We start from the raw sequence: 107,038 nt of genomic DNA, 5'->3' as shown, positions 1-107,038 counted from the left end.
GATTGCATCTGAATAAACAAGACAATGTCTCCTCTCATGAGCTGCTGCTGACAGTCCACAGCCGGCCAGATATTTAAATTCTGGAGTCAATATGCCTCCTAAAATATTAGCAATATTAACTTCTTCAAATAACCTTTTAGGTGGCAGAATTACACTCAAAGGAATATCAATAATCTCATGCATCTCTGCATTTTCAAGTTTCAAATTAGCCAAGTTTAGCTACTCTGTACTTTGGGAACGGTTACGTTTATCCATCTATACTATTTGTGACAAGTACAAAAGGACAAATCCAGGTAGTAAATGTAGGAAATGATGGTTTTATGTACATTATTTTTAACTTGGTATTTTGGGTAACTAATAATCTATGTCAGAGGGATTCATATCAAACGTGGTGAGATTAAAGATAAAGATTAAAATAAACTAACTCATGTCATGTGTGTATATTATATATAGGCTACTGTGTGTGTGTCCGTAGCATTCCAGTCATTGTGAGTGACGGCAGGGGGATTGAGGGGACTAGCTCAGGGTTCCCTTGGCGTCTCTCTGTTGTTCAACTAAAGCAAGTAGCCTTATAGCCTATTGTTCTGAGACACACTGGACTGTGTGTGTGTAGGTGTGTGTGTGTGTATATGCGTGTGTGGTTTGTCGGTATGACAGGTGTGTGACTGTGTGCAGTCTGGCTCATATGTAGAGGGATTAGACAGTGTTATGTTGGCATTAACACTGTGCAGAAGCGATGTGTGTGTGTGAATGTGTGTTTAAAAAGTTACAGTACACTGCATGAATTATTTGTATGATCACAACTATCTCCTATGACTTATCCGTGTACGTAATGCTGCCTCCTTTGATGGGTGAGCGGGTCCATCTGCGTTCCTTTTCTTTTGGAAACGCCCACTCAGCCGTTAGCAAAAAGCAGCGACGTAGATTACCACAGTAAGCTAATCAATAAGGTTATGAATAATGTGAATGTGTGGGTTAGTTTGGATGTTTTTGAAGTGGGGTTGTGTGTCACTTGATCTGAGAGGTAAAATTACTGTTTTTGTGAATGGAGTCTGGTGGCTTTGAGGAAAACCGATATAACAGCTTCAGTTCCCGTCAGAAACGGCGAGGTAAAGCGGCTGTGGACGGGGGCAGCAGAAAAAAATATTTTTGCCACCTAAAAGCAAAATCAATATCAGTTTAAGTGTACGCTATGTTTAGAATATTTCGACCGCTTTACCTCACCATCAGACAGCCCTTTCTGACAGGGAACTAAAGCCGTTATAACGCTGGCTTCAAAGCCACCAGACTCCATTCACAAAAACAGTAATTTTACCTCTCAGAACACAGGAGTTGCTGGTCTACCGCTGCATCGATCGGTTAGTTTGTTTGTGTTATTGTTTGATTTTCTGATCTGAACTAACGTGGCGTCCACAGCAGTACATAGTTTATCTTCCTGCCCGTATTCCTGTCTGCTTCTCCAAACTGGGAGCATGTCTACCGCCATCTAAGTTACTGTATGTAACGTTAATACACTGACTATAAGGATGTATATATACTGTACATGTAGCAGCGTCATCATGCAGAAACCTACGTCAGGTCACGTGGAAAAAAGTTTTTAGAAGGGCTTGAAGGGAAAACAGCCTTTTGATGCTAAAACATATGAACTTCGGCCAAAATTTGAATGCTCGGATTTGAATACATACGGAACACCACTGGGAAGATACAGAATGATATAAACAAAAAAGAAAAACAATGGACCCGCCCTGTAATAAAATGCAAAGGGCTGGTGAGGTATACAACGATGGATTTCTATCCAGGGAGGCCATTTTGATTAATAATAGACCCACGGCTTATCAGATGCCAAAACACTGCACAGCAGCTCATAATAATTTGATATAGGATTATACAACAATCATTTTACACACCATTTCCAGAATTACAAGGTTAAAACACTGCTCACGTTACAAAGTCATCTTCCAGGAATTTGCATATCTTGCATATGTGTGAGACTGGCCAACACACACAGCGCGTTGCCAGATGATGTGAAAGCCTTCGATGCTGGCATCCCCACTTTACCGACACACTGGTCTCACTAATATAAAACAGGAGACCGTGTAAGGACAGAGGATCTCGTATGCTGTACAGATTGTAAAGCCCCTTAAGGCAAAGATGTGATTTGTGATATTGGGCTATATAAATTAAAATTGACTTGGTGTCGTTGTCTATCTGAACACAGCTTCAGGGTTTATCTTCATCATAATAGACACACTGAACGATATGCTTACTGCTGGTGTTTAAGCAAGGATTGTCTGGGAGGGGGTCAAATGGTCCCATAGTAGAGACAGACAAAAAATGTGTGATTAATTTGCGATTAACTATGGACAATCATGCCATTACAGCATGACAGTTCTAGTAAAAGTTAAAAATAATCCTCACAAACTATAACTATAAATACATACTGTATACACAGTGGGATTACTCTCTCTGTAACAAACCATCTTTGGCCGAGCATACGCACGCACGCATGCACGCACGCACGCACGCACGCACGCACGCACGCACGCACGCACGCACGCACGCACGCACGCAATTTTGTACTTAGGAACTGTGTCAACAAAAATGTATTGAATTTTCATAGAAGACTGGTGTGTGCATGCGTCCATGGTACAGTGTTAAAGAAGTGCAAGTGTGTGTGCAGTGTGTTTATGTGTGAACTGCAGGGTCTACAGGGTATTATTACGGGTGTGTGAGTCAGTATTTAGGCTTCACACAAAGTTAGCCTGGATTAGAGAGAATCAACTGGATGAACAACTGGGGAAAGAGAGAGGGACGAAGAGAGGGAAGACAAAGGGATGAAAGAAACAGAAAATAAACACTGAAATCAGAAAGAGGGCAGGGAGAGAGTAGGGCTGGGCGATAACACGATCTAGAAAATGTTCACGATAACATCTTCCATGATAACGATGATACATTTATGAGATTTATTTTTCATTTTCATTTTTTAATCTGTTTTCCTGTAGCTAAAAAACACGAGACGAACAGCCGTTACATCGTACGCTACAGCAGCATGATTGGATTATTTAATCCCCATTCAAGTTAGCATGGGGCCAAGCCGGAAGCAAAGAGATGAAACTCGGGTGCTTTTTTAACAACACCATTTTGGACTGAAAACGCCAATGAGTCGGTGGCCATGGATGTAAAAAGAAAATTCTAGTTTCATATGATACCAGTATCTTCACTCTAACTTTAAAACTGAGCCCGCTACAAACTAAAAATCACAAGTTGTGTTAATATGGCGTTAACTTTGACAGCCCTATTAAATATTGTCGTGATAATTATAGACATCGATCAATATAAAAATAAAGTTATAACATTTTCGGCTTTATGGTTCAGCCATAGGAGATAGATGAAGGGGGGTGTAGGTAAAGAAACAGGAAGAGAAAGGGAAGGGGAGTAACAGAGAGAGGGGGAGAGATGAAGAGAAAAAGTCATGTAGTCAGCAGATATTTCGTTCCTTTCCAAGAGAAAGTCAAATCTCTCTGGGAAATGAATTCATCCTCCAATCATTTAGTTCTTCTCCTCTGTCAAAGAAAGAGGCAGCTTACGTATGGAGGGATGAAGGGATGAAGCATGAGATGGGATGGAGAGGAGCGAGACAGCTGGTAGGGATGGGAGGACGGAGGGATGAATGGATAGCTGGACGGAGGGCTTATAGAGAAATGTGTAGTGGTATCAGCAGTAAGTCTATGAGGGAACCTTTATTTATAAAACACTTCTAAGCACAAAGGGTCACAAAGAGCTCAGCCAACACAACGGCAGCAAGAGAAGGAACTTAACACCAACACTGGAGTCCTGCTCATTTGTAAATCTGTAAGTAAAAACTAATAAGTCCACCGATAAAAGACAGTAGCTATGGTGTCCCTGCAAGCAGAACATGTTTTACACCGTCTTGATCCCATTGTGGGAAGTCACCAACTTCCATTATTTAACTGTGAAATCATAACAGGTGATATAACACAAAGAGTACGTAGAGTAGTTGAACAATTGATTGACTCATTAATTCATTAAAGGGAGTGTTTGTAACTTCCTACACGTATAAATCAATCCGGGTCGCTGTCCCATGCGCGCTCTCGTGTGGCTACGCTGTTCAGACAAGACTCCAACACAAACTACACGGAAGCACCAAAACCGCAAAGTTATATCTAGTGAAGCCCGTCTGTTAAACAGTGTTGGCCGCGGTCGGAGGACGCGGGGGAGACCGTAGCTTTGGTCTCCAGGGCCACAGTCTCTGCTGTACTCTGCTCCTCTGCCTGCCTGCTTGCCTTCACTCAGCTCGCTCCGCCTCACGTGCATGCGCGCACACTCCACACTGCAGAAGAGTTCGTAGCTCTGAGAATATCTAGTGAATGTACAGTGGACGTTTGTGCAGAAATAAATGCTGCAGCTCCTCCAGACCAACAGAGGTTTTCCGTGTCTTGTGAAGTGACGGGGCTAGGATCAGCGGTGATTCATGGAGAGACCTTCGTCTGGTCAACTAACATTACTGCCAAGCAGGTGAAATATAGAGTGATATTGTGGTTTTAGCTGACGTGTGTCGCCTCACTGTTTTGAGCGATGCTCGTTCATGTCTATTTAGAGCGAGCACAAGCGCGAGCCCGACGCTGACTTAACGGCCACAGGTGTCGCTGTTAACAAGCATTTCTGTTTCTTACAAACAGTCCCTTTAATTAGCCGATCAAGATAAAAAAATAACGTAATACATTTTAAGCAAAAATGCAAAAAAATCACTGGTTCCAGTTTCTCAAATGTGACTATTTGCTGTTTTTTCCTAGTCTTACGCAATAGGTAAATGGGTTTTGAACAGTTGGTCGTGTAAAATAAGATATTAAAATATGTCAACTTGAATTGTGATGGGCATTTTTTCACTATTGTCTGATATTTTATACATTACACTCAACACAATTAATCAAGACAATAATTGCAGGACTATTTGATGGGTAATGGCTTCAAGTTTTGATCCATTTTTTAAACACTCCATCGTGAGTTCAATAATGTTGTAGGAGTAAACAAAGGCCCAGAGCTGAAAGAGTGTATTAGTGCAATGGTGGAAACAGTATTGCATGTTACACATTGCATGTTCTCCCCGTGTTAGCGTGGGGTTTTCTCCGGGTTCTCCAGCTTCCTCCCACAGTCCAAAGACATGCAGGTTAGGTTAATTGTTGACTGTGATAGTCAGGTGACCTGTCCAGGGTGAACCCCACTTTCGCCCAAGCCTTCAGCGGGGATAGGCTCCAACCCCCTGCGACCCTGAAGAGGATAAGCGGTTACAGATGATGGATGGATTTCCAATGCATCTTTAAAATCAATAAGATTTGATCATAAAAAAAAAAGGATTCTTCCTCTAGGAAGCATGCATAATATCTGAGTAAAACTCTTTGGATACATAGTCCTGCTGTTACTACCGCTTCATGTAAATCATGTGGAGAAATCCAAAGATTCACAGACCTGCCGTGCCTTGTTATGATTGCTAAGCTGTGATTGGTTAGTTGTGGTTTCATGAAAGGCTTAAAGCCAAATAAACACTGACCTAATCTGTTTCTGAGCAATACCATTCAAAACATATGGTCTGTAGGCTTCAGCAGGAACGCCTAAAGCCCCGAGCCCCGACGTAACCTCCACTGGGATCCTGCCAGATCAATAACTCACCAACATAAAGAGATATTTTAAGGACATGTAATTTATAACAATCGCTCCAGGATTTGCAGCCACAGCAGGAGAGTCCTGCAGTAACACAAGCCCTCTCTGAGTCTGGATACAGGGATGTACCAATCCGAAAAACTGAAACAACAATACTCTGAAACCTGCAGTGAACCTCTGAAAGCAGACAGCAACAGCTGATCAGAGAACTGAAGGGACTTTTCATGAGATAAGTCAACCTGATCTTATAGAAAGGCGTATAAGGGTGTTTCTGCAACTACTGTAGAAGAGTAACAATAGCATCATAATGAAGCTTAAAGCCTCCTGTTTAACTGTACACAGAGAAATGATAACACACTGGTGTCCAAATCCTAATGATGCTCAGTGTGTGTGTGTCATATTATCACCCGATGAAACACGGTGTGTGTCATTGTTTCATTCATAGCTGTCATTCCCTGATGAGGGATTATAGCGCGGAGGGGGAGAGGGAGGGAAAGGGATGATGGAAGATTAAAATTAAGTCTGTTTAGGCTAACGGATAGTTCTGCTTAATTACAACTTGGGTCTTATTTGGGTGTTTTCTCTAACCACTACTCAACCAACAGGTTAGACAAAGTTGTCTTTTTTTTAAATTGCATTTCCAAATCCAAAAATATAAAGAGAAGATGTCATTAAACAGTATTTGTCTGTATTAGTTAGCACTGTCAATTGATTCAAATATTTAATCGCGATTAATCACAAAATCATCGCACATTTTTTATCTGTTCAAAATGTACCTTAAAGGTACGCAAGCATGACAATGTTGTCATAGAAATGATGACAAAACTGCTAAAATAAGATTGAAGTTGTAATAAACTGGATGGTTGTGCAAAGAGGGAGGAGAGGAGAGAGAGAGAGAGAGAGAGAGAGAGAGAGATGGATGAATAAATGAGTTCAGAGAAACAAAGACTGATGGACAGAAACACAGAGAGAGCAGTAATACATGTTTCCATAGATAGCCCTCAGATACAGCCGGTGACATAGAGAACACAGAGGGATGAGGACGGAGCCGACGTGGGCTTTACTTCTGCCCCGTCTGCTCCATTCTGGTATTCTGTCATAACCACAGCAGGCCTTTTATGACCGTTCAACGGGACCAGTCTGACCAATCGGCTGCAGCCCAGGAGGTCACATGCTGAGGAGACCTTCACCAGGAGGTTATAAAGTGAAGTGATGCTCTGTGGGCACAACTTATTGTGTTCTTCTTCACATCCTCAAAAACTAAACTACGCTGCAACGACGACAAACTGACCCGGCACAGTGAGTACACAACCCACGGTCATGTTATAGTGCTTATTTATTAAATAAATGTGCCTTTCTGGCTCCAAATACTACAGTACCATTTTATCATATTCATTCAACAATGAATTGGTTGCCTGCTTGACCAGGGCAAGTAGAATGCCACGTTGGGATAGTAAATCTACTAACTCACTTTTATTTTTACCCACAACTGTTAAAAAAGAATGAACACATAATTTTTTCTGCAGCTCATGATTGAATGCATTTAACATAAATGTCAGTATATGGGTGCTCTGCAGTTGCATCGTCGGATGATTTGACCACGGAGATGAGAGTGACGGCTGGCTTGACCGCACGTTACTGTAATACGATAACGTTTCCTGACCATGACAGAGTTAGAATGCAGCTTTAGCCGTGATGTCTAGCTCTGCTTTGTGTTTCCATACATTACTGCATGTGTAGTGTTTACCTCTTTGGATTTATCATGTGAGGGTGCAGGTCGGATCCACGCTGACCCTCCGCTGTTTTCTACTTTTTCGTTTCGGCTCGCTGTGGTTTGTTTTGGTTGACGGATACGGAACGGATATGACGTCACGTTACTCAGACTACAAGAACAAAAGCGATAACTTCCTTCTTCCTCGGCATAGACTCAAATGAAGCAAATATATAGATTCTGGCATTAAAAAATCATTTTCAAAAATCAAAAAAAAAAAAAAAAGGTACAGGTAAATCGATTTTTTGCAGTAGCGATCAGGTCGTAAGAAAATGGTGGCGAGTAAACAGTTTATGAGCTGAAACGCAAGCAAGCATTTCAATTATTCTGTAAACAGATGTTTAGGTGGTAACTAAATAACTTTATTTCTCTTTCAACCTTGACAAAGGCAGAGCAGACCAGATCTACTCCTTCCCTTCTTACCTTTCACAATAAAAGTGTGACACGTAACAACTTTTTTTGCGTTCTGACAAGATCTTACGACACGTTTTACGGACCAGTTTTTTTCCAGCAAACCCCAGCCTTGATGCTGGTCTATATGATCTGCCATACATGTGAAATTTGTTCTGTAGTCTGTACTTGACAGGGTATCCACGAAGCACAATGGCCCCCGGTTAGGTTGACTCGTCTATAGTTCACCTCAACTTTAGCTACTTTTCCCTGAATGCTCTCTCTGGGATTTTACTTAACTTCTTTCTGTTTTCATCTGCTTGCTTTGACTTTTTTTAAAGAATTATAATTGGGCACTGTTGCTGATTTTGTCCTGATGATGATCGTCTTTTCTCTGAGCCCATTTAAGGCATGATCACGCTCAGAAAGAGCAACCTGTGACGGCATGAGACGATCAAATGGTTATATTTACAGAGATGATTTGTCCTGGCAGTTTGTTTGCGGGTGTGTCGGTGAAAATAATACCGGGAGAGGCCAGAGCATTGTGAAAGGATCCTCTTGAGCTGATGTGGCAGCTGTTAGCTCTGTCTGAATCCCTGAGCAATGCGTTGAGGTGGGCCAAATGTATTGTGAGAATGGTTGCCATGCCAATTTGTTGACATCATAGTTCGGTTTGGATCTGTCTTTGGGCTTCACTAACGCCGCTAGCTACAAGTTGACAGTGCAGTAAAAGAGATGATTCATTGTTTTCAGTTGTGATGTTGGGAAATAATTCTTGAAGTCTGGTGATATTCTGTATTTCTCTTCATGTTCAGACTCAAACCAACAGTGAACATATCTCCAAACAAGTATTGTGTGTGCATCAAAGCCGGATATCTTAGCCCTCTTTTCAGATATTTTTTGGACATTTTCACATATTTTTCAGACATTTTTCACAATAAGTTTCACATATTTTACTAATAATTATATTTTTCATATGTACACTATGTGAAAATGTAGTGGAAAAAAATCTGGATAATATGTGAAAAATATGAGCAAAATATTTGAAAAATACTAGTGAAAAATGTCAAAAAAAGATTTGAAACATGTTAAAAATATTAGTAATATATATGAAAAATATTAGTGAAAAATGTCAGAAAAATATGTGAAACATATGTGAAAAATATTAGTAAAGTATGTGAAAAATCTGTAAAATATGTAAAAAATATTAGTAAAATATTTGAAAAATGTTTGAAACATATGTGAAAAATATTTGTAAAATATTTGTGAAAAATATCCAAAAAAGATGTGAAATATATTTGAAAATATTAGTTAAAAATATCGGGAAAAGATACGAAAAATAGCCGAAAAACAAGAAAAATGTCTGGAAAAATATTAGCAAAATATGTCAATGAGTCTCACTGTGTCACTGGGTGACATGGTCGTTCATCACCATGAACACACACACCGTCCTGCTGCCATCATTATACTCACTGGAGCACCACATGTTGATTAATCCGCCGCTTAAAATAGTCCCTAACAAAGTCACTATTTCCTCCTGTTTGTTTGATTAAAAACTACAGCGAGCAGCTGTTTTAGTAAATTATTGATGAAATTATATATATTTGTGTTTTTAAAGATTCACGTCTTCAGTAGGAAATAATGGGCTTGGAGCTGAGAGACACAGACAGGAAGTCAGACAGTATTGAGAGACGGACTAACATGGTGTTGGATTTGATGACAATAAGAAAAATATAAAGAAAAACACCGAACTTATGCTTTAATCATTTGAAACAAATCTTCCAAATTTTTCTTAACACCGGGTCTGATGACAGCACACCAACACTGTTTGTTTTCCTGTATTATATGTTAGAAAATATATCACCAGTATACCCACAACAGAGTGTAAACATCCTATAGTTTATCACTGAAACAACAAGCCACTGTAAAAAGTGAGGATAATCTATCAATTATTTTTTATGCTTTTACGGCAACAGTTTTCGGGTTGTCCGTCCGTCCCATTCTCATGAACACGATATCTCAGGAACGCCGGGAGGGAATTTATTCAAATTTGGTACAAACGTCCACTTGGACTCAATGATGAACTGATCAGAATTTGGTGGTCAAAGGTCACTCTGACCTCACAAGACACCAATTCATATGCTAATTATGACAATGGACGTGGCATGGATTTAAACTGCAACTTGACTGGAGGCATACAACCATGAGGCGGTAATTCTAGTTTATCATTTATATTTATATGGCAGAATCTACTTCACATTTTATAATAAATGAATAATATTGTGAGGGACACAGACAAGATGCAGTTATTTTACCAGTGAACTGCAGCTGTATTTTAGTTCACTTGTTGTTTGGGAGCCTGTATTATTGTTGAGGGAAAGACACAGAGGCTTGAGAAGAGGCTGACAGGAAGCAGTTGATTTCACATTTGTCAGATTGAAGTTGTTATTTTATTGTGTACTTAGAACAACCTCCATAGGTTCATTGATTTTATCTAAGCTGTTCTTGTCTTGGAAAAGATTTACGGCACTTTTATTGGAAATGGAATCTGGCTCTGGAGATGATGTCAAGTTGTTGTTCTTTATACAACAAGTACAACATTAGGAGCTTTAACCTTTACAAAGAGATGTAACACCAGACCTACTGGAATCACTGAAAGAATCTGAGATGATTCGGGCTACTGTTAAAGCATTCACAACTAAGTGTGTGTTTTCTGAAAGCTCTGATATATCGAGTTCAGTTGAGACATACGATGATGCTTTTAAAAATGGTGAAGTGTGGTAATTACTCGCTCTTCTTGTCTCGTAGAATGACAATAGTCAGGTTTCCATCTAAATGCAGCACAAATGTTAACCGAACTTTTCGAAAATCTGCATTTTGCCTTTGTCTGTATAAATGCTATATATAAATTGCCTCACCTATAAAGAACGTGTGTTGCATGTGTTCTTGTGTTCAGATGTCTCGGTTCCTGGATTTGGCGGAGTTTGGCGAAGCTGCCCGCTTCCTTCGTCTCACAAACTTGGAGCAGCTGGCTGCGGTAGCCCAGGCTTATGACGGTATATATACTTATATTTATACCTCTATCTATGTGGGTTTATCATATACTGCATGTGTACATAAAGTGAATAAAAAAATGGTGTAATTTTATTCTCCCAGGTACGAAGCGTGTTTGGATGCCTGATGATATCGAAGCGTACGTCGAAGTGGAAGTTAAAGAGCTGAACGGAGACAAGACCACTGTGGAGACCAAGGACGGACGGGTTCGCTACTCTTAATTATACTCAATTAGGCTGTCTTTAAAATATTATCAATTCATTAATTATTTAGTCACCATTTTTCACCATTTCATGACATTTTATTATTATTTATTAATTTTATTATCATTTATTTATTATTATTTTTTATTATATTATTTCTTTCCTAAGAATTGTGACCAAGATATGTACTAGACGGGACATTTCTCTGATGGTCAAACTGTTTCTAAACATCTCTGTAACTTACCTCTGCGTTATGTTTCAGTTTCTGATAGCCAAAGAAAACGACCTCCAGCCAACGAACCCGTCCAAGTTTGACATGTACGAGGACATGGCCATGTTGACACACCTCAACGAAGCCTCGGTCTTCTTCAACCTGAGGAGGAGATACAGCATGTGGATGATCTATGTTAGTGTTTATTCTAGTGCACACTAAACACCAGAGGGCATGGCAAACATTTTGTTTTGATGATTGTAAGAAAGACATACAAATGATCTGTTTTTTCTCTAATCTTTGCTTTCTGACGTGTGCGTCTGTGTGTCAGACCTACTCCGGTCTGTTCTGTGTGACAGTCAACCCGTACAAATGGCTGCCAGTCTACTCTGCTCAGGTGGTCACAGCATATAAAGGGAGGCGTCGTTTAGAAACACCGCCCCACATCTACGCCGTCGCTGACAACGCCTACACTGACCTGCTGCAGAGTGAGTCACCTGTAACCTCTGACCTCTAAAATTAACCCTACAGTATCAGGTTATCCTGACCTCAAACAGCCGTCCAGGTGTGTCGTCCATGCTACAAGTCTGCTAGCATGAGGCGCTGACAAGTCACTATTCAAATGTCCGTACCATACACTGTATATAAAGATGAACGACATGACAGCTCCCCTCTGCTACATACATATTTCCCAAAATGTTGAATTAGTACTTTAAAATAGAGGACCAAAGAAGGCTAAAATGAAAAGCATTCACACTGGAAAAAGTTTATGGGACGTTTGAGTAAATAAGTAATATTTCCTCTACTGTTCATTCACGTGGCTTCGTGTTCCTCCACAGATCGGGAGAACCAGTCAATGTTGATCACGTAAGTCACAACTGCTTTACCGTTACAGGTTGTAGATTTTGCATTTCTGCCAATTAATATAACATCAAAATGAAAAATACTGATGGAAATATGAATTTGATTAGCAAGAAATGTCAAATTGAAGCTGTATGCGCTATAAATAACAATTTGTACGTCTTAAACAGAGAGTGTTGTTGTTATTTAATCACACTCCCTGTACATTAATCCAAAACTATTTGCATGATATGAGTGTGCAGTGTTTCCAGGGTGCGGTAGTCGTGTTCTTTGAAAGCACTTTTTAAAAGAAATTGTTTTTGTGAAACTGTTTTTACCTGTAATTTTCGGTGACAATCCTTCTCTGTCTGTTGTGTCATCGTGTCAGCGGTGAGTCAGGCGCAGGGAAAACTGTCAACACCAAGAGGGTGATACAGTACTTTGCCATCATCGCTGCTCTGGGGGAAAAAGTAAAAAAAGGAGTGAGTCCTCTCAACATGTTATCTGCATCTTTATTGGCATCTTGTTTATAAATGAGCGCTCTTGAGAATACTGTGATTTTACTGTGTTTCTATGTGTCCATCAGTCACATGTGAGTGCAGCCTTTGTTGCTGCTGCCCCAGTCTACAGCAGTACATTGCGCAGTACAAGTACCTCATACAACCCCACTGAGAAACATCACAACTATCACTTCAACTTCTTCTTCTCTCCATTTATTAAGGGAAATTTAGAGGACCAGATCATTGAAGCTAATCCGGCTATGGAGGCGTTCGGCAACGCCAAAACCGTCCGCAACGACAACTCCTCCCGCTTTGTGAGTTTAATAAATTCATCATGATGATGGCCGAGGCTGGAGCTGAGGAGGATGTGTTGTGTTACAAAGAGGATGTGTTTGTGTTTCTCAGGGAAAGTTCATCAGAATTCATTTTGGGCCGACAGGAAAGCTGGCGTCTGCTGACATCAACATCTGTGAGTTTTTTTTACACTTAAATCTAAGCTGTGTTTGACATTATTTTGTTTTTTAGAAAATTACAAAACACAAGTAAATTGTTTTCTATTCATTTGTATTAAATATTATTAAAGTACTACAGTAGAGTAGAGAAAGTATTTATGTATGTATTTTATCAGATCTTCTAGAAAAGTCCAGAGTTGTGGTCCAGCAGCCAGCAGAGAGAAGCTTCCACATCTACTACCAGATCCTGTCCAGTTACAAGCCAGAACTACAAGGTAGTTTCTCAGCTTGTCTCGAAGTGAATGAAACTTTCTGCTAATTTCATGGGAGAAAAGTAAAACTCTAAATAATTGCATGCAACAGAACTCTCTGGGTGTCTGAGTGGCATCATATCATGACCTGTCTACTGTCAGGGTTTGACTGTGATCAAATTAAGAACTATTATTTTAATGGTATAATGTTCTCCTGTTCTGCAGACATGCTGCTGGTGACCACCAACCCCAACGACTACCACTTCTGCTCTCAGGGTGTGACCACAGTGGAAGGCATGAACGACGCAGAGGAGCTAAAGCTCACTGATGTAAGAAACACACTCCTCACCCCCCAAAACACACACACACTGTTCTCTAATGACATGTCAACTATAATATGTGTGTGTGCAGCATGCCATGGACACGCTGGGCTTCACTCCAGAGGAGAAGTACGGCTGCTATAAACTCGTTGGAGCCATCATGCACTTTGGTAACATGAAGTTCAAGAAGAGGCAGAGAGAGGAGCAGGCCGAGGCCGACGGCACAGAGAGTAAGACACGTTTAAATCAAAGGTCAAATCTGACACCTCATTATTTTAACCTCCTGAGCCCTATAGCCCTATCCCTCTGAAAAAACGCCTAAAATAACAATCGGGACTAGCTCCTCAACCATAAGGCTTATAAGCATATATCCGGTATATAAGCATATATCTCGTGAAACATATATCTAGTCTGGTATTAATGAGCATTAATGGCAGATGAGATGAGATGTATGTGTTGTGTGTTGAGGTGAGGATAAAGCAGCCTATCTGATGGGCATCAGCTCTGCGGACCTGCTGAAGGGTCTGCTGAACCCCCGTGTCAAAGTCGGAAACGAGTACATCATCAAAGGACAGACTGTAGAACAGGTAACCCATCAATCAATCAATCAATCAATCAATCAATCAATCAATCAATCATGACCTATTGTGTCTCTTCTGTCTGTACTACATTATGCTACAACATTGAACATGAAAAAACATGTATCTTTGCTATCAATGAACCTGACTGGCTGTCTAATGTGTGTGTAGGTCACCTTTTCAGCGGCAGCCCTGGCCAAAGCCACCTATGACCGGATGTTTAAGTGGTTGGTGAGTCGTATCAACTCATCCTTATACACCGCTCTGCCTCGTCAGTACTTCATTGGAGTCCTCGACATCGCCGGCTTCGAGATCTTTGAGGTAAAGAGGAGAGAGTGACGGAGACATCTAGTCAAGATCCAAAAGATTCAAAAGATCCAAAAGGTTCAAAAGATCCAAAAGATACAAGAGATCTAAAAGATTAGAAAGATTCAAAGGATGAAAAAGGTCCAAAAGGTCCAAAAGATGCAAAAGGTCCAAATGGTCCAAAAGGTCCAAAGGATCCAAAAGATCAAAAAGGTCCATAGATCCAAAAGATGCAAAAGGTCCAAATGGTCCAAAAGGTCCAAAAGATCCAAAAGATGCAAAGGATCCAAAAGGTCTAAAAGCTTGGCTAGAAGTTTCCACCTCCCTCTGTTCTTTGTGCTAAGCTATGCTAAAAGCATAAATAACCTTTTGAGACCTTTCAATTTCACTGTTTTTAGACTAAGAAAATGAAGGAAAAAAAACAAATACATTAATTAATTAAACCCATGATTAATAAATACATCAGTTGAACCACTCTTGGTGGAGGAAACAAAGCTCTTAAGGTGATTTCAGACAGCGAGTGGTTGTTTTTAATGGAATTATGATATTAGATAGGAAAACTAAAGCTATGTTAATGTTGTCAAACTGCTAGCCATTTCCTCCATTTTAAGCAACAACCACTGTTTAGCTGCGTAATGACATTACGGTGGGTAGATAGCAGCAGCCTGCTGTACAAACTGGAAGGATTGGAGGTAGCTGGTGGCGGCGTTTTAAAATACAGAACACAAATGAAATTTAACATGATCAAATATCAAAATTAACTGAAAATGATCTATGGGGGGGCGGTGGGTGGGGGTTGTTTGGAAATATGATTCCATTATGTCTTAAATCTTTGATACTGCCCTTCCTGCCTGTGATACACAACTACAAACCTGTTGTTTATCTCTTTCTGCAGTTCAATAACTTTGAGCAGCTTTGCATCAACTACACCAACGAGAAGCTGCAGCAGTATTTCAACCACCACATGTTCATCCTGGAGCAGGAGGAGTACAAGTGTGAGGGGATCGAGTGGACCTTCATAGACTTTGGGTTGGACTTACAGGCCTGCATAGACCTCATAGAGAGGGTGTGTGTTTATACTTGTATTATTTATCATAGAGGTAGAGATCAGTCAAAAGTTTAACCAATGGTGTATTAGTTCTATTAGATGGGAGAGGTTCTGCATGGTCAAAGATACAATCAACGCTTAATGTGGATATTTTTCAGCCCATGGGTATTCTGTCCATCATGGAGGAGGAGTGTATGTTCCCCAAGGCCACGGACAACAGCTTTAAAACCAAACTCTACGACAACCACCTGGGGAAGTCGCCCAACTTCCAGCGGCCGCGGCCGGATAAGAAGCGCAAATATGAGACGCACTTTGAGTTGGTTCACTATGCTGGAGTGGTGAGTATCAGATCACATATTTCCTGAACTGTTGTTGCTCATGTTAGAGGTCAATCCGGTGCCAATTGGAATTAGTGGTGGCGGCTGTAGTTCAGGGGTTAGAGCGGGTCGACCTTTAACCACAAGGTTGGCGGTTCGATCACTGGTTCCTACAGTCTGCATATCAAAGTGTCCTTGAGCGAGACACTGAACCCCACGTTGCTTTACAGCAGCCCACTGCTCCTAAAGATGGGTTAAATGCAGAGGTCAAATTTCATGTATGTACCTGTATATGATGATGAATGTAATACAATTGAAGTTTAAGCTCTGACAGATTTGATTGCTGGTTCCCAATCACAAAAGGTAGTTGTGAAAGAAATAAGGCAAATACAGTATGTTCATTTCACTGTTTTTACACAACATGGTATTTGAAAGGAAAATGGAAACACTGAAATAAAGTAGAGCAGTGTCATTTACAACGTGTCTAATAACACAATAACGTAACTAATGATGGATTAAATTGCTGGACATGCAGTTTTTACAGTTTTGTTGCGACTAATGTTGTTAGGAACAGCTACAAAGAGGTGGAAAAGGAGACTGAAAATGTGTTTTATGGATATTTATTTCTGCTTTTGTACCACCCCAGGTATTTTTGGGTCTAAGAAATACATTTAATACATTTGTAAAGACACCATTACAGAAGTTGACCATGCTTAGGATAAAACTGTGGACAAAGTCTTTCTGAGACACAAGTCCTTTGATTCCTGTAATACAGTATTTCTGAGGCCGTATTTTTATTTTATTTTACGCAAATGTTAAAATGTAGGTCTGAGTCCATAACTGCATACACTAAGACTTGGCATGGTTTGTGATTCTAGCATTAGGGATTCAAGGTGAGCACTGACTTTAAATCATTCTTCTTTAGCACAAAAACAATTATTTCTGTTTTATATTTGTTTAACTAGAAGAAACTTGGCAAATCCAATCACTGGTTTTATGGGACCATAGTAAGCAGTTATGTAAATCTTTGAGTCATGGGCAAAAAATATAGTATAAATATATTAATATAGTACAGAACCTGTAGATCGTGAAAAGAAGAGGCCCGAGAATGGAGCCTTGGGGAACTCCACGCCAATTTTTTTTTGGTGAGATGTGTACTAATCGACAAAAAGGAGCCTATGGGATAATGTGATTCAAATAGACACCTCTGTGTGAACTTATCCAAGGTTGATGTCACATTGGAGAATTATTTTAAAAATCAATTCATAGTCACAGTTGTTCTGCATGTATTTCACTGTAGGTTCCCTACAATATCACAGGATGGCTGGATAAGAACAGAGATCCTCTGAATGAGACGGTGGTGACTCTGTTCCAGAAATCCTCCCACAAACTAATGGCCAGTCTGTTTGAGGACTACATCAGCTCTGATATGGGTAACTAGACAAACCATAGATATGTTATACGTAGATGCCGCATTGGCCTTTGGATTGTACATCAATGTTGCCGCCGTATTGGGGAGGTCAGGACTGGCCTGTAAACTAGGGCTGATAATAGATTAAAATATTGAATCGTGATTAATCGCAAATTATTCACACATTTTTTTATCTGTTCATAATGTACCTTAAAGGGCGATTTGTCAAGTATTTAAGACTCTTATCAACATGGGAGTGGGCAAATATGCTGCTTAATGCAAATGTATGTATATATTATTATCTTAGTCACAAGTTTGGAGCATTATTTAACCTCCTTCGTGTCAAGCTAGTATGACATGGTTGGTACCAATGGATTCCTTAGGTTTTTCTAGTTTCATACGATACCAGTATTTTAGCTATAAAGCTGAGCCCGCCTAAAAAACAACCTAAAATTGCAAGTTGCGTTAATGCGTTAAAGAAATTAGTAGCGTTAAAGCGAATTTGCGTTAACGCGTGATTATTCCGTTCTCTTTGACAGTCCCACTGTAAACACATACAAGTGATTGGGGGAGCTGCTTCCAATGAGTCGTGTTTATATTCAAGCGTTTATAATGTACGTATAGTACTTTAAGTTAGATTCCCCCCACAAAGGGAAAAAGGTTCACTAATGTTACGTTACTGCTTCCGATTCATGGATCACCGAGCTAGCTAGCGTTTGTTATTGTTAGCTAATCATAAATAGTAGATCATAAATCCTTGAATATAATAAGGACTCGTTGATATCGGTTGAGAAATGTAAATGTTACAGTGCTTTTTATCCATAAAAACAGCAGCTCCCTCGTTCACTTATATGTGTCTACAGGCCAGTTCTGACCTCCCCAATATGGTGGCGACGCTGAGGAATCGCAGCAACGGGCTGAAGTGGCCAATGCGGTATCTACGTATCTATGTCACAAACAACCACTAAAGTTTAAAGAACTTAAAGTCTGACAAACAAACAGAGCTGCACAATTTTAAAGGAATATAAGAAAGAAATACAAGTGAGTGTGGTGACAGTGTGTGTATAGTTAAAAAGTATTGTTTGTTCTACTGTTTCAGCCTGTGATCATGAAGGCAAACACCGGAAGAGGAAAGCAGCTTCCTTCCAGACAGTTTCACAGTTACACAAGGTGAGTTAGCCAGTTGTTCATACCTGAGATTCTGACAGATGCTGCGGGACGATTTGTACAGAGACTCTTGACACGCCCTAAAGATGGTGTCCAACTCTGTGTGTGTTTAAATGCAGGAGAATCTAAAGAAGCTGATGGCTCACCTCCGCAGCACTCAGCCTCACTTTGTCCGCTGCATCATCCCCAACGACACCAAGAGTCCAGGTAACCAAACAACAGCAGCACCACCAGCCAGTGGCCAACTGTGGGGTCTAAGAAGTGAAGCCAATGCAATAATATTTATATAACAAAGTAGTTCTGATTCACACAAACCACGTCCATAGAGCCAAGCCACAGTAATTGTGATTGATCGATTGGCCTTGCTATTATTAACTTAGATCAAATTAAGAAAAATATATAGTTTCTCTAAGTGTAACAAATGCAAAGTAAAACTAACGTAACATCAATGTGTCCCACGAAGTAGATTGAATCTAAAATAAAAAAATATTCTCGACGCTGTCATCAGAGATGCTTCAAGTGTCCTTACTGTATGTGTTCTCCAGGTATGATGGATGCCTTCCTGGTCCTCCACCAGTTGAGGTGTAACGGAGTCCTCGAGGGGATCAGGATCTGCAGGAAGGGCTTTCCAAACCGCATCCTGTACGCTGAGTTCAAACAACGGTCAGTCCCAAACTGCACCAGAGACACATAAGCTTACATTTCAGTTGTTTTTGGGGGGCATTAATATCTCAAGCTTTAAAAGAACTCTAGTACTCTTCAATAATAATAATAATACTTCTTTCTCAGTTATCGCATCTTGAATCCTGCTGCGATTCCAGAGGACACGTATGTGGACAGCAGGAAGGCTGTGGAGAAACTACTAGGCTCTCTGGACATTGACCACAACCAGTACAAGTTCGGACACACTAAGGTACAACACAAATACTGTGACTAATACTACCAGGGTCTAAGGATAGAGGGTGTCGTATGTTGCACAGATTGTAAACTTTTGAAGCAAATGCAAGACTTTACTACTGCTGTTTGGAAAGATGAAGATTAGGTAGTGTACTTCTCTGATGTCCTCTCCTCTCAGGTGTTTTTTAAGGCGGGACTGCTGGGTCTGTTGGAGGACATGAGGGACACCCGTCTGGCTGAGATCCTCACCATCGTTCAGGCCATGGCCAGAGGGAAGCTGATGAGGATGCAACGAGATAAGATGATGCTAGAAAGGTCAATATGACAACCATCAGTGAATAATCAGCAAAAAGACACAACTGTGTGTATGTCCTCAGTTATGTTGAACGGCTGTTTATCTTAATGTCGGCTGGAAAGAAGGAAAAACTGACTTTAGAATAAATGTCAGCTGGATTATACAGTTCATGATATTTGTTTGTTTTATTGGTAAAAACGCGAGTTTGGTCTTTAATTGTTCCTCTCAGGGACGCTATAATGGTGATCCAGTTCAACCTCAGATCGTACTACATTGTGAGGACTTGGCCGTGGATGATGCTGTTCTATAAGATGCGCCCCCTGCTCAGGAGCGCCCAGGTGGAGAAAGAACTGGCTGCTCTCAAAGAAGAGTTCAAAAAGCTAAAAGTGGCCTTCGACAGGTCTGTTCACCTGTTGGCTGTGTACAGTATTATTTACATGAACTACATGCAGGCAGATTTACATCATACGTCCGCTGTTCTGTGTTTTCTGACACTTTGGTTTGTTGTTGTGATTTTCTCCATCAGGGCAGAGGTCAAGCGTTGTGAGGCGGAGGAGCGGCAGGTGGTTTTGGTTCAGGAGAAAAACGACCTTGCTCTGCAGCTCCAAGCTGTAAGTTAAACTGATTCTTAAAGGAACAATCCCAGATTTATGAATGTCCTCTTGAACCCATTTAAATCTGCTATTTATATGCAAACAGTGTCTGTATCTCTTATCTGGTCATTAAGACATTTGTCTGAAATTATTTTCTCAAAACAGAAACTTATCTCTAGTTTTTAAATATAAGGTTTGACCTAAGATACTGTATCTATTGTTATTTATTTAGAACAGGTAAGCCTTATTGGGGAACAACATTTTGTACTTCTTTAATCTCTTATTAAATTATTGTTTTCTTTAATATCTTTAACATTTGTCATATTTTTTTCCGTTTCACTCATCCAGGAGCAGGACAACCTGACGGATGCAGAGGTGCGCTGCAACCAGCTGATTCAGTCCAAGATCTCTCTGGAGTCGAAGCTGAAGGAGATGCAGGAACGTCTGGAGGATGAGGAGGAGGTGACGGCCTCGCTGACGTCCCAGAAACGTCAGCTGGAGGAGGAGGTGATATCACTGAAGAAAGACGTGGACGACCTGGAGATGACTCTGGCTAAAGTGGAGAAAGAGAGACATGGAGTGGAGAACAAGGTGTGTTAACGGAAAACCGTGTATCACTGCAGTCTGTCTTTGGTTGAGAGTTCTAGTCTGGTGATGGGTGGAACTGATGAGTGTTTTTTTTTCTTTCCGTCCAGGTGAAGAACCTGTCCCATGAGATGTGTGCTCTGGATGAAACCATAGCGTCTCTGACCAGAGAGAAAGCCGCCCTGACAGAAGCTCATCAGCAGGCTCTGAGTGACCTTCAGGCGCAGGAGGACAAGGTCAACATGCTGGTCAAGGCGAAAGCTCGGCTGGAGCAGCAGGTGGACAATGTAAGAAAAGACCTCACTGAAGTGTCAAAATGTATAAATATTAAGATAAGCAAACTGCCTGTCCTCTCTAGAACCTCCGCAAGGACCACTACAACCACCTAAAAGACCTCTAGACCAGGGGTTCTCAACCTTTTGCAACTGAAGGCACACTTGTGATTGTCAAAACATTTCCGAGGCACACCTTCCCAAATAAATGAGTAAAAAACCTAACATGTTTATACAACAAATAATAAACTGGGCTGTAGATATGTGTTATGCCACTGTCAGCTGTAATGACCAAAATACATATTCTGCTTACCCTCAGTGAGACACTTGGGCTTGCCTCTGGGAAATAATGAGATCAAGTCGTGGTGGGATGGGTGAGAGGCTGACACGCAGAGTAGCATTCAAAGTTGCTTTCAGTTTGTTCCTTGCCTTTGATTTTGTGACAGTCACAATGGAAAACCCTGACTCACATAAATAGGTGGTGGTGAAAGGCAACAGAAATTTGATTGCCTGTTTTGACAAAGAGGGATATTGACTGGCAGCCAGTATCCAGAATGAAGCAAGGTCTACTTGTGTGAGCTGAAGCTTCAGGCTGCTGTCTGCTGATAGTTCCATCAGTTCATTTTCCAACACAGTGGAGAGAGCTATGTCTTCTGAAACAGGATCCACAGAGAAAGGGTCCAAAATCCAAAGCTTTCCATCTCGTGCATCTTCTGGGAAGTAGTCTGTAAACTTTCCTGACAACTGAGTCAAATGCTGGGTTATAACACTGGATATGTTGACATGAGGAGTGGCTTCCAAAGTTTCACTGAGGAGTGAAAACACGTCAAATCGTCCCTCCTTGACTCTTCTGTTCCACAGAATAAGTTTTTTCTTGAAGCCCTCAATTTTGTCTGAAACCAAAAACCCTGTGCTGTTTCTGCCTTGCATTGATATATTGAGCTGATAACTGGTCAAATATATCTGATAAGTAGGCCAGTGTTGCACAAAAGTTACCATCAGCGTAATGCTCAGCAAGAGGGGAGTGCTGCTCTTCCAGAAATGTGTGCACTTCTTCTCTCAGTTCAAAAAGGCGATTAAGCACACGTCCCCTTGAAAGCCACCTTACTTCACCGTGGTACAACAGCTGCAAATGATCTGCATCAAGTCTTTCACACAAAGCAGCAAAACACCTTGAGTTGAGTGCATTTTTCTTAATATAGTTAACAGTTTTCACAGCCACGTTCATGACTTCATGCAGTTCTGGTGACATCTGCTTTGTAGCTAGACTTTCCCGATGTAAGAAACAGTGCGTCCTCTCCTGGATCTGTTTTACAACACCACGATGTCTTCCCGTCATTGATGCAGCGCCGTCTGTGCAAACACCTGTACAGTATTTCCAATCAAGACCTTTTTCGGTGAAGTAATCATCAAGGCAGCGCATTACATTAACTGCCGTTGTTCTTGTTGGAAGCTCCTTGCAAAACAATAGATCCTCATGAAGATTACTGTCCTTGCAGTATCTTACAAAAACGAACAATAAAGCGGCATTGCTAACGTCAGTCGACTCGTGCAGCTGTATGGCAAAGTATGGGCTTGCCTTTATTCCTTCCAGAAGTTGGCATTCGATGTCATCACTCATGTCAATAGTTCTTCTGCTCACGGTGTCACTGGAGAGTGGTATTGACTGCATTTTGGTTGCACCGGCTTCCCCCAGTAACTCTCGGCACATATCCACAGCGCTTGGCAAAATAAGCTCCTCTGCAATCGTAAAGGGTTTCTTGCTACGAGCTACACGAGCAGCAACCATGTAGCTAGCTTTCAAAGTGGCTTTTGACTGAGTAGTTAATGTTGTGATGACTTTCTGTTGTGCCTGAAGCCCGTCTCTTTTCCTTAGGAAATATTCTTTTGGCTTCTCGACACATCCTGGGTGCTTTGTGTTTAAGTGTCTCTGGAGCTTCGATGGGTTTAGCGCCTCATTTGACAACATTTCGCCACATTCAACACATGGTGCCTTGGGCTCAGCATCAATGCCTGCCATTACGAATCCAAACTTAATGTATTCAGGGTCATATTTCCTCATCACACGCTTTGGAGCTTTTACTGGCGCAGGGTTGTCTCCCACATCACTTTTTCGCTTTAAAAAACGATCCATTTTGTCTCACTGCATCCGAGAACGTTAGCTAGCTAACAGTGGCAAACACGTTTGTCTCTACCTGATGATGTTTGGTGTTTTACACAAGGCCTATTGAAGGAGGTTGGGTCACACTTAATCAACACGTCTTCGGGGTACCGCACATGCGCAGTAATATCTGCTCTGCACTCGCCGAAATTGAGCCGATCGCAACGCACGACCGCAGCTCCAGTTACACTGCGCATGTGTTATACCCAATACAAGACCCGTGTCCGCCCGTGTCTCAGCCTCCTTCAATAGGCTTTGGTTTTGCAGCAGCTGGCATCTTACCTGCTTTAGGTTTTACCTGTTCACTTTGCTAAATAATAATAAAAAAATAATCTAGTACCACTGCCTCCGCGGCACACTAGATGGCGCTCTGCGGCACACCGGTGTGCCGCGGCACACTGGTTGAGAACCCCTGCTCTAGACAACCCAAAGCCCTTAGGACCCTTAAAACCTCTTCATTGACCATAAGGACAACTTAAAGGACCTCTAGAACCTCTTACATGACCATTAGAACCTCCTAAAGGACCACTACAACCACCTAAAAGACCCCGAGATAACCTAAAGCCCTTAGGACCCTTAGAACCTCTTCAATGACCAGAAGGACCACCTAAAGGACCTCTAGAACCTCTTTTATGACCACTAGAACCTCCTAAAGGACCACTACAACTACTTGACTGACCACAATGACCAACATAAGGACCTCTACACCATTTTTAATGACCAATTGAATTTCCTCAAGGACCACTACGACGTTATAAAGCACCACTCCAAAAACTCCTAAAGCCCTTAGGACCCTTAGAACCCCCTCAGTGACGACAAGGACCACCTAAAAGATCCCTAGAATCTCTTACATGACCACGAGAACCTCCTAAAGGATCAGTACAACCACCTAAAAGACCCCTGGACAACCTAAATCCCTTAAAAACCTTAGAACCTCCTCAGTGACCATAAGGACCCCCTAATGGACCTTTGCAACCTCTTTATGACTTTAAACTCCTGAAGGACCACGAAACCCACTAAAGGCCCCCTCGAACCTCCTTAATGACCATCAAAACTTCCTAAAGGATTTAATTAACGGATGGGGCACTCTGTTCTATGAGTTTGTCTCTGGTGTCTGACAGCCCTCCCCCCCTCTCTTCCCTACAGGTAGAAGGTTCCCTGGAGCAGGAGAAGAAGGTGCGGTTGGATCTGGAACGAACCAAACGGAAGCTGGAGGGGGATCTGAAGCTGTCCATGGACTCAGTGAAGGACCTGGAGAACCAGAAGGGAGAGCTGGAGGAGAGAATGAAAAAGTAAGAAAACATCAACGTCTGGAGCTGGTAGTTTTTAACGTTTATTTAACCAATGTTTACAAGACAATTTCTCTACAAGGACTAAACTTGTTATAAAGTTTAGTGTGAACATAGAACTGATAATCACTGAATAACAATTATGTACTAGCATTGATATAACGTAACTTTCCTACTCTCCATAAAGAAAAGACTTTGAGTCGGGTCAGCTTCAATCCAAACTGGAGGACGAACAGAGCGTGGTTACTAACCTTCAGAAGAGGATCAAGGAGCTCCAGGTTGGTCCGACTGATCCAGAATAGAACTTGTTTAGCTTCCCGATGTTCCCCCTTCATCACTGTGTGCTGTGATCGCTCCCTCAGACTCGTATCGAGGAGCTGGAGGAGGCGCTGGAAGCGGAGCGGGCGTGGCGCTCCAAAGCTGAGCGTCAGAGGAACGACATCACCAGAGAGCTGGAGGACCTTGGAGAGAAACTGGAGGAGGCAGGAGGAGCATCTGCTGCTCAGATCGCTCTCAACAGGTCATCATCTGCATTAAAGCTGCACTAATTCATAGTTTTCCTTTAGCGCCACAAGCAGGTTGACAATCTTGTTTCAGAGTGAAATCTCTCAAATTGATTGCCATAAAATTTGGTTCACACATTCATGTTCTCCTCAGGATGAATTTTAATAACTTTGGTGATCTGAAGGTGTGTTTATCTTAACAGAGTAATGTTCCCTGCAACAGTTCGTATGATATCTTACGAAAAAGTTATTCCTCCTTTTTTGTTCGTTTTCCTACGAATGTCCAGTAACATGTGTCAATTTCTGCTCGTTTAATCCCTACAGTCTTTTCAAAATAAACATCCGTCTTCACATGAAACAAATTCCTTAGGTTTAGGCAACAAAACTACTTAGCTAGGTTTAGGCAACAAAACTACTTAGTAAGGTTTAGACAACAAAACTACTGAGTTAGGCTTAGACAACAACACTACTTAGTTAGGTTTAGGCAACAAAACTACTTAGGCTTAGGTAACAAAACTACTTAGTTAGGTTTAGGCAACACAGGTTCCCTGTGACTACGAATTGTAAATAACTTCATGTCAAACAGGAAGAGGGAGGCAGACTTCCTGAAGATGCGGCGGGAGCTGGAGGAGGCGGGGCTTCACCACGAGGCGACAGCCGCCAATCTGAGGAAGAAGCACTCGGACACGGTGACGGAGCTCAGCGAGCAGATCGACGCTCTGCAAAGAACCAAACAGAAACTGGAGAAGGAGAAGGTTGAGTTCAGACTAGAGGCTGATGACCTGGCTTCTAACGTGGAGCAGCTGACCAGGACAAAGGTAAGTCCACCTTAAAAAGACCAATTTCATCATGCTTTCATCAGCTTTCTGTTAAAAACCTGTAGTCTCCAACACAACTCTGGTGGCATCACTATGACAGTGGACTAGATCCAATCATCAGCTGATATGGCTGCTTGTATGTGTGTGTTTTTAGGGAGCTGTGGAGAAGATGTGCAGGGTTTATGAAGACCAGCTGAATGAAAGCAGGTGTAAAGCAGAAGAGCTGCAGAGACAGCTGAACGACGTTTCTGCTCAGAAAGCACGAGCGCTCACAGAGACTGGTACAACACACAAATACATACAGATAAATGTGTCCTTTTGTTCATATCCAGCATTTGTAGATGTGCACATTTATATTCTAGCCTATATTACAATTATCAACACATAGCATGAATGCATTTCTTCATACCTGAGGGTAAAGAATGTATCTGAAATGTAATTCTCAGTTCATAAACATCTAATGAAGGCGGCTCTACTTACCCACTCTAAACTTGTTCTCTGTGTGGTTCTTCTAGCCGAGTACAGCCGTCGCCTGGAGGAGCGGGAGGCTATGATTGGTCAACTCACGCGCTCCAAAGCGGGGGTTTTCCAAAACTCTGAAGACCTGAAGAGGCAGCTGGAGGAGGAGAGCAAAGTAACACTGAACCCTTATAAGTCTGATCCATCATTTCAATACTTTCTGGTTGTCCCACCTATGATTTGGGACACATTTCATGCCAACAAATTTAAGTTGATTTGAAAAAGCCAACTCTCTCTGACGAAGGTGTGTTGCCGGATAAGAGCACCAGGTATGTGGTTGAAAGTAAATACATGTGTGTCTCTGTGTGTCTCAGGCCCGTGTGGCGCTGGCTCACGCGGTGCACATGTCCCATCATGACAGCAGTCTGCTCAGAGAGCAGCTGGAGGAGGAGATGGAGTCCAAAGCTGAACTGCAGAGGGAGCTGTCTAAAGCCAACGGCCAGGTGGTTCAGTGGAGAGCCAAGTACGAGACTGACGCTGTGATGAGAATAGAGGAGCTGGAAGACGCAAAGTAAGAAAACCTGATAATACAACTACTACTGCAGCCAGTATGCTTTTTGATGGGGATGAAGGGGGCATGCCCCTTGTTAACCTGCCATCCCCCCTCTCCATCTTCTAGTAGCAGAGAGAGTGCAGGCGCAGAGGGGATGTTTAGTTGAATATGTTAGTCTTGTCTGCCTGAGTCATTGATCCTTTATCTGATGGAGGTTTGCGCCAGTTAGAAGCTATGGCCCCGACCATGGCTCTGAAATACGAGCAAGTTAGAATCTATGGCCCCGACCATGGCTCCGATATATCAATAAGTTAGAATCTATGGCCCCGACCATGGCTCTGAAATATCAGTAAGTTAGAATCTATGGCCTCGACCACGGCTCTGAAATATCAGTAAGTTAAATCAATGTCCCCGACCATGGCTCCGATATATCAATAAGTTAGAATCTATGGCCCCGACCATGGCTCTGAAATATCAGTTAGTTAGAATCTATGGCCCCGACCACGGCTCTGAAATATCAGTTAGTTAGAATCTATGGCTCTATGAGCACATTCATCCTCACCAGGTGATAAACTGGTGAGCTAAAGCAAATTTTTGTGCTTCAAGTAAAAAAAATTTCCACCTGTGCAGCTAAGTAGATGAGTTTTTTTTATCTTAACTGCACAATCCGGTTTGTCTGTATGTTTGTTTGTAGGAAGAAGTTGGTCATTAAACTGCAGACAGTTGAGGAATATGCGGAGACGTCTCAGGCCAAATGTTCCTCACTGGAGAAATCCAAACTCAGTCTGCAGACAGAGATTGAAGACCTCTTGGTTGACCTGGAGCGAACCAACACTGCTGCTCTGGCTCTGGAAAGGAGGCAACGCAACTTCGACAAGGTCAGCAACACCAGCCATAACTCTCAACACAGTCGTATACAATGTAGAAAATGTACTACAATACTCACCAACTGTCCTGTAGATGTGGAAGGTGGCAATAAAATAATCTCAGCCTCAAGTTTGTGCGTTGGTTTGTGCTTTGTTCGTTTGTTTGATGCAGTTGTTGAGTGACTGGAAGCTGAAGTTTGACGAGAGTCAGACGGACCTGGAGTCGTCGCAGAGAGAGTCCCGCAGTCTGAGCACCGAGCTCTTCAAACTGAAGAACTGCTACGAACAAGCTCTGGACCATCTGGAGACAGTCAAACGAGAAAACAAGAACCTGCAAGGTACACTCTCCCTCGCTCTCTTCGTCTTCTTCCCTTAAGATCTGACATCTTCATTGACTTTTTACGTAATCGCATGTAAATGCACCATAAGAGGGGCTTGCGGGACTGAAAGCAAAAAAGCTGACGTCAAATTAACTTTTAGGAACATTTGACACTGTCCTTTATTAATCTTCCAGGAAGCAAAACCAGAACAAAGAACTTTACAGCATCTCATTGTTTGGGAAATAGTTTCAGACTGTTTCACAACTGACATCAGACCAAAGTCTTTTTGTCTTTTGGCACCTCTAAAACACTTTGACTAACCTTGTGTATCAGTCTTGATACCAATAGATCAAGAGTCTGGCTATACAAGACTTTAATGGACCTAAATGAATATTGTGATTGATTAACGAATTGATTGAGCGACTGTGTTTGACTCCAGAGGAGATACTGGACCTGACGGATCACATCAGTCAGGGAGGGAAGACCATCTTTGAGCTGGAGAGAGTGAAGAAGATCCTCGACATGGAGAAATGCGATATCAGAGCATCTCTGGAGGAAGCAGAGGTAACTGACTCAGCTGCTGTAGAAACCTGTCAACTCTTTTCCAAATAAACCGTTTACTGAACCTACTGTCTACCCACCAGGGTTCTCTGGAGCATGAAGAGAGTAAGACCCTGAGATTTCAGATGGAGCTGCAGCAGATTAGGACTGAGATTGGGCGCAAGATTGCTGAGAAAGAAGAAGAGATCGACAACCTCAGGTACCAGATATAGCTGGGTATAGTGTAGCTGAAGAACGCCAGTCAATCAAAAGCCAGTGCAAAGGCCTTTACACACCGGGGGCGCGACGAATAAACAAAAAACGTCAGAACTCATCAAGACTATTCATACCGGCAGCAATGCAAGGCAGAGGATCAACTACCAGGATCCTGTTGACCCAGAGCAGCGTCTGGCAGTCTGTCTGAGCTAAACTGTTGTACAGCCTAAACTACTGTAAGCTATTTTAGTTTCCTGTTAGCTAAATGCTCTGAGTGAATTTGCCTCTGGTTAACAGTTTCGCAGTGTATATTTCTAGGGCTTTTATTGTGAAAGGTAAGAATGGAAGGAGTGGATCTGGTCTGCGCTACCTTTGTCAAGGTTGAAAGGAGCAATGAAGTTAACCATCCTGGTTCGGACTATGGAGCCTCCGTGTTGTTGAACACTATAGTTTATGTTTAGAAAATGCCGTTCTGCACAACGTGATTGGTTGATGCCTTTATTTGAGGTGCAAAAGCTCAGAAAAAATCTACCTCATTCTGAGAAAACATTTACATTGCTTTTGCGCTGCGTAATATTCACGTTCTGTGTGAAAGTCAAACACGTTTCGAGTGGGTGTTGGCCTTCGCCAGGGTTGTCCCTTGTCGCCGATCCCGTTTGTGATTTTTATGGACAGGATATCAAGGTGCAGCCGGGGGGGAGGAGAGTGTCCGGTTTAGGGACCTCAGAATTGCATCTCTGCTCTTTGCAGATGATGTGGTTCTGTTGGCTTCATCAGACCGTGACGTTCAGCACGCACTGGGGCGGTTTGCAACCGAGTGTGAAGCGATCGGGATGAGAGTCAGTACCTCCAAGTCTGAGGCCGTGGTTCTCTGACGGAAAACAGAGGATTGCGCCCTTCGAGTTGGGAGTGAGTCACTTCCCCAAGCGAGGGAGTTCAAGTATCTCGGGGTCTTGTTCACGAGTGAGGGTAAAATGGAGTGGATGATGGACAGGCGGTTCGGTACGGCGTCTGCAGTTATGTAGGCGCTGTACCGGACCGTTGTGGTAGAGAAAGACCTGAGAAGGCAAAGCTCTCTATTTATTTGTCCATCTATATTCCAACCCTCACCTATACCTAAAGATCGCGGATACAAGCAGCCGAAATTAGCTTCCTTCGTAGGGTGGTTGGGCTCAACCTTAGAGATAGGGTGAGGAGCTCAGACATCCGGAGGAAGCTCGGAGTAGAGCCGTTGCTCCTTCAAAATGCCCTCCTGTGTGTAAAGGCCTTTTATACCAGAAAACAAAACTTTAAACCTTCAAACTAACCAGTTCAAAAAACTAACAAACGCAGGTTACACATTTAAAACCGTATAAAATATGCAGTACAAAAAAAATAATGGATGCATAGTGCATGCATTTGAGTAGTAACACTAGTGCTGTCCACCAGGCGGGGCCACCAGCGCTCCCTGGACACCATGCAAGCCAGTTTGGAGGCGGAGATTCGTAGTCGCAGTGAGGCGGTCCGTCTGAAGAAGAAGATGGAGTCGGACCTGAACGAGATGGAGCTTCAGCTTGGATACGCCAGCAGACAGGCAGCCGAGGGCCAGAGGCTCATCAGACACCTTCAGTCACAGGTAGTCCCATCTGATCTGAATCCATCTAAGATATTAACCCAATAAACTTGATCATGCTGCTCACGCTGCACAGCTGTAAATCAGAGCTGTTTATCAGTTTGTTTTGTAGTTTTTTCTGCTGCTTAAATCTTTCTATAAATCCAAACAGTTGCTCTTCTCATGCGATGTGGCAAAATGTTTGAACAGACGTCACTGTGTTCGGTCCTCTCTCAGGTTAAAGAGCAACAGCTGGATCTGGAGGATAAAGTCCAGCTGTCCCATCAGCTCAGAGAACAGATAGTCCTGTTAGAGCGCCGTTGTTCCCTGATGACGGCGGAGGAGGAGGAGCTGCGTTCGATCCTGGAACAAACCGACCGCGGCCGCAAGATAGCCGAACACGAGCTGGTGGAGGTCACGGAGAGAGTTAACATGCTCTCTACACAGGTACACACACTACTGATTCACTGACTGACTGATTCAGTGATTGATTGATTCATTGATTGATTGATTGATTACCTGACTGTTTCCTGTGTTTCAGAACTCAGGTCTGTATAATCACAAGAAGAAGCTGGAGGCCGACATTTCTCTGCTGGCAGGAGAAGTGGACGAGGCCACACAGGAGAGTCGCAGTGCTGAAGAGAAAGCCAAGAAGGCCCTCACTGATGTCAGTCCTGACCTCTGACCTCTGAGTTGTACTACTGTGTTTTCTTGTGTTTTCTCTGGTCCTCCCTTCTTCCTCTCATCTGTTCTCCTTGTTGTTGTAAAGTTGTTAAGTCGTACTGCCGTGAGGGAACTCACCTGATTCCTGTGTATACACATACATACCTGTGTCTATATATATATACAGTATATACCTGTGTTTCACCAGGCGGCTCTGATGGCGGAGGAGCTGAAGAAGGAGCAGGACAGCGGTGCTGTGATGGAGAGAATGAAGAAGAACATGGTGTCCACGGTGAAAGGTACAAAACAACCTATGGTGATGGTTGATGAGACAGTTCACCTGTTGTTCCCGTAGGTGAGTTGCTTGTTGATGATAACAGTGTCTCTCTGTCACAGACCTGCAGGTCAAACTGGACGAGACGGAGCAGATGGCGCTGAAAGGAGGAAAGAAACTGCTTTCTAAACTGGAGACAAGAGTGAGTGATTTATGTTTTAAGGATGGGGTCACTGTTGCAGTAGCATTAGGCGTCAGAAGTAAGGTGCTACAGAAAGAAAAACGGACTTGATGAGACCAAGCAGCAGGAAGTTAACCTGTGTTGATGCTGTGTGTGCAGGTGAGGGAGCTGCAGACGGAGCTGACGCTGGAGCAGAAGAGGAGCGAGGAGTATCACAAAGGAGTCCGTCGCTACGAGAAGAGAGTCAAAGAGCTGACGTACCAGGTTCTGATTACCTCACATCATCCAGCTGCAGATTCACACAGATGTTCTGTTTTCTTATTGGTTGTCTTTGTGTTCCTGCAGTCAGAAGAGGACAGGAAGACTCTGCTGAGGATGCAGGAGCTCATCGATAAGCTTCAGACCAAAGTCAAGAGCTACAAGAGACAAGCTGATAACGCTGTGAGTCTTTAGTGCTTATACATTGCTACGTTAAAGGAGACGACACAGGTCACAAACACATGTCAGAGCTATGATCAATATCTTTATAATAATCACGTGTTGGGTGTCTCTGGTCAACGTATCCTCATACAAAACAAAAAGTTATTCCTCATTTTTTGTGCATTCTCCCACGAATGTCCAGCAACAACTCACCAACATTGCTAACTTGTATGTAATAATAATATGTCAATGTTGTGTTCACAACTTGTTTCCGTTCTGCTGCCCTCTCGAGGCCAAAAAGAAATGTGGTTATTGAAGGTTTAAAGTTGAATGTGTTATTCCTCTGTGTGTCCACCAGGAGGAGCAGGTGAGCTGCAGCACGCAGCGTTTCAGGAAAGTCCAACACGAGCTGGACGACGCCGAGGAGAGAGCCGACATCGCAGAGACGACCGTCAACAAGATACGGATTCGAACCCGCGAACAGACCAGCAAGGTCGTCATGGTGAGTCGCACTCACGCGCTTGTTGTTGTTGTTTTGTATCTGTACAGAAAAAAAATTCTAATCTGCTGTTTGTGTGTCTCTGCAGATCGTTGAGTGAAGCTCTGCTGCCTCTTCAAACACCGTCAGGGCGGTTCTGGTGTGACGTTTCTAATGTTTGATTGCTGTGTTTCAATCTGATGTGTTTGTGCTGTATAGTCCAGGATCATAGGGGGGGACATGTGAATCTGCATCTGCTGTAATGTAACCATGTCAATATGTTTCTATTTTTCTCCACTGTAAAGCATTGTGAACTGGTTTGTACAGGAAGTAGACGACGGCAGCGAGTATGTACAAGAGCTGGTATATAGCAGAGCAGTGCAGTACTTAACGGTACAGGTTTGTAGTGCTGAACGACTAGGTTGCCGATTTATGTTTTTGCCCGTGGGTGCCCAAATTTTGTGAATCTCACCAAGGTGATGATTGTCACAAAAGTCAGGAAATGTTGTAAATGCCTCAATCTGGTGCACTTTGAGAGCAAAGTGAAGAGGCTAGATCTATGAAGAACTTGACGGGTCAGGTGGGTTGCCGACAGGAGCACTATGGAGCCAAGATCCACCTTTACACTCGCGCCTTTCTAAGCTGACCTAGAGCCGGTTGCGGCCCGGCGATGGCCAGCCAGCGCCAGGGAGCAAGGCCACATTCAAGTACCATGGGCCCTGGGGTTACAACTTTTTCACGGCCCTCCTATCTCACATAATGCACGCATAACCAGGAGAACCTCCTTCTCTCACGGCAGTGTGTTCATACAGCTACAGTAAGCTAAGCTGCTTAAAGCTAAACTTTATCACACAGTACTGAGTGAGTTTGTAACATTATTTAGCTTCGATCACGATAGTTAACTTGGTAAAATATAAATGAAGGCTGGGAAGAAGCGGGAGCATTCGTCAGAGTTGGACGCGAAGTACGAGGATGTGGCTATTTCCTGGAAGCCGTACACTCATGAAAAAGTTTCAGTGGAAAATATTCCTTTGTTCATTTTTTTGCCCCCGTATGCCACCGGGTTGGCCACCCGATTCCTGCTTCTTTTATTCTTCATTTTGAGTGATAACTTTCCTGATTGTTGCGGAAAAAATGTTGAGAAATGAGCATGTTTTTGGAGCTGAGAAAGCTGAGTACAAAATAATTTATAGATAAATGGGTCAATAATTGATTTATGACTGCAGCATAGATTGACGGCGGCTACTTTTATGTACAGTATGTCACATACGGTACATTATATTAAACCTGCATTAAGTGATGTTTTTGATATTAACATGAATTCAAATGACTGTGTGTAATGTTAAAGTGTCTCTCATAGTGCTGAACACACTGACAATAGTCACCAACTCTGCAGCTCTACGCAGTCTTTAGCTTCTTTTAGCTCCTAGCTACTGCGTGGTTGAGTCCATCAGGCTCTCACCACCCCACCATATAAAACTGTAGGCAGCTGACGGATTTTCTGCCCCCTAGTGGTCAAAAATCCTTCAGTGCTGCTTAAATGTGATCTTGCTCACAGTTTTGAAAAAGCACAACCACAATTAAGACAATGCCAGAGTCCTGATAAACCCGGTGCCTGCATTCATACTGTATGTTTGACTATTTATGTGTGGGGTTTTACTGTAGTCGATGTTTTGACTGAAATCTTCAGTGTAGTAAAAAATTAAAAATAAATACCTGTTGGTGTTTGATGTCTAGTTTGTTAACTTCTTCTTCTACATCACAAAACACCTGCCAGCCTGTGACACACAAACCATAAAGGTCTCCAACAAAATCAACGTTGACAATGACTCTATACAGTATATAGAAGTCCCGCCCCTTCTGGTGGACCACCATGGGACCTTATTTCGGAAAAAATATGAACGGTAGTCAACGGCAAATAATATTTTGATCACGTTTGAATTGTGACATGAATTAAACCAACACATTCTCACTCCCAACTCGACAATATGCGCTCATTACATGCATAGTGTCCTTTCAAAATAAACTTCACTTGACAAACATCACATGTGTGATTAATGGTACAATTCAAACGGGATCAAAACTATATGTCTCTCTACGTTGACCAACATTCAAAGGACCTGTATGTAACATTTAGGGGGATCTATTGGCAGAAATGGAATATAATATTCATAACTATGTTTTCATTAGTGTATAATCACATGATAATAAGAATCGCTGTGTTTTCGTTACCTTAGAATAAACTGTTTTTATCTATTCCACCACGTTGCACCACCATGTTTCAACAGCAGCCCAGAACGGACAAACCAAACTCTGTTAACTTTTCCTGCTTTGGCCGGAGTCGATAACGTTACTCACTCCTGTCGCCGCCGCCGCTCTCTCTCTTTCGCTTCACCACTCACTTCCCACGTACACACACACTCCATGCACTGGCTCACACTGGACCTTTAAAGACCAAACAATCAATCAAAAAACAAAACAAAACACAAACACACTTTGAGGAGAAAAAATGTACATTTTGGCATTCGACACTTTATTCACAAACTAAAACCAATCACTGTATCCGGGTCAGTGGGTGACTGTACAGGTGTGTTAGATCAGTATTAACTGGCAGGTTCACATCATGTGTCGTCGCTTCCTGTCTCACCATGAACCCTTGCATTGGTCCATTCATCCCTCCATCCTCCAATCAATCAAAGTGCTCAGCAGTTTGTCCTTCAGTGTGTGTGTGTGTGTGTGTGCGTGTGTGTGTGTGTGTGTGTGAGAACCAGAACTCTGATCTGAAGTCTCAGCTGATCCAGAACGGTCCGATTCTAGTGCGCGTCTTTAGAAAACACACCTAAACATTTACAAGTACATTCAAACACAACCAGGAGGTTTTTACCTAGATAGTTGTTAGACAGCAAATAGCACCGCAGAGCAAATACATGTGGGGTTAAAGAAAACAACTCTATATAGACAGCAGACTGGTTGGCTGCACTCACACAGGAAGGAAGAAAAAAAACACCCAGAATCACTTTTACACCGTTAGGATTAAAATATTGTGATGAAGATTTCACAGCGTGGCGTGTTTCATCTTCCTCAGATCAACAACGAGAGGGCAAAATGGAGTTTCATAGCAGAAATATTGTCTAAAATATATAATAAATGTCAGATATCACAGAGTTAGGGCTTCTTTCTTTCTGGGGTGATCAAACAGGAAACAGACCAACGTAACAAAGGAACACTTAGTCGTTCAGGGGCTAACATTATCAATTTGAGAGTATTTAAATGTCCATATTAATCAGTATTTTGAGGGCAGAAAATATAGAAAACTGAGGTTATGATTTATGATTTTAAGACATCTACCAGGCTGCCTAGCATCCTACAGGAACAGAGGAATGCTGTTACCTCATTGGTCGATACATCAGCCAATCAGCTCTGGCTCACATGCTGATACCATAAACTAAACTTCCATCCCCGGTGCACCTGTCATCTAAATAACACCAATAGTCCGGTCACCCAGTGATGTATAGAGGAAGCTGGACAAACCTTCTCTGTGTGCTGCTGAAAGGCATTCTGGGAACTGTAGGAAACCATAAGCATAGTAAGCAAAACAGAGTGGCACAAAAAGAAAAACACATAAACGCAGTGGGATGTTTGGATTTAACATTAAATATCTGAGAGGTGATTTTAACACTGACACACATCTGATGTCTTCATATTCATTTTTAAAAAAGTCTTGGTAACACCAATAACACCAATAACCATCATTTATAAATGGTAAATTGATAGTTAATTAAACTAAGATAATAGTTATTTTAATGTTAACAAACAACGAATTGATAATTAATGTTTACTAATTATTAGTAATGCTATAATTTACGTTATTTTAACAGTTTATTGTTGCACACGTTATAACATTTTATATACTATGTATATAGTATATTAAGATATTATTTGTAAACCTTAAAGAAATTGTTTTTAAAACATATATAAACATTAGGTTACATAGATATATATTTATAACATTTTGTCAAAGGTTAATTATTGTTTTTTTCTACTTAACATAGTATATAAAATGTTTATTTTCTTTACATTTTAAAGAATTTATAAACAAATTATTTCATATTTCACAAACTAATGATAAAATAACAAATTATAGCATTACTAATAATTAGTATAAATTACAAATAATATCTTAATCATCAACAGATACTATATATTTAGTATATAAAATGTTATGTGTGCAACAATAAACTGTTAAAATAACATACATTTTAGCATTACTAATAATTAGTAATCATTATTCATTATCATTTAATTGTTTGTTAACGTTAAATAACTATTAATTAAGTTTAATTAACTATCAATTTACGGTTTATAAATTATGGTTATTATAACGTGTCACTAATGTCTTGAATTTCAGCATTATTACATCTGCGTTGGATCAAATAGAGAAGGCAGAAAATCAGATGTGTGCAAAGTTTAAAATCGTATTTTCTCTTTTTGTCTCTTTTTGAATCCAGTCGTGTTTTTCTACAGTTATATTTTACATTTTATAAGTTACATGTCCTAATTTAAAACTCTGGACATTCCTGGCCAGTAGTTGGGTTCCGGTGAGGGACAAAATCTGACAAATAACAACTCAATAGTAAAAAAGAAAATAAACAAACAAACAGCTGGAAAGGAAGTGAGCGTATGTGCAGGAAGAAGGTGATTGGACGGTGATGTTTGATGGTTAACACGAGTAAAAAATAAAAAACAATGTGGTGACACCAAACCAGACCACTGCCACTGGTTCGTCAGGGTTCTGGATGCAATGACATCACCATTTAGTCCTCTTTTCATTGGCTCACGAGTTCCCAAAGTCTTTTTTTTTTTTTTTAATCCTTGTTTGTTCTTTCTGATTTTGAATCCAAAATGTTTTTCGTCGTCATTTTCTTCAGGGCTGCCGTGTTGCATCGTGGGTACTGTAGTCAGTCACCAGGTTAGTACAACTGTAGCTCTGTCGTCAGAAATGCTGTAGGTCACCACGGTAACCAACACTCAAGTTAGTGGAAGAAATAAAAAATAATAATAATAATAATAAAAGAAATGACATCAGCAGTGATGTCACAGTGTTCGACGTGGAGGTCTGAGTTTAGTAACAATAGAAACAAACTGGGAGAACTGGTCCTGTGACGTCTTTACAGACTGTTAGAGAGACTAAATATGAACATGTCAAACAAATATGTCCGCCGGGAGGTCACCTGAAGAGGAGGAGGAGGAGGAAGAGAAGGACGTTTTATAAACGCTATTTTATCTTTATTTTACTGTTCAGTCCAGCAGTGATGAGTTATACTCATTTTAATCAGCTTTTTAGACAGAATTATGAAAGAAAAAGCCTCATTTAACGGAATCAAAGGAATCAAATTACAGACAGAAATGAGAACATCTGATAAATATCTCAGATTCAGTTGGGGGCTGAACTCAGTGACCGGTATTCACCGAGGTCGCAACAATCACAGTTATCCTGTCTCCTCCTCCTCCTCCTCTTCATCACCATCGCCCTCCTCTCCCTCCTCCTTCTCGAGGAGGAGGAGGAGGGAGGAGCAGCTGATGAAGAGTGTTTGGTCCCAGCGTCTCCCTGAGCAGCAGGGTGGGGAGAGCCAAGCGATGTCACAGAGATGGCAGAAGCAGATTGACTGACCGGTGGGACGGAGGGGGGGGGGGGGGGTGGGGGGGCGTGGTTGTCGACAGGTGTCGCCGCCTCGACGACCACGCCCTGCTCCTTCAGGCTGCTGTGGGTGGAGTCAGGAGCCTGCTCCGACCAATCGGGAGGCTCAGCCCTTCCAGCCGTCCCAGATCGGACCTCTGGACCAACACACAGAAACCCCGGTGAAGTGGTTAGCCTTCTTATCGGGTATAACGGTTACCACACTATACCATATTATTCATAATTCTACTGTATGTTAAACACATCAGACAGACAGACAGACAGACAGACAGACAGGCAGACAGACAGACAGACAGACAGACAGACAGACAGGCAGACAGACAGACAGACAGGCCGACAGACAGGCAGACGGACAGACACAGGTGCAGCATTAGGGCAGTAAGCAAAATGCAGGCAAGATGATCTACAAAGAGGAAGACTCACAGGGTTCGAGATGATGAAGGTTTCTTGATTCTCGGCCACTTCCTCCTCTCAAACACCCTGATGCAACAAACACACACTGTGTTACACAAACAAGCACACACACACTCTCTCTTTGATCCACCACCAGCAGCCATCAGCTCCATCAGGAAAACATGCAGCATTCAGAGCAGGAAAACACAATGTGTGTATGCGTGTGTGAGTGTGTGTGTGTGTGTGTGTGAGTGTGTGTGTGTGTGTGTGTGTGTGTGTGTGTGAGTGTGTGTGTGTGTGTGTGTGTGTGTGTGTGTGTGTGTGTGTACCTGTAGTTATCGAAGCTGCCATGTTCCCGCCCTCCTGCTGGAGAGACAGTCTGATTGGTTAATGAGCAGAGGCCACTTGTGATCAGTTGTGTGCAGTTTGGGGCAAGTCATAGTCAAGTCAACACACAGACACACTGACAGTTGTTGTTGCCTGTTGGGCTGCAGTTTGCCATGTTATGATTTGAGCATATTTTTTATGCTAAATGCAGTACCTGTGAGGGTTTCTGGACGATATTCGTCATTGTTTTGTGTTGTTAATTGATTTTCCAATAATAAATATATTCATACGTTTGCATTAAGCAGCATATTTGTCCACTCCCATGTTGATAAGAGTATTAAATACTTGACAAATCTCTCTTTAGGGTACATTTTGAATAGATCAAAAAATCCCTGTGACCTACCCGGCTCCATCGAGCGTGTGCGAGGATTACACTGCTTGTGTCCTCTGCAGCCTCGGAGCTCCATCAGCTGAACGTGAAGCTGATTGAGGACCGTCCGATCTAAAGAGCTGACGGCGTTTATCAACTAGAGAGACACAGAGACAGAGAGAGAGAGAGAGAGAGAGGGGGACTTTTTTAACACGTGATCCAGTAAAGACAGAGAAATATCTTTTTTGACTCCACTCCATGATAATTAATAATATTTACTAATTATTAGTAATGCTATAATTTCTGTTATTTCATCATTAGTTTGTGTAATATTACATTATTAGTTTATACATTATAGATTGTATCATAGCTGATAAGAGACAATAACAATTATATTCTGATGACAATATTACCGATTTATTGTTCCACATATTATAACATTTTATATACTATATTAAGTATTTGTTAATGATTACTTTATGAAATCGTTTGTAAAACATCTATAAACATTACATTGATAGATGGACCAGAAACCAATAATTAACCGTTGACAAAGTATTAACTATCTATCTAAATAATGTTTATAGATGCTTTACGAAGTATTTATTAATCATTTAACAAGGTATTATAATCATCAGTTTTTTTTAAATAACATAAATTATAGCGTTGCTAATAATTATCATTTAATTAACAGTAAAATCACTATTAACTAAGTTTAATTAACTATCAATTTTCCATTTATAAATGATGGTTATTATAAAGTGTTACCAAAATAATTCTTCATGGTTTATTTAATAGGGACAAATACAATGTACACAGACAATTTAAAAACAGCTATCTGATGCCAGTATCATAGAGCTTATAACGGATGCTAATTTGCAACACCTGAAAATAAGATTAAAACAGGAATGGGTACAGGAAAAACAAATAAATACAATAAAGCACACACTAAGAAACATTACATGTAAAAACTAAACATGAGTTCAGGTTTGTCGCTGAATTAAACAGGATTTGGTTGCTCTCTTAAAAGTGGTAAAGTTTGCAGCAGATTTCAAATAATCAGGTAGCAAGTTCCAAGAATTCACACATTTTTTAATCTCTTCTTTGGGCTGAGTGTGCGTGTGTGTGCGTGTGTGTGTGTGTGTTTGTGTGTGTGTGTGTGTGCGTGTTCGTGTGTGTGTGTGTGTGTGTGTACCTGGTATGGGTCTGTGTTGAGGTCGAAGTACTCCAGGAAGCCGGTTGCAAACTCACAGAACAGGAAGTTGTGGGTCTCATTGATCGTCCTCAGACACCAGTAGGTGTTGTTGTTGGCGCTGGTGCAGGCGCAGAACGAACCCACTGCAACACACACACACGCACACACTTAGATATCATACAATACACTACATCACTGGCAAAACAGCAAATAGACCCTTTTTGTGTCGACATCATGATTACAGCACAGTGTTAGCTGAAGGCAAAACAAAGGAAAGACTGGAGGCTAACACTAGCAGTGGGCTAAATACAGGTCCATACAATTAGGAATAAATATTTATATTTGTGTTGCCATGTAGAAGAGAGTGTGTGTGTGTGTGTGTGTGTGTGTCTCGTACGTGTCCAGTAGGGGGCGGTGTGCCAGTGCTGGTCGTCGTGAGTGAAGCAGGTGAGTCCGGGCATCGAGCAGGTGTCGTTGTTTCTGATCCTCTTGATCATCTTCCTCATTTTCTTCCTCCTCTTCTGCTCCTTCAGAATCCACGCCTTCTTGTCCCGAGTCCCGCCCTTCCTGCACACACACACATAAAACACATAATATATAATCATCAGTGACATGTTCAGTAACACAGAGAGCTCTTCATGTAGAACAACATCGTCTCAGTCTCACCTGAAGGGATGAGCTTCTCCTCCTCCTCTGAACCGCAGCTTGTTCTTCAGTTTGGACTTATACCTGAAAAACAGACATGTTAACAACCAGCTTGAATATTGTTCTGGCTGCTTCACGCTGTGAGGTGAGTCTGCTTCACGTCTCACTCACAGGTATTTATTACAGTCACACTCCAGGGGGCGGGCCTTCTTCAGGTGACCTCTGACCTCTCGCAGGTTCTTTATCTTCGTCTGCAGCGTCTCAATCTGACACAAAACATTCAGTCACAACGAGTTAGTCACATCCCACCGCTGACACTAACTAAGTACATTTACTCAAGTACTGTACTCAAATACAGTAAAAATTTTGATCACCATCAAATTAGAGGTACTTGTACTTAACTTATTTTCTTTTCATACTACTTCTACGCCACTACATCTCAGTATTGTACTTTCTACTTCACTACATTTATCTGACGGCTTTAGTTACTTTACAAATTAAGATTTTTACACAAAAACATATGAAGAGTTTATAAAGTTTGAATTTTTGTTATAAATTAAACTACTTTATAAGTGATTAGTTGATCAATCGATCAGTTGATTGACAGAATAATATTTATATATATACTACAGGAAACTATTTTGATGGTTTAAGTCATTTTTCATGTATTTTTACAAGTCTGGTATTAGTACTTTTACTGTAACAGAGTGTTTCTACAGTGTGGTATTAGTACTTTTACTTTAAAAGAGTGTTTCTACAGTGTGGTATTAGTACTTTTACTGTGTTACCTCGTGGTCGATGTGCAGCTTGTGGTCCTTCCAGGCCTGCAGAGACTGATAAACTCCTGTATCACACTTCACGGAGGCGTTGGGCAGAATGGAACATCTGCAGTAAAACAACAATAACAATATAATAACAATAGTATTCAACAGTCCTCATGGTGGGAGAAAATAAAAACACCAGGCCTGAACAGAAGCTGACATTTATTTCATAACGATGGAGCAGAATTCACACTTTTTCATGAATGTGTTAGATTATTTTTCTTAATAATTCACAGCTGGTGAAGCAATCTGAGCTGTCATAGACTCGCTCCATCTGTGCTGATGAGTCTCATTAGTCATAATTTATCAGCTCTTATACAACTTTTAGTTCCCAGCACACATTGTAGTTAGATAAGAGGTCTGCAGCTACGTAGAGTTGAGTTTAAGGACAGTCTAGATTAAAGCTGAAGTCTGAAAGTGTAGAACGGAGCCTCAGCGACAAGAGACAGATAGTTCTTTGATACCTGTTGAATTGCACCATAAATGATGTTTGTCAATTAAAGGGATCATTTAGCATTTTACACACAAGCTTGACTCACCTGTGAGTGACTTTGTGGGAGTCGGGCAGGGCCAGTCCGTTGGGAAGTCCTCCCATCCCGCTGAACTCGTCCTCAGATTGGTCTGTTATTGGCTGAGCCCAGTCGGCCCCGTCCACCATGCTGTCGTTACCGGGGTAACTGTTGGTCATGGATGCAGACCGGCTGTAACGGTTCCTGGAGTAACTCTTCAGGGCTTTGAACTCTGACACACACAGAGACAGAAAAAATATAATATCACGACTGAACAGACTTTTATCAACAACACAATTAACTCAACACCCCTCCATCTCTGTATGGAGGACAGAACCTTTTAAAAATTAGTAAATAAAAAGATTACTCGATAAATAAATAAATATTCCATTAAAAGTAGCAAAAATAATATTAAAAATAAATACAGTCATTAATCAATTGATAATTGTTCTAATTTGCTTTTTATTGATTTATCTTTGTATTAATTCCCATTTTTATTTGTTTATGTATCATTTATCTTTTATTTATATACAAATGCAAAAATAAATGAATAAATAAAAATAAATGCATATATATAATGCAAACATTTAAAAATAGATTTAGAAATTCATAAACAATATATACATAAATAAATAAATAAAAGTGGGAATTAAACAGAAGACTAAATAAATAGGGTAATTAATACAAATAGGGTAAATAAATAAAAAAACAAATTAAAACAAAAATATCAATATATGTCATATTTTATAAATTAATTTAAGACAACATTTATTTTTAGTATTATTTTTGCTACTTTTAATGGTATATTTATTAATTAATCGAGTCATTTATTTATTTATTCATTTATTTCTGACTTTGGCAGGTTCCGTCCTTTATATATCTCTGAAGTAGCATTTCCTGGGAAAGGAATGAGAAAAAGGGAGGCAGTACTGTTCAAAAGACTTCCTCAAATATCTCCATAAGCAGGGAGATGATGCAGTTCTGACCTCAGACACTAGAGGTCAGCATCACATCAGGAAACCAGGTGAGCTGGCTGAAACCACTCCAGCAGAAAAACTGATTTGAAACACAGAGTTCTTTTGAGAACCAGGTGTTTCTCTCCTGGAGGACAACATCCAAACACCTAAAATCTAGTGTCATTAGTCACTCCACATTTAGAAGTCAATTCAAATCTGTTTGTTTTTTGTTGTGAAATAAACCACGTGAGAATTTATTTCACAACAATGACTGGCTCGCTGTACATTATCCCTTACTTATCGCACGTTTGGGTATTATTAAATTAAATTAAATTATCGTACATCTGGCAATGCTGTCCTGGTAAAACAGGAACCTTCAGCCCCTAACAGACACTGTGTGGGTGTTTTAACGGTCATCGCTGCCCCCTGCTGGACTAAACCATCAAGACTCACTCTTCTTGGAGAAGAACGACTTCTTGTTGAACGGCCTCATCGTGGAGGGTCGCGGGCTCAGAGGTCGGAGGTCGGGCAGGTCGCAGTCGCATGCGTCGGAGTTGTCGGAGTTGCGATGGTACAGCTGAGACTTGATGCTGAGTGGACGCTGACGACTGGCCACGCCCCTCTGGACGTTCTTTGCTCCTCCCCCTTCGTTCTTACATTTGAAGAGGCGAAGTTTACCTGTGGCGTCCTCCACACACTGCCACTTCTACACACACACACACACACACACACACATACATACATACATCAACATTAAATCTTAGTAAAGTCAACAACACTAAAGGCAGCTGAGGTAGCAAACATCGTTTAATGGTGGTTAGTGTCGGTCTGTGCAGACTGGGATGTTACTAGTCAGCTGGTGGCCAAACAGCTGATGAATGAGCCACTGATGGTTAAACATGAATGATGCCAGTCAGCCAATGAAAGCACAACTTCAGGACTCTACCTGAACGAAAGATGTGCTCGATTTTATCTAAATTAATTTGATAATAACAATTCTCATGATTCTTTTTGTAGTAAATAAACTCAAGTGAGAGTAAACACATGTAGCTTTTCTAGCTGGCTAACAACAGCAGTCCACAAGTTACAAACACAGACTGTATATATATATATACAAAGTGGATGTAGTCACTGTGACGTCACCCATTGGTTCATGGACTGCTGTTTCGAAGCCTCGAGTTCTGCATTTTGGCCGTCACCATCTTGGTTGTTGGCCGTGGCCATTTTGGTTTTGGTCGTGACCATTTTGGTTTTCGGTCATCGCCCTCTTTGTTTTTAGCCTCCACCATCTTGGTATTTGGCTGTCGCCATCTTGGTTTTGGCCGTCACCATTTTGGTTTTTGGCCATCGCCATCTTGTTTTTTTGGCCATTGCCATCTTGGTTATTTGCAACCAGAAGTGACTGGAGAGGGGTGAGTTAAGTACAACCGAACGCTGAATAAGACATTTTTAGTAGACCAAAATGTGACAAAAACACGGACAACTGCCAAACCGGACAACGCCGTGGTAGCCACCTGTCAATCACAAGGTAACCAAGGTAGCTTTATGGTCTACTTGACTCAACATGGTTGGACATTGGAGAGCCTTGCAATGTAAAACTTCATTGAAACTGAACAAAGTTGGGCTAATTCACGACCAGAAGTGCCTAAATCTTCTCCAGCCCCCTTAAACACCTTTGGGATAAACTTGAACGCAGCATCCGTAGAAAGTTCACCACAGTCAGTAAATCCTCCGTTTTTCTTTGGCTGTAATCATTTGTTTGTATTGTCACTCTGCAGTCGTTCATTAGCAGGAGCTGAATACATTTCTACTGTTGTACTTACTTATTAAAGAGTGACAAATGCCTGAATTGTTAATCACACACAGTCTTCTACAGACTGTTTATCAGAGCGATCCAGCAGCCGGCAGACACCGTTGCTAAGAGACTAATCAACTGGCTAAAGGGATTTTTCGACAAGTGTAATTAACTTCAAACAAGCCTGAACGCACACGAACACACAGTGACACAGCTCTCTAAAAGTTTCTGTTGTGCTGCTTCATCTTAATTCTCTTCACGTCTGTTCTCTTTTGATTCTGCAGCCTTTGGTCCATTGTGCTCTGTTCCTTCTACTCATTAGCTGCTGTTATTGTATCTGTCTGGTTTGTAAAGATGACATCTGGTTTTCATCTCTCTGACAGAAGTCTCTTACTGTTCTACTCGCTTTCTTTCAAGTCTCTGTTTGTTTATTACAGCAGTAGCCATCGCAGTTTTCCTGTATTTATTCCAACAAAGTAATGTATTGAGGATTGTTCTGGGCAGGAAAATATCAGCTACATTTAGTCATTTTGAACAACTGAAAAGAGCGTAAAGTATGAATAACGAGTAATCGGGTTGGGATCAAGTCATTAAGACCGGGAGTAAAGTAATGAAATCAAGAGTAAAGTAATAGAATCAGGAGTAAAGTATTGTGATCAAGTGATGAAAGTAGGACTGGAAGGAGTGGGATCGGGAGTAAAGCTAATGTAATCGAGAGGAAAATAATGTAATCGGGAATAAAGTCGTATGATAGAAAGAAGTAGGATTAGAAGTAAAGCAGTAGGATTGGGAGTAAAGTAGCAGGCTTGGGAGAAGGAAAGACAAAAGGAATAACTCTCATGTCACATCATGACTGTCTGCGTTACTGTACCTGTCCGGTCTGCTGACATGGCGTCTGGTACTCTGCTCTCTGACAGAGGTCTTTAACTCGTTGGTGTTTGGGCAGGAAGTTCTCCTCCTGCGGCGACACTTCCTTTCCCTCGACAAGCTGGTGCAGCAGCTTTCTGTTAACACACAGAGGCAGGTTAAGTTTTGGGAAATAAATAAGGGGGGAAATGCAAAGGGAAAATTGTGCTTAAATAAATAATTCAATAAATTTATAAATGCAAAGATAAATGAATAAATAAAAAATAAATAAATATATTTAAAAATAATAAATAAATATATTTAAAAATAATACAAATAAATACATAAATAAATAAAAGTGAAAATGAAACAGAAGAGTAAATTAATAAGGGAATTTATACAAAGATAAATAAATAAAGAAGCAAATTAAAACAGAAATATTAATTTATGTCACATTTTATCAATTAAGTAATGGCTACAATTATATGCAATATTATTTTGCTGCATTTAATGATATATTTATTTATTTATCTATTTATTTATTTATTTTTATTTTGGCAGGTTCTGTCCTCCATATCATTTAGGACATAAAGGTGTTAAAGGATATTTCCCTTTTATTACAACTTGGGTCTTATTTTCATGGTTTAGTAGCAGCGATAATAGATGTAAGAGTTAGATTATGTATTTGCAGTTAAAGTAGGTTGTAATGTTTGCTGTACTACATCAGTGATGTGATGTCTTTACCCTCTCTCTACCAGAAACGAGTCTCTCCACACCTTCGGCTTCTTGTTCACTTGGAACCTGAAGAAGAAGAAAACAGCAGAGTTTAGTCATTATTCCTGCAGTGGTTCTTCTTTTAAAGCAATAATTAACACAGTTATCACCTCCACCCTTCATCTGGCCTCTCTTTATTTTTACCTTTCTCTCGTTAACTCCAGGAAACGCAACAGGAAAAAGAACCTGTTTTAGGGCTGTTAAATGTGGTGCGCTGATGTAATATCACACAATTAAACTCGGGTTAGATGAAAAATTCAAGTTGTGCTTGCAGCTCCTCTTAGTGCCACATGACTTCACTTCAGTTCAAATAAAAAATTACACACATTTATATTATATTCATAACACACTCTGTACCTCCATTAAATGACTGTCTCCATCTGGTTTCTATTCTGGGATGTTTGTAAATTTAACTTTTAGGAATAATATTTTGATTTCCCTGCCGCAGTCAGAAGAACAAACACAGTGGAAACAACTGCAGGATTTTTTCCTGTCGCAGAAACAACAAAAGTGTCATCATGGAAAGATAAACAAATTGTGCAGAAGTGAAAGTAAAAGACACAAAGGCTCTACTTGGTGCAACAATGTGGTACACACAAAGGCATCAGAAAATGTAGTTATTTAAAGCACAATTTGATGCACCTTGTGAGGTGTGAGGCAGGCTTAAAAGGACTGGAATTTGTTTTCAGGTTGGTTTTCTTGCACTTCAGCGTCCATCATGACGGACAGCTAAATACAGTGGTCACCAGTTCAATCCCCACACCGGACAGGATACATAGGGGTGCGATAATAACACGTTAACGCAAATTTGTTTTAACTCCACTAATTTCTTTAACGCATAACACAACTTGTGATTTTTAGGTTGTAGTGGGCTCAGTTTTAAAGCTAGAAAACCTAAGGAATCCATTGGTAAAAACCATGTCATACTAGCTTGTTGGGAAGGAGGTTAAATAACGCTCCAAACTTACGCTAAATTATAGCGGAGAAAAACTGTCATGGCCATTTTCAAAGAGGTCCCTTGACCTCTGACCTCAAGATATGTGAATGAAAATGGGTTCTATGGGTACCCACGAGTCTCCCCTTTACAGACATGCCCACTTTATGATAATCACATGCAGTTTGGGTCAAGCCATAGTGAAGTCAATACACTGACACACTGACAGCTGTTGTTGCCTGTTGGGCTGCAGTTTACCATGTTATGATTTGAGCATATTGTTTTATGCTAAACGCAGTACCTGTGAGGGTTTCTGGACAATATTTGTCATTGTTTTGTGTTGTTAATTGATTTCCAATAATAAATATATACATACATTTGCATAAAGCAAGCATATTTGCCCACTCCCATGTTGATAAGAGTGTTAAATAACTAAATAAAATAATGCTTGAAACTCATTTAATGGACAGGAAAGGGTCTGTTAGCCACTGACTTCATGTAAACTAATAATGGACATAGCTGAACTTGTTAGCTGCTTCAGAACAACACGTCCCTGGTTTGATTAACAAACTCCCGTCTCTCAGACTGCACAGTCTGTCCTGAACTGTTTGCTCCTGATCTGATCCTCATGTGAAACTGCACAGAATCAGTCCTTTATCATTCCTGGTTTTTATTTTGAATAAACTTTGGCTCAAAGTAATCAGTGTCTCAGCAACTGTCTCTGTTCCCCACAGGGAGGAGGGATTCCTCCGTTCTTCACAGAGGACGAGGAAGAAAAGGGAACAGATGCTGTAGAGAAAACATATAGAGCCGATTCAAACGTGTTCAAACAGCCGGGATGCAGGCATCCTCCAGACAGACACTTCGCAACACTGCAGGGACTAAAGGTATATTCAGGGTTTAAAGAAGGAGATCTGGCTCCGCAGAGCTTCTGTTTTAAAATCAACAAGATATAAATCCAAAGAGACGCCTGGATCAGAAAAAGAAGGACAATAAAAAGGAGTTGGAACATTGTGAGATCTCTGTTTGTACTGAGGATCACGACCCTGCTGTGAAGCTAAAGGTCTCTGTCTCTCTTGAACTATCCTGAACACACCTTCACACTCTGGTGTGACATCCTGCTGGAAATTTATACTCTGATGTGAATCTGAAGGATTTTATTTCTTGAATCTTTATTTCCACATTTTGGAATCAAAAGAAAACTCATGTGGTTCCAATTTATTTTTCTCACTGTCTGAACTTTCCTTTAAAGTAGTTAAAGTAGTAATTTAGTTAGCTAATTTTAGCTTTAGTCTTGAGACTGAAGGTCCGTGTGAGTTTTAGCCAAATACAAATTTTAGTCGATAAATAAACACATTTCAGTAAGTCTATGGGAAAAAGTCTTTTTGGGCCCAGTGGCATCACGTTACGGACACAGGAGTTGTAGTACCGCCGTTTGGCCACTACAAAAATTTGCTTCACAGCCTGGCGCTCTTCCTGGTGGCTTTGGTTAACCCAAAGTTAGCAGCAACTTCAGCTGAGTATCCCTAATTTAAGCGCTTGCTGATTTGTATATACTGTATATACAGTGTATATATATATATATATATTTGTGTGTGTGTGTGTGTGTGTGTACCTGTTAGCCGATCTGTCAGTGTCCAGTAGAGACAGGATGGACTTCCCGTCCATGTCTGGAGGAGTGTCGAGGCCGGCGATGTCCAGGATGGTCGGAGCCAGATCGATGTTCAGGACCATGTGAGGGTTACTGACACACACACACAAATAAACATTAATAATACAGTATATAACTGTAATAATACCTATTGATTAGGTGAGTTTCGCTGGTGAGAAACATGATTTGTTGACCAAGTAAAACACCAGAATACTGTTAGAAGGTTTGTAATGACAGTTACTGTGAAATGTTAAACTGTATTTAATATGGTGACAATGTGTAGAAGAAAACGCTGCTCTCTTTCTGAACTCATGATCACCTCGTGGACCAGCTCTGACTCTGTTAATCTACTTTACCAGAACAACACACACACACACACACACACACACACACACACACTACACAGACTTAAAAGTGAGTCTGATTTATTCCGCTGCTTTTCTGATCCACAGACTTATTTTCACTTCTACCCATTTGTATCCTTAAAAGGAAACTTCAGTATTTTTCAACCTGGATCCTGTTTTCCATGTTTCTGTGTCTAAGTGACTAATGGGGACAACAGTCTCTGAAACTGGTCCGGTATTGAGGGAGAACGCTGCAGCCACTAAACAGGCTTTGATGGCAGTGAACAGCATCCACTAACAGGGCTTGTTTTTGCCGCAGACAGGCTCAGATTGTTATTATAAGTGTCCAACGACATTATAGAAAGGACCCTACAGAGAAATAAAACCTTTTTCTCACCTTTCTCTTGATCCTGTCTGTTTGTTATTGTGTCCAAGTCCCGCTCAAGGAGAAGTCTGGTTGTTTAATCTGAATATCCGTATACTCTGGCTCAAATAAATATGAATTTAAAGACCTCATCTACATTATAGAAATCATCTAAATATTCAGCCATGACATTGAAAATCTTTTAGATAGCGCTAGCGAGCTAGCAAGCCTGCATTTCCCCAGGATCGTGCCCGGTGGCAGACAGAATTGCATAGTGAAAGCGACGCTTATGGGAAACCAATTCCAACAAATTACGTAAACATTTTCTTTGTTTTCTTGCGGCGACTTTTCTACAATGAGCAGTGATGAAAGTTATTATATTTTGTTTTGATCAAGGAGTTATAAATAATAGTACAGCGGGTCCTGTTTATGGGTCACACGTGCCTAAGACATGCAGTTTGTATATACAGTATATATCTTTGTTTTTCCTCCTTTGAGAGGCGATCTAAATACGTGCGTAAAAAATTAAGATTTGACAGGCTTGTGCCGTAGCTCTATGGAGTCCCCAGTGTTAGCCACCAAGTTGGAACGGTGTTTTGCCCTCCAGGCTCTGCGCCAGTCACCTGACTGACAACTATGAATATTGGACCAGTTTCAGAAATTGTTGTCCCCATTAGTCACTTAGAGATTAAAAAAAAATGGGAAAATAGGGTCCAGATTAAAAAATACCAAAGTTACACTTTAATAAAGCTGCATTAAAAAAAAGTTTGGCCACTAGAGGGCAGAAGTCTCAGACACACGGTGCAGACATGTTATCCCTTTACTAAGTAGTTATTACCATCCACAGCACAAATAAAAAGTAATCAATGAAAATATGGTGATGGTTCAATCAGTTGATGAGGATGGTTCAAATCAAACAGGGGTGTGTGTGTGTTTGTGTGTGTGTTTGTTTACATGCTGCCTTGCTCCACGTTGGGTCCTCTAATGAAGAACGGGACTCTGATGTCAAACTCGTACGGCATGGATTTACCTGCAGAAAAAAGCCAATAGCCAATTATATTTTTGAAAGACTTCTGCCGGAGTTTATGACGTGCTTGTCTTCTGTTGGCTATATTTTTACTGAATCAGTTTGTGTCACTCTGAATTTAATCATTACTATGCAAACATCCTGAAATGGGATTTCATGGATTACATTGTTGGAATACAAAGCATTAATGTTGGTGTATATTCCCGGGGTAAGGAGGATCCTAAAGTGTGCCATTTCATTTCATGAATGGACGGTTACGTGGCTGGATTATTTGGACGAGAGAACGCCAAATTGGTAAGTGAGTTAAAGTAACAGTTTTCCTCCTTTTTCTTTTACCCCGTCTTGTATCGTGAACAAAGATAGTGTGTTGTCATATATTTAAGAGATAACTTATGTTGGGAGAAAGGTTTAGCGAAAGGCTTATCCGACTTGTAATTTAAAGTCTGTCATGCTAAAATTTATGGCTGGAGCACACTGAGTGCCAGGGCTCCCTCTCTCTCCCGGTCTCCAAGTACGAGGGCCGTTTCACTGTTTAGATTATGATCAGAAATGAATCACATGCACACAGACATTTTTCAAAATTGACTCAATGTGTATAAGTAGCCTCTGTGCCGAACGTTGATGTACGTCCCCTCGTTACCGGCGGACGCTGCACAGCCATCGGCCACTATCGAAGCTCAGCACCACCAATAACAATAGTTTGTAAAACGTCCTTTCGGAAACGATTAATCGGCCAAAACGATTAATCGGTTGACTTCCATGAAACACTTTCAGCATTTTAATGTGCTTGTTAAGTCTTGTTAGTTAGAGTTACCGTTCAGAGGATTCTCCTGATGTTTTTTACCTTTGACGAGGCCAAACTGTCCGATGTGGTAGCCGTGATCAGATGTGTAGATGATGTAGGTGTTTTCCAACTCGCCGGTCTCCACGAGCATGTTATACAGCTGAGACAGACAGACAGACAGACAGACAGAAAGAGGGAGAGACAGGAGACACTTTGTTAGATATGGTTTAACAACTCGTCCACAAAGGGAATGTCAGCAGCGCTTGGCGGCTGCAGAACCTGTTGTTTTTTATTTCGGCGTCCATGTTAACAGGTTAGAGCAGCCACACAGCCCGCGTGAGCAGCGCGGCTCGGCTGCGTCTCTTCTAGAGATTTCAGGTCTCGCCTATTTTTACCACGAGCCGCGCGGTTCACAGCGACAACAGACTGTGGAAATGATTTTTTTTTTACTGCTTATTGACATCATATCAGCAACATTACTACAGTTTCAATGTCTAGACATCTGTAGAATATGTCACGGACATGAAAAATAGTAAAGATTTATATTTAAATCAACACTTCCTGTTTTCCTTTCAAAATAAAAGCTGTCAAGCATTTTTTTTTCTGTGGACAGAATTCCTTCATTTGTTAACACAAGGCTTTTATTCTGAAATATTTGACATAGACAGTGTTGTAGAACATGCAGTGACTTGTACGGCTCCATGAATGAATAAAGTACCAGCTGTTAATTGTGGATTATTACTATTATTTACAAATTACCACACGTTCCTTAACCTTTTTCTGTCTAAAATAAATATGAATGACATTTATAATGAAATGAAATGGCCATTATGAAAGGAAAACTCTATGTAGAAAGAAAGAGCTGGCAGCAGCAGAAACGCTGCCGGTGTGGACGCCACACATGTGAGATACGCAGCAGTTCAGCCGCCAGGTGCTGCTGACGTGCCCAATCTGGCTCGAGTGTTAGGTTTTCTTTTTATGTAACTTTGCAGACAGACCTGAGGAAGCAGCCTGTAGCTGACAGTCTGCAGGTGTGAGCAGGAACAGGTGCTCTGCAGCTGTACATGTGTGTCTGTGTGGATGTGTGTTATCTACCTTCTCCACGCTGTCGTCCACAGAGAGCAGCGTCTGCAGCCGTTTCCTCTGCAGCATGTTGGTGAACTCCATGTGGATGGGCTTCATGGGGCCGGTGTAACGCATGATCCAGTGCTTGTCCTGGTTGGGAGCGTAGTTGTAACTGGGAGTACTGGGGAGGAGGAGAGACAAACATTCAGGTTCATCTTGTTTGCTGGATAACCGTGAACGTGGAGCGCTGGGTGAACCTCAATGTTACAAATACCTGCAGTGTGTTATAAGTGTGTGTGTGTCTCATTATAGTGGTGTTTGGAGGCTACAGGACACATCCAGCTGTGTGTGGAGTAATGACAGCAGATGCTCCTGTTCATTAATTACACACACACACACACACACACACACACACACACAAACACACACACCACACACACACACATCCTCATTGTGTTAGTAGAGGATGTTCCTACAGTGTGTTCTGTGTGGATAATGAATGAGTCCCATCAGCCAACTCATTTACTCTCCTCTCTTCTCCTCTCCTCCTCCCTCTTCCTCTCTTTCTCTCTCCCCTCCCTCCTCTCATGTCCTCTCTCCTCTTTCCTCCTCTCTCCTCTCCCCTCTCCTCTCCTCTCTCCCCCTCTCTCCTCCCTCCTCTCTCCTCCCTCCTCCTCAGCTACATAATTAAATGTCCTCTTTGGGACAGAAATAACCTTAAACATTTTAGCTCAGCTTCCTCTTGACTGGACAGCTGGAAACATCTGCTTCACTCACAACAAACATCCCATCAGGCTGGAAGACTTCACTCAGTGTGATGTGAAGTCAGAACATGTAAACATGTAAACAGGCTGCTTGTGCTGCCCATTTCCTTCCCATGTGTCCAACCCCCTTTGAAGAGTTTTGCCTTCGAGCGTTATTTAGCCTCCTTCATGACAAGCTGGTATGACATGTTTTTAAAGCCACGTGCAATGATCCCTTCATCCTGTTGGGAAAATACATTTCTAAAAAGTAAATCAATTTTTTTTTTTTTTTTTTAAACAAAAACATTTTTCATAATAAAAAATATTTTAAAAAATCATTTTTTATTAACTTTTTCTGCAGACATTTATTTTGAAGGGATCATTGCATGTGGCTTTAAAACCAGTTTTAAATCAGAGTTGTTGCAATCAAGTATCCTGGATATTCATGGACCTCAGAGGATGAATTATGACAAATCTGATCTTTCCTCTGGTGCCATCCTCTTTTCCCCTCCAGAGGTAAAGATCCATACAATAGAGACAATAAAGAGTTTTCATCCATCCAGCAGGTTTGTTTCCAGTGTAACAAGTTTTACAGCCCTATGGAGCTGCTAGCGTGTTGTGTTAATGTTTTATTTGTTTGTAAATGTCTTGTACTGAATCCTTATTTAATGCCTCTTATACATTATGTAAAGACTTTCTTTTTGTAACGAGCTATAATAAACCTTCCCTGTCCTGTTATTGCTCCCACACAGACATGCATGTACTATCCGTCTGACTATAGGTCCGACTCCTGCCGCTGCTAGATACCAACAACTTTTCTCTATTTCCTCCATTTCCACCATCAACCATGGAAGAAACAAACAAACGCCGTCGTGTCTTGGTTCATAACATCACCCGGCGGCAAGCTATATTCACATACAGTGCCATTGCACTGACTGCATCTAGCAAGCCACACATCGCTACTGCGGTATGAACCCAAAATAAACAGATTGTGCTGTGATTTAATTACAATAAACGGATCAAAAGGATGCCGAACACAATGATGCAGATTTTTTATAAAGTCTAAATTCATGTTTTGTCAGGTCTGTCCGCAAGACGACAAGCAAACATCTTCTTTTCTGAATTGAGTTTGGATCCGTCAGTGGCAGGCTATGCAGCTGCTCCATCAACACTTAACATAAAGTCATGTATGCATAAATACGGCAGCGACGTTGTTTCTACCACAGACAGTCTGTGGTTTATACAAATACATTTATACACAGAGTTTGGTCCGGTCTCTGTACAGATGTGATGTACTATCGTAGCTGCAACAATATTTGTTTCAACAACGTCACAACGTCAGTGATGACAGGAGGAGAATCTCAACGCTGAAAAGTTTGCTTTGCTCTTGGTGTGAACACACCATTAGGCTGGGACTGACCAACAGGCCATGGACAGCATCATAAACCACATCATGACTTCAAAAAGCAATGAAAAACACAGCTGTTTCTTTTTCTTATGAAAAGATGTGCTGAGAGTAAAATCAATTCCTGTCCTGTTTAAAGTTTAAATCTGGAAGTTTCCAGCTGATACTCGAAGGTCGACTTTTTTTTTCCTGGTTTTAAACGTATAATAATAATTGTTGTCAGTGTAAGTGTTTCTCTACAAGAGTCAAAGTCGATGAGGACGGTGTATCAGCGGTTTATTATTCCTCTCAGAGGAAAGGGACCTCAGTCTGTTCCTGCAGCGTTTCTGTGTTAACTAAAAGCCTGGTGAGCTTTAAATGTGATTTAAATGTTCCGACAGCAGGAGTCCAGCTGCCGTCTCCTCATGCAGCTGTTTATATCTGCTGCATGAAAACGTCTGTCGGACCGTCAGCTCATAGTAGGTGGACTTTAACTCCGGAGTCACGTTGTTATAAAACGAGATACAAATGAGAAATCCGTAACTTCTTCTAAAGAGATGAAATGGATGTGTTCATTAACGCACTCAGATATCAGGGATGATTTATCTGCTCTGTTCTGCAGCTGGATTACAGTGACTTAGTCTGTGTGTGTGTGTGTGTGTGTGTGTGTGTGTGTGTGTGTGTGTGTGTGTGCCTACATGTGCTGCGATGCGTTGGGGAAGGCCGTGCTGTACTGCGGCGCCGAGTCTTCGGGTCCGTGCGGCGCCGCGTGGCTCAGAACCATCATCACCGGACGGTGAGGATAAACTCGCTTCGAGGAGCGGAAGTACCTGATGGACTCGGCCGTGATCAGGTCGGTCAGGTAATCCTGGCGACACACAGAAACACAAACATGTCATTAATCATCTTTATTATTACGATTCTAACCAGACTTTCTAACCATCCAAACCGAAGCGGAGGGGTCTCTCATCGCCCTGAAGGGGATTCTTTCACAACAATGACCCGCTAGCTGTACATTATCCCGCTTATTACACGGCTACTTACTGAAGAAATCAATATTTTGACACAAAAACTCCTCCAGAGTCCAACATCAGAGCTGCGCCCATAGCAACGGTCTGCTATACATAGTAACGAACTGTTATAGAGAAATAACAGACCGCAGAACGCCGTGATTGACCAATCAGAATCGAGTATTCAACACAGCTGTGTAATAAATAGTAATACTGTGGTTTTAGCTGACTAATGTTGCTAACGTTAATCAACACGATGCCTGTTAAGCACGTTCAGTCTCGTTAGTGTCAATATTGCGAGCACAAGCGCGAGCAACAGGGCGCTTACTTGACTTGTCGTCCCCTTAGCGGCCACAGTGGTCACTGTTAACAAACACTTTCTGATTCTTACATAGAGTCCCTTTAAAGACATATTTAATGACACACGGTATATTTGAAGGATTGCAGGATAACAACTTGGAACATTATTTTATGTTTTGTATTTCTTTATGTCTTTGTAGCTGCAGTGTGAAATATTTTATGATGTAAAGATTAAGGAAAACAATGTAAGTTGTTTAAAACAAAAAGCAACTGATGCAGATATTCCTTTGTAACATGCACCATCACATTTCTAAATTTTCTACATTGTTAATATTTAATTTAGTGTGAAGTGAAACTATTAACCATGATGTCCACTAACTGACTGCAGTACACAGTAGTTTGTACTCTTGTGTGTGTATTGTGTATTTTGTATTGTGTGTGTCCCTGCCTGTGGGTACTGTGCTCCATGTTTCTCTCGGACTCCGTTGCGGCTCAGTGTGTAGTTGTAGAAGCGGCTGTTCTTCACCAAACCGAGCCACTCCCTCCACCCAGGGGGGATGTACGAGCCGTTGTACTCGTTCAGATACTTTCCGAAGAAGGCTGGAGGGAGGACACACTCACACACACACACACACACACACACACACACACACACACACACACGCACACACACACACGAACACGGAGTCAGAATCACAGAGCAGTAATAAAAGCCTTAGCTTGTGTATGTGTGTGTGTGTGTGCGTGTGTGTCTCTACCTGTCCGGTATCCAGTGTTGTTGAGGTAGACCCCGAAGGTCCGCTGCTCATGCTGCCGTTGCCATGACATCGAGGAGCAGTTCTCGTTGTTGGTGTAGGTGTTGTGGTTGTGGACGTACCTGCAGGGACAGACGGGAAGAGAATGTTCAGTATATTTAGTGTGGGCTTCATGTTGATGTCAACAGTGGGCGCTGCATATGTTTAATTAAATCAAAAACAATCCATTTAGAATTCAGATACGTCGATGTTTACACATTTAAAAAGTTCTCAATCAGTCAAAGTCACTTGAGGTGTAAAATCAGTTGGATGTCCCTTTAAAGTCTTTCAGGAAATAAGAAAATAAGTCAGTAGATCAGGTATAGATGGAAGTCTGTCGTTTCAATACTACCATACTACAGTATATTGGATATATGAGGTCAAAGTTCAAGGCGATTTGGAACGCAGCCTGTATCTGTCTGTCCGTCCGTCTGTCTGTCTGTTCGTCCGTCCGTCCGTCCGTCCGTCTGCCTGTCTGCAGGGACTTACTTTCCAGTGAGCATGCTCGAACGTGACGGACAGCACATGGGCGTGGTCACAAAGGCGTTGGAGAAAGAAGTCCCGCCCTCCTCCATGATGCGGCGAGTCTTATTCATCGCCTGCATCGAACCTACAGAGAGAGAGAGAGAGACTGTTATTACTGCATTATAAACTCTGTACAACACGTACTGGTAATACTATATGTACTGTATGAGGACCAAGTCTTTTATTTATCAACTTTCCAAAACCAAAAACCAGAGTTTGAAGAAGTATTCAAATCATTTACTTGAGTTGAAGTAGTGAAAACACGCTACAGAAATACTTAATTAAAAGTTAAAGTCCTACATTCAGACTTACACTTATGTAAAAGTGTTTTCAGCTAAATGTACTCAAACTATCAGAAGTAAAAGTATTCATTTGTCAGACTGGTTCCTGTCATTATTATTACTGGACCATTATTACCGCGGCATTAACATGTAAACGGTACTTTAACGTAATAGACTAATAGTAGTCACCCAGCTCCTGGTCCTGGTCGTCGGTCAGGATGAGGATGATGTTCGGCCGGATGTTGCGGCGGTCTCTCTGGAGGCGGGGCTTCAGACGCTGGCCGGACGGGAAATGAGCGTGACTGAGCGTCACCGAGATGAACAGGAAGAGGAGGAGTCGGCCCGCCATGGCCTTCGACCCCTGACCTCACCAAAAGGTCAACCAATCAGCTGTGGAGACTCAACTTCTGGAAAACAAACAAACAAACAGACAGACGAAGTTCAGCAGCAGTGGGAATTAAACCTGTGAACTAACAGTCAAGTTTTAAATCTGTTCAGGCTGAGTGGCTCGTCGACATCACTTCGCAGTACGTGACGCTCTGTGTTCCGTACACTACGCCGTACACTACGCCGTACACTACGCCGTACACTACGCCGTACACTACGCCGTACACTACGCTGTACACTACGTACACTAAGCCGTACACTACGCCGTACACTACGCCGTACACTACGCCGTACACTACGCTGTACACTACGTACACTAAGCCGTACACTAAGCCGTACACTACGCCGTACACTACGCCGTACACTACGCTGTACACTATGTACACTACCCCAAAATTCTGATAAAGAAACAACATAAGAGCAATTTACAGCTACAGATGACATTTCATTTCATCATGACATAATTATCTCATATTAAGATACAAATTCACCATTTTGAGTTTCCCGTACCTTGAAAAAATATCTATTCTTTAGAAACATTTCAATTGAACTGTTGTGATTATAAATGATTCACAAATGGCTTTAAACCTCCAAAATACAATGAATTCAGTAATATAAACATTTTGCAAGGCCACTGAAAAGCTTACAGATTTGTTAACTATCACTTTTCCTCCTTATGTTGATAAAAATCACTTTGTTCTGTTGCAAATGAGTTGTATATTAAAGTAATTTTTAGGAGAAAGACATTTGAGGGTGATGCTGGAGAAAGGCAGCAAATATGATAGAAATCTGACCAGCAGTTGTCCAGATATATTGCTCTTTCTGGACTCGTAGTCCTGCTGCTATTGAAGCAAACATGATATTATTATTATTGCAGCGGTGTTTGGGTGAAATGTCAGCGCAGTACGTGACGCTCTGTGTTTATCTTCTGTGTGAGGGCGAGAATATTGATTAACACGTCTGAGATAGAGGCAGAGAGAAAATAAAAACGCAGCAGGATTTTCGGTTCAAATAATGACGTGAGGGGAGGCTGAGATCAGTGTGTCTCTGTACCACACACGCACACGCACGCACACACACACACACACACACACACACACACACACACACGCACACGCACAGCAGTTATTAGCTCCAGTCTTTTGTTTCTCTGATAATAAAACCCTGCAATCCTATAAGTCACACTGACACAAAGCACAGCAGGAATGTGTGTGAGCTCACAGCGGGGTGCGTCATGCAAATTATCCAGTAATCAAAACAGAGGAGGCTCAGCGATCTTTCTGAACACACTCACACACACAGTGAGTTGCGTGTACAGTGTGTGTACAGCGTGTGTACAGCGTGTGCTTGGTGGTGGGGCTCTCATGTTAAAGTGGTCTGGAAGCTCCAGCTGTGAGCAGACTGAGATTACACACAACCTGCTGAGAGAAAGACACATGAGCCTCGTTCTTTCACTGGACTTCTGTTCTCCTGCGCAACATGAATTAAACTGCGTGGTACGGAACAGAACGGCTCTACTCAACTCAACTCGCTCCTTTTTGGTTTTCCATAAGCAAAAGTTGTGGAAAGAACCTGGTACCTGGTACTTTTTTGGTACCACCTCGGTCGAGGTTCCAAGCCGATACTAGAAGGTGCACTGCAGACCACTGATTGGTCAGGGAGAATTGGCACCAGACATCAGTACACTACGCACACTATGCTGAACACTATGTACACTATGCTGAACACTATGTACACTATGCTGAACACTACGTACACTATGCTGTACACTACGTACACTATGCTGAACACTATGTACACTATGCTGAACACTATGTACACTATGCTGAACACTACGTACACTATGCTGTACACTACGTACACTATGCTGAACACTATGTACACTATGCTGAACACTATGTACACTATGCTGAACACTATGTACACTATGCTGAACACTACGTACACTATGCTGAGACTGAGAATAAACAGATGTGCATTTTTTAACCCAGGTTATGGATCAGGTGATGAACCCAACATCTGGACTGCAGCAGAGTGGTCCAGATGTTTGGTTCCATCCAGCCCAACATGTGTTTTGTCCTGCAGTGACCCAACACAGTCAGTCAGTAATCCACCTGTTTATGTTATGTAATACAGTCTCATTATGAAACTGACCTAAAAACTGACCTGAGAGCAGACAGGATTATTGTTCTCACTCAGTCTGGCTCTCCGTCTCTGAACACAGAGCAGTATTTAACATGTTTGTGTTTTCTCATCATGAAGAAAAGCATGAAGGATATCTGCAGCACCGGATGATTGACTGAAGAATAAAAGCCTTTTTGTCTTCAGAGTGGACTTGAATTAACGGTGGAGCTCATGTGATTTAGGAATTTATCACCATGTCACTGTTTCAGGCAGCACAACAAAAATTATGCTGCATACTAATATGAAAAACTCCCATAGTCTACGGTCGCTTTGTACGCTATCCTCCAAAAATGGTGGCGCACCCCACAATGCTCCGCGATTCCCATTCCCTATTGGGTACTAGAAATAATAATAATGAAGTTAAATTAAATCAAGAACCACCAATTTGGCGACAGATAGCCCAGCTAATCTAGCTATCAAGCTAGCTAGTGTAAAACAGGTGCTTGGGTTTGTTGTTTGTCATTGTTGTGACCTGCAGTAACAACTCTGTGTAAATTTCAACTCTCTAGTGCGGACCTTTGTCTACCCGGCACCCGGCATCTATCTGGCAGTGTGAGTTCACAGAAACACTGTTGACATGACGTCGTGCTTTTGTATGCTGACCGGCCGGTGTACTGATATGCTTCGGTACTTTAGTAGCTCCTCATAGCGGAGCCATCTAAACCATGAGACACTACAAATGTCCTCATGTGGGATTTCAGGACATTTTCTATGTATATCGTCCTCCCAGTCAGTGATGGCTGGCTGTGATATTGTAAAACCGTCTCTGGTAAAACCATCCGATCGCAAGCGGAACCTCCAGGGAAAGATCACTGGTTTGAGATTGTCCGTGATATTTTTTCAATGGAAAAACTGACGTACCAACTAAAAATGAAAAGCAATATCTTTGACAAGAACTGGGAAAAATGGGTCATTTACATGGAACATGAAACATGACACGTGTGTTGTTGGAGAATATAAGCATGTTTGACTGTTTTTGTTAAATGTTGTACTATTCGCTGAATTTGTTAAGTGTTGTATTGTTTGTTGACTTCTGTATGGATGCTCATGATGTTCAACCCAGAGCTGAAAATGAAAAATAAATATCAAAAAACATCCGATCGCCGCAGTGTAGCTGCTTAATCATATTGTACAGCACTGTTGGCGCTGAACCGGAAAAACTAACACAATAACGTTCGAACAAGAAGTGAAAAAAATGCCCAGAGAGAATAATGTGAATAGCAACCGCCTCAGTATGTGCAGACAGGAGGGCCTTTTATTGTGATTATTATTATTTATTAATAAAAAAATATTTAAATTGTAATGTGTCATTAACTTTCATATTGCCATACTTGATGACTGTTTTATAAAAGCAACAGCTCATTTCAGACCGTGATGTGATTATATTACAGCTAAGGGCCGTTGTAATTAACCTCTTCTGCTACGGTCACACCACGAGGGGAAAACTGTTTTATATAGACTGATCTGATCTGAGAAGAATCTCCTCAACAACTGGTTCTTTCACAGCGTTTCCTAGTTTATTAAACTAGATGGGATGCATGTCTGTTATACAGTCTTGGGAGTATTTCATAATATTTTTGATGTGAAATTCTACACTGACAGTCTGGAGGAGCTTTGAGTTAAACTAATACGTTTAAGAGGTTTTGGTTCACTGGTTGGAGGTGAAAGCCTTTTCATTACTGTGATGTGAAGCTGCTGCAAATAAAAGCAGCCGTTTTGAATCCTGATACTTTCTTTCATTTGATATTCATGGAATCCCGTCTGAAAATGAAGCTGCTGCTCTTGTTTCCAGAGAGTTTGTTTTATTTGATATTCAGAGGTTCCTTCTGAGAGCAGTGAAACGTTATCTCCCCACCTCGGCCTGACGAGTCTGCAGTAAACACCACCACCAGTAAACATACAGACGGCAGCCCCATAGGGAACACATCATATATAACATAACTTATATATATATATATGTGGGATGAGTCATCTTCTAGAGACAAAATGTATTTCTTCTGCTTCTCAATTTACCCTTCAAATATTGATTTGAATAGTGACTCAACAGATACGTTTAACCCGTTTGTGCCCAGAGATTATATTCAGTAGCATAAGGAAAAATGACACACTTGTTCTGAATGGTCAAAAGTCTTGAAATCTGGTATGAACATACTTTAGGCAAGTATCTAACAGTACGGCCCAATTCTGTGGCCCAATGAAGCACCTTCTTTAAGGTGCAGGGTATAAATACACAAAATACAGGGACGAACTTCCCTCTCTACGGCAAAGAAATAAATGAATATAACAAGACGGTGACGGCCAAAAACCAACATGGGGACGGAAAAAAAACAAAATGGCGACAGCCAGAAACCAAGATGGCGACGGCCAAAAACCAAGATGGCGACAGCCAGAAACCAAGATGGCGTCGGCCAAAAACCAAGATGGCGACAGCCAGAAACCAAGGGGGTCGACGGCCAAAAACCAAGATTGCAACAGTAACAAACCAAGATGGCGACGGCCAAAAACCAAAGATGGCGATGGCCAAAAATCAAATGGCGTCAGCCAAAAACGAAGATGGCGATGGCCAAAAACCAAGATGGCAACGGTCAAAAACCAAGATGGTGGTGACCAAATACCAATATGGCGAGAGCCAGAAACCAAGATGGCGACAGCCAAAAACCAAATGGCGTCAACCAAAAACGAAGATGGCGATGGCCCAAAACCAAGATGGCGATGGCCAAAATGCCGAACTCGAGACTTCGTCCTCTTCTCATATACAGTCAATGAATGTAATTTTAGGGACTAGGATTTACACGTATATTTTTTACTTTGTGTCTCGTGTGTCTATGTCAGATTAAAATAAAGCAGGTTTACTGGCGGACTGGAGCTACTGGGTTGCCTGTTGTGACCCGGATCATATAAATGTGATTATGGTGAGTAAAGTCCAAAATTGGAATCCTAAGTGGTTTTACTGTACCAATCGTCCTACCAAACCGTCCTTCACCACCTACACAACTGTTTGTTGGAACCTTTCCTGTTTCAACATGATAAACCCCCTCTGTGCACAAAAGACATCATCTCCCTCACCACCTCACATAATGCTAAGCTTTCCACACACTTTTGGCCACAGAGTGATATATCACACCATATTATCATACCATGTGGGTCGAAATGTGCAGTCATGCTCTCCTGAACTGCGAACAGGAGCTCCGAACTCCCCCGGGACCATAAATCCTGTCGTCTGTCATCCTGATGTGCCCTCTCTCCTCGATCACATCTATCTGCTCATTAATATTCATGAGCCGTGGGCGGGCCTCGGCGGCGATGCAGCTGGCCGCCGACCGACTCGATGGGAAATGTGGCGAATGTCAGTAAAGAGATGCAGCGATAATTCAGAGCTGCTGTTCCATATTCATCAGTGTGGTTTTTACATGCAGAGAGGTGCGATGTCTCCGTGTGCGGAGAGGTGAGAGGTCACAGTGCTGAGGTGAAAGGTCAGAGGTCAGCTCATTTGGACTCTGAGAAGTAGCCGGTTCAATAAAATGAAAACTGTAGTGGTTGCCGTGGTGACGGAGATTAGCTTATTACTCTGTATCATCGGCAGTCTGGACATACAGTATATCATGTGTGTCATAAAAAAAAAGATCAATATGATATTTCCTGACTGTTCGATCAGTAAACATGTCAGCAGGTATTTACACTCGGTCAGCATCAGCACTGACTTTTCTCTTTCAGATCAAATCAGCTGGTTCTAACCAGAGACAGAGACGTGAGGCGCACATACAGAACTCCCCTGAGAATCATCACGTTTTTGAGTTTTCTTCAGTATCACAGTAATCCAGTGATAGTAGTCTGTACATCCATGAGTACACTGCAGACAGGAGCTGATCACAGATCATTCGGCACACTGTTAATGGGGTTAGTATAGACCAGGGGTCTGCAACCTTTACTATCAAAAGAGCCATTTTAGGCAAAAAAATAAGGTCATAAAAGAATAAAGTCATAACTTTATGAGAAAAAAAAGAAAAATAACACGTAAAATTACTACTTTATAATATTATGACTTTATTCTCATAATATGACGACTTTTTTCTCTTAAACTTCTGACTTCATTCTCATAAATATAAATACTTTTTTTCTCGTAAACCTATGACTTTATTCTCGAAATCTCAGATTTATTAATTTTTCCTCAATGTGGCTCTAATACTCCGTCGTACTGTCGTACCATAGACCTACAACAACGATAAATAAAAATGAAAATGTAAACAAAAAACAGTTTATAATTTACATTTTTAAAAATCCACAGGGAGCCACTGTAGAGGAGCTAAAGAGCTGCATGTGGCTCCAGAGCAGCAGGTTGCTGACCCCTGGTCTAGGCTAAAACAAGACTCGGTCCCAACAGAGTATATGTCTGGACCGTGTACGGTCAAGTTCAGTGGGGAAACTAGGGCAAAGATCGTATATTGCCTAGAAGTAAAAGTCAATTGTTCGTTCCATTGCAACATCAAGACAACAAATAATAAAAGGATTAACAGGATTAGGAATGGGGACGTCATATTCCTAATGCAGAAGTTGTTGTACGTTGAATTTGCAGAAGTTACAACTCTGAAATCAACATATTTCTTTGATTGACTTGACAAACTCCAAACAACCACTACCACAGCTTCTGTGTATTAAACACAGAGAGATGAAACTGATATCCATCTGAAGCATCTGACTGGGGAAGAACAGGTCTTCAGGTCTTCAGTTCACAGTTTTCTGTACATAAAGTTTTATGCAGCATTCACCGTGATATCAAATCACAGAAGGATGAATTAGAGAAGTAGAAATAGGAAACTGTATTTCTCTGTTCTCTCGCTGCAGCACTGAAACAAAGTGCTGATTCAGGACATACAAGATGTTCAGAACTCAGTAGTTTTAGAACATAACTCTGTGTTTTTCTATATTTTTCTTATTGTCAACCAATCCCATAAAAAGACCAAAACTAACAAAGTGTTAAAACACAAATATATAGTTTCATCAGTAATCCTCTAAAACAGCTGCTCACTGTAGTTTTTATTAAACAAACAGGAGGAAAAAGTGACTTTGTTGGGACTATTTCCAGCGGCAGATTAATCTACATGAGGTGCTCTAATGAGTATTAGTGTGAGCAGGACAGTGTTTGTGGGATTGAGTCAGAATAAACTAGTGTGTGTTCATGGTGATGAAGGAACATGTCACCCTGTGACACAGTGGGGTTCACTGATGTTTTATATATTTTAATAAAAGATTTCAGACATTCTTTAGATGTTTTTTGCATATTTCTTGGACATTTTTTCATGTTTTTCAAATATTTTTCGCTCATAATTTTTGGATATTTTTCCAAGTATTTTTCACATATTTTCGGACATTTCTCACCAATATTTTTCAAACATTTTTCACTGCTGTTTTTCCACATTTTTTTCATTAATATCATTCAAATATTTTTCCAGACATTTTTCATCAATATTTTCAGACATCTTTCACTAATATTTTTCAAATATTTTTTTCACATATTTTCAGACATTTTCCACTACTATGTTTCGCATCTTTTTCAGATAGTTTTCGGACATTTTTTACAAATATCTTTCAAATATTTTTACATATTTTTCAGACATTTTTCACTAATATTTTCGAGACATTTTTCACAAATATCTTCTGGATATTCTTCACAAATATTTGTAACACATTTTCCGGATATTTTTCCACATATTTTACTTGTGAAAAATATAATTATTAGTAAAATATGTGAAAAAATTTGAAAAATGTCCAAAAAATATTTGAAAAATATTATTGAAAAATGTCCGAAAGGTCAACAATGGAGCTCTATGGCACAGAGGAAGAAGAGATATCTGGCTGTGATACACACACACTACTTGTTAGTAGATACATTCACTATTGGTTTGAGTCTGAATATGAAGAGAATATCTTCAGGTTTAACCTTCAACTCGACTACAAGTCAAATAGGATCAGAACATTACGACATTAAATGTAATGTACTTCAAGGAGAGGAAAACATGCACATTCTCAAAATTGATTTTTTTGGTGCTGGGAGTAGATCCCCTCCAATATGTACTTTTTGACCGAAACGTTGACTAATAAAGCAGAGAAAAGTGTGTGAGGGAGCAAGTCATTCTTTTGAAAAATGAAATGTTATGTAGCCTTAAACAAAAAAGAAATTGTTGTTGCACAGATATACTGCCCTGTTAGATGTGTTATCATTTTTAGTATTTTTGTTGCATTTCATTCACTAGTTATGATATTTATCTAAGTTATATTTTGGGTATTAAACCGATCTCTGCAAGTGGAAAAAAAGGGCTCAGCAACATGGTTGAAAAAATATCACATGAACATTTTTTCCATTATCAGTTATAGCTGACCATTGTGATAATTCTTTTGGTAAAAACTACAAACTCGCTGGTTCCAGCCTCTCAAATGTTGAGCGTATTCTTCTTTTCCATGTCTTATATGATAGTAAACTAGATGTATTTAGCAATACTTCATAAATAAAATCATACTGTATTTAAAAATGATCTAAATATTTGTGAGGTGTTTATAAAGTCTTCAGTAGGAAGCAGCGGGCTTGGAGGTGAGAGCCACAGACAGGAAGCCAGAAAGTGTTGAGAGACGATAAGTCGACGATAAGAGAAATCTGAAATAACACCAGACTATTTGTGTCACTTGATAATCAAAACCAAACAACTCCAAAGTGAAATCTCAACAACCTGAGCGGACCAGAACGAACCTGAGATCAGTTAGAAGACAGACACTTACTGTAACTGAGCGTTTACTCTTCTCAGCGTGAAGATCAGACAAAAAGGAGCAAAGACGACAGAAATATCCTGAAACTCAGCAGAATAACACTATCACTTCTCTCTTTCTGTTCCTCTGCAGCTCCTCTTCCCTCTTTCGCTTCCTCTCTCTCTCTCTGATTCATTTTATCCACGTTTCTCTTTGTCTTTTCCTTCAGTGAGCCTGTCATCGCTTCTCTCTTCAGTTCTCTTTTCTCTCTGTCCTACCTGGTTTTCATGACTCCCGCTGCCTTGCTCGTAGGCTCTGAACGAAACCGACAACCTCCCCTCAGTTCAGGTCCTGTTGGCCGATGCCGACATGGTAATAATCCCCGTGGCAACAGCTCTCTCCCTGTGATGACCGCCGCTCTCTCTCTGTTGTAACAACAGCTGGGCTCCTCCTCCTCCTCCTTTCTCTCTACGTCTCTTTATCTCTTTCTGTAAATCTCTCCTATTCTGTTCCTCCCTCTGCTTCTCTCTCTCTCTCTTTCTCCTTTTCCCCATCACTCCCTCCCTCCTCTCTCTCTATTGTCTCTGTCTCTTCACTCTCATCTCTTTCTGCCTTAATCCTTTGCGTTGTTTATTTTCAGACACAAAAAAAGTGCAAGAAAAATAAGAATGTGTTGAATAACTTTCTGTCGATATGAAAGACAAGAAAACAGGAAGGAGGAACCACATCAAGAGTCAGCACGTATGACTCTGTCTCACGTATGAATGACACAATAATGCACAAGGCAAAAGCGTGCAATGAGAACGCCACTCTTGCTTTTAGCGTGTCTGATATGTTCTGATTCCAGCGTGATCAAAAGTATATATAGTTAATGTTATTATTAGGGGTGGGAAAAAATCCTTCAAAAAACACCTTATTTTGAAAACCGGACATAGTTACACGTGTATACTTCCTCTAACTTCTCCAAGTCCGTCTCTAGCTCTCCCGTCAGCTCCGTTCTCTTTATACATCCATGGTCAGCTCCATCGTGGCCGTTTTGAATGCATTTAACATAAATGTCAGTATATGGGTGCTCTACAGTTGTAGTGTCGGACGATTTGACCACGGAGATGAGAGCGACGGCCAGCTTCACCACACGTTACCACAATACGATAACGTTTCCTGTCCATGACAGAGTTAGCATGCAGCTTTAGCCGTGATGTCTAGCTCTGCTTTTCCTGCAATGTGTGAAACCCAAAGTGTTTCCATACTTTACTGGATGTGTAGTGTTTACCACTTTGGATTTAACATGTGAGGGTGCAGGACGTATCCACGCAGACCCTCCGCCATTTTCTGCTTTTTCATTTCGCCTCGCTGCGGCCGGCTGGTTTGTTTTGGTTTTTGAAACGGATATGTATATACATACGTATATATACATATTTCAAACCGCTAGCTGTGCATTATCCCGCTTATTACACGGTTACTTACTTAAGAAATCACTAATTTAACACAAAAAAATGCTCCTCCAGAGTCCGACATCAGAACTGCGTCCATAGCAACGGTCTGTTATTATAACACGCAAAAACGCTGTGGTTGACCAAAATCAGAATTGAGTATTCAACAAAGCTGTATAGTAATATTGAAATAATGAAAGATCCTCCTGATGTGAAAATGATAAATAACAGAGACTAATAACTCTGACACTGACTGATGAGTTTGGCTTTTCTTTCCATTTGGAATCAATGAATTGATTTGGACTCCATTAACCAGCAGAAGTGACTCGGTTATAATGTGGAGCAGCTGACCCGGACAGTGAAGGTTTAATCTGTGTTTTCTTTAAACAGTCACACAGTGTCCAGGTCTGAATCTTTCATCAGCAGCAGCATCAGCAGCGGAGCGATGGCTCTCATCACGTTGACGCTCTGCGGCCGGCTGCTTTATTGATGAGCTGGATGTCAGCGGCTCCACGGGAGCATCAAATGTAAATGCACATCTCCTCGCCACTTTCAGCCTGCTGATGTTTCCTATCCCAGAAGTCTCAGGAGAATCTGATGGTTCCACCACCATCAGTCTTCATGAAGCAGCTTCATCACGCCTCAAATAAACTCTGACTGTTCAGCGGTCACGAAGAAAACATCCTGACAGAAAACTTTTGGAAGTAGATATGAAACAATTACATGACAGACTCTAACACAGAGACGGCTGTTTGTTTCCTGTTTCAAACTGACAGTCAACGTTCGTCCTTGGTCCTCACACACCAAGCCGACGGTCAGTTTGGGGCTGTCGGTGAGCGTCTGTTGGTCTAGTTTTTTCGGTGTGTCTCGCACTGTCGCCTCTAGTCTGCCTGTCTCAGAGGTTTTTCAGCTGATTCAGCATGTTGAATCGGTGGCGGAGCTCGTCGGTGAGAGAAATCACTCTGATTGGCTGTTCAGCTTAAACCAATCAGTGCACGAGAAGAGAAACGGAAGTGAGGAAAGCAAGCAAACGAGTAAAGTCAAGAGGACACACACAGAGAAGGCTCTTCTCATTTTTCATCTTCATCTCATCTGATCATTCCCATCATGGATATTTTCACATCGACATGAACATCTGGAATGAAGCTATGTGCTGAGTGAGAGTGGTGTGAAAATGGTCGGCAAACGCTGCTTTGTTTCATGTACGCATCATAACAACGCCTTGTATATCCGCCGTCTTCGGTCTTCCTGTTTCCCCTTTTTGAATGATGAATACAGACTACCGCCACCTGCTGGTGTGGAGAGTTATTTCCTCTCACGCAGGCGCAGAACGTCGGGCTGACTGGCCATTGGCTGTCGTCTTTGCGGTGTGTTCGAGTGCAACTTTTTGGCCACGACAAAGGCGACGTGAGGCGACTCAACAGTCGCCTTTCATCGCCGCTAGTTCTTTGATGTCGGCTTTGTGCGTCTGGGACTTTAAACCACGCAACATATCCTCATACAACGGTCCGTATGATATTTTACAGGTACTCATTTTTTGTGCGTTCTCCTACAAATGTCCAGCAACACAACCTCTGTGATGCAGAACCTGTTTAGGCAACAAAACTACTTGGTTCGGTTTAGTAAAAGATCGTGGTTTGGTATTTCTGTAACAAAAGTAAGTTAAAATAAGTCAACGTTGACTTTTAGATTCACACGGGACACGCAGCGGTCTCCTGGGTGTAAGAAAGTTCCAAACTGAACAAGTTATATAACAACTGATCAGTTTCCAAAATTAAATCTATTCCAGGTAAAATCTATTTAGAGATCAAACATTAAATTAATATAGAAGAGAGAAAATAGATCAGAAATGTTTGGACGAATCAAAGACAGAAAATCAAATGTCCGCCAACTTATTAACAACTGAGAAATATCAGGAATAACAGATATCCCTTTAAGAGACACTCTGCCCATCTGCTGTATGCTAAAACACACAAACACACACACACACGCACACACACACATACACACACACACACACACACACACACACACACACACACACACACACACACACACACACACGCACGCACTTCAACATGAATAGAACATGAAGACAGAATCATCATCTAAATACTAGACCTCATTTACACATCATGTCCTCTCTCTCTCTCCTCCATATTTATATTTACACCACCACCGCCTCATCTATACCTCCACTCATCTTTTTAATGCTCTCTCCATCTACACGCCTAAGCGTCTATATTATCAGCTCTCCATGCATCACCCTTCACCTCATTTACACACTTCACATCTTCCATCCATCCATCACACAGTAGAATACATCCAACATCCACGATCCATATCATATTTGCTAACCCTCCCTATTTTCCCGGGAGACTCCCGTTTTTCATCGCCCTCTCCCGGTTTCCTCCCGGGTTCACAATTTTTCTCCTGATTTATGACAAATTTTCACTTTTTTTTTTCTCCTTTTTGTTATCTCAGCTTGTTTCTGGAACTGAACAGTGTGTATAACCCCTACTGTTTCCACCCAGATGACAACAGAGCTACACCAACTGTCGTTTCCCGGCGGAGGAGAGCAGTCTATGCTCACGACACAGCGCAGTTTGAGATCATGTTTAAGTTTTTCAAGGTCTGATATTCTAGATATGTGAATGAAAATGGGTTCTATGGGTACCCATGAGTCTCCCCTTTACAGACATGCCCACTTTATGATAATCACATGCAGTTTGGGGCAAGTCATAGTCAAGTCAGCCATCAGGGTCTGAGACGACGCTGATGATCGGACTGTTCACCACAACTTCTAGTCAGATGAATATTCATAACGCACCACCATCAGCACCTAGTGCACACATTAACATCACACACGTGTGTGTCGGAGCGTCGAGCACAAACGTTTCCACATTTGACATCATGTTCGGGTTTCATTCAGAGACAGAAGCATTTGCGTTTGGGGTACAAGCAAAATGGCGGAGAGAGAAGAAGAAGTCAAGTGCGATACAAAGACACGAGGTAGAAAGAAACGACATGAGCGTTTTGTTAAAGAGGAGGAGAGGAGCAGAGGTAAAAGAGGAAGATGAGTTATCTGACTAATGAAGAGCTCTTATCTCGCAGCGCCGCTGAGTGACGAGCAGATGGAGGGAGTGACAGATAGATTGATAGACGGCGTTTTGTCCTCGGGCGAGAAGCTGCAAGCAGGAAGTGACTGATGAAATAAGATGATAATGAAACAACCCTCTCACCAACCTGACGGACTAAACATCACGTTGCTGCTCTGAGACTGATGTTCTAACTCATGACTAACACTGGACTCAAGGGATTAATGGCTCTGAGAGAAAGGAAATCATTTATATGTCGATTTAACCAAATTCATTCTGCTCTTCACTCTGAACATTTAGACATCTTGACTGTAGTTTCAGAGCCGTTTCCAACCAAAAGTCAAAGTCAAAGTAAAACATGAATTGAAATTCGGACTCGATGATGGCGACAGATAAAGTTTTACTTTTGGCGCAGTTTTGTGACTTTATGTTCAGCAGATGTGACACATTAAATCCAAACCATAAAAGTGACATTTTAGTGGTGATATTTAATAGTTGTCTCCTAAAAATAATGTTCCCATAGAATGATAGTGGGTCAAACAAACAGGACTTTCACCAGGAGTGAAACCAAAAAATCAACGTTCACCTATTTTAATTTATGTCCGTAGCTTAATAATGTAAGAAACATACTTATTTTAAGTCAAACCTAACCAAGACATTTTGTTGCTTTTTTATTTTTTGTTTCAACTTCCCTCGAAACGTAATTGAGAACGGTTGCTCAGGGGTAAATTCACTCAGCTTCTAACTTTGTGATAAACTAAACTACTTTGAGGAAATGCAAACCTATAATAGAAGAATGCTTAAAGTGTAAATTAATTAAATTTAAAATACTCTTTACTGTAAATGATTGAATCTGCATCAAAAATAAATGTTTAATGGAGAGCTGTCAATCAATTAAAATATTTAATCACGATTAATTGCACATTATTTATCAGTTCAAAATGTACCTTAAAGGGAGATTTGTCAAGTATTTAATACTCTTATCAACATGGGAGTGGACAAATATGCTGCTTTATGCAAATGTATTTATATATTTATTATTTGATATCAATCCTTCTTCTTCTTCTTCTTCTTCTTCTTACCACAAATCCTACTCCACAGTATTTCATTTTATGTTTTCACATCATCTATATTTCTCTACCTTTCTCTACTGTTTTATATGTTACACATAGGGCTGTCAATGATTAACATATTGAATCAACAATATCCAATATAAACAATATGCTCAAATCATAACATGGTAAACTGCAGCCCAACAGGCAACAACAGCTGTCAGTGTGTCAGTGTGCTGACTTTACTATGACTTGCCCCAAACATTTTTGATCAGACTCCTTTCAATGATGGTTATGATGGTTATTGGAGTGGAACATTTCACAGTGTAAATTGAGACGCTGTTTAAACTATATATATTTGTCATAAATACATGTCTGTTTCTCTGTGCCGACATGTCTCGTTATTTATCTGCTGACAGACGGCGTACATTGATATTAAAGTATCCTGGAACCTGGAAAGGTTTGTTTCTACAGTTATTTATGGGACTAATAGTAGTACTAATACTATACTAATATTAATAGTAATAATAAACACTGTTTAAATTGACTCTACCAACAAAACAAATAGACGTGAATTGACAGTAAATGCTCGTCTCGATATAAAACAAGTCAAAGCGAAGACGGTCGTTGTTCTGACATTCACTCTAAAGTGACTGTTAATTATATCTGTCCTCATTTTGTTTTGGCAAAATGTGACACTAAAGGAGAAGAGAGAGAGGCTGTGTGTGTGTGTGTGTGTGTGTGTGTGTGTGTGTGTGTGTATGTGTGTGCGTGCGCACACAGGTGAGTTGTGTTGGCAGGGTGCCATGAGGTAATTACTACCTCCATTAGAAAGCTGTGAACAAGTTAAACACTCACCTCTGACACACACACACACACACACACACACACTGAAAGACACAATACTGTGTGTGTGTGTGTGTGTGTGTGTGTGTGTGTGTGTGTGTGTGTGTATCAGAGCTTTGAGGAACTAAAAGCCGTAATTTTCTGTCATTAACTTGAAGAACAGCAGCTCAGAGCTGACCATAGACTGTATAGAAGAAGTGGATGTAGTCATCGTGACGTCACCCAGTGGTTTGTGGTCTACGGTTTTGAAGCCTCGAGTTCTGCATTTTGCCCGTCGCACGTCAGAAGTGACACGAGACGGGGGAGCTACAACCGAATGCTGAATAAGACATTTTTTGGCTACTAAAATGTTCTAGTTAACTCATATCCATTTCAAGAAAAACTAAGCCGAATCGAGAAAGTAGAAAACAGCGTAGGGTCGGCGTGGATACGAACTGCACCCTCACATGTTAAATCCAAAGTGGTAAACACTACACATCCAGTAAAGTATGGAAACACTTTGACAGGAGCTAGACATCACGGCTAAAGCTGCATGCTAACTCTGTCACGGACAGGAAACGTTATCGTATCGCGGTAACGTGCGGTCAAGCCGGCCGTCACTCTCATCTCCGTGGTCAAATGGGCCGACGCTACAACTGTAGAGCACCCATATACTGACATTTATGTTAAATGCATTCAAACGGCCCCGATGGAGCTTTGGAGCCATGAAATATACAGCTCCCTTTGTTAACACCTTATTTTGAAAACCGGACGTAGTCACACGTGTTTACTTCCTCTAACTTCTCCAAGGTCGTCGCTATCTCTCCCGTCAGCTCCGTTCTCTTTATCCAACCATGGTCTAAAGGAGAGTAAATATTGATCATGTTGCTCTGTTGAATGTTTACATGTTAGCATCGACTACGTTATAACATGCTCATCTGTCAGAGTTTTCTGTCTGTCAGCTTGTTTTTCTGCATCTCTTCTCCAACAAACTGCTTTGTGGCTCTTTTTAAACCGACTCAGTCGATTTGGAAATTAATTTGTTGTGCAGTGAACAGCAGAAACAAAAAGATCAGCCTCTGTTTTGTATTCTTCACAGTCACTGCTGCACTGATTGGGCTGATTGTGTGTGTGTGTGTGTGTGTGTGTGTGTGTGTGTGTGTGTGTGTACGTGTGTGTGTGTGAACTCCTTTCAGACGAACAACAAAAGAGCTTTCAGATTCAAATCCAGTCCTACGACACAGATGATGGAGAGAAAAAACACGTCAAAGTGAAAAAAGGGACACAGGAGAGAGAGAGAGAGAGAGAGAGAGAGAGAGAGAGAGAGAGAGAGAGAGAGTCCAACCGGCTAAAAGAACGTCTCTCTCTCGACTCTTTTTGATTGCCGTCGTCATGGTAGCCATGCATGATGCTGATTATTATGGGCTGCTCTGAGATGTGGACGCAAAATAGCAGCTACAGACATGAAGACTGTGACTTCTTCATTTCTGCTGGTCTGCGCTGCCTCTCGTCTAAAGAATAAAAGCAACAAATAAAGGCATCGTTTCAGTTCAGAGGTGTTTCTGTTAATCGGTCTCTGACCCTTCAGTCCTCCACAAGACCAGGACCAGTTCACTTCACCTGATCCTGCCTGCTTAGAGAACCTGATCCCCACAGGCATTTGAGGAAATAACATTATAAATCCCTGTTGGTGGTTAAACTAAGCAGTCTAAAGATGTCCCCTAAAGGCTGAAATGTTCATTACGTACAATGACTTAAATAATAAGTCTGGAGATATTCTAGATTGTTCTTCACGTTCAGACTCAACATGAAGAAAACCTCAAAGCCTGACATCTCTTCTTCCTCTATGCCATAGAACTCCATAGTTGTCCATTTCGGACATTTTTCACATATTTTCCGCATATTTTTTAGACTTTCTTTTTAAATTCCTTTTTAAATATTTTTTGGACATTTTTCATAATTTTTCCCCACATATTTTTATAATGATTATATTTTTCAGAAGTAGAACAAGTGAAAAAGTAGTGAAAAATATCCAGATAATATGTGAAAAATACCCCAAAAATACTAAGTATTTGAAAGATATTAGTGAAAAATACAAGTAAAATATTAAAAAATATTAGCCAAAAATGTGTGAAAAACTTCCAAATAAATATTGGTAAAATATGTGAAAAATATTTGTGAAAAATTTAAAATATGTGAAAAAAATTGTGAAAAATGTCCGAAAACCATTAGTAAAAATCAATCGAGCCCCACTCTTCCATTTCCATTTTTCACTAATATTTTCATGTATTTCACTAAAAATGTTTCGACATTTTTCAAAGAATTTTCCTCATATTTGTCAGTCTTTTTTTCTTTTTTTTAAATGTTTTCTTAATTTACGAATATTTTTGGGACATTTTCCAAAAAAAATGGTCCGGATATTTTACTAATGATTATATTTTCCACAAGTAAAATATGTGAAAATTGAATCTGACCTGAAAAATATGTGAAAAATATCCCAAAATTATGAGTAAAATATTTGAAGAATATAAGTGAAAAATGTTTAAAAAATATTCAAATACATTTAGCAAAATATGTAAAAAAATTAAAGTGAAAAATGTCAGAAGAATATGTGAAAAATATCCAAAACTTTTTAGTAAAATGTGTGCAAAAATTTGTGAAAAATGTCCAAAAAGTGTCCGAAAATGATTAGTAAAATCTGTAAAACTAATTAAATGAGCGTCACTGTGTCACGGGGTGACATGTTCCTCCATCCGCATGAACACACACACTGTAGTTTATTCTGACTCAATCCCACATACACCGTCCTGTTGCACTAATACTCACTAGAGCACCACATGTGGATTAATCCGCCGCTGAAAATAGTCCCCAACAAAGTCACTATTTCCTCCTGTTTGTTTGATAAAAAGTACAGTGAGCAGCTGTTTTAGGAAACTATTTGTGTTTTTAAAGACTGACGTCTTCAATGGGGTTGAGACGACTGAAATGAATCAGTAAACGTCTGTCATGGGATATTAACATATCTCACTCTTTGTTGATGAGACTGTGAATCCTGTTTAAGTCACTGGTTGTAAAGAGAACAAAGAGAAGAAGATGTTAATGAGCTCTATGTGACTGTGATGTGATGAATCCTCAGTCAGTCCTACCAGACTTCAGACAGAAAGTTGATGTGATCTGTAGTGATAATGTCTGAGAAAATGAAACCAAACATGTCTGTTTTTCTGATCATCGTTCAGTCAGATGAAGCCAGCTGTCCAAACACAAACTGGGAAGCAATTTACTGTCAGATTCGGACATTTCTGTGTTTCATAACGATGTCAGAAATGAAACCATCAGAAGAGCTTTGTGTTGTTTTTACAGAAACACTGTGAGCCGTCAGATCGTCAGATGGTGAAGCTGTCGGCTCGTCTGCTTTTTAGGGGCAAGAGGAAACTGAACTTGACACAACTAAACAAATAACAGATGGATGAAAGTAAATAATAGTTGTGTTTGTTGCTCTGTCCTCCAGCCCGCTGTGAGGAGACATCAACAGCCCCGAGGGTATTTGGTTTTCTCCTCGTTATCACACAGACCGATGGACTGAGTAACAACTGAACTACAAAGAAATGATTTTCTCCAGCAGAAAACTTCCAAAATGTTTAGGCTCATCAGATTTGTTTTTTCCTAAAGACAGAGATTTTTAAGGAACTGATAGGCTGAAACTAAGAGTTTCACCAACTGCCTGACTGGTTGACTACTAAAACCACTAGCAAGCGCTGTGAGCAGTAAATCACTATTAGTATCTAGTATCCATTCCTCTGAGATATAATCACCTGGAGATGTTTGAACAACACAAAGGCTGTTTTCTAAACCTCATACTATACTAGCAGTACGTACTGATTTGGCCAACATGTAGCATGTAGTATGGAAACAAAAGCAAAATCTGTAGTATGACAAAAATACCCGGATGTCGTACTGATTTGGAAAAAATCTCCAGTATAAATCGGACCAGTCTACCTCGCCTACTGTATCCCACAATGCAAAGCGCAGGAACTGTACAATCTAGTGTCACAACAACAGCAGCCAAAAACGGCTTGTTTTCTTACATTTTCTGTGGCTATTTATCCACTAAATTCACTTCTGGAAATTTTTAGATGAGAAATAAACTGTGTAGATTTTGAATATCGGCAGTTTTACAATATTAGATGGCAAATCGAACATCGTTTTCAGAGTTTAAAGCGCCACAAACTGCCTTGACAGTTAACCAGCACCTGCTGGGGGTTGCTACCTTGCTAGCCGGGCAATCACACTATGAGCTGGAACTCTCTCAAGACACCGACAACCAAGATGGTGATGACCAAAAACCAAGATGGAGACGGCCAAAAACCAAGATGGAGACGACCAAAAACCAAGATGGTGATGGCCAAAAACCAAGATGATGATGGAAAAAACCCAAGATGGTGATGGCCAAAAACCCAAGATGGTGATGGCCAAAAACCAAGATGGAGACGGCCAAAAACCAAGATGGAGACGACCAAAAACCAAGATGGTGATGGCCAAAAACCAAGATGGTGATGGAAAAAACCCAAGATGGTGACGACCAAAAACCAAGATGGTGATGACCAAAAACCAATATGGTGATGGCCAAAAACCAAGATGGTGATGACCAAAAACCAAGATGGTGATGGCCAAAAACCAAGATGGTGATGGCCAAAAACCAAGATGGTGATGGCCAAAAACCAAGATGGTGATGACCAAAAACCAAGATGGTGATGACCAAAAACCAAGATGGTGATGACCAAAAACCAAGATGGAGACGACCAAAAACCAAGATGGTGATGACCAAAAACCAAGATGGAGACCGCCAAAAACCAAGATGGAGACCGCCAAAAACCAAGATGGCGACGGACAAAAACCAAGATGGAGACGGCCAAAAAGATGGTGATGACCAAAAACCAAGATGGAGACGACCAAAAACCAAGATGGTGATGGCCAAAAACCAAGATGGAGACGGCCAAAAAGATGGTGATGACCAAAAACCAAGATGGAGACAGCCAAAAACCAAGATGGTGATGGCGACGACCAAAAACCAAGATGGAGACGGCCAAAACGCCGAACTCGAGGCTTCAATACGGCAGTCCACAAACCAATGGGTGACGTCACGGTGACTACATCCACTTCTTACCTACAGTCTATGGGTTGAACAGGAAGTTAAGTTTTCACATAAACATCTTTAAGAAGGGTGAAGGTACTATTATCTGAGTTTAGATAAAACAACAGAAACATGACGACACATGTTCGGTTTCAACTTCTGGAAATGTGAAGAAGAAGAAGAAGAATGGGCGAGTTTCCAACTTGTGCAGAGACTGAGCCACTGAGGCGCCTCAGAAACAAGATCCACTGAGAGAGAGAGTCATGGCACGCTGCAGCCTCCTGGGCCTCTGGCATCATTTAGCAGAGTGTGTGTGTGTGTGTGTGTGTGTGTGTGTATGCGTGTGTGTGTGTGTGTTTGTGTGTGTGTGTGTGTGTGTGTGTGTATACCTCCTGCAGTCAGCCTGGTTGCCAGCAGCACGCTGAACTAATCAGTTAGCGGGTTAGCTGCAGCGCTGCTTGACCTCTTGACCTCTGGCTGCTCTAACAGACACATTAAAACTTCCAGAGACTCTCACACACACACACGCACACACACACGCACACACGCACACACACACACACACACACACACACACACACACACACGACACACACAACCCCGCTGACAACACAAACTATCAGCTATGTAAAAGTGTTTTCAAACACCAAATGTGCCCAAATGTAACCATGGTTACAGATGAGAAGCATACACACCTCAGTGATGTGTGTGTGTGTGTGTTTTCATGATGGATGTGGTATTTAACCAGTTGTAGCGGCCCGACTGCAGGAGGCACAAACCAAAGAATTCATCACACACACACACACACACACACACAAACACACACATGCAGGCTAAATACAAAGTGGTGGTGTATGTGTGTGTGTGTGTGTGTGTGTGTGTGTGTGTTACCTTGTGCAGACGCTCTGGAGTGTACTCGGTGTTTGACACAGTGTGTTCAGCTCAGCAGGGACCTGAAACAAACACACAAACACAAACACATTAAGTTAAAGCACGCACACACACATCACAGCCAACATTAGTGAACAACAGTTAACAGTCTGCGGTGTCGTTAGCGCCCGCTACAGGCCGCAGTGTTACATCACAGCAGCAACATGAACGTGTTGGACAGAACAAACATCTTGATGATTTATCTGTTCTTAAATCATCCGTCTAAAGGCTGGCCCAGAATAGAGCCCGCACATAACCACATGTTCTGTTAAATTTAACAGCTTTGTTCCTGTAGTGTGTGGAGAGCAACGATTTAGCCAAAACAGCCAAAACACCACACACTAACAGATTCATTCATGAACAACAAGAGTCCACACTAAAAGAAACGGAAAACTCCCAAAAACCCTGGCGATCAAAGGTTAAACACTGACAGGCTTTCACGACACAGCGTCACGCGAATTTCTATTTTTTTTGCGTTGTCATCAGCGCATAAGTTTGCGTCGCTCTTGGTGTGAACACATCACTACATTATGTGGTTATTTTGGCATCCTTTAGATCCGTTTATTGCAATGGAATCACAGCATAATCTGTTTATTCTGGGTTCATACCGCAGTAGTAAACCAGATTAATTCAGCCGACCTGTGACTACAGCTCGGCTTTCTGAAGTATCTGGGACTTCCACAACAGGCACAAAGCAGTAACAGTGGTTATTTCGGCCATGGTTAAAGGAACGTCGTTAGTATCTACATGGAGGCAAGCTCCTCCGTCTCGTCGTCGAACTCGCGCAAGTAACAGAAGGCAAAGATTAGCTTTGTGTTTGGTGTGAACACAGCATAAGAAAACATCATGTTAATAGTGTTGTCAGAGCAGATCTCACTCTGCAGACGTCGTGTTGTTAGACCCTTTCATGTGGTTTCAGGTCATTTGTCTGCAGGAGTGAAACGTGATTGTTTGATCATGTAACTCCTCAAACATCTGATACAGTACATCTGTGTCGACAGAAAACTTGTCGTGTTCGTGTTTCCTCTTGTTTAAAATCTGTGAACTGTAATCGCTCTGCAGCCCAAGGGCATCTAAATGTTTTCATGTCACATAAACCAAAACAGACTCACATGAGAGGCTCATTAGAGAGCTCAGCTGTGAAGCTAAACTGTCTGTGATCTACAGGACGCTCGGGGGGCTTTTATGCTCCCGTAAATGGCTTTTATTCCACTGTGAAATAATGGGTTTGGCTTTCTGCAGATCTCTGGTGGATAATGGCCTTAAAGGAAAACAAAACAAAATGTCAAGATGTAATATTACACGTAATAACTTTACAATTGTTACATTTTCATTATAGGAAACCCATATTTGATTTATTTATGGCCTGATTAAAGTCAAGGGAACCCTTTGAAATTGGCAATGCCAGTTTTTCCTCGCCAAAATGTAGCATAAGTTTGGAGCGTTATTCAGCCTCCTTCACGACAAGCTAGTATGACATGATTGGTACCGGTGGATTCATCAGGTTTTCTTGTTTCATTCTTTTCAATCTTCACACTATCTTTAAAACTGAGCCTGATACAACCTAAAAATCACAAGCTGCATTAAAGCGTCAAAGAAATTAAAACAACTTCTCGTTAATTCATTATAAATAAGCTGGTCATATAACACACAAACACCCTAATAGTCAGTCATTTGGCACGGTGACAGTGACACCATGGTAACAACTGCTACTGCTCATCCTCCACCTGAGATCCTGTGTGTGTGTGTGTGTGTGTGTGTGTATGTGTGTGTGTGTGTGTGTGTGTGAGTGTTGTAATTACTCCGGTGAGGCACTCTGACAGTGATGCAGGCCTTTAGGGAAACACACACACACACACACACAAAGCTGAGACGCATGCACATTGAAACAATATCTGACACACACAGCTGATAAAAAGGAATTGTGCACACACCCATTCACTGCCTTTATAACTCTCTCACACACACATACTCCACAGGTAGGGTAATGGAACAGTAAATCAACATGGTGACAGGAAGTTGGCGAGGCTGACAGGAAATGGAGAATCTCTGTGGGCGGCTCTTCTTCTCTGCTGCACACCACTGCAGAGTGTGTGTGTGTGTGTGTGTGTGTGTGTGTGTGTGTGTGTGGTGCAAAGAACTCTATTTATTTGATAATTTAAGAAGCACAAATGCACTCGTGGTCCGTTAGATCTGAATCTAGAGGCAGAGCAGCTACTGTAAATGTCTTTAAGATTTCTATTTATGTTTGAAAGTTTGGAGTGTTATTTAACCTCCTTACCGACAAGCTAGTATGACATGGTTGGTACCAATGGATGCCTTAGGTTTTTTAGTTTCATATGATGCCAGTATCTTCACTCTAGCTTTAAAACTGAGCCCGCTACAACCTAAAAATCACAAGATGTGTTAATGCGTTAAAGAAATTAGCAGCGTTAAAATGAATATGCGTTATTATTGCATTACCTTCGACAGCCCTACTATGAATTAAGTGAAAGTTTATTTGGGAGAACAGCTGATCCTTCAGGATGGACTCAGGACATCTCTACTAATACATAACCTCTCTGTGTATAGATATAAATATAACTCAACCTGTATATCTAATTTATTCTTTATAATAATCTTATACAACATTTTTTATACAATATTTCATCAGTATGCAACTTATACTTAACTCTTATTCATCACAATATGACACATCTATTATTTGTACATTTGTATATATTGTCTTAATGAGCACTTAACTAGTTTGCACTGTGGTTAGATGCAAAACTATATTTCGTGCAATCACAATAAAGTTGAATCTAATCTAATATTTAGCCTCCACCGTTTTATGTGAGTATCTGAATTCTACGTATGAATTACGTTCTATATAGAGCCTCAAAACTTCCCACGATATAACATAAAGTAGAGTCCATAACATGAACACTACTGTCTAAACACCTGCTTGAATAAATCAGCCGGTTGTTGGGCTGCCGACGGCCGGCTGCCGTTCTCTGCTGTTTGAAACACTGACTGTGAGAGTGCAGCTTCAGTGTTTCCCAGGATTCATTTCCTGCTCTTGTGCCGGCGTCTACTGCGATCTCCCTCTCTGATTTAGAGCTGGTGAAACAGCAGCAGAGGAGAGCCGCAGGGAAGATTTAGTTTGTCCTCCACACAGGAGCGGACATTTGTCTTGCTTATTTATTTATCTTGCTTTCCTTACAAATAGCCGAAGGCTGTAAGAAGCAGCGGTCATCACTCTCTTCCTCCTCCTCCTCACCTCCTCCTCCTCTCAGCCGTCCTCCACCTCCACCTGGCAGCCCGCTGACCTGTCAGCACACTGGAGATCTGTGTGTGCGTGTGTGTGTGTGTGTGTGTGTGTGTGTGTGCGTGCGTGCGTGCGTGCGTGCGTGCGTGCGTGTGTGTGTGTGTGTGTGTGTGTGTGTGTGTGTGCGAAGCAGCTGTTTCCCTCCGAGCAGGAAGAGAAGCAGCTGCTGCCTCTCTGTGAATTCACTCTGCTGGTTTTACCGACTGAACGTTCGCTGTGAGCCTGCAGCTCTCAGTCTGACCTCAGGCACATCAGCTCTACTTCAACCTGCTGCCTCCGACACTGGAGGAAGTCCTCTGCAGAGGGACGCGTCAACATCCGAGAAGGGACTGGAATTCACCGACTGATCTGCAGCCTTTAAAGCTGGGCATACCCTGTACCATTTTAGCCCCTTTCTGTTATATTGTGGGAAGTTTTGAGGCTCTACATAGAATATATTCACACGTAGAATTCAGATACTCAAATAAAAATGTTGGAGGGTAAACATAGTGCACAATGTAGTAAATAGGGAGTGATTTTGGACACGGCCCACGTTCAACATCTTAATTACGTGTGTTAGCATGCTAACATTTGTTGATTTGCATCCCGAGTCCATCCTGAGGATCAGCTGTTCTCCCAGATAAACTTTCACTTAATTCATACTAGGGCTGTCAAAGTTAACACGATAATAACGTGCAAATTAATTTTAACGCCACTAATGTTTAACACATTAATGCAACTTGTGACTTTCAGAAGGAACGCTAAATATACCTACGAAGTTACGTTAAATTTTGGCAAGGAAAAACTGTCACTGCCATTTTCAAAGGGGTCCCTTGACCTCTGACCTCAAGATATGTGAATGAAAATGGGTTCTATGGGTACCCACGAGTCTCCCCTTTACAGACATGCCCACTTATATATATAATCTAAGGAAGCCTTATCAAAAAGAATCATTTATGTCATGGGTTGTATAAAGAAAATTAAAATAGGTTAGCATATACTATGTAGGGATGCACCGAAATCAATACCAGTATCGATACCACTTTACGGCAGCGTGACGTTAACCTATCGTCACCATCTTTCAGATCCTATCGCATGCGCTCACACTCCACCTCCCGACGGTGCGGGCGAGACAGGCCGGTGGAGCGCCCGACCCCGCGGTGCCGGGATCCCACCTTAGCCGGCAATCACTTTCATTGAGCCACGGGGTTTTGCTTGCACTCTCTGACTCGCGCGTGCGTTAGACTCCTTGGTCCGTGTTTCCATACGGGTTGGGTGGGTTGCAGACATCGCCGCAGACCCCTGGCGCCTTTTACGTAGGCTGAGCCCTGCCCTCGGGGCACGACGCGGCTGGGGCGCACTAAGGACAGTCCGCCCCAGTGACACTTTGTCCACGGACCCGGGATTCACCTTCGCCCCGAGCCTTTCCAAGCCGACCTAGAGCCGGTCGCGGCGCACTGTCTCGTATGCAGGACTCCCCAGCCTGCCGTGTGTCGCTCAAACCCTCCATCTGGCTGTTAACTTGATATCGGAGTACCCAAATGTAAGTGCTTGTACTTGTACTCGGTCTGAAAGAAGTGGTATCGCTGCATCCCTGGATATATCATTATTATTATTATTATAGATCCCCCGAATAGCAGACACAGTGAGTCAGAGGTATGTGGAGGTGAGATCAGGTCTAACGCTGCAGATAAATATTTCACTGACGTGTTCATGGGAAACTGACATTTAGATTTTCAAGTTCAAACTTGTTCAACATGAATATGTGAAGTAGACATCAAAATAATGCTGTCATGTCGTATTTATTGATATTTCTTCCTAAGTCATTAAAAGTAAGTTTTTAAAAATATGTCTTTCCAGATTTTTCTTTCTGCTGTTTGTCGCTTTGTATTTGTTGTTGTTGTTGTTGTTGTTACACTGAGCTTCAGCTGACCTCAGCTCTTCTTCTGTGGTTTCTCCTGCAGCTCTGTGTCTGCTCACACTGTGGACACGAGCAGAAAAACGCCACGGGCAAAAAGAAAAAGACACATCACTGATTCACAATCTGCTTCAACACACCTGCTGACGCTCACACTCCTCCTCACCTGTTCTCCCTCTAACTACCACATTTACACTCCTCCTCCTCCTCCTCCTTTCTTTAGACGCGTGATTCCTGCTCTGCTTCACTTTCACCCTCTCATACTAAACTCCTCTCCTTAGAACACTCAGTCAGACTCACGATATTGACGACAGTTTTTAAAAAAGGATCAAAAGTCTTTATTTTACTCATTCTTCTTTCTAGTTAATACCTGGCGCCTACAATACCCACAATGCAACCCGACCACGGAGAGTTCGGTCTGAGATGGTTGTGTGTTACGCTAATAGCAGCTAATGTAGCCTGCAGCAGGGATGAGCAGTGGGCTACAAAGGTCTTACTCCTTTCTAACTCCACACCTCTGGATTTCGATTTACTTTTCAAATCGATGCTGACTCAAGTGACATCACTTGAGGATGTATATCAGACTTCACACAGCAGCTCCCTCTGGAGACATTAATGATTTATACTACTTTTAAAAACATATGCAGTAGGATTCTCCAACACCTGGAAACACCTGATGTGGAAAACTGCTTCAAAGTTAGGAAAAGGCCATGGTGACAGACTTTCTATGGTCAATAATGACTTTATCAATATTTAATTCAGAAAATAGTGAAAAATTCCCACCAGAATTTCCCAAAGTGACGTCTTCAAATATCTTGTTTTGTCCGACCAACTGTTTAAATCTCCCAAAATATCCAGTTTACTATCATGTGTCATAAAAAAAGTGTCACATTTAAGAAGCTGGAACCAGCAAATGTCAAAAAAGGGTGTCATATCCAAGGGCATTTACTATGTCTCATATCAACATCAACTATGTATTCTGCAACCTCTCATGCAGTATTTTGATTGGTTGGTTTGTGGATCGCAGCAGAGGTCACATTGTGAGAATTTGGTCCCAAATTTCAGACTCACTTCTTCTTCTGACGACTGTTAACTTTTTGTCTGGGACATCCTAGAAACATACAACTGTTCTTGTATAATCTCTCCTCTCCTCTCCTCTTCATCCCTCTTCTCTCCTCACTTCACTCCCTCCCTCCATCCACAGCCTCTTTACTCCTTCCATTACAGTATTACTCTCTCTCTCTCTCTCTCTCTCTCTCTCTCTCTCTCTCTCTCTCTCTCTCTCTCTCTCTCTCTCTCTCTCTCCCTCCCTCCCAGTGAAGTCAGCTCCAATTAATTTATTACGAGCTGTAAACAAAGCAGATTCAACACAAAGAGCTTCACCGAGCGACACAGGTCGATCAAAACAACAGAGGACGAAAATACATCACATACTCTCCTCCTCCTCCCTTTTCATCCTCCTCTCCATCCCTCTGGGCGGTTCATCCATCCTGCCCACTCAGAGACAGAAATAGACTGATGGAGAGCAGGAGAGCTCTGCTGGGAGATGACCACTGGACACATACTGTACATATACAGCGCTGTTTGCTCCTATAGACACACACACACTCTGCGTATGTAGACATGATTCACAGCTGACAGCAGGTCTGACTGACTCCTTTAATATTTATATGCTGCTGTTTATTAAGTACATGGAGCCTCTCACCTTGATGAAGGAGGATTTATTGCACGGCGGTTGTTATAGACTGCATTAGTTACAGCCAGGTGTTCCTAATCAACTGAAGTGTGTAACCTGATCTCGTGGGAAGGCATATAAATAGAACGCCAATCTACGTGTCATTTACTATGAAACAGTCGTGGTTGTGTTTAGGCAACAAAACTATTCAGTTAGGTTTAAGATCATGGTTGGGCTTAAAATCTGTCCATAAAATTTGTAAAATCTGTACGTTAACAACGTAACATAACGGAAAACACGTCACAAAGTCACTAACGTAACTTCAAAATAACTCAACAACACTTTGGACAATGTATCCTCAAACAGTTGGTATGATATCTTACGTAACAGCCCAGTCGCACAGCAGTTCGTTAAATAGTCATGAAATTAAATCTATTTGATTCGTATACATAGACACAAATTTCCCTTTTTTTCCCGTGACACTCAGCACGACTTTCAACAACCTATTTTTCGTGCTTTTTCCTACAAATGTCCAGCAACAGTCTTTTCAAAATAAAACTTAGTTAGGTTTAGGAAAAGATCGACCTGGTTAGGTTTAGGCAATAAAACTACTCAGTTTTAGGAAAAGATTGCAGTTTGAGTTTAAATAACACCGGAAATGCTGTAATAAACATAAAACTTTGACTGAACGAATTTCAATTTTTTTCCGTGATATCAGCACAAAATCAATTTGTATGTAATCCACGTAATTGTGAACCGAGAAGTATGGACAGCGGCGAACGCTGCGTAGCGAGGAGGTCTGGGTGGATGGGTGGGGGGGAGAAAAACACCAGACTTTCGCCAGGAGACCGCTGTTCATGTCCCGTGTGTTTTCCTACGAATGTCCAATGTCAATTTGTGCTCCAGTCTTTTCAAAATTATCTTCCATCTTCACAGGAAACAATTTCATTAGGTTTAGGAAAGATCATAGTTAAGTTACGCCACACCGGAAGTGGCGTAAAGTCCTGTGTTTGTTGGACCCATCCACCTCCCGCCATCAGCAGTCTCTCTCTCTCTCTTTTTATTCTACATCACCAGCTCTGAGAGTAGCATATTCACATAGATGTGTTTACATTGCAGTCAGTACAGAATACATGGCGTGAAATGATGCAAACACGAGAATGGCGCTGTTATTTCACGCAAAATGACTTACAAATTGCTGTGTCATTCACACGCCATCGTTAAGACCGGGCTGATTATAGAGTCTCACAGTCTCTGAGACTTCTGCCCCCAACTCAACACAATGGAGGTGAATGGAATTGGGAAATAGGAAAAACTATGTTTAAATAATTCAACAGCAACGTCTCTTTTCAGACACAGTGCCCACGTCTGTCTGGAAATTCAACAGAACGCACCCTCAGCAGGTTTTAAGGAAACCTTTTCTCAGAAAGTAGCTTCAATTCAAGTAAAATAGTTAATTTCTTTTAATAATATAATATATATATATAATATAATTTAATTGAAGCACAACTTTAAAGACCACATTTGGGATTTAGGAGTGCTGTCCCAAAGTCAGACTGCCAATCAGCTTCCAGATCAGTGCTGACGGCTGCAGAGAACAGCATTTGAATTTTGCAAATAATTTCCTCTGAGATTTGGATCAACGTCACAGTCTCTCTCTCTGTCTCTCTGTCTCTCTCTCTCTTTCTCTCTCTCTCTCTCTCTCTCTCTCTCTCTTCTTCCGTACTTGTGAGGACCTTTACTGACATAATGCCTTCCCTCGCCCCCTAACTCTGACCTTAAACCTGAAACTAAGACTGAACCCTCAAACAGCACCATGAAGAAGAGATGACAGAAGATCTTCCAACACTTAACACTGGTCCTCACAAAGACAGAAGTCCAAACACACACACATAGAGCTGTACTGGTTCAGTCCCAGTGGTCACATGGCTGCTTAACAACATGATGCATGGCTTCACTCTGCGTGTGATATCAGTGATAGATGAAGTAGCTGCTACACTGATGATATAGATAGATAGAATCCCTGATGTACATCTGACCTGTTTCCGCTGAAAGGATGTTACATCTTTAACTCTACTGCAACAATCACACACTTAGTTTTTTTATGCATTTACAAACTAAAACTCAGATGAAGGTCGTTATGAGCCTGAAAGTTCATTCTTCACCTTGAAAACAATCTGAACTCAATGTTGTGACGTGTCTTCATCGGTGTCATCGCGTGTTCATAGAACAGCACGACAAAAGACCATCCGTTCATTCTTGTCACATTGTGCCACGTTGTGAATTGAATGAATATTAAATATATAAGTTGTCTTGAACACTGTTCTGCTCATCTGACAGAGATCATAAAATACAGCTGTGGTAGAACAAAACAACGGACAGCAGATGCAGCTGTGTGTCATATTTAATTTACGTCACTTTAAAATGACGCTCCGAGGCAACGATGTCTCATTTGTTTAATGCCTGTTTCCTCTCCTTCTCTGTCCTCGCGTCTCTTCCTCGCCTCCTCCGCTCGCATCTCCTGCGGGCGGGAATAAGACGCGAGGAGAGGAGGTGAGAGAGGAATTTAGGATGTACAAACTGGGAAATGGGAAAGGCTTTCTGTTTCTACAGCTGACAAAACAATCTGTGGCATCTCTTCTTCTTACATGTGAACCACCACAATATAGCTGCTATAAGATTTACTGGCTGGAATGAAGATCAATCGATCTGGAGAAATGTTTTTCAATGTTACAGTGAGACTATATTTCAAAATAAGAGGAGTCGAAACAATCTGACATTCACTGACCACCATGGAATCAATCAATCAATCCATCAACCAATCAATCAATCAACCAATCAATCAATCAACCAGGCAGTCAATCAGCCAGGCAGTCAATCAATCATTCAATCAATAATTCAGTCAATTCCCCTGCTGTTTGAATGAAAATGAAATAAGACGTCACTGTGTCGACGTAACGAGTTTCCCGTCTCATCCACCTCTTTCTCCACTGATCAGAAACACATGTGGAAACACACACACACACACACACACACACACACACGCAGAGAGGAATGTGGAGGCGTTCGGGTCATCTGGATCTGAACCAGAATCATCTGCAGGGAAACAAACTGTGTTTTCTGTCGAGGTTGCAGAGTTCAGACTGAAACACAAACTCTTAACGGCTTCATCTTCTTCCCCGTTCACCGCTGGAGGTGGGGGGGAGCAGAACTCGGAGGAGCGGTTTGTCATAATGAGAAAAGCGCTGGTCCACCTTAACAGCCCAACTTAAGCGAGCCTGAGCCCCCTCAGTAAACAGACCGTGGCAAGCCAGACACGGGAACTGGTCTTGTGTCTTGAGGAGTTGTAGTATTACTCACCGACAGCCTGAACCGTACAAACACGAGCTCACAGCTATACGGTTATCTTTATACTCGCCGTCAGTCCGTCACACACACACACTTTGTCTGTACCGCACACCGACACTCACTAACGTTAAGCACACAATCTACGCACTGAGTTATTCCTTAAAGGCTATATACTGGCGGTAATCGTGGTTTTACTGATCTACGATAAAACACAAAACTGAAAAAAAGACCTTAAAATGATGATGAATTTTAACTTTGCAGGTCTTTAATACCAATTCGATCTCATGGGAAGGCGACATTAAGAGAACATTCTGCATGTCATGAGAACGCATTTTAGCCTTTTGCGTATCATTTTTACGCAATACAACAAAACTATGGTAACCGCTGCTATTAGGTTTAGGCAACAGAACCACCATATAACTCTTGTTTTCTTGTTGACACCAGAACTGTTACAAATCACTGATTCAACAGAACTACACACGACCGATATACATTATTGTTATAATGAATTCTATAGACTGAAAGTATAAGGTGACTGTACGTATCATTTACTATCTCAAAACAACCGTCCCTCGACGTCTCTGAACGCACCACTTTCAGCCTTCACGTTGCGTGTTTGGACGCGATGACTTCATGTGTGTGACTGTGCTGTATGTTGATGTGTTGAAGTGAATGTACTAATGCAGCAGGCTGCTTGTGTGTTTTCATTGTTTGGGTCCAACCTGCATCATTAATCAGGAATGTGAGGCTCCTGTTACTGGGTCACAACCAGGGGACCGACTCAGACTCAGACTCAGACACGCACGTTCTGCAATACAACCACACCTTTTTTTCTGACCAAAAAATCTCAATATCACAACTTCAGGACCTCGTGATCCTGACAATTATAAAGCAATGTTGTATTATGTTAGGATTTAAAAAAAAAAAAAATTCCAACGTGACCTGACGTAGGTTTCTGCATGATGACGCTGCTACATGTAGGCTACAGTATATATACATCCTTATAGTTAGTGTGTTAACGTTACATACAGTAACTTAGATGGCGGTCGGCATGCTCCCAGTTTGGAGAAGCAGACAGGAGTACCGGCAGGAAGCTAAGCAATGTACCGCTGTGGACGCCACGTTAGTTCAGATCAGAAAGTCACACAATAACACAAACATACTAACCAATCGAGGCAGCACACTTAAACTGATATTGATTTTTTCAGGTGACTATAATCCGTTTTTCTGCTGCTCCCATCCACAGCCGCTTTACCTCGCCGTCAGACAGCTCTTTCTGACGGGGAACTGGAGCCGTTATATCGCTCTCTTCAAAGCCACCAGACTCCATTCACAAAAACAGTAATTTTACCTCTCAGAACACAGGAGTATATATACAACCCCAAACTTAGCACAGCTAACGTTGACTCAGCTAGTGCTAGCATTCACATTATTCATAACCTTATTGATTAGCTTACTGTGGAAACCTGCATCACTGCTTTCTGCTAACGGCTCACTGGACGTTTCCATACTTTTTACTTATGATTTAATATTTTAAATAACTTAAAATTGTTGTTAAACAAATAAAGGCTTAGCATCACAAACATGAGAGACTTCTCGTTAACCAATCAACCAACAGAGGACTGTGTGTGTGAATCAGAACAGAAAGAGGTTTACCTGCAGTGTGAGCGGAGTCTCTGCTGAGTTCAGTCCTGCAGAGACAAACAGAGAGAAGAGATGGTTAACAGATGACCAAAGTCTCTGTGATGGTACCTCACTGTGTTCAACACCTTGTCAAGTTCATTTATATAGACAAATATCACAAATTTGCTTCAGGAGGCTTTACAATGTGTACAAGATGCGACACCCTCTGTCCTTTGTGTCCCTCGCTTTGAATAAAGAAAAACTCCCCAAACAAAACTTTTACAGGGGAAAAAAAATGGAAGAAACCTCAAGGAGAGCAACTGAGGCAACGTATCCTCACACAACGGTTTGTATGACATCTAACGAAAAGTTATCCGTCTTCACAGGAAACTATTTGGTAAGGTTTAGGAAAAGATGGTGGTTTGGTTTGACCTCTTAAGATCCCTAGGGTGTTGGAAGGTGTGGTTCGCCTAGACAGACATACCCAAAGTAAATCAAGAATAGCTCCACAACTACCAGGTCTATATGCATGATCTTGGTCTCTACGGATAGGTAAGACCTCAGAGAATTCATCCCCAGTATGAGTAACATTGTGACCATTACTATGCCTGAGTAAATTGTGATGAACCAAAGGACAAATTTACATTTTTATCCTTGCTTAAAATATTTGCTAAAATACACATGGAGTGTTGTTTGAGAAGCGTTAAAGCCTCGTCTTTTAGAAACACTTTGGATTGTTCATCATCACCGTCATCACATTGACGGAGTCAAATAAGTACCGAAATATGCTGGTGTACGTTATCTGAGGCCACTTCTTCAAGTCGTCCTCCCATCTCTCGATAGTAGAAGGCAGAGGTATGATCACATTATCCCGTTTGAGGTGTAATAGGTGGTGTTCTCACATGTTTTACTAGATGTTTTAATACAATCGCTCTAGGAGACAAGGTCATAAATCTTCTGGTTCAGCGACCCAACGTGCCGGAAGTTGTGTCCATAATGCACGCAAAGCATCATGGGTGATAGGAATAAGGTGGATAGTTTTGAATCAGATCAAGCAGCTTGTGAAAAATAAGGCAAATTTAGTATCTACAGCTGGGACTTCAACGAGGCAGTACATAGAAGTATCTGATCCGAGCCAACATCCAAGGACTCACATCATCCCCAAACAAAGCGGCATCATCTTCATCCTTAAAACGCCTCGGCCTCTGTTCACGAAGGTGAGGAGAGTGAACTGAGAGTTCAGGCGACTCAGTGACAGAATATAATGAAACAACAACACAGCTGCTTGAAGGCACCGCCGAGTATTTTCAGTTTAAACTTCTAGCAGACGACCTCCGTGACCCCGGCTTTAGAAAACAAGACAGCACACTGCACTGTAATAAAAACACTGCAATACAACACACACACGGTAATACAGCACACACACAGCCTGGTCAGTAATTCCTCTCACGTCCACCTCAAATCCCTCGAGTGAGAAGGAGCGAGGAGGCGATGAAGAGGAGGAGGAGGAGGATGAGGAGGAGGAGGAGGTGACTGAAGGCACATTTACCATCTGTAATCAAAAGAACTCCATGTTGGATTGTCGCCTCCCCCCTCCTCTCTCTCTCCCTCTCTCTTCAATTTCCTTCCCTCTGTTGCAAAGCATGACCGGCATACTGATGGCGGGATTACACACAAAACACACACACGCACACACTCACACTCACACACACACACACACACACTCACACACTCACACACACACACACACACAATCTAGTGAGAGAAGTAATGACTTTCTGCCTTCTCTCTCAATTCGCTCCGAGCTGCCAATTCCCACTGGGTTGCAGTGTGTGTGTGTGTGTGTGTGTGCATGTGTGTGTCTGTGTGTGCTTGTGTATGTGTGAGAGTGAGAGTGTGTGAATGTGTGAATGTGAATGAAACAGAAAGAGCAAGAGACACGAGGGAGGTGATACAACATCTCCAATTAGCTGGGCTGGTGGTCTGTAAGGGTTGTTCAGAGAGTGTGTGTGTGTGTGTGTGTGTGTGTGTGTGTGTGTATGTGTGTAGAGTATAATAAGACCACACAGCGGAGGTCTTCTGGCAGGTCGAGGGCCTGAACTTGAACCTGAACTCTAGGAAAGGAAATTCTGATTCAAGTTGAGCCTTACTAAAGATGTGTACAGGTTAAAACTGAGCTATTTGGTATCCCAGGGCTCTAAACTAACTTTTTTCACCATCCTCCAGGAACCGTCCCGAAATGAATGCGGCATTGTTTGCATGTTTGTTTTGATTTTGATGTTAACAATGCAGCTAAGTTAAATTAAAATACTTTTTTTATGTGTAAAAAGTAGCATTTGGTCAAAAAACACGATTTTACATATGGACCCCCAAATAGCTAGAACCGGCCCTGCTAGTTAGAACCGGCCCTGATAGAACCAGCCCAGCTAGAACCAGCCCTGCTAGAACAGGCCCTGATAGCTAGAAGATGGCGACGGCCAAAAACCAAGATGGCGACGGACAAAAACCAAGATGACGCCGGCCAAAATGCCGAACTAGAGGCTTCAAAACGGCGGACCACAAACCAATGGGTCACGGTCACTACGTCCACTTCTTGCAGTTCATGTGATAGATCCACCCACAGAGGGGCTGAACCAAATAAATATCAGGCTTCGACGAAGAAATACTGACTCAAACACTTTCCTTGTTTTTTCTTTTTTTAAATGAAAGTGACGTTTGACGAAAACATAAAACGCAAAGGAGAACATTCAGGATATTTTGATGTAAAAACGCCCATTAGTGACTGTTGGAGACATTTTGTTGGATATTTGTATCCACATCTGAGAGAATCTCCAGTTTCTGCTGCTGGTTAGTGTGTGTGTGTGTGTGTGTGTGTGTGTGTGTGTGTGTGTGTGTTACTGTGTGAGTGTGTTACTGTGTGAGTGTGTGTGTGTGTGTTTTCCACCAATACAAATCCTGCAATTCTCATTTCATGCTTCAGTGAAAAGCTTCTCAACCAACGTTGTTTCTTCTCCTCATCCTCACCTCCTCCTCTCTCCTACTCCCCTTGTCTCCTCTCCTCTTTCCTTATAGGATCAACCTGTTAACGGTGTTTAAAATCGCCCTTCCTCTCTTGCATCCTCTGTCCTTAAGACCCTCGATTCAGATGACGAAAACCCCCAAAAGAATGGAAGAAAAGCTCAGGAGGAGCAACAGATTATAGAGTGACCCTCGGTCGTACGACTGATAGGGTTTGAAAAGGGCAATTTCGTCCCTGAAATGTGTGCCATAGATGGGAGATTGACCTTTTTTAGCATCAATAAACTTAATGTCAAACTGTCCTGTCTTCGTTTCTTTCACAGTACGGCGCTGCTCTAACGGAACGTCGGCGGCAAACGTATTAATATTTTCATATTGCTTCAGCTCATCTAATATGACCATTGACACTGCTGAATGTGATCCATTTTCATCTGCTGGTTTCTTTGTACTCTTCTTGTGAATGAAACACACCCACAAAACAGAGGAGAGGAGGCAGACTTAAACACACAGATACTCCAGTCCGGTCTCATTCCAGGTCGTCAAATACCGATGCTTTATCACGCCCCTCGCTGTCTGTTACAGACGCACAAGTCACCCTTCAGCATCGGTAGAAGCACCGGGCTTTCAACTAACTCCACTTTTGATATCTGTGCACTAAATGAAGGAATAACATTTTAGATCTGATGTCATTCAATGTTCAATATATCTTACACAAAAAACCTTATACACATGGTAAATTACCGTGTTTGAATTACATCGTAGCTTCTGGGGGAGCACTATTTTTCGGGGGTGGGAGGGTACTTTACACATTACTGTACTGTACTGTGTTATTGTCATCTATAGTGGTTGTTTGCATAAAAACACACAATTCAAATGATTATGATTATTTAAACATTTGCTTTGATTAAAAAAAATCTTGTTTTGAGTTGTTAGGAAGTTAAACAGGTCATATTTCTCTCTCTATTATCTATTTTATATTGCTGTGAAAACATCTCCTTCAAACAACTGGATTTACTCAAGTTTCTCGCAAAAAAGTTAATTTTATTTAATTTTTTGTATTGATAACATTGTAATTTACCTTTGCCCAATCGTCATTTTACTGAGCAGAGCATGAACATCTCATAATAATAACTCAATGGCACCTCCGTTAACGTTATTAGGTCTGTTATTTAAGCAAGCAGGACTGTTTTTCCCACCTGCTGCTAACAGGTAACGTTACTAACTCTACTCCTGTTGATTTCAACACAGATTTGTTGTTCACAGTGTCGTATTATCAGGTAAAAAATAGGGTGCATCCCCTCAGGTTTAGTAGCGCCATGCTGCTGAGCGCTTTGTTTTCTTTTCGCCGTGGCTCCAGTTTCAAACAAACTGAAACATGATACAGCGTGCGTATGCGTCATTGTGCATGTGTAAATGTTGGATAGCATCAATAAGATGAATCCATAGTCACAGAAGGTATGAGACGCCAAAGAATCGGACAACTACGGTTCTCTGAAATATAAAACATCAATAAGGTGCAAATCCAAAATAAACACAACGTGAAATGGCAGTCATAGGACAAGTAACTCTACAGGTAGTCAGTACAGGATCAGGTGTGTTCCTGCTCTGTGAAAGTAGGTGGAGTATTTTGGGATGGTGTCAGTCTCCGGTGACCGTGGTAACCGCCATCTCGACCACCAACAGGTTTCCCCACAGGACACGAAAATCATCTGTGACCTTCGTCTGAAACACACTTCACTTCCTCCTGCTGTCTGTCTTCACCCCGTTCTGACAGCCTGAATCACTCTGCTCCATTTATACCCAGCATCACACACATGCACGCACACACACACACACACACACACACACACACACACACGCACGTACACACACAGAGTGACCTAATCAGTCCTCTCCTGGAGACGGCGCTGCAGAGTTTAACTCTCTTTCTTGCTCTTTGTGTGTGTTTGCGTCCGGTGAGGCATCATGAGATCATGTCTGACGGGCGGCTGCTGGTTTATTCAGCAGTTCTGTTTCTAAACTACACACTCAGTGATACCAGCTGCATAAAAACAACCAGATGTTGTGATTTCAAGCCGGGAACAGATTTTGAAAACCTACCGGACAACCCACACAAGACGACAAAGAGAGCACATATTGAGCGACTGAGAAGAATCTCATAGTGCGATGATCAGATTACATCCAAAAGCCAGCAGGAACATGAATTATCTCGCGTTTCTCTCCCAACGTTGAAAAGGACATTCATCAAAATCTATAATTTATGCAGCTATCCATGCGGAGAAGGGAAAGACACGGAGGGGAAATAAAGTTTGGATGAGATGGAGGTTGGAGAGATGAGGAGAACATGGAGAGAAACGTTCATCACGGTGAGGTGGACATTTAAAACCTGATGAAGTGGATTATAAAATGACGGCTACTCTCTCATTCACAGCACATCTCTGACTACATAAATGCTGAAAATCAAACATTTTGACTGTATTAATTTAGACATTGTCCAAAGTAAAAGTCCCTAGAAGTGTATGATTCAACTTCCTCCCATGGTCTAATGTTAAGAAATCGAATCGCGATGCTAAAATATCATAATACATATCGAATCGGCACCCAAGTATCGTGAGAGTATCAAATCGGGAGATAGGTGTATCGTCCCAGCCCTAATAGCTACTCTCTCACTCACAACACATCAGAGTTTATTATGTTTTCCACTCTCACATGTCAACATCCGGTTGAAATGGTTAAACTAATCATGACGAGAACTACGCAGTGACTCAATCAGAAGATTAATGATAAGAATCCTCTAACAAGCACACAGTATGATTTTATCTCCCGACACCAACCGACCGAGTTATCACGGCCCAAACCACCACATGACCATCAGCTGTAATGGTTCTCCCCACTTATAGAGGATGGAAGGACTGAAAACTAATGGCATTATTTTTTTATACCAAATTAATTCATTACAATAGAAACTAGAGGTGATAAAAAAAAAATCGATTCACCTATGTATCGCGAGTATTTTCTTTACGATTTTGAAATAGATTTTTTAATGCCAGAATCGATATATTTGCTTCATTTGAGTCTATGTGGAGGTAAAAGGAAGTTACCGCTTTTATTGTTGTAGTCTGAGTAACGTGACGTCATATCCGTTCCGTATCCTTCAACCAAAACAAACCACAGCAAGCCGAAACGAGAAAGTGGAAAACGGCGGAGGGTCTGGGTGGATACGACCTGCACCCTCACATGTTAAATCCAACGTGGTAAACACTACACATCCAGTAAAATATGGAAACACTTTGGGTTTCACACATTGCAGGAAAACAGAGCTAGACATGACAGCTAAAGCTGCATGCTAACTCTGTCATGGACAGGAAACGTTATCGTTTTGTGGTAACGTGCGGTCAAGCCAGCCGAAAATAGCTCTTCCTGCCGACACACTGTCGCCACTCTGTGGCCACTTATGGGTATTGCAACACATACATATCATATATCGTCAGTAGGGGAATTTCAATATCGCCCAACCTTACATATGAGTTTCACATCACAAATGTGGATTTAGTGTAAAGTTCCTTTTTAATAAGCAGTAACGTCCTCTCTTCTTCTTCTTCTTCTTCTTCTTCTTCTTCTTCTTCTTCTTCTTCTTTGTGATATATAACAGCAGAGGATTTAGTAAATTAACTTATTACAGTCAGTTTATCTCAGAGCTGCTGCAGACTGTCACAGTTTAAAACACCTCTATATAAAGAATTAGATTCATTCAAACTAAAACCTCTCCCTCCTTCTTCCTCTCAGAGTCTCTCTGAAGGTCAGCCGCTCCAACACTGCACTCTATAACGATTACCAATTTCATCTATTCTGCTACAGCGAGAGAGGACGAGGGATGACGGGGGAAGAGGGAGGAGGACGAGGGAGTGTGGGTGGACGGGATGGGACAAGGGCGTGGGACGGCGTGGGAGGACAGGGGAGGAGGTGGTAGGATGGAGGAGGACGAGAGAGCATGGGGGAGGAGGTGGGAGGACGGCGGAGAATGGGGAAAGGGAGGACGGGGGAGGACATGGGAGGAGGTGGGAGGACGGGGGAGAATGGAGGAGGACGTGGAAGGAGGTGGGAGGAGGGGGGGAGGTGGAAGGACAGGGGAGGAGGTGGGAGGACTGAAGAGGAGGTTGGAAGACGTGGGAGGACGAGGGAGGATGAGGGAGGATGGAGGAGGACGTGGGAGGACGAGGGAGGAGATGGGAGGATGGGGGAGGATGAGGGAAGAGGTGGGAGGACGTGGGAAGACGAGGGAAGATGAGGGAGGACGAAGGAGGACGAAGGAGGACGGGGGAGGACGTGGGAGGACGGAGGAGGACGGGGGAGGATGAGGGAGGACGGAGGTGACGGGGGAGGACGAGGGAGGAGGTGGGAGCATGGGGGTGGATGGAGGAGGAGGTGGGAGGACGGGGGAAGACAGGGGAGGACAGGGGAGGACGAGGGAGGGTTTTATCATATAACAGCAGCAGCAGGACGAGCACCATTCACAGCTGCTCTCAGATAAATAAAACCAGCTAACTGACCTTCTGTCTAATGAAACTAAGAGAAAATTAAAGACAACAGATTTATGAGACGCTGATGTGAAGTCACACTGGAGGAAACAACTGCAGCACCGTCACAAACAAGAGACTGGAAACACGACTAACGCTGAGCATACACTGTACGATTTTAGAAATGTTGTTGTGTAACTCCTACTCCTACTGTACGAGGAGATCGTTTGCGATGTAAAAGCCAAAGCTCACGATTTATGTGCTCACACTGTACGGTCCGATCGTCAACCACGAGCTGAGAGAGTCTCAGAGCCAACACTCATCTACACACACATACAGTACACCGCAGGATACACTGTGTGTGCAAAATGCCTTTCTATAGAACAGAAAAGCCCCCGCTGTTCTATACAGCTCTACATGTGACCCCACTGACCCAACACACACACACACACACACACACACACACACACACACACTCTGCCGCCTCACATGCTTCAAACCTCTGGCTTTGGTGTGGGTGTGTGTGTGTGTGTGTGTGTGTGTGTGTGTGTGTGGTGTGTGTGTAGGCTTCAGGCTGCAACGAGTTCAAAGGTCACCAGGCTGTGTCGCCATGGTATCGACCTCGGACCGAGCAGGATCAGCTGATGCTCGGTGATGATGTCATTGTGTTTAGCTGGTTGTTAATAGACTCAACAACTCTGACACGCATTAAAAAAACTCACATAAACTTTTACAATTATTGATATTCATATTTTTGTTAATATTATTACAAATGTATGTTTGGGTGACATTTCAGAAACCTTGAATTGAGCTGATGTTCTAATATTTAATTCAGTGCTTAGCAGCCATGTTTGTCCTTTTAGTCCACTAGATAGTGAGATTAACATGAACGTGTTTTTATCTCTATTTATTTTTTAACACAGTCCTTACTGGGACTAAAGGCGCTAAAAGCACATTAAATCGTGAAAAGCATTCTTGTTCATGAAATAAGTCTGAGCTCATGTGGAGTCACATGTCGCACACCGGCTGAAACACTTGCTGATGAAATATGAAGAGACAGAACGACAACAGTGGAAATACAGTCAGAGAGAACAGAAGGTCAAGAGGTCAAAGGACAGCGAGGATGAGACGCTTCAGGCAACAGTGTCATCATCAAGACTCACACACACACACACACTGTACAGTTAACACACACTCAATGATCGTGACAACCAGCTGTCTGTTCTGTAGATGCTCCAGATTTCTCTTCATTGTTGAACAAACTAAAGACAGAAGAAGCTTAAATATCTGCAGATGGATCCTCAAACATCCAACAGTTGAGTACAGAGCGGAGGGAAAACCCCTGATAATCACCAACACACACACACACACACACACACACACACATTAAACCGTGTGATGTATTCACACACTCCCTCCCTCTCTGTTAATCCCTGTCATGTCCTGACACAACAAATGGCCGTCAGTTAGACCACACACTCAGACGTCAATAGAAAACCATCAATAAATAAAACAGACCATAATTACAGTCCTTCATCTGAACTGCAGCTTCATTACACAAGATATGACAAAACAGTTCATGAAATTATTTATGGACATATTTATCCACTGTGAAAACTGGAGTCTACTGGGATCAGTACGGCATCAGAACCTCATGTTGTCAGTTAAATAGCTGTTAAATAGCTGGGGACCGCACGTCAACAACAGGAAGAGAGTCGGGTCCAAGAGATTTTTTTAATTTTAATGAAACCAGATTTGAAAAATGTCACGTTTCTCTGCTCAAGATTTCAAGTAATGTTAACATAATATTAACGTAATGTTAGGTAAAAACCCTGTAATGTTTGGTAAAAAAGCCGTAATAGTTAAAAAAAAAATGGTAATGTTAGGTTAAATAAAAACATAATGTAGGGTAAAATAACAACAACATAATATTAGGTGAAAAAATAAGTAATGTTAGGTAAAAAAATAACATAATGTAAGGTAGTAAAAAAACATAATATTAGTTTATAAAAAATGGTAAAGTTAGGTTAAATAAAAACATAATGTTCGGTAAAAAAACCCAACATAATATTAGGTAAAAAAAAACGCAATGTTCAGTAAAAAACGGAACATTAAGTAAAAAAAATGTGCTATTAGGTAAAAAAAAACAAAATGTTAGGAAAAAATTATAATGTTAAGTTAAAAAGCATAATATTAGGTTAAATAAAAACATAATGTAAGGTAAAAAAAACAACAACATAATATTAGGTGAAAAAACACACGTAATAATAGTTAAAAAAATGGTAATATTAGGTAGAAAAACATAATGTTAGGTAAAAAAAAATAACATTAGGTTTAAAAAAAAAAGGAATATTAGATTAAAAAGCGTATTGTTAGGTTAAATAAAAACATGATGTAAGGTAAAAAAACAACAGCATAATATTAGGTGAAAAAAACACGTAATGTTAGTTTTAAAAAACGGTAATATAAGGTAAAAAAAAAACCCAGAATATTAGGTTAAAAAAATGGTAATGCTAGGTTAAAAAGCGGAATGTTATAATTGGTAAAAAAAAAAAAAGTTACAGGTTAAAAAAAATACAACATTAGGTAAAAAAATGCTTCGTAAAAAAGAAACGTGAGCATTTTCAAATCTGTAAAACTAAAAAACAAAACACAAAAGCTGTAAAAAGACCGCTAACAGAAGTCAGACATCTCACATATAGAGAGGTGAAGTCCCCTTACAGTGGACCACCATGGGGCCTTATTTCAGAAAAAATATGAACGGCAGTCAACGGAGAGAGACACATTTTTTTGATCCCGTTTGAATTACGCCATGAATCACACATATGATGTTTGTCAATTTAAAAGATAATTTTGCTTATTGTAGCTTTACTTTAATGCTTCTGACGACTATTTCGTGATCAGAATTTATTATATGAAATTATAATTATGCAACAGCTGTGAGTGTGTGAGTGAGTCTGTGTGTTAATATTTGAAGAGTCTGGGTCAGTGAATGTTTACATTCCAGCGGTTGCAAAGTAGCCATCAGCCTTATTTACCCTGCTCTGTGTGTGTGTGTGTGTGTGTGTGTGTGTGTGTGTGTGTGTGTGAGATGGATGGTGGGAACCCAGTCACCAAATCGTAATAGTTGCTGTCAACAGAGTTCCCGCCAACATGACCACTGCAGCTCACACACACACACACACACACGCACACACACGTTAGTACAATCTACTGTAACATTGTGGAAGAGTCAGAAATTTAGTTTTAGTGTATATCTGATGCTTCACTCTCAGGCGTCTCTGAGTCAGAGATGTGTTTTGTGAAATAGTGTCTCTCTATCAGATACAGTAGGTAGACATCTACAGGTGAGTTCAGACTGAATGATTCTGGTCCTTTGTTGCACCACAGTTTCTCCTGCCTGCATCTTCACTGTCAATGTCTCCCAATAAGAAAACTAATCTTACACTTTAATTTCCTTCACAGCCTCAAGCTGTGTTGCAAATTTTCACCTCGCTTTACTCGTGCGAGTTGGACCGCCGGTATCATTTGTGTTCATTCGCGCTAGACGCGCCGCAGATGAGAAGGAGCTTGTCTCCATAGATACCAACAACTTTTCTTTCCTCCATCAGCCATGGAAGAAATAACCCACTGTAGCTGCTTTGTACATGTCGTGGAAGTCCCAGATATGTCAGAAAACCAAACGCCGTCTTGTCTGGGTTCATAACATCACCCGGTGGCAAACTGTGTTCACATACAGTGCCATTGCATTGACTGCATCTAGCAAGCCACACGTCGCTACTGCAGTATGAACCCAAAATAAACAGATTGTGCTGTGATTTAACTGCAAAAAACAAGAGAAAAGTCCCGTTATAGAAATAAACGGATCACAGTGCAGCCCGGTGCGGTGCCGGTGCTGGAACTGAGGAGAGAGCGGACGGTGCACCTCCGAAACGTCCCAAAGCTGCATTTAAAACGGCGGATCACGGCAACATGTCTATCCGTCCTCCGGTGCGCTGTGGCCGGCGTGCGGCGGTGCGGCTGCTCGGTGCAGCAGCAGCAGCCAGATGGCCGCCTCGCCAGGAGGAGACGGTGAAGAAGAGAACGAGTGAGAGAGAGTCGGTGTGTTGCGCAAATTCTTGTCTCATTTGTGGTCTGATAAACAGTCAATTCATCTAAATTGGGATGAAAAACGATGCAATCTGGTTGCCGTGGTAATGAATTACGTCAGACTATTAACCACACCCCCATTCTCTGTTTGAGAAAGAACGTTAACCAAAAAACAGGAAGTAAAACTGGCTGGAGGGGGAAAATGAAAGCCCTCAGTTAGCTAATGCAACAAGTTGTGCTAGTGAACTACACCTAACTAGTTAACTAACTATAAAGACAAACTGACAGACAGATAAACAGATTTATCAGTTTGCTGCTCAGACTCAAATGAGCATGAGTGCGCCTGCAGCTTGGAGGATGACCTTTGACCTGCAGCTTCTGCTATAGTCAGACGTCATATTCACATATTAGCAGCTACCTTCTTTTTAACTTTGAGCACAAAATGATTTGTCAAAAACAATTTGGCAAACAGTGTGGCTGATCAACTTAGTCAGGAAATGACTCAAACAAATATGAATTATCATAGCAATGCCAAAATACACTGGAGGGAGGCCCCGGGAAGCTTAGTTAGGAAAATAAAAAATATATTATTATTACAATAAAAACAGAGCTGGGTGGAACAGCTTTCCTCCCTTCCTTCCTTCCTTCCCTTCATTCATCCTCCCTTCTTCCTTTCCTCCCTCCCTCTCTCTCCTGACTGACCTCAGCTATAACACACTCCCACGTGTTCAGCAAGCAGGAAGCAATAAACACACACACACACACACACACACACATAAATACAGTAAAAGCTGCAAACAAGTGTGACAAGTGTGAGTACAACATGGCCTCAAAACTAATGCGAGGAGCACATCAGCAAAGTGGAGCAACACACACACGGTAACACACACACACACACACACACACACACACACACACACACACACACACAGTAACAAAGCTGCTCTGACCAACAGAAACTGACACACAGTGAAGTAGAGCAGAACTGAAGAGTCTCTCACACACACACACTTTGCAGATCAGTCCATAAATGATGACCTCAGAGCAGCATAGAAACTGATGAAATAATAAAGTAGAACAGAGTAGAAACAGTCCTGTACCTCCTGCTGCTGCTGCTGCGTTTCCTCCCTCAGGACCTCCTCACTGTCAGCAGGTGTTCTCCTCTCTGACCCAGCGAGCAGGAGGAGCAGCAGGATGAGGAGGAGGAGGAGGAGGAGGAGGAGGAGGAAGACTTAGATCAGACTCTCACCTCCTCTATAAAACTCCTTTTAGCTACAGAACTACACTGACTCTGTCTGTCTGGAGAGGAAGAGTTTGTAGCCGAAGGGGGCGAGGAAGAGGAAGAAGAAGAAGAAGAAGAAGAAGAAGAAGAAGAAGAAGAAGAAGTCTCACTCGGTCTCTTTTTCTCGCTCCGTTCCAGCGCTGTGACTTCCTAACACCCCTCCCTCCCTTCCTCTCTGCTCTGTCTCTAACGGCGTCCCAGAGTTCCTCGGTGCAGCCGCCGCCGAGCCGCCGCTGGTAAAGCCATCTGTTGCAACACGTCTGCCTGCCTGCCTGCCTCTCCACTTTCACTCTCCCTCCCTCCCTACCTCTCTCCCCCTCTCTCTCTCACTCTACCCCGCTCTCTCTTTCCAGGAGGGAGGAGCTTTGTGCTTGCTGTGCACCAATGGGGAGCCTCAGAAGTCCCTCTCCCTGACTGGAAGGGGAGGAGCCAGCAGCAGGGAGGACAAAATGAAATAAATACAGGAGGACGGGAGGTGGCCAGGGGAGGAAAGAGAGAGACACACACACACACACATACATATGCTTTATGTGGTCAAAAGTAGGTGGACAGATACTTTCAATGAATTGAAATCTTAGGGTGTTTTCACATATAGTCCTTTTTAAACCAAACTCTGTCCTCTTAAAGTGGACCAACAGAAAAGGGACGTCAGTTCTTTTTGCGTTCACATTGTCAGTTCTTTTGAAAGTGGACTCATTTCTGTTTCTGGTCCACTTCAGCTCTGATGGGGCCTCGGTCCTCCTTCTGTTCACACTATAGTTTCACTGGAGCTCAGACCCACATAGTCCTAATGAAATAAATCCATTAAGCCCGTAAACATCTGAGTGGTGTATATAGAAAATGCAGTGCCGTTTTTATTCAAGTTTCTCGCTAAAAACGAAACACATTTTCTCTTGTCCCTGGGACGCCATTAGTCTCAAGCCTCGACGGTACATAGGGTACCTGGGGTACTGTAGAAAAACGAGTACCGCCACGTCTTCAGAAGTTTTGCATCGACTTGGTACCGAAGTATCGGTTCTTGTGACATCCCTAAAGCGAACCTGGAGCGTTTTGTGTTCACAATGCACAGGTTAAGCGGACTGCAACGTGGACTTGAAGCGAACCGAACGGATGTTCTCACAGTAACGTACCGAAGGAGGATGTTCCCGCCGTACCGTACTGGAGGAGGATGTTCCCGCCGTAAGGTACTGGGGGAGGATGTTCCCGCCGTACCGTACTGGAGGAGGATGTTCCCCCCGTAACGTACTGGGGGAGGATGTTCCCGCCGTACCGTACTGGAGGAGGATGTTCCCGCCGTAAGGTACTGGGGGAGGATGTTCCCCCCGTAACGTACTGGAGGAGGATGTTCCCGCCGTAAGGTACTGGGGGAGGATGTTCCCGCCGTAACGTACTGGGTGCTGCGTCACCCCTCGTTGGACTGACAGGCTTCTAGTGACACATTACGCACACACACAAGGTTCATTCATCCAGACCGCAGAGTAGTGTCGAGCCAGTGGCTTCTTCTGTGAATCAGCAGCTGGTTACTGTCAGAGACCGACCGCTAATAACAAACACAACATTTAACCGACGTAGAATTGATACGACACAACAGATAAACACCGACCACTGCCAGGCCGATGGCAGTCAACAAGGAGAATATCGGCTGATACCGATGTCCGGCCGATTAATCGGTGACTAGGATACGTTGCATCAATTTCAACCATTCTTTTATCTGTCTCTTCCAATCCGGTCCCAACACCCTCTGTTTATAGTACCACTCACAGCTGAATGAAGCACCCTTCTTTAAGGTGAAGGGTAAAAATACAGCAGCAAGCTTTGGGACAAACTTCCTGAAACAGAGATGATGTGCAAAACAGTTGAGCAAGAACGATTAAAAAAAACCTGCGCCACTTGCAGGGCTGTGGTGCATATTTTTAAAATAATGCTTATGGCCAGTTATTGACTGTCAGTACCAGATGATGAAGATGAAGTACAGCGCAGCCACTTTAATAATGAGTTTGAGCAGAGGGCAGGGTAGAAGTTCTGCTCACTAATTCATCTGCTGTTTGTGTGTCTTGACATCAGCCTGACGTCTGCAGACAGATGGTTAGCTAGCATTAGCTACAAGGAAGGAAATGACTGAACAAATTAAAATCTGAACACTGTTCAGTAAACTCTCGTGGCTTCACCTCTATGAACCAGACAAAATATCTCATCAATAAAGACAAACAGTGAGTCATATGAAGTCTAGACAGTCCCATAAACTGCTGCAGATCGACACAGATTAACAACAAGAAGTGTTCTATCATCCTCTCTGGGGGAAAGCTTCAAGTCGGTTTCACCTCTGAGAATTTCCAGCATCACTAGCCGTGTTTCCATTCACATGTTTTTATTTGCATTTTGAAGTATGTTTGGGACACTAGACGCATCAAGGGGACACACCCTATTTTTCCCTGATCATGCTACATTGCAAACAACAAATGTGTGTTGAAATCTGCAGATTTGCCGATTTCAACAC

At 41.7% G+C, this 107,038-nt stretch overlaps 2 protein-coding genes and 1 long non-coding RNA gene across 10 annotated transcripts; 1 reads left to right on the top strand and 2 right to left on the bottom strand.

The window, feature by feature from the left end:
- The first annotated feature begins 6,893 nt into the window (after positions 1 to 6,893).
- Positions 6,894 to 34,710, top strand: LOC119489790 (myosin-7B-like). Its single transcript, XM_037772635.1, has 46 exons — positions 6,894 to 6,978; positions 10,797 to 10,896; positions 10,997 to 11,100; positions 11,360 to 11,503; positions 11,640 to 11,796; positions 12,148 to 12,175; positions 12,537 to 12,630; positions 12,870 to 12,962; positions 13,054 to 13,117; positions 13,277 to 13,375; positions 13,577 to 13,680; positions 13,763 to 13,901; positions 14,140 to 14,258; positions 14,421 to 14,570; positions 15,451 to 15,621; positions 15,762 to 15,941; positions 17,221 to 17,353; positions 18,431 to 18,501; positions 18,618 to 18,705; positions 19,044 to 19,161; positions 19,288 to 19,411; positions 19,574 to 19,710; positions 19,920 to 20,090; positions 20,217 to 20,301; positions 20,632 to 20,874; positions 20,979 to 21,155; positions 24,448 to 24,593; positions 24,778 to 24,868; positions 24,953 to 25,110; positions 25,680 to 25,911; positions 26,066 to 26,192; positions 26,427 to 26,545; positions 26,745 to 26,941; positions 27,618 to 27,801; positions 27,962 to 28,127; positions 28,549 to 28,673; positions 28,754 to 28,869; positions 30,294 to 30,480; positions 30,694 to 30,903; positions 30,998 to 31,123; positions 31,328 to 31,418; positions 31,516 to 31,595; positions 31,734 to 31,838; positions 31,920 to 32,015; positions 32,353 to 32,496; positions 32,582 to 34,710. Exons 2-46 carry the CDS (start codon positions 10,797 to 10,799, stop codon positions 32,591 to 32,593), a joined length of 5,805 nt encoding a protein of 1,934 aa, XP_037628563.1. The 5' UTR covers positions 6,894 to 6,978; the 3' UTR covers positions 32,594 to 34,710.
- On the bottom strand, positions 11,354 to 19,169 carry LOC119489837. The gene is made up of 5 exons (XR_005207266.1): positions 19,028 to 19,169; positions 18,645 to 18,752; positions 14,426 to 14,563; positions 12,487 to 12,606; positions 11,354 to 11,470 (listed from the first exon to the last, which is right to left on the bottom strand). It is a non-coding gene; the product is annotated as an uncharacterized LOC119489837 (long non-coding RNA).
- A 3,454-nt stretch (positions 34,711 to 38,164) lies between the features above and the next one.
- Positions 38,165 to 104,841, bottom strand: sulf2b (sulfatase 2b). Of its 8 annotated transcripts, none has more exons than XM_037772670.1 (25): positions 104,360 to 104,841; positions 91,669 to 91,703; positions 79,747 to 79,808; positions 58,197 to 58,414; positions 57,691 to 57,811; positions 57,166 to 57,284; positions 56,856 to 57,007; positions 55,796 to 55,965; positions 53,001 to 53,151; positions 51,966 to 52,065; positions 51,049 to 51,124; positions 49,351 to 49,479; positions 46,772 to 46,828; positions 46,053 to 46,185; positions 43,840 to 44,092; positions 42,461 to 42,662; positions 41,889 to 41,985; positions 41,272 to 41,366; positions 41,122 to 41,184; positions 40,853 to 41,022; positions 40,456 to 40,598; positions 39,294 to 39,417; positions 38,893 to 38,926; positions 38,594 to 38,650; positions 38,165 to 38,307 (listed from the first exon to the last, which is right to left on the bottom strand). In XM_037772670.1, exons 4-25 carry the CDS (start codon positions 58,354 to 58,356, stop codon positions 38,277 to 38,279), a joined length of 2,637 nt encoding a protein of 878 aa, XP_037628598.1. In that variant the 5' UTR covers positions 58,357 to 58,414; positions 79,747 to 79,808; positions 91,669 to 91,703; positions 104,360 to 104,841; the 3' UTR covers positions 38,165 to 38,276. The 8 variants fall into 8 exon arrangements, with proteins under 8 accessions (XP_037628598.1, XP_037628592.1, XP_037628593.1 ...); XM_037772664.1 differs by having other exon boundaries at positions 38,893 to 38,929; positions 104,360 to 104,840; XM_037772665.1 differs by having other exon boundaries at positions 38,893 to 38,929; positions 104,652 to 104,840.
- Between the last annotated feature and the right edge of the window lie 2,197 nt (positions 104,842 to 107,038).

Source organism: Sebastes umbrosus, chromosome 6 (assembly GCF_015220745.1).
Source record: "Sebastes umbrosus isolate fSebUmb1 chromosome 6, fSebUmb1.pri, whole genome shotgun sequence".
NCBI lineage: Eukaryota > Metazoa > Chordata > Actinopteri > Perciformes > Sebastidae > Sebastes > Sebastes umbrosus.
This window is presented reverse-complemented; position numbering and strand designations above follow the sequence as displayed.

Coding starts and splice junctions, on each gene's coding strand:
- LOC119489790 (XM_037772635.1), top strand. CDS start 10,797: ATGTCTCGGTTCCTGGATTTGGCGGAGTTTGGCGAAGCTGCCCGCTTC. Junction 13,902..14,139: donor CGAGGCCGACGGCACAGAGA/GTAAGACACGTT, acceptor TTGTGTGTTGAG/GTGAGGATAAAGCAGCCTAT. Junction 24,869..24,952: donor AGAGGATCAAGGAGCTCCAG/GTTGGTCCGACT, acceptor TCGCTCCCTCAG/ACTCGTATCGAGGAGCTGGA.
- sulf2b (XM_037772664.1), bottom strand. CDS start 58,356: ATGGCGGGCCGACTCCTCCTCTTCCTGTTCATCTCGGTGACGCTCAGT. Junction 57,812..58,196: donor CGACCAGGACCAGGAGCTGG/GTGACTACTATT, acceptor CTCTCTCTGTAG/GTTCGATGCAGGCGATGAAT. Junction 41,986..42,460: donor TCCCACAAAGTCACTCACAG/GTGAGTCAAGCT, acceptor GTTTTACTGCAG/ATGTTCCATTCTGCCCAACG.